Source organism: Pogona vitticeps, chromosome 1 (genome assembly GCF_051106095.1).
Source record: "Pogona vitticeps strain Pit_001003342236 chromosome 1, PviZW2.1, whole genome shotgun sequence".
In the NCBI taxonomy this organism is placed as follows: domain Eukaryota; kingdom Metazoa; phylum Chordata; class Lepidosauria; order Squamata; family Agamidae; genus Pogona; species Pogona vitticeps.
In genome coordinates this window covers 61,546,700-61,690,878 of record NC_135783.1, presented here as the reverse complement: position 1 = coordinate 61,690,878, position 144,179 = coordinate 61,546,700, and the positions used below count along the sequence as shown (strand labels likewise).

At 42.2% G+C, this 144,179-nt stretch overlaps 1 protein-coding gene and 1 long non-coding RNA gene across 2 annotated transcripts; both read left to right on the top strand.

Moving 5' to 3' along the window:
• Window positions 1–38,955: 38,955 nt before the first annotated feature.
• On the top strand, window positions 38,956–141,465 carry PGBD5 (piggyBac transposable element derived 5). Its single transcript, XM_078383160.1, has 7 exons — window positions 38,956–39,822; window positions 98,025–98,452; window positions 104,390–104,524; window positions 113,463–113,643; window positions 118,620–118,817; window positions 121,180–121,285; window positions 126,318–141,465. The coding sequence occupies exons 1-7, from the start codon at window positions 38,991–38,993 to the stop codon at window positions 126,511–126,513; spliced, it is 2,076 nt and encodes a 691-aa protein (XP_078239286.1). The 5' UTR covers window positions 38,956–38,990; the 3' UTR covers window positions 126,514–141,465.
• Window positions 71,118–80,510, top strand: LOC144585892 (uncharacterized). Its single transcript, XR_013540492.1, has 2 exons — window positions 71,118–74,262; window positions 75,089–80,510. It is a non-coding gene; the product is annotated as an uncharacterized LOC144585892 (long non-coding RNA).
• Window positions 141,466–144,179: the final 2,714 nt, after the last annotated feature.

The following is a 144,179-nucleotide window of genomic DNA, read 5'->3' as shown; positions in this document are numbered from 1 at the left end:
TCTCAGCTGTCCCAAAAAGTGGATCTGGTGAGGGTCACTTGGGTTATTAAAGAGGGCAGAGGATTATGTTGTTTTTAGAATTTGCCTGCTGTCTTCTCTTACAATCTATTAAAATTTAATTTTATTATACTAAGTGCAGATTACATAGACTTCAACATATTTCAACATACACACAAGAGTTCTTACATAGATGTCACCTTGGATGTGTGGGAATAGAAGAGGGATGGAAGGGGACATGCCTCTAGTGTCTCTAGACATGGGCACCTCTAAAGATACAGATCAAGGCCATCAACCACATTGGCTTAAGCAAGCAAAGTTAAAGTATAAGGAAGCAGACTAATACATAAAAGGCCTGTGAACAAAACATAGTCATCCTCAAAATCTGGAGATGAGATGCCTCCCTGCTTGGTCCACAAACGGCCTCTGGATTGTGATGTTTGAGTTTTATTTGCAAACTTGAACATGGCACTGGAAGCTTTCCTCAAAAATTCACAACAGCATTCATTCAGTAGTTTTGAATTAGGATCATGTTTCCTGCTGTCATATGTCTCTTATTTGAGAGGGCAGATTCTTTCAAAATATGCTGTGTTGGAGTTCTGTTTACAGCCTCGCATGCTGTCTATATCTTATGTGACTGGGAAGGACTTTCTGGGCTGAGGTGATTGTCCATCCGTCTTGCACTAGCCAATCATTCCTTCCAGCATTTGAATTCAAAGATTTCTCTGCTGAGTGCCCTTTCCCCCTCTCTTTAGTTTGGTTTGTGCCAATATTCTGTTTGCTATTGATCTATTTGGTCGGTTGCTAAGTATGTGTGCCGTAAAGAAAGCAACATATACAAGCCTGTAATTTGAAGCAATTTTAAGCAAATAAATATTTTTTATTTTTTTTCTCCTACAAATGTCTCAGAGTGTGTTACTGAGACTTTAAGTACCAGTTAATGAAAAAGGTGTGGATTCTGGGGAATCTGAAGTTATTCTCCTCTGTGGTTCTGTATAATTCTGCTGTGTGGATAACAAGTAGGCCTTCTGATGTACGGTATATAGCCCTCCATAGCCATTTTCACCTTTTCCTGAGTCCCTGCTGCTTTTTAAAAATGCTGCAGAAGTGCCAGCTATTTTAGTAGGAAACAGGATTCATGGGGATTGTTTGTTTTCTGGTAGAAAGAGGCAGCATGTTTGTTGCTCTTAGCAGAATCAGGTTCCAAGCTGTGCTGTCACATTGATTCTGACTTGTGGCAGCTTTTTCCATGGTTTTGTAATAGTTTGCCATTCCCTTTTTCTGGGAGCATTCTGGGACTGGACAGCTTGGCCAAGGCTACACAGGCTGGCTCTTCTCCAGGTACCAGAGGTGAGGAATTGAGCTCCCAATCTTTGGCTCTGCAGCCAAGTAAACCCACTGATTTATTTAGCCAATCTAAACAAGGCACGTATTTCCCTATGCCCTGTTTCCCCACCAAAATTGCTGGGATTCCTCTAGTGAACGTAGCCCCTTATGGTTGGTGGGAGAGGCAAGGATATTGCCTCTGAAGGGGATAATGTGGCCCCCAGGCCTGAGAGTTTGCCAGTGTGTTATAGAACCATAATGAGCAAAAACCTGGAAACAGACAAAGGTTTGGAAATTACACCTTTATGAATGGAAGAGTCTTCACAGGATCAAGAAACCTCCTTGGGGACAACCCCTCCTTTTTTATATCATAAAATCTCAATTTATGTCCTTTAGGCAGACCAGCGCTTGCCCTCCTGACCCCCAGAAGGTTCTGCCTGTCTGTAGGACTGACACCCATGTGATGCAGCAAGTAGGAGCTAATGGCCTTTTTCCTTTCCTTGTTGTCAAATCACCCTAAATTTTAGCTCCTATAAATATTGTAGCTAAATAGAGTCACAATGTGGCCTCACCAATCATTAAGGCTCTCAACAATTATTCACAAAAAGACTCTAGGTGATTAATCTGCCGATTAAGCGCTTCAGTGGCAGCTAGTCTACTTTGCAATAGCTACATTCCTCTTTTCAGAGCCAGAAAAGAGCATTGGGAAATGTCTTTGTAGGGCAAAGAAGAAGAAAGACAGGGTACTTCATGTTCCAGCAGACAGAAAAGATCTGTCTTGAATGGATGTGCAAGCTGTCTTCTTTTAAAAAAGAATCCAAAACCTTTGTATGCCAGAATTCTTATCTGAAACTACTGGGTTTCAGCTCCTGATAAAACAAGGGCAGCTCTTTTTCTTCTGTTCTTTTAATATCTGCAATTTCTGAAAATAACTCTCTAATGCCAAAAGGTTAAGGAGCATGTTCTACAAATATTGATTGGAACTTGAATTTTAGACATTATATACAGTACCATATGAAAAATTTCTTCTGCTGCCTGTCTTCCTAGGAGTAATGGACAAAAGCAGTACTGTTGCTTCATTTTGAACAGCATATTTTGTTCTCCATTTATTAATTTGGAACTAGCAGATTTATTGTCGTATAATTTTGGGTGAACTAGATTTTCCTGGTCGAGAAGCATACGATTAAGTGGGCTTCAATCCATGCAATGTTAACCATCAGACTTCCAGGTGCCACAAATCTCACTGTATTTTTTTCCTCCAGCAGACAGGCTGTGCAATCCAAATTCCCAAATATGTGAGCTGTAATGAGTTTGGAACAGGCAGAAGCTTATTGTACCAACGCAAGTGCCTTTGTGCTGGCTGATCTCAGATATGCGAGTAGAACACACACATCCCAAAAGGGGGTGGTGGAAAAGGGAAGGAATGGGAAATGGGAAGGAATGGGAAATGAACTGAGTCCAACCTCCTCCAAAACCCAGACACATAAAGCCACTACACTGACACAAAAGTAGGCCAGGAATGGGGTAGTCCTAAGAAATTTCCAACATCTGTAATCTGGAAGGGGTTTAGACTCAGCACAGCTGCAGCAGGCTAAGTATCAGCTGAGTCAACTTGTAGCCATCTTGGTAGTTAGAACTGTGTCCTAATAACACTAGTTTGATCACTGAAGAATTCTTCTAAAGACTGTAGCAGAGAATACAACTGAGAGAATTGGACTAAAATTGAGATTTTGTAAAAATAATACCAAGAACATCAACAATCAATTTTGGGTGTGTTCTTCATGTGTAACCTATTCATAGAATCATAGAACAATGGAGTTGGAAGGGGCCTATAAGGCTATCTATTCCAACTACCTGCTCAATGCAGGAATCTAAGTCAAAATATATCTGAGATTCTCTTGAATGCCTCCTGGGGTAATTGGTTCAATTGCCATTCTGCTGTAACAATTAGGAAGTTTTCCTGACATTCAACTGAAACAGGGTTTCCCATAACCTGAGACCATTAGGCAGAAAGTGAGGAGGAATTAAAGAACCTTGTAATGAGGGTGAAAGAGGAGAGGAGAGTTGTCCGAAGAAATTGTGGTTTCAGGTAATTCTGGAGAACCCTCCCATTGTTTCTTAGTTGTGAGGATGTCATGGAGCCAGGCATTTATTTATCTTCCCTCCTTCCATCTCCCCACCACCCCTCCAGGGAACGGGACTGCCTACTTTTTCACGTACTAGCAGTGGTATGCACAGAAGGATACCTAAGCCCAGCCACTTCCAAAAGAGGGGGTGGGTACCTCATTTCCTGGGGCTGTGCAGTACAGGAGATGGTAGTGGAGAGCTGCTCACATTGGCATCTCTCACAAGCCCAGCAATGCTGTTTGGTACAGCAATGATAGCCGAGGGAACAGGGAGTGGCACATTTGTCATCATCAGTAACCTACTTACTTAGGCAAGGTGTTCAATGCAATCCTGCTCCAGAGTCATGTTCCTTTAAAGCTGTAGCATCTCTGCAACTAACTTGCAAATGGAGCTGGTTATTACCTCCCAGTGACCAATCACAAAATGGAAGCAAGCCAGTTTGCAACTTGCAGAGCTCCTGAATAGGTAGGTAGGATCACATGTGGACAAAACAGGTTAAATTCTTGCTGTAGCTTCAGTTCTTGCCACTAATTGACATGGAATCGTAAACCCCTTCTGAGTACTCTCTACCTGGAAAACTCTGAAAAGGGTCTAGATAACTCAGAACTCAGTTGATGGCACATGATTATTATAATGGATGGGAAAACAAGTAGCATCTTGCTTCTCAGAGAAATGAATCAAGCCATTGACATGGAACTTGTTCAACTCACAAATGGTGAAGTGCTTTCCTGAGCTTTTTATAGAAGCTCACTTATAACATTTGTTACTTTAATTTCTCTTCCCTATTTCTCTTCTCATCCTAGGCGAGCTCTCTGGATGTGGTGATGACTCAGACAGGCACTCCATGCAGCTGAGTCCACACTGTTCTCTTTTCCCACCAAGAGGTAAATGTATCTCATGTCATGCTTCATTTTCCATCATCTTCCCCAGTTCTCATGCAGAAAGGAGACATCTGTGCACAGAAAGAACTAAAACTGGGTTGGACTGAGACATTTACTACTTGTAGTAAAATGCAAGATGGTTTTCCCTCCCTAGTCCGTACATGCAGAAACTAATTGGATTGGCATGTGACTCTGCTGATCAGATAGCATCCTATATAGAGCAGTGGTTTCCAACCTTGGGTAACCCAGGTGGTCTTGGACCACAACTCCCAGAAACCATGGCCAGCAAAACTAGTGGTGAAGGCCTCTGGGAGTTGCAGTTCATGGACACCTGGGTTACCTAAGGATCCCAGGACAGATTATGTGACCTAAACCAGTGGTTATTAACCTTTGTTACTCAAGTGTTTTTGAACTGCAACTCCCAGAAACCTCAGCCAGCAGAGCTGATGGTGAAGGCTTCTGGGAGTTGCAGTCCAAAAACATCTGAGTAACAAAGGTTAAGAACCAGTGACCTAAACCACTCTGTGAAATTGGATAAGACAGGGTGAAATTGCTGAAGGCTTCACAAGAACAGTTGGGAGTTCTTGCCATTGGTGTCCCCTTCATCTGCTGTCTAAGGCAAATAACCTATTCTGCCCAATGCCAAATAGTAAGACAAATCCTGAACAAAAGACAATACATGCTGTATCTTCAGTGACAATTTTACCCTCTCGAGGCCTGCTAGCTGACTAAACACAAGGCATCCCTCCCCAGCACTGACATTAACCTCATCAGTTTTTTCTATATTTTTAAAAATTAACCAGAACTGTTGACAATTGCCAGGGGACTAACACACTTTACTATTTATTGTGAGTTGCTGTAGCAGTTTTCTATTTAGGAGCCTTCAGTGTGACTATTTAAAATGCTTGTTATTGTAGTTGCACTCCTTAATTTTTAATAAAGTGGTTGAGAAAAGTTCTCTTAATTTTTAATAAAGTGGTTGAGAAAAGTTCTCGCAGAAAAGTTCTCGCAGTGTATTTTACTCCCTATGTGCCTTAAACTATTATTTTCCCCTGCAGTACCTTTACACTAAGCATGGTCATAAATCAATAGTGATTTCATATCACGTTGGACAGAAATCCTTCAAAGCTTTAAAGGGAGTCAAATTGTTAGAGAGATTGTGGAGAGCTACTGATGCTGCCCAGACAAGCAATTCATATGACACTAGCAAAAGGCATTGTCCTCCTCCTACTTTCAATATCATTGTTTAAAAATTTGAGTATATCCACTAATTTTTGAAAATGAGTTCCATCGAGAGTTGTGAGTTGCACAACAACATTTCACTCATTGTTTCTAGATTTCCAGCTTTTTACAAATCCATTTTTAATTTATTTTTTAATTTATTATTGGATTTATATCCCGCCCTTCTAGACAGGAGTCTACTCAGGGCAGCTCACAATATATTGTGGACAAACAAATAAAAACAACAATATGAGCACATGCAAATTGTACACTGATCACTACTCTCTTTTGTACTCCATTTTGGAGATGTCCCCCCCCCCCATTTTTGGCATTAGCTGTCACTCTAATTCCTTGCAACAGATGAAAGCACAGAAAGCACAGAAGGAGGCCACCCTACTTTTCCAGGCCCTGTTATATGGGGCAAGCCTCCTGAGCTTTCAGCTCATTCTGTTCAGTCATTCCTGAGCCGTGAGCTAGACATCTGTTTCAAGAATATGAATGCTGTGGGGCTTTCTAGAGGAGTTTGTAAAAATTAAAGTAAACAACATAAAGGAATATAATGTCTTAGTATTTCAGTATTAAGAGGCAGCATGGATTATGGAGATGCTCAAGAAGGATAATAGGAGGATGTGGTATCTGTGGACAAGAACCCTGGATGACTCTTCTGGAGTAGGGTGTGGGAATCTGGAAGACTGACCCAAAATGTCTACTTATCTATTCCTAAAGGAATGAATATCATGCAATTAATATGAATAGTTGCTTTCACATCTAAATCTGACAGCACTGATCTACATAGCCTGGGTTGTGCCAGCTTTTGCTATGATTTGTTTTATTTACTAAAAAATAAGGAAGTAGATTTTGAGCTATGAAAGCTCACACTGAACCAAAACTATCAGTCTTTAGAGTGCTATAATATTTTGTGCTGTTTTCTCTTGCCAACATGCTGAGACATACGTACTGACATGGCGTCTTATTTGGAAAACATATAGTATCAGTGCACTGTCAAACAATATATGTATGAGTGTTGGTGAATTCCATGCGTGGAAATTGATCACCTTATACGATAGCAGTAAATCACAACTATTTGCAAAACCAAACTTGGAATGAATTGGTTTTTAAAAAAATAAGTAACAAGGGTATGACAAACTCAAAAGAAATGCAACAAGAAGAATCAAAGTCACTTTATTGGTGTAATAGCATCTTCATCTTACTTTTTACAGTTATTTTAAGGGAATTTTAGGCAAGTTTGCAAAATTATTGACATGAATTTGTCAAGTTTTATGTCATTATCTTACCAATCATAAAGGCTTTTTTCCGTTAAGTGTTGGGAAGGATAGTGACCAATGCAATGATATATAACAAGTTGCTTATCAAACACTGTGATTAGTAACATTGACAATTACGTGTCTTTTGTGCTGCTTTTTAAAAAATGTATTAATTTTTTAATTTTTACATTATTGTAATGTTTATGTTGCTGTTATTTAATGTTGTTACTATTCTCTTATTTTGTTGAGAACCGCCCAGAGTGGCCTTTGCAGCCAGATGGGTGGTATATCATTAATTAATTAATTAAGCAAACTGATTACTTTTATAACCCAGAAAGCTATGAAACTCAGATAAAAAGGAAGCACCCATATATAATTATTTCTGTTTATTTGAAAGTCAAACTAAGGGCACGTTGTCCTGTGGTTTGAATTTCTCTGGGAAAGGGCTCGTTTTCTTCATTTTTGGAGTCTAGATTTATTTATTTAATTAATTTATATCCTGCCCATTTAAACCAAAGTCTACTCTAGATGGCTAAAAACAATATTAAAATAAAATAAAACAACAATATTAATACACTAGAGGGTGGCGTAATAAGTTAGGTATTGACAGGAGGGAAGGCCTGTCTGAAGAGACAGGTCTTAAGTTGGCTATTAAAAACACCCAGCGAGGGAGACAGACAAATTTCTGGGGGGAGATTTTCCAGAGCCGAGGGGCCACTGCTGAGAAGGCCGGCTTTCTTGTTCTTTCTCTTCGGGCCTTCCTCAGCGTTAGGCCCCTCAGCTGCTCCTCCTGGCTAGAATGAGTGATACATGATGTACAGGCAACCACAAACCATCCCTAACTGCACCTTTCTAGAGCTATTGATTTTTAGTTTGGGGAAGGTTCCTCCATTCTGGTTCCAGCATTTATGATCACTAATATTGAATCAAAGAGGATTCCTTAGCTGTCACTTTGCTTAGTTGAGTTGCTGCAGGATCTAACTTTCTTGCAAGTAGAAATGAAAAGGATGCCACATATTAATGAATTTAAAGCAAAATTTAGTTTTATCCCATTCCCCCTGTGGAGGGGAGACAAAAGAGGATGCAGAAGGTTTTATTGCTGTAAAATCCAGTGCTGAATCACTTAAGTCAGTGGTCCCCAAACTTGGGCCTCCAGATGTTCTTGGACTGCAACTCCCAGAAGCCTTCACCACCACCTCTGCTAGCCAGGATTTCTGGGAGTTAAAGTCCAAGAACATCTGGAGGCCCAAGGTTGGGGACCACTGACTTAAGTGACAAATCAGTTCAGCAATATACTCCTTGTTGTTTTCATTTTTCTTTTTCTTTAGTGGCGGCTTTCCCCTGCTCCCCAACAAAGGGGGAGACAGTAAGGAGCACAGAAGGGGAGCTTTCTGTTCTTTTAATTTTTCCATTTAACAAGGGATGAGTGAGATAAGTAGGTTCACTTCAGGGATGATGTGGTTTCCTTTCCCCAAAACACCCAATCTTTGCATTTGGGTGCAAGGATGCCTATAAACTGTGTAATGTAGCTCAAAACAACCCTGTTTAGCTTGACCCAGCCTTAAACAACTTAGCTGTCTAGCCACATGGAAACTGTTAATGCCATTGTTCTCCTCAAAGATAAGTGCCCTGGCCTGGCAATCAGACTTCCAAATTAAGCCTTACTTACTTTCCAATGACCAATCTTAAAACAAAGCACTTTGGAATGCAACAACTGAGGAAAATCATATGCTGTGACAACCAGACACTTTGCATTATTTGAGGGAGCACTTCTTTTAAATAGGGACTATGTGCATCATCAAGTTGATCCTAAGAAAATAAAAGGTAGCAGCAGAGCTTAAAATGTGGCTAAGCTGGCTAGAGTTTCTGGAATTTGGACTCCAAATAAGTAACTTATTTCAAGTTTTGGGTAATACCTTCTTCCACAGCAAGGATAAGCAACTTGTAGCTTTCCAAATGTGGTTCTACCACATTTTGCCCAACAGCCAAACTAGCATAGTCTATGTTGAGGGATACTGGGAGCTACAATCTACCAACATCTGGAGGACTACACACCTCATCCTCATTATCTATCATAGATTTAGAGAAAATCCATAAAGGATAGTAGAATGTTGGAACTGAAATAGGGAACCCCGCGTTAAGATCTCTACCTATTTCTGAAACTTGGTATGGCCTTGCAGAAGTCTTTATTTCTTACAGCTTAATCAATTTTACAGGATTTTTAGAAGGATGCAAGGAAATAGCTGGATGCTAACTGGGATGAATTCCTCTGGAAAAGTGCAAGGCGGAACTCTAATTAATAATTTAATTCAGAATGTGTTTTACAACAATCCTTATGCCGGTCATTCTCACAACAAATATGTAAAGTAGATCCTTATTGTCTTCATTTGATTGATAGGAGACCAGCATGGAGAGGTAAAGTTGCACCAAACAAAGTGAAATGTCTACAGGTCAAAGCAGGAATAAGTGCACAATTTTGTAGGCTTAGGTTCAACACCCTATTGATCCAAAAAACTAAGGAAGCTCCATCACTACTTTGTCAGCTGGAATAGTTCTCATTTACACCAGCACGTATTCGATCCTTCACATTTCCCTTGCTCTACCCACATAATAGCCAGCTTTAGTCACTACCATGTGATGTTGTGTATTTAAAGTGCTTCAATTTATAGCTCCTCTGAAATGAGCATCAGCTCATCATTTCAGCATGGAATGTTTGATCACGGAAGATGGTTTAAACATTTCCACTCTGTTTCCATCTTGCTTGAGAATACGCAGAATACACTTACAGAGTGAACTCTAATGTATTTTTTCTTTTCTTTTTGGCCCCAGACAGTGAGGGCTGTGGACAGATCCCACTTACTCTGATCAAGCATCCAGTTCAGTGGACCTTATTTACACATAGACAAGTTATTATGCTTGTTATGTGGAAGAGGTTTACAGGAGATATCTATTTGCAGCTAAGGCCAGTATTAAGTGAACTAATTCCTGTTAACAATTTAAGCTAATGGTAGGATTTAAATATGAATGGCTTATTGTGGAGTTAGAGCTGCTATAGCCAACCACACCTTTCCTGCTAGCTGACTGGAAAACAAGATGGCAAATGAAGCATGACGCAAGATGGATCTTTTCACAGCATGACACTAATAGCATAACATTTGCTGCATGAGTTGACCAACTGGTTCATCAACACACCTAAGGCTCATAGGAAGAGAGAAAATGTTTTGTTTGCCAAGCAAATGAAGATAGTATATGATTCATGCCAAATGAATAAGAGAGGACAAATCTCTGTTTTGAACAGAATAAAATCTAAAATCCAGTTCCTTGAAGAAGCAAAATTGGTCCTCCCACTCCCATATATAATAATGACAAGCTAGATCGAAGTGAAAGCAAAGATTAATTTGTTTTTCCCAACATAGGGCCCCAGTACAATTCTCTTTTTAAATTAAAGCCACTGGAATGATATCTTATAAATTACTCTAGAAACTCCTTTTAGTTTAAGAAGAGGTTTGGTACTTTTTAAAGGCTGTGAGTTCATTCCATTTTATGGTTGTAACATTTAAAGAACAAGAAGTGTGTAGATGGGACCAGGTGCATGGATCTGTGTGAGTGCCCTTGCCAAGTGCTGGAATGGTGGGTAAAACCGCTTTTTGGGTAGGCTCCAGACCAGTTGACTTGTCCAAGCTGGGTTTTGTTAAATCCTGGGAGAGAGGTAGAGCAAAGCAACATCAACCCTCTCCCAACCTGTCTGTCCACCGGGGGGGGGGCTGACTCTGGGGACTATGCCCCTCCTGTCAGTCCTGACCTTCTTGGTCCCACTGTTATCTCCAATGGTGCCACTAAGTTGAATTCCCAAGGCTGGAATGCTTTGAGAGCCTGTCTCAGCTCACCGGTGCCCCATAAGGAGGGCTAGACCAAGCAGGCTTCCTTCACGAAGCAAGGTTCTTTGCATTCTCCTTAAGGGCCACTGATGCCTCTTTTGCTACTTGTGCTTCCAACCTCCTCAGGGTTGGGATGCAGCAGCTGCCCTGCCATCTGGTAGCTGCTACCTTCTCCAGTGAGGTGTGGGTTGGTGGTGGTGGCAGAAGCTGACAGGGGAAGAACTCAAAATACCCACCAGAGGCTTTTCTATGGAGTAGACAAATATGCATGAGGACACTGTCCAGAGATCATCCATGCATGCATAATCAAATATGTCCTCTGTGTACTGGGTAAGCTCCAGCTCCTATTTACTCAGTGTCAAACTGGGTGGTTGGCTGGATAGCTGAGTGGTTTACAAATCTGACTGTGGAGCCGGGGCTGGTAGTTCAATTCCTCCTACTGTGCATCCCAGAAAAAGAGCCAGCTTGTATGGCCTTGGGCAAGCTGCAGAGTCCCAGGATGCCTCCAGAAGAAGGGAATGGTCTACCACGTCTGAGTATTCTCTATCTGGAAAACCCTGAAAATCGTTGCCATACTGGAAGTCAGAATTGACGATAGCACACAATTAATGTTTATTTTTAACTGGATGGCTTGTGTGTGTTAACCTGACAGCAGCCTGTTTTTTGCCTCCTACCATACAATTTCTGAAGATATATAAAGTTGGGCAGTCTGAAATGAAGCACATATTTGCTTTCGACTGACTGATTGCAAAACAAATAGAACTGAGGGAAAGCATGAACATTCATTAAAATATATTTTGGGAAGCACTTAAAGAAGCTCAATTTCTAAATGATGTACTAAGTACTGTATATCATTTAGTAGTTTGACCCTCAGTCAATGATAATAATGAGGTGGGCCAAACAGAGTCACTTGAGATGTGGATGCCATGTGGATGCAAGGAATGCACCAAATAGCATACCACACCTCTCTGTGACAGTATACAAGCTTATTTAGCTGAGTCCAACCCAGTCCAGTTTGGCATCTAGCCAAGCCCTAAGAGTAAATGTACGTACATGGATAAGTTCACTGTCTCTTCTGATGGCTTTTTACTTTTAGACCAGAGTTGGATTAGGGAATCTGTCAAACAGAAAATGGTTGCAAATTAAGGATTGTCCTCTGTAAAGTGGGACATACAACACCCCCCCCCCATGCAAGGGGTGATATCTGACCCTTGGCCTTGCTCATGCTGTCTTCCCCATGCAAATGGACCAATTGGTTTGCCTTCATGGGAGCAACTCTACCAGCAGTTAAATGTATGATGAAGTCCTAAATTACTCAGTGTGCTGTCAAATGTTTTTTGCAGCAGATAGAATGGGACAGGTGGAGGGGATGAGTCACATAATGGTTTTCCTGAAAGCTTTTTACGATCAGCAAAGATTGCTTTGGGGAGACTTATAGTGCCAGTTAGAAACTTTGAAACATATGAAGGAAATCTCATAGCATTTGAAAAGGCGACTAATGCTGGTAACTCCCCGTCTTAATAAAAAATTAAATAAAGTATTTGAATGCTCTTTCCTAAAAATATATATGACTCACAAAGACAGACCAAGACATTTTGGTACCTGAGGGGAACAATTCAAACATCCCATACAGTGATTCACAAAAATATTATTATCATTGTTATTAGCAGCCAGAGACAATTCCTTGACCTTTAATGCTGTCCCAAACCTTTGATTGTCTTTCACACTCTGGCCTAATAACAGCCATCTTCTAAAACTCTGTATTTTTGTTGCAAAGCTGAAGTGGCACAGGTTTGGGAGCTCTCCAAAAGGGGCACAATTTGTCATCCCTTGTGCTCTGCTGGCTGAGGCAGGTGCCTCCCTGAATCTCAGTCTAAAGTGGGGGAGGGGGAGGGAGAAATACACCTGTGCATTCCACTGTACTTGCAAATGGCTGCACGACTAGCAAAACTAATTGAAAGGAATAAAGACAGGCCTGTTTGTTTCAAGGACAAATGATCCCAGCATTTAAGAGCTGATCCCAGCTGGTCCTTTCCCAACTGATTTTTTAAAATAATAATTAAAAATACTTATACACAGTACTTTAATTGCCAGGGTGGCCAAACACTTTTCACAGCACGAGGTAAAGGAAATGACTCTGTCTCTCCTTTTCATGACCAGATTAGCAGTTGAGTCTCTCTTGAACAAGGAAAACTTCCCCTTTGCTTCTGCCCAATGTTTCTTGAAGCCCCTATCTACATATCTACATATGTACAAAATGGCATATTTAGATAGGGGCTAAGGAGCAGAGCTAGGGGCTAAAGAGCAGAGGGATGTGGTGGCGCTGCGGGCTAAACCACAGAAACCTGCGCTGCAGGGTCAGAAGACCAAGCAGTCGTAAGATCGAATCCACGCGACGGAGTGAGCTCCCATTGCTTGTCCCAGCTCCCGCCAACCTAGCAGTTTGAAAGCATGCAAATGCGAGTAGATAAATAGGGACCACCTCGGTGGGAAGGTAACAACGTTCCGTGTCTAAGTCGCACTGGCCACATGACCACGGAAGATTGTCTTCAGACAAAACGCTGGCTCTATGGCTTGGAAACGGGGATGAGCACCGCCCCCTAGAGTCGAACACGACTGGACAAAAATTGTCAAGGGGAACCTTTACTTTTACCTAAAGAGCAGAGCTAGGCCTATCTATTATTTACTTACAATATTTTTACCTCATCTTTCTCCGTAAAAAGGACCCAAGGTGGCTTACATCGTTAAAAGGCAATATTTAAAGCTAACAACAGGGAGTATACAAATATGAAAAGGATCAAACATATAACCTACTAAAAACATAAACAACACCAAAACATAAACAACACCAAAGCAGTAAGGTACAACAATCCATTTAAAGCACCCCACCGTCAGTCAGTCACTCAAGGAAAGCTTGCCTGAAGAAAAGGTATTTGCTTGTGAAAGGACAGCAAAGATGAGGCCAGTCTGGCCTGGTGCAGACACAGAGAAGGCCTTTTCCTGTGTCCCCACCAAATGCACCTGTGAAGGCAGTCAGACCAAAAGGCCTCTCCTGATAACCTTAACACTTGAGCAGGCTCATAAAGGGAGATGCACCCAAGCTATCCCAAGTTTCTAGACCCTGGTGACTGGTCATGCCTTCTCTGAAAAAAGTTTTGATGGGTTTCTGTTGTTGTGTGTCAGACAAAATGAAAATGGAAACAAAAATCCAGATGAAAATGTTGGAGCAACTTATAGACTAACTACTATGTTTTAATGTAAGCTTTCATGGATCCAGTCTACTTCCTCAGATTCAAGAGTGAGACTGTATAACTGTCATACTTATACATGGTCCCATAACCAGGGGGGTTACGATGGTTATGGGATAATGGACAATGGTTTATAGGTGAAGGAATAATCTACCAGGCTGTGAATAATGGCAATTAACAATCTATAAGGTAACAATAGCATAGCTGACACAAGAGGCAAACCGTGGGAATCCATAGGATTTCATACTTGGTAATGACTTAAGAACCCTTGATTGATATTCAGTCCTTTTAAGTGGGTCTCCAACTTTTATATATATATCTTATTTCATCTGTTTCTTTTTCAAGTCTCATTTTGTAGTCCCGTTCTCCCCAAATTGTGACTTTCAGATCATTGAAAGAATGTGCACGTAGATCTAAATGTTCTGAAACAAGTTTTTGTATGTTGCCATCCCTGATGTCAGATTTGTGTCCATTAATTCCTTTGTGCAAAGATTGTCCTGTTTGTCCAGGGCTCACTGGCTCAGTAGAAATGTTTTGGTACATGTGCTGTGCTTTCATTCCCACCAGCGCACTGAAAACACAGGCAAGGGAATGGAATAAGGGAGAAAGTCAGTGAGTGGATACGCTTGGGTATATCATGCAGTTCAAAAAGGTAAGGTGCAAATGTTAGCACTCTAAAAATGGAATCTAGAATGTGATTACCAGATGTTGCTGCACCTTGATTTTTACATTTAAATCTTTATCCAAAAAAAATTTAGAAAGACATCCCCTTCCTTGTCTGACGTGTTGTTCCTGAAATCTCAAGAATTGGCATATTGCTACCTGTCAACCATACCAAGGATAGCTGCTGGCGAAGAAGGGAAAATTGAAAATCTGGCATTAGCACCTTGGTATGAGCCCAGAAGGAAGTAGGATGCTAGAGAATGGACCTTCTCCATTTTGTTTGCTCCCCACAGAGAATCCATAAGTAAAACTGATGGTGAGGGAGAATGGACTTTCCTCTCAATGAAAGAATCTTCTGCCCAATCCATCTTCATATCCTCCTAACTATATTGATTCTTCTTCTACTTTCATGTATTTAATTTCCACTAGTTCAGAGAACTCCACCTCCCCACTCTGACGTGTACTTATTCCTTAAATATCCAACTGTGTGTTCTTCTTTATCAGTGGTCTCCCTGGCAAAATTGGGGTTGAACAGCAGACTATGGTAAAAGTCCTTTCCCTCTCCTTCCCTTTTCCTGAGCATAATTTGCTTCTGTCCTTTAGTACTTAGCAATGCATTTGGTAGCTAAAGTAGTTTCTGCCCAATTTTAATAATGCAGCCAAACTGCTTTCTGGCATAATCTCAATATAATCACTGTAATTCCTTTGGCTTCCAATATAGGTCATGCTATGTCTGATTCAATAAAATATCACTTCAAAGCCTTTAATAATCAGATAGTGCATTAGGCTGTTTCATTTTGATAACAGGCCTCTGCTAGTTTGTGTTTATGCACTAGCTGCATCTAGTATTGAATGTTAGCAAAAGCCAAAAACCCCTCTCATGACATTGCTTTATAAAATGATGCCTATTGACTATTTTCTGCATCCTTTTGGCATACAGTAGACATATAGATGTTTTCCTAGATACAAAGTCTTTTATATTTATTTATTTATTTATTTATTTATTTATTTATTCAATTTCTACCCCGCCCCTCTAGACAACGTCTACTCGTGGAGGGAGGCTTTTGGTCTTCAGATGTTTGTGCCTATAACTCCCATCAGGCCCCATAACTAGGGGTACAGCTGCGTTAGCATCAGGGAGCGAGCTAGTGTGCACCACTTAGAAATGATCTAATCAAACCTGACCATTCACACAGAAATGACTCCTGTCAATATTGTGATGTGGCTTAATAAGTTGGCTACTTCAGAATATTGGCAAATTAATCACCTATGCTTGGCAGAGAGCAGGGGGAAAGTGGGATTTTTTAAAAAAACGGTATATAGACTATTGCTGATGCATTGCATCTATTTAAAAACTTTTAAAATTTTTTTTCATTGCTATCTTTTAAAGTATTCAGCTGTGGATGGCTTCTTGAGTAGCATATCAGCAATAGTCTATATACAGTCAAGACATGTTTTTCATTTCCCCTACCCACTGCCAAGCAGGGGAAATGATTAATTTGCCAATATTGTGAGGTGGCTTGCTTATAAAAGAAATCAGCCTGAAGAAAACACAAGTCATGGGCCAGGGTGTGGACTCACCTCCCTCTATTACCATCTCCACACAAGAATTGAGGGTTGTTCATGACTTTGTGTACATTGAAAATATATAGAAAATATTCAGCAAATGGGAATATTTTAGCAAAGTGCCAGTATTCTGATGGCTCCCTGTCACCCTCTTCATTTCCCACAGGGCTGGAATCTGGGTCCAATTTCCACCCAATTTGGACCTTTAAAGAACCCTTGGCTACTGAATACAGTGTCACTCCAAATGCATTAGTACAATGGGGCTGGAGAAAGAGGACAATATTAATCTTGATGATGACACTCATGTTGCTTCATCATGTTGCTAATGTCTTAAAGTTACAAAGTGATTTTGGATATAGAGTGGTGCCTTGCTAGACGATGATAATCCATTCCACTGAAATCGCTGTTTAGCGAAATCATTGTCTAGCGAAAAGCATTTCCCCATTGGAATGCATTGAAACTTGTTTAATGTGTTCCAATGGGGAAGAATTGTCGTTGTCTAGCAAAGATTGGCCATAGGAAAGCCACTTTGCGAACCGCCGATCAGCTGTTTAAATCGCTGTCTTGCGAAGCTTAGGTCCCGAAACACCTGTTTTGTGAGCGTTGAGGGAGCTGTCAAAATTGTCATCTAGTGAAAATCGGTTTGCGAAGCAGGGACCAAACATTGTCCAGTGAAATTCCCCCATAGGGGGAGTAGGAATCACTGTTTTGCGAATCGCTATAATGATCGCAAAAAGTCAATGTCTAGCCAAAAAACTGTCATGCGGGGTAACTGTCTAGCAAGGCACCACTGTATAAAAAGAAAGTGTGTTCTACAAATGGGAGAAATGAAAGAAACATTGAACAGGGTTTTTTTTTTTGCCTCATCATCACTCTTTCAGTGCAAAGATGTTTATTTGGAAATCTGAATTTTAGGTCAGGAATACAATGACTCACAACTGTTGCCCCCATCTGCATATATATACTTGGACCTCTCCCCTCCAAACAGTATCCCGGCTCAACGCAGCTGACAAGCCTAAGGTGGAAACCCACATTTTGCTAGCCTCTTTCTTGCCTGACTGAATACATTGTAAAGGTTTAGGTGCTTAGGAGAATTACAACTTTACAATGGAATATTTCTGTAATAAAATAGCTTACTATTTTATCTATACAGTAGGAACTCGTGTCCGCCAGATCGGAATCCACTGATTCGTTTATCCACAGTCTGAAAATATTAAAAATAATAAAATAAAAATCCTAGACATACTGTATATATTTCTAAAGATAAAGTTACCAGAACTAGCCACTATAGGGAGCCAGAGACCATATATCAGGGGCCCCCAATCCCCAAATCTCCCCCCCCACATTCACTTATCCCACCCCACCCACATGCATGGGTGGGTGACCCGCCTAACTGCAAGCAAGCTCCGCCCCACCATGAGTGCTCCCTGCCCCTTCGCGCATGCGTGTGAGCATGGTCCATCCCTTTGCGCATGCACACAGGTGTGTTCTGCCCCTTTGTGCATGTGCACAAGCAAACCCTGCCTCTCCATGAGCATGCTCCGCACCTCCGTGAACTCGCCCCTCTTCTCCCCGAGCATGGGGACTGCCCCTGCTGCGAACAGACCCCCCCCCACTGGTCTGCAACTCAGAGAAGGTTGGGGACCACTGCTGTATATCATTTGCTGTTACAGCGTTCACTATAATCTGTGTTTTTCAGCATCCGCAGCAAGGGGCTTGAAATGAATCTCCCAAAGATATGTTGTATTTGTCAAATGAGAGGATAAGGAAAATATGTATTACCTGTGATTAGCCGGGATCTTCTTCCTATAACTACATTTTGCTGGGAGAGGATGGCAAAGAATCTGTTTGGCTGTTAGGTTGCATTGCTCTTACAAGGGTCTGCCCGCCCCAGTATACCACCAGGTAGCTCCTAAACAAAGTATTTGGCTATTGGCCAGTTGGCATTTGTTCTGGGATGGCTTGCCATGTGTTGGCCTTTGTCTGGGGTGTAAAGGAATATGATATGCTCTAAAACTGTCAAAACTGTTTGTAGGCCAATAGGGAAATTAATATAACTATCGTCTGATACCATGTTTCCATTTTAGTTGGCCTTGGTGTGTTGGCCCTGGTGGAACTAAGAAACACACTGATGAAATTTCTTACACAAATGCATATTTTGCCTGGAGGTGTTCAGGGATCTGTTAGGGAAATAAGAGCTCCACAGCTTTCACATGATGACATTTTTAAAGTGTCTATGTGGGGGTGAAGGACGGGGAGGAGAACCCTATTTTCTCCTCTCCCCTGCCCTCTCCAGAGCTTGAGAAGTTACTTTTGAAAAGCAATTTGATTCTATTACTTGTTATACAGTTTGAAAAGTAATTTGTTATCAATTGTTGTTGTTTAGTCATTAAGTTATGTCCGACTCTTCATGACCCCATGGACCAGAGCACGCCAGGACCTCCTGTCTTCCACTGTCTCTCGGACTTGGGTCCTCTGTCATCCCCTTCTCCTCTTGCCTTCACACTTTTCTAACATAAGGGTCTTTTGCAGGGAGTCTTCTCTTCAATATACAGCTTTGTTGTACTCCAAATTAGTGGAGTGGAATTCCGAGAATTCTGAAAGTCCCATCTCTACTGGAGAGCAGCATCTGTTCATACTCATACTCTTGAGAGATCTTTTAAAGTGCAGATGCTGGATTTAATCTGGGTTGTTTTGAATGTACAGCACATGCTCTCACATTATCATTTCTCCCAGCTTCAATTTTGGGCTTAATAACAGAAGTTTCTCTCGTATTGTTGGGGTGCATGTGTGGTGCCCAAGCCTCCCTAAGAATCACTTAGCAATCGGTCAGAGAGTTCCACAGGCCACTTAATTACTACGTTTGCACTCCGGCAAGTCCCAAGATCTCAACAGTGCGTAGCATAAGCCCCTTGAACAAGTCTGACCTTAAAAGAACACTTTACTTTACTTTTACCCACTACTTTGCAAGTACAGACACATAGGCCTTGTGATTCCTTAGAATTTGCAACAGCTCAGTTAGGTAGGACTCTTAAAGCTTGCTAGTTTGTGGCCCTCTCCACCACCTGGATTTAGCCAGACCCTGCTTTTCAAGAGACCAGTCCTTTTGTAAGAATTTTTATAATTATTTTTTCTTAGAAAAGTAGAGTTTCATACAATCAGCGTATATTGCTCAAGCTTTAGTATAAAGAACATATTCAAAGATTATTACAGTTAAATAAAATGACGAATCCCCATTAAAATAAAAAACACTACTAAACTGGGCTAAGGTGGGCTAACCCCACCTCCTTCTGGCAATCACATACTTTACCATCCGTTTACAGAACACATTCCAGAAAGAATCATCATCTCTCAGATCCTTCAGAAATCAGTTAGCTTGCAGCTAAGCTCCCTTTCACACACTTCTCCTTCCACGTTCTCGAACTCCTCCCTTCTTCTTGACACTTCATGGCTCTTAACCAATTAGCCTCAAGGGGCTGTAACACCTTCCCCTTCCCTCAATTCCCATGAAGATCCAGGTGTTTTATCTCTTCTCCAATTAGCTCGGAATGTTGCGTCTTTCACGGGCTCCTTGGTCTGACTTTCAGCTTTCTCTCGAACCACGCTTCAGAAAAACACTCTCATGGCACTCAGAAAAACACATTCTAATGTCTCTCAAATCATCTTCACACAAAACCTGTCTGACTCCATCTTGAATTTCTCTGACTACATAACCCACACTGCTTCAACTCCATCATAGCATGGAATGGCTAAAACAGGATCTTTGGGGCTGAAAGCAGGTGAACCGGCCGAAATAGTAAGATAAAGTCCTCCTTTTGGACTGAAAACCATGCCCAGCTAGAAGACAATGTGTGCAGGAGTTGATTTTCTAGGTTAATTATTGTCTTTTGGAATACATAAAACATCTGGTGATAAAGGCAAGGTGTGATCTCAATGTGCAAGTGGGGTACATGGAAGGAGCCTTTACACAGAATGTGAGGACTGTGAACACATTCAGGCACCTCCTGGACAACTGTAAGCACCCTGTTGACTGATCCTTCCACTCCACAATCACTACTCAATTGCTTCTGATATGGACAAAAAAGAAGAATGGGCAAGTTATTCCTGCGCTCACCACTTCATGTGATTGTGCCCTGTGTTTGCCTCAGCTCCTTCAGGCAATTTTGCGGCAGTGCATAAAGCTCTGCTTTGCCCAAGGCGAATGTCAAAATGGCTGCATTTACTACTTTGGGAACTTCTGCGTGAAAGGCACCCCCGAGCTATAGGAGGATGCAAACATGCCAGTCCCTAGCCCAAGTCATTAATCACTTCCATAGCAAGCTTAGCTACATTCCCCCCCCCCCCGAGGGATTTTGCTGCCTGAGATGAAGGACAAAATGGTGTTCCCTCCCCATCCCCCAAACAGAAGGGAACTGGACTGCCAGCTCAAGCTGACTTCAGTGTGGACAGTTATGAGTACCATCCTGCTGAGGGCAGCACACCAAGTGATGGGAGAGAGCATGTGCTGGTGCACACAGTCCTGGCCTCCAATGGAGGAAAATGATGGGGAGAGTTCAGGGGAACTGCTTGGGAGCTGTTGCTGCTCTTCTGCTACCCAAAGCAGCCACTTCGCTCTAACTAAGAGCAAGGCTGGCCCCATGTCTTTATACTTTTAGTTCAGCATGCCTCAGGTTTGGTTCTCAGGTAGCAGAGCTGGCAAGGCCTGAGGTTCTTGAAACAACTTGCCCATCACAAGAAATCTTGATGCTGGTGCGCGCTGCTCTAATGATTTCCTTGTGCATTGTGCCACCTGAAGCTTGGCAGAGTTGGTGCTCTGATGGATTTCTCTCCAAAGAGACTACAGAGGGAGTCTACAAACAAAGCTAAACCAAACAGTGGAGTCTGTGTCTTATTGCCAAGGGTGAAACCAGAGCAGGCCTGTGCCTGCTGGCATGGTGTGATAAGAAAATCAGTGGTTGGGAGCATTTAAGCAGGTGTTCACTCGCCTGCTGCTCTTCCACGGTAAGCCAGGTTTTCCTTGGATCCCTAGCCAAAGATCCCCATGCTTTAGCCTTCCATATTGTGCAAAAGCAATAGGAAAGGTAGAGAAAGCCCCCAGCCAATAAAAACCAACTGATGACTAAAGCATATATTACTGATAACCTGAAATTAGAGTTGAAATCCCCTTAGCATTTCAGACACAATTTAGGCAGATTGTTATGGAACAGGAAATGTATGTTAGAGATATGGAGCTTTAATTATTGCTGAAAGCATGTTCAGGTTGCAGAGAGGTGATTGAGGCAGCTTTTCAGTGTCTGTGAAATCAGGCTTAAAAGGAGTACCACGCTTCACTTCTGAAGACAAAGCAAACTAATTACATAATCCTGGAGGTGATGGAGGCTCTTGCTGTGACATTCAGGCATTCCCAATGGTCAAGGATTTCCTTCCTTCAGTCCCAGGCAATCCCTCATGTCTGCTTCTGGCCTGGCAAATCAGAGTTGGAAACAACACCGTGCTTGGCTCCCAAAGAGAAACAACAAAACAAGGCCAGCTAGTTTGCAAGGCAGGGGAGGTGAGACAAGCTTCCCTTCCACCATGACAATCATATACTTTCTTCAGTTAAGGAATTCCTTCTTATAACAATAATATATCCTTGTAACACATAGTTCAGCCCTTCATTGCCACAAGAATTCATTTTCCTTTCTATTTGACAGCCATTTAGGTAGTATTTGAAAAATCCTGTCAGCCTCAACCTCAGTTTTCTCTTCTCCAGGTGAAGCATGTCGAGTTCTTTCAAACTTGCCTTATAAAGTTGTTGTTCATCCATGAATCATCTTTGCTTCCCTCCTTTGAAGCCATTCTGACAGGTCTATCCCAGTTCTGAAATGCAGTTAGATACCTGACTCCAGCTGCATCTGACTCATCTAAAACAGAGCTGTTCTTCCTTGGGATTTCACTAAGGCACATTTTATTCTGAATTAAAATTGGAGCCATCACCCATTCACCTATTTCTGTGCCCTTGGGAAAGCCCACTCTGTTTGTATTTGCAGAGCTGATGGTCTTGGAGGGGGGAGATTCTAAGTTGTTGTTCTAAGTTTAGTGGAATAATTTAAGGGGGGGGCAAGAGCCTGAGTGGGGACGTGGTGGCGCTGCGGGCTGAGCCACAGAAGCCTGTGCTGCAGGGTCAGAAGACCAAGCAGTCATAAGATCGAATCCATGTGATGGAGTGAGCTCCCGTTGCTTGTCCCAGCTCCCACCAACCTAGCGGTTCGAAAGCATACAAATGCAAGTAGATAAATAGGGACCACTTCGATGGGAAGGTAACAGCGTTCTGTGTCTAAGTCGCACTGGCCATGTGACCAGGGAAGATTGTCTTCGGACAAACGCTGGCTCTATGGCTTGGAAACAGGGATGAGCACCGCTCCCTAGAGTCGAACACGACTGGACAAAAATTGTCAAGGGGAACCTTTACCTTTACCCTAAGAGCCTGAGTAACACCAGCTGTTGTTGAACTTCAGCTCCCATCATCCCTGATGCAGGTCATGGGACAAACAGGCTTAAATTCTGTTGCTCGGTTTAGTACGTTACACTAGAATAGGCCCACTGAATCATTGGGGAGTAGATGAGTTAACTCCTCCATAAGTTTCATTGATTCAGTGGGTCTACTCTAGTTACCACTTAGACAAAGCAATGGAATTTCATTCAATCAAGGATAATTTCACTCTTTTTGTAGTGTAACATTTTGGTTACTTTTATCATTAGAGAGATTTGGCTTCACTGAGTGATGAGAGAGAACTGTCCCATCATTTTGGTGCTACTCTTTGCTGTGCCTCCTGATGCTACCAAAATGGATAGGAAGACACTGTATTTGCTGTCACAGGCTAACATTTTCTAGCATCTGGATGGGTTTAATTAAAAGTAAGATTTTCAGTTACTTTCGAGGAGAAGAAAATCATTTTTTAAAACTACAACTATAGAGTTACATATTAATACTGTAATTAGGTCCTTGAAACTGAAAAAGTAATTAATTATTGTTTAAAAGTAATGCTGCAAACTGTGCTCTAAGTTTTGGCAGTGCTATTGATCAGTGTTGTAGTCCAGAAACATCTGTTAGTGCTGTAAGTCTCCCACCCTTGGTTTATTTCCTCTTACTAAGGTTCTCAGCTGACATACTGTTTATTGTTCTGTTATTGTCATGAGCAGAGAAAGATTCCATAAGATGCTTTCCATTTAGACCATGATATTAATGACACAGTCCAATCCAGATATGCTGATGTAGAACAGCTGGCCAGCTCTCCTTATTTCAATGCAGATTCAGGTCCAGTAGTTTATATAAGGCACTTTTTCCATGGCTTTTCTTATTTATGGATAGGCACTGGCCCAAGGTCATTAATTTATTTGCTGCCTTTGACTATTCTTCCCCAGTGTGGATTCAATATTTCTTTATTTAAACTTCGCAGATGTGCTGGACAGAGCAGTTAAGAAGCTTTGCCACATAAATCTCACAAGAAATAAGTCTGGAAGGACATTTCAGAGACAGAGCAACATTCAGGATTTCCCTTCTCTTATTTTTCTTTCATTCTACCTTTGTGTCGTTTTCAAAACCAAAAAGAATTTATAGGATTGGTGTTCCTGGAACTTGCAAACATGGACATTAATATTGTCAACAGGAAAGGGTCTGAAATCTCTTAACTCTCCCATCATATGTATTCATAAAACTGAGTTGAAATGTCTCAAGTTTTACTTTAGAATGCATTGGTGATAAACATGCACTGTATTTTGTGGACAAGTGGTGGTTAGAAATATAACAAGGTCAAGTACAAGCCCTTATAGAACAAAGACACTGCATTAGTAATCCATAAAAGAGAATTTGATTTGCTGTTGATGTGAGTAACAATTATTTTGCAAGAACATTATTCATTCCAGCAAAATGTAATTGCTATAGTGATCTTTGATAACGATGGCTGTATGCCAGCATGTCAATTCTGACATCTAGCAACACTTTTTTCCAGGGTTTTCTAGGTATAAAGTATTCAGAAGTGGTTTACCATTCCCATCATCTGGGGGCATCCTGGGGCTGTGCAGCTTGCCCAAGTCCACACAATCTCGTTCGTCTTCTGCAAGGCACAGTGGGGAGTTGAACTCGTGTACCTCTGTCTCCACCAAGTGGTACCCAACTTATTGAGCTATCCAGCCAGTATAATGATAGTTAAGCAGAACTAAATGCAACTCTCTTTTGATGAAAGACATTCAGAGAGCTGCTCAGGAGTCCTTTAAAATCCACTTTTAAAGAAATCTGATTAGGACAATGATGATTGTATTGTAAAAGAAAGGTATGTAGGGGTGTGATCGGACAGACATTTAGCTCACTGTTGGTCTACTGTGAGTTGGTTCATTTTTTTCCCAGTGATGACACAATGGAATCTTGAAGTAAACCAAATTATCCACAATGCATTCCTACCTGCACCTTTCTGAGTCCCTGTCAGGGGTGTCTACATTTTTGCTGCAGGTAGGATTGCTCTAGTTTGGTCCATTTCCTCTGTATGTGGTCACTGGAAATGGACCAAGAGTGGGCCTTCCGACTGTCAAGTCTCCTTCCAGATGGAATTTTTGATATTGTAAAGTGATCACTTCAGAATATCAGAAAACTGAATGCTTCATCTGCTCCTCAGCTGAGGGGCAGGGAAGTGGTTCTTTTTTAGACTGTAGCAGATCATGCTGATGTGCTGCTTCATTTATATATATATAAAAAAATAGAAATATTGTTTGCTTTGCCTGGTCAAGAAACCCCCCACAGCCAAATACATAGATTCAATTGTTTCTTGACTGGCCCTTCAGACACAATTGGAAGTATAAAAGCAAAAAAAAAGGCTAAGGTTTAAATTTGAATAAAGCACGTAGCTTTTATAGTGCAGAAATCTGTGGGACCAACTGAGGGGATGTATCCTACTAGATTATTATGACACAACAGAGGTGCATAATCATCACTTGGAGGCTCCATCAGTATCTCCCCTAAACATTTCAGGTGGAAAGACCTTTGCAGGTTGACTGTCTCCTCTCAAATGTAGCTAATCTGTAGAATTTGATAAAGGATTGACCCAGCCATGTTTGTAGCCAAATGAAATTGTGCAATGCAGAGTGCAGGTGTAATTAATAGTCTTGCATCATGTCTGGTTCAGTACCTCATATTTATGGGATGGCTAGAGGACCCAAAAGTTCTTTGACTTGGTCTACTGGATCTGATACATATTCCCCTTCCAAGTTCTATCACCTGTATCTACAATCATCTTTTTAACAGCATGCAGTGAACCAAAAAGAGATGCTGAATCAGGTATTCTGAGCATTTGTAGCGATCTGTATTATATTCCAAGCAGCCCATAAGTAGAAATGCAAGATGTCAGTCCTTCTGAGTGTGGCAAGGTAACACAGCATATCTCTCCAATACACTTACACTCCATGTTGTGAATCTAAAATTAAAATCCTGTGGTAACTTGCTTACTAAATTTGCTTACTTACAAACTTATAAATACTGCTGACCTCAATGGGAGTTGATTTCTTTCATGCATATGTCAACAGTGGTAAGATTGTGTGCTTTTATGTATTTCAAAGTAAATCCCATTAAAATTTGTGATGTTAATTCCATGTAAAGTTGGGCATGATCAGATCATAATAGATCTTAAAGAAGTTACTTTTCTGAAGACCACTGACCATGTTGATTGGAGGATCATGAGAGCTATTGTCTAAAACAGTAAGTTTTCCAAATGCTGGATAACCAGGGCCTTTATAACCATGGTGCTATGTAGTAAGTTCCACAGAACCCTGATTCCCCTTCTCTTTTCTTTCCTAGTGTTTAACCCAATTGTTGAAAGTTTTCCTTTATGTAATTCTGTTGTATTCATTGTTGTACCCCTTGCTGTAAGCCGCCTAGAGTGGTCTATCGACTAGATAGGTGGGATATAAAATAAATAAAGAAATAAAGAAATAAAGAAATAAATAAATTGCTTACATAGGACTGTTGGTACCTAATATTTCCATCTGGCAATCCATAGCAATATTTGTTTTATTCAGTGTACCTATTAGAGCAGTTCTATGAATGTACACAAATGAACTGGTGCATGATTGTGTGCATGGCAAAAGAGGCCACTGAATGAGCAAAGCACATCCTGTGTAAAATGGGGAATCAATAATGTCTATTTTTAAAATATGTCATTTATGTTTACATTGCTGTGCAAGTGCCATCAGGTAAGTGAAGTCTTCATTCATAACTGAGAACATGACATTTTATAAGAATAACAGTACTTACGAATCTTAAAAACAAAAAGAGATGGATAAAATATGCATTGAAATGTGGAATTCTTAGCCATGAATACAAAATAGAATGCATTCAGCTTTCTTATGAATTTCCTGTGACTCAGATGTATAAACAAGACCTTCAAATCATGGAAATAAGTTACACATGCACTTATGATAATTTCATTGTGAAATGTATTGCTACATCAGTCCTAATTTTAGCTCCAGGTAGCAGCCACCTTCATTACTTGTAGCTCTTTTTTTAATTTTTTTTTAAAAAACATCCTTTTGTACTAGTGAAACAGAAACTTGTGGCTGAAACTGGGCAGCCTAATCTCTATCAACAGGATTCCTATATAGAGTGAGTCATATTCCCATCAGTGGCCACTGGTGTAGTTTATGTAGCACAGTTCCAGAACTGTTCTCCTTTTAATATATTCGCAAAGGCTTTCATGGTCGGGATCTAATGGTTGTTCTGGGTTTTTCAGGCTCTTTGGCCGTGTTCTGAAGGTTGTTCTTCCTAACGTTTTGACAGTCTCTGTGGCCAGCATCTCCAGGGGACAGCAACCTGTGCTCTGGTTGAGCACAGGTTGCTGTCCTCTGAAGATGCCGGCCACAGAGACTGGCAAAACGTTAGGAAGAACAACCTTCAGAACACGGCCAAAGAGCCCGATAAACCCAGAACAACCATTGTTCTCCTTTTCTTTGCCATGGAAAAGAAGTAACATTATTTGCCATAGTACCACTGTAATCAACAAACCCTCCTTTGTCTGGCAAGTGAATGAGGTGATAATAAGGCTTTCATGAGTTTAAATAGTAGCACATCTTAACATAATAGTTGTTTGGTCTCAGAACATAAAGATTGCACATCAGCTGGTTGAAAATACTTTATTAAAACACAATGGCTGAAATCCAATTGGCACAGCTTTACAGGTGCAATGGCTGATAATATCAACTTGATATTTGTTTTGGCGTGTAATATGCTGAAAGGCTAAGTAATGCATTTTTAGTTCTCCTATATTTTTACTTTTTTACTTTTAAGAACTTTGATATTTGATATTCCTTGCTTTTTGATTGTGCCTTTAAAGGCTATAAACTCATGCATTTTTAGAATGTGTGCTCCTGTTGGTTTGAAACATGATTGTAATGTGATTTAAGTTTTATCTGATACTGAAAGGTTGCTTTTATATACTTTGGAGTGTTTCTTGCTTGTAACCTTCCATGTTTGTAAGCATTTTGATGACTTTTATATGCTTTAAACATTTATACCTACAGATTTTTTTTTCATATTTGTAAATTTGATTGTTAGTAACTGAATTTTGCCCATAACATCCATGTTACATGTTTCCAACAATTTTGGATTTTACAGTTTTTAATATGTTCATGAATAGAAGCAATTAGATGAACAAATAATAATTTTTCTACCTGGAAGGAGTAAACTACATGACAAATGTGTCTAGGAAGACTTACTTCACCGTAAGTAAAACAATGGTTTATTCTTATCCTCTGAAAAAGGATGAAGCCTTTAAAGAATGACACAACTGATACCTTTATACTCAGATGAACATTGAATTGATTAACATGGTTATTTGATCTCAGACTGAAATTAACCCTATAAGGAAAAATGTGACAATCCACCACAGACTAAAACTACCAAGGAGTGTTATAAATCTTATAGTGCTCTGAGGATTTTGTTAAAGTGCCATACATTTGATCTTGACAATCCTATAAACAGGCATGAAGCCAAAACTGAAATGGATCTAGATAATCCATTTTACTTGGCTGACAAGTCACCATGTGCTCCAATATCTTGTCTAAGAATGAAATGCTGAATACTGGCAAGATATTTGACTGGTACTGAAGACTACTTCCCTAACCAGACTGCGAAATTGTGAAATGCAATGGGAGCAGTAGTCCATGAACTTCTGGAAGACCATAACTAGGCATGTTAGTTATCTTAAAGAAAACCCAATAATAATAATAATAATAATAATAATAATAATAATAATAATAATAATAATAATAATAATAATAATAATAATAATAATAATAATAATAATAATAATAATAATAATAATAAAATATTTGCAACCAATGAAACGTTAGTTATAGAACGATTTACCTATGGTAACTTCTCTCAACTCTTCTCCACCCAGTATTCCAGTCCCTTAGTCACACCTGGGCATTCCGTTTCACCCCCAGTGGCACCAATCCTCAAGCACACAGAGAAAGGGCTCACAGTATAATATTTCATTCTTTCAACCCCTGGGCCATCTGGCCCAGCCTTTTAAATGGTCTCTGACTTCTCCACTAACTCAGTTGGGTCAGGGTCAGGGTGACCTTCATACTTGGTGTCTCACTGTGTACTGCTGGCAGGACCTCCTGTCTACTCATGGTTGACTCATGTTCTTCAAATGTAAACCAAAGTGCTCAACCGTTGCTGCTTTAGGGAGTTCTAAATTCTATTGAGGAGATGGAAATAGTTTATGTTTGGGATTGATGGAAAATCAACATTCTTTGATTCATTACAGAGCTTTTTGGATTTCAACCCCCAGTATTCCCCAGCTGGTGAACATTGTCGGTGACCATGATGCCTTGAGAATTCTAGGAGTTACAGTCCACAAAACAACCCTACTAAGTATTTTTAGTAAGACTTCACCAGGGTCCTTGAACTGCTTCATAAATAAAACAGAAAGAAGTTGAAGGCTTTTTTTTTTAGGGAGGCCTTTTAATTCAAATGTGATATAAAGCAAAATAAACAATCCAGAATGGACTGACTTCTCTATCTATACAACAGGTGAGTGACTTTGACAGGAGCTAAGAGGGCCAATTCTTTCTCCCAGCACTTGTCATAGGCTTCACCAATCCAGGAAATGGTTGCAAATGGCTACACTGAAAAAAACTGACCTACCTGGCCAGTTACATCTGGTTTTAATACTGAGATCAGGTTGATCGTGGAGTAACCATAGCCTCATTATAGAAAAAAGAAACACACTTATTGCTTCTGGATAAGAAATGGCCATTGTCAAGTTTCTGGCTAGGTCAGAGAGGTCCAAACTAACCATTCAGACAGTCTTCCCAAACTTCCTTGGTGTGGGTAGATTCCAGGAGGGCTAAATGTGCTAATGACTGGGAAAAATCATCCTGCCCTGTACCCTTCCCTACACTTTGAGGAAATGTTGCAGGGGTTACCAAACATTTACAAGGTTAAGTGTTTAAGCCTGCACACCAACCCTATCAGATAGGATTAACAAAACATGGACAAAAAATAAGGAATTCAGTAGGTGGTCAAGCTAAGGCCCTTCTTCTTCTGTACCAGACAACTCTCTTGTCTAAAAGTAACCAAACTGCTGTGAAATTATTTTATTGAAAATGTTGCAAAGAAGTAAAAAAATACTTTAAAAGACCCAAAAGCAGTCAAAAAGGTTGGGAGTAATTAAACATTCAAAAGATATTGAGGCAAAGGCAATTTCAGAACAGTTCACAGAGAAAATAAGAAAGCTAACTATCCTAAGCTAGTATTTAGACAGAATTTCACATGTTCTCTGCAGAATATGTGCAGAGTATAAATCAGCAGGTGAGCATAGCATTCTCCTAAGGGAGACTAGGCTAAACCAAGCAAGTTCTAGTTCTCTTTTAATACCCATTATTCCACTTTCTAAACCTTTTGATGGAATTCACCTCAAGTCACACTGAACCTTAACTCATACCAGACCCCAGTTTATAGCCTTAAAAATTTCTTTTTTGCACTGATAAGAACACAGATGGTCAAACCTTCCAATTAATTCTAAATTAACTGGGATCCTACTCATCCCAGGTACCAGCCAAATCAGGCCTGTATTGCTGAAACCATCACCCCTGTTTCCCTGTCTCCTGACAACTATTCATTCCCCCCCCCCTTCAGCTGTTGCTAGTTGGGAGCTGGGGTGGCCTCAGGAGGCTGCAAAATACCATTATGGGTTGCCATACTGTTCATGGATAGCCCTTTGTCCACCCTAATCTATTCAGAGAGCTTTGAGTGCTTAGTTCATAAAATACTTCTTGTAAACCGCCCAGAGTGGCCTTGGCTGCCAGATGGGTGGTATATAAATCAAACAAACAAACAAACTCTGTGTATTCAACCATGTTAATAGCTCTGAATAAGGCTGCAACCTTTTTCTCAGACAGGCTCCTCATCCATAACAACTGCATGACATCAAGGTATGACTTGATCTTTTCCTTGTTAGGAACATCAGTGCATAGTGACTTTGGCCTGAGCAAAGGGATAAGAATTCCAATTGTCATTGTTGTCTTAATTATAGGTGGAAAAGAAACAATTTCTGATTTTAAAACATATGGAAGAAAGAGAAATTCATAAATTCACTCTTCCCTGGTCTGTTCCTTCATTTGGAATGGTTTACCAGGAAGTGGAATACATCCAAAATGTTCCCTGTCTTTCTATGTTACAGAAATCAAGCTGCTACAGCACATTTATGTGGGAAAAAAGCAACCTGTCAACAATCCATCTGCTATCCCAGTTGATCCAAGGCAAAGAATATAAGTAGCAGGAGGGGTGCTTTATGTTTGGAAAAGTTTAAAGCTGTACCTGAGGTTGCTATGGATACAATATTCTATTTACTGTTTCAGGTCTTGTCTGACTATTCAAACACAGGCAAAGTAATTATCATGAAAGTAGGATGTGATATGCAATCATCCATTAGATTAAGACAGATTTAGGTTTAGCTGGCTTGTAGCAGTAAGATGACTTTTTTATATCCTGACTTCAGCAATGTTTCTCAATAAGAACTCATTTATGGTAAATACTTTGTAGATTCACAGATACCAGTTTTTAGCTTTAATCATGCGCGCGCACACACAGACACACATCAATGGCTAATAGCCACAACTAAGCTGACTTTATCTTTATTTATTTATTTATTTATTTATTTATTTATTTATTTATTTATTTATTTATTTATTTATTTATTTATTTATTTATTTGATTTATATCCTGCCCATCTGGTCTGGTCGACCACTCTGGACGGCTTACAACGAGGAGTATACAATGAACCATAAAATTTAACAAACCAACTGTGATACATGCAATAATAGAACAAAATAAATGAGAAAAGAAAAGAAAATTAAGTATTGACAGGAGGGAAGGCCTGGACGTACAGCCATGTCTTTAGTTGTCTCTTAAAAGTGCCCAGCGTAGGGGCCGCATGAATCGCCGGAGGAAGGTTATTCCAGAGGCGAGGAGCCACCGCCGAGAAGGCCCAGTTTCGTGTCCTTTCTTTCTGGGCCTCCCTCAGCCTTATGCTCCTCAGCCTCACCTCCTGGCTCGTGTGGGTGATCCAAGTAGATCTAGGTGGAAGCAGGCGTTCCGCCAAGTATCGAGGTCCTAAACCGTTTAGGGCCTTATAAGTAAGCATTAACACTTTGAAGTCAATGCGGAAACGGATGGGCAGCCAGTGCAGCATGGCCAGAGTAGGAGAAATATGATGGTACTTTCTCACTCCAGTAAGGAGTCTGGCTGCTGCATTCTGCACCACCTGAAGTTTCCGCATCAGCCTCAAAGGAAGCCCCACGTAGAGCGCGTTACAGTGATCTAATCAAGAGATTACGAGAGCATGTACTAAGGTGGTGAGCGCCCCCGTGTCAAGGTAAGGTCGCAGCCGGGCAATCCGCCAGAGATGGAAAAAGGCGGTACGGACTACTGACGCCACCTGCGTTCCCATGGTGAGCGTCGGGTCCAGGTGTACCCCCAGGCTGCGAACCCCACTCTTTGCGGCCAGGGCCGCCCCCCCAATCATGAGGGAGCCGCCAAAGCCACCATCCACGGGGCCGCCCACCCTCAGAACTTCCGGCTTGTCCGGGTTCAGCCTTAGCCCGTTCTCCCGCATCCATTGCAGTACGGCCTCCAGGCAGCGCTGGAGGGACAGCTTTAGAGTACCAATGCAAAATATACTTTTAATCTCTGAAAAAATCACTTATTTTGGAATTTATATACACTTGCCCATCAATATACTCCATGTAGCCCTATTCAAATTGCATTGCAGACAACAGTTTATTCTCCTAGGGCACCTGTCCAGGATATTTTTGAAAAAATATCACCCTGCACAAGGGTTATGCAAACCTAATGGGAACCAGTTTGCAAAAATTCAAGCACCAAGTTGGAACATTTTCCTGGAATATAGTGGGAACGGAAAGGGATCACATGCCATTTTGGTATCTGCTGGTTTTCTAAACAGAGAGGTACACTGGCTCCTTTTGTGATAGTTAGAAGTATTTTAAAAAACAGTGCCATAAAATGGATAGAATGTTGGACTAGAGCTCAGAAGACCTGGGTTCAAATCCCTGCTGGGCCATGGAAACTCACAAGAATTGCAATGGTAAATTACTCCTTGAATGACTCACATACCTTGAAAACTCTGTTACGTACCGTTGTGTGAGCCCCACCATCTCTGTCTGTGGCAAGGTTGACATGTGACCCCCTTCCTACATGCCCATATCCATCAATTCTACACAGTCACTTCAGCAGAACAACTCCCCCATTAGTTTGTGCCACTCCTGTTGCCTGCCTCAAGGGCAAAGTTAACAACACTTGCCCCTGCCCTGTCTCTGCTCTTTCTTGGCCACAGGTTAATTTCACTAGGGGTCTACACAAGAACCAAAGGTAGGGGCTCTGAGGAGTAACAGGCTGTAAGCCCACAGTGAGGGCAAAGCTCGGGGTGAGGCAGGGGCTGGTGTTCTGATGAAGGAGGTGACAGCTGTTGCTGCTGGTGGCACCACTGGTATTCCTTCTGTCTTTTTTTACCTCCAGCATCATCTCTGGGTAGGTGTGTGGCCCACAAGCAAACAGTGGTTGTCACATTGTTGGGGCTGGGTGCAGCTGTGCAGACTGCTTCCTTGGGTTGCTGCCTTGCCCCTGGGCATGCAGAACTCTGCAGGGATCCCAGGCTGTAGTACATGTGGTCCCAGCCACCCTCAGACTCCAGGGCCTCCTCTGCACTGATGGCCTCCTTGAGCTCCCCTTGGGCCTTCCCCAAAGCCCCTTCCTTCTCCAGGCCTGAGGACTCACCATGTGTACCCCGGCCTCTTCCTCTGTTCTCCCCCTCAATGACCTTCCCCGCAGCCTCTCCCAGGACCTCTCTTATAGCCTCTGGCTGTAAGGAAGTCTCCTATCCTCCTCCAGGTGGTTCTCCTTATCAACAGCCTCCTCTCCCTCCTGAGTCTGGTGTTCAGGTCCTATGCCTATCTCAGATCCAGCATCAACTGGCTCCAGGGTTGTGGCCTGAGTGTTGGAGGGAGCCAATAACAGGAGCCAAGACTGTGCTGGCATGGGAAAGGGCAACAGAAAAAAGGGACATTCTATGCACAGAAATGGCCCACAGAAAGGTTGCAGAACAATTGGGAATGTCATTTACTTTTTTATTTTGCTTCTGATAATGGAAACTGTGACCATTTTGACTAGGATGGTCAAAGAGGCTAACAAGTTCCTGACCAAGATTCTGTGAATTTGTAATGTAATACTGGTGCAATCTTCTTCTTCTTCTTCTTCTTCTTCTTCTTCTTCTTCTTCTTCTTCTTCTTCTTCTTCTTCTTCTTCTTCTTCTTCTTCTTCTTCTACTACTACTACTACTACTACTACTACTACTACTAGTAGTAGTAGTAGTAGTAGTAGTAGCAGCAGCAGCAGCAGCAGCAGCAGCAGCAGCAACAGCAACAGCAACAGCAACAGCAACAGCAACAGTAAATGTTCTGTCAAGTGTGAGACCCGAGGCGAGGCTATGGAAGCACTCGCCGGAGTGTTGTCCTCCTTTAAGAGAGAAAAGGAGACCCAAACGGAATCTACGGCTACCCGCGTCGCAGTCAGGCACCAGGGTATAGACACCTGTGACTTGGAACAGGGTTTGATGAAACTGTCGGTGGCCACCCAGACAGTAATAGAACAGGCGGGAACAAGGGTGGGGGAGCGACCATTAGTAGAGGCGGGACATGGTGATATAAAAGGAGAGCGGGACAACATACCCGGGGGTTGGGAATTAATATGGGTAGAGGATCCCTGGACAGGGAGTTACGAGAAAGTGAGAGTGCCTTGAGAGGAGGCTGATTACAGGCGTAGAAGGGGTTTGCCCCCTAAACCAGCTTATTGGGGGGAATCCGAGGCCAAAGAGAGGCGGAGACGATTGAGGGAAGAAAAGGAAGTGGTTGAAAGAGAGGAGAGAAAAAGAAGAGCATGGCGTCTGGAGGAGGCTCGCCGGAGGAGGTATTTACCGGACCCTGGGACCCCTATGCAGAGGGAAATGACCCCTATGACCAGGAGAGGGGAGATGAAGAGACACTACCCTTGATCGAGGTGGACATTGATACGAAGGACCAGGGTGAGACTAACCCGTTCTCTAAAGGACCCTGGTATGACCCAAGTTATAATCCCTTTTTGCAAGATTTATGGACACCCTCGTTTGACCCGTTGGCGATGAGAGAAAAGAACAATGACAAGTTTAATGTTGACACTTCTTTATTTGATGTTCCAATAAACCCCAGTTCTGTTTTTCAAAAAACTGAGCATCCTGTATTTGTGTCCAATGAGCCTGAGGTTACTCTTGAACCCTCACATCAAGCTGACTGTGGTGACCTTTTTCAGTTTCTTCTTCTTCTTATTGTTTAATTGTTAAGTCATGTCTCACTCTTCGTGACCCCATGGACCAGAGCATGCCAGGCCCTCCTGTCTTCCACTGCCTCCCGGAGTTGGGTCAAATTCATGTTGGTAGCTTCGATGACACTGTCCAACCGTCTCATCCTCTGTCGTCCCCTTCTCCTCTTGCCCTCACACTTTCCTAACATCAGGGTCTTTTCCAGGGAGTCTTCTCTTCTCATGAGATGGCCAAATTATTCTAGGCATAAATTACTCAGATGTAACTTACCATTCCCTTCTTCTGGAGGCACCCTGGGGCTATGCAGCTTGCCCAAGACCACACAGGCTGACTTCTCCTGGGACGCACAGTGAGAAATAAAACTTCCAACTTCTGGCTGCATACCTAACTTACTGAGCTCTACAGCAAGCAACATTTAAAATGCCAGTTAAATAGACCATAGGCCTAGGGACTGTGATTTTCATAATATGGTACTAGTTTTGATGGTGGTGATGGTACTGAAGGGGGAAAAGGTATTAATATATGAGGGAAAGCCCATCACTCAGTGATAGAATGTTTGCTGTGCAATCAAAGAGGAATTCATCCATAAAATTCACGAACCCCACTGTCTGTGTTGATGATAATTCCAGCAGCTGTGCTTTCCAGTGGTGGTTGTCTCCTCCCTCCCAGTTGTTAAGCCGCTTTAGATGGACCAATGGGCTGACTTTGTATGAAACAGCTTTGTATGAACAATAGCATACTAATTGGCCCATTGAGGCTCCCAGTAATTTTCAAGTACTCCCTCCCCCCCTCTCTATGTGAGACAGACAGACAGACAGAGAGAGAGAGACAGACAGACAGACAGACAAGGGGAGTAGCTTGATAGTTGCTGCTTTTAAAATCCAAAGGGAGCTGCAGAAATGATTCTTAACAGAACCATTTACAAAACACTGACTTAAGAAACATATAACTATTTGTGTTATCATTTCTCTCTTACATCTTTAGTTTGTGACTATTTAATTAAGAATTACCAACATGCATTTAAGAGCATTCAATTTGAATAATATCTTGCATTGCTCTAAATTAACATTTATAGAAAAATACAATGAAATTTAAACAAAGCTCAGTCACATTAGCTGTAAGTACATAATTATGTCAGTGACATTGGTTGCATCTGTGCCTCTAATCCCTTAGCATTTACTAAATGCAGAAGTAGTATAATGTGCAGTGATAAGATTATAGCTCATGGTATGACACAGCACTTCACACACGTACACTCACACACATTTACAGACAGACAGACAGACAGACAGACAGACAGACACACACACACACACACACACACACACACAATAAAGCCATTAAAAAAACCAGTGTGACTTTTCACTTGTTTTCAAAACCTTGGCAACTTTAGCGCTGGAGATAAAGAGGAAAATCCCCCCTTTTGGCAATCTTTTCCAGCCACTGTAAAGGATGCACTCTGGTAATTTGATGCACTCCAGTTTCCTCCAACGTGAAAGTGACTTGAAGACCTTAATCACAGCTGAGTGCAACACGCGTGGCTGCAGATGCTATTTTCATTGAAGTGGATGTGACAAGACGGGTATTATTGCCAGGCGATTGTCATACACTGCTGTTTTTTTTCCAGAGATGGGGTACAGGGCTTTTTCCTCATAATTCTTTTCCGGCTCCTGGCATTACGACTGCTGGGTCCTGCTGCCTGTCGTCTTCCCGTTTCGACCATGTGTCAAAATGTTTGGTAATCAAGGGGTGACTCGGGGCTGATCTCAGCCTCTTGGAAATCGCATGCCTTAACTCAGTGGTTCTTAACGTGGGCGATAATGCCCCCCAGGGGGCGATTTCATTTTTCAGGGGGGCGGTAGAACAAAAAGGGGCGGCAGGGGGGCGCTGGAGCAGAAGGGGGGCGGTAGGGGGCCACTGGATCAAGCCAAACCTGTGAAGATGGCTGCAACCTTTTTACAATGTGCATGAATATATATTTTCCTCCAATCTTAATTTAGTTTCAGAGTTTTCATCTTGAAATTTTTAGTTCCTGCATTGCGGTTTGTTTTTATGCTTTTTTATATTTCTTTTTCTGTCTTAAAATTCGCTTGCAACTAAATCATTAAATGTTACTTTTTGGGGGCATTTCATTTTCTTGGAATTTTGTTTTCAGGTGTCATTGGATTTAAGTGTCTTAAATAATAAATAAATAAATAAATAAATAAATAAATAAATAAATAAATAAATAAATAAATAAATAAATAAATAAATAAAGATATCATCACCGCGGGGAGGGGGGGCGATGATAACTTCCTCAATGGCTCAAGGGGGCGTTTCTTTCAAAAAGGTTAAGAACCACTGCCTTAACTCACCATTGGAGGCGTCTGGTGGAGAAATTCCCTGGGTTGAGGGGCTTCAGCACCAAAGCTGGCGGACAGCTCCAAGCCAAAGGAAGCACGGAGATGCACCTTGCGGAAGCTTTTTTTTTTTTTGGCCGTTATTTCTATATTTCCTGTTAGTCTCTGGCAGCGAAAAGAAGAGGATCCTCCTGATACAACTAAGCGACTAACAGATTTATTATGCTGGTGTCTGAACCAGTGGTACATGCGCTACCACTGGCAAGCAGGAGTACGCGAGGCGAAGCACAAGACTTGCTTTAATAAGGCGAGTCCCGGAGTCGATTCCGATTTATGGCGATACTAATATGGTTTTCAAGGCATGGGAGTTGTTCAAAGAGCATTTGACTACTCTTCCCACCCCCACACAATGAATTTCCATGACTGGGCAGATGCTTGAACCCAACTCTCACTTCAAGCACTACTAACACTGGCTGTGTTTCATAACAATTATGAAACATTAATTCTCCGTCATTGGCTGCGTCCTACTGCAAGGCTGAAGTGCCATTTCTTATTGCCCTATCTGTTGACCTACCAATTATATCCATCTGTGACCTTTTGGATTACAGTATATGACTTTTATACGCGAATGTTTTAATTATAGAAACAATCCTACCCCAAAATAATATCATTTAAAATAATGTGTGTTTTTCCATTGCTTAATAGTTATTATTACAATTTCCATTGTATTAAACGAATGAGTCCTTTCGTTTATGTTTGCTTCCAACAATGTCCGTGATTTTTTTTTTACTTGAATTATCCTTAACACTCACCACACATGGGAAATATAACGATGGTAAAGAAACACGTTTGGAAAAAGGGGGACCTGATTCTTTGGTTATGGTGACTGTTATCTAGTGGTTGGTAGAATGTAGGAAACATGGAGAACCTCTGTGTTTGGCAGAGTGGAAACCACAGCCAGTGGTTAGAGAAAGTGGGCACTGCCTCAGCCAGCGCACGTCTCACGAGAGGATCAGGCCGGCAGTTACGCAAGCCTTCTGCTGGGCATTTTATGTATGTATGTATGTATGTATGTATGTATGTATGTATGTATGTATGTATGTATGTATGTATGTATGTATGTATGTATGTATTTGATGTGTGATAGTGCTTCTTTCAGTCTCTGTGTGTGAGGCATGAGTTTCTGTGGACAGCAGCCCAATTATCCACGTGCCCAGGCCAGCCCAGGCTTTGAGATGCGCGCGCGAGGGGGAGGGGTTCGTTTCTGCCAGAGACCTCCCGCCAGGAGAGTCGTGGAAGTTGGGACTTTCGGGGCGCGTCCGGAGCCGTAGGCGTTGCCCACCGGGCGCGCTCCCGGCTTCCCTCCCTCCCTCCCCGCTCCGGCAGCGGCGCCCTGACGGCGCCGGCGCCTCTCGCCTTTTCCTCGGCCAACGGGGCTCCTGCGATTTTAAGGGGCGGAGACCCGCGGCGCGCGAGGGGGGCGGGCTCAGGGCGCCGCGCGAGCGCGGATAAAACCCCACCTCTCCTTTTCGGGCCGCCGCTATAATTGGCTGGATGATGAGGCAGCGGGAGCGATGTTGAGCTGGCTGCTTCCCCCCATGGCTCTGCATACACACAGGGGCGGGTGGTGCCGGGGCGAGCAAGAGGCTGGGCTCCGAGGCGGCGGCGGCGGCGGAGGTGGAGGCGGCGAAAGCGGGAGCGGCAGCGGGGGAGCTTGCCTGCCTCCCTCGGTCCCCGAGCCGCTCCTGCTGCTGGGCTGCTGCCTGAGGCCGGAGGATCCGGCCGAGCGCGGGCTGCTGCTGGCGCCGCCGCCGCCGCCGCCGGCCGAGATGATGGCCGAGGGCGGCGGCGTTGGCGTTGGCGGCGGCGTGGGCGGCGAGGGGCAGCGGCTGAAGGCGCTCTCGCTGCTGGAGGCGGCCCGCTGCCGCTACGAGAGCCTGCAGATTTCCGACGACGTCTTCGGGGAGTCGGGCCAGGACAGCAGCGGCAACCCCTTTTACAGCACCACCGAGGAGTCGCGCTCGGCTTCGGAGGACGAGGCGGCGGTGGAGGAGAAGGAGGACGAGGAGGAGGAAGAGGACGGCGGCGTCGGCGGCGGCGAAGAACGGCAGCGCCGAGCCCCGGAGGCAGGAGGACGCCACTGCCGGAGCAGGACTGGGGGACGCGGCGGCTCTAAGGCGGCGGCGACGGCACGGCAGCAGCAGCAGGAGGAGGAGGAAGGAGGAGGAGGAGGAGAAGGAGAAGAAGACATGCCGGGCGGCGGCTCAAGGGCGAGCTGCCCCGGTCTCGGGGAGCAACAGCGGCGGCGGCAGCTGGAAGAGGAGGAGGAGGAGGAGGAGGAAGGCAAGCGGGGCTGGAGCCGGAGCCTGCGAGACACGCCGACCCCGTCCTTCAAGGATAGCAGCGGTAACTGGGCTCGGGCTGACGTGCGCGGGCGGGCGTCTTGGCGGGCGGGGTGAGCCCAGGTGACTGGAGGTGTCGGGGGGGGGGTCCCTCAGTGGACGGCCAGGAAGACCTCCGCCCCCCCGCCCGCGAGGGTGTCAGGGGTGGGTGGGGGTGACGAGTTTTTTTTTTTGTTTTTTTTTAGTGGTGCTGAAGGAGCAGCGCGGGAGTCCTGTCGGACCCCCTCCCCCCCCCGGTTTCTCTCGTACTTCAGGCTTTGGTCGAGGGCGCCCCAAACTCCTGCGCCCAGCAGAGCCGGGAGGGGAAGGAGCAGAAGCAGCAGCTCCCGGCCGACTTGGAGGGCGCGGGACGGAGGGGGGGGGGAAAGCCCCGAGTTCCCGAGGGAATAGGAAGCCCCGCTTCCCACAGACTTCCCGCTCCCGAGTCGGACCTCCGGTTGCCTTCGGAGGCGGAAAGAGTGCCCTTTTGGGTACTGTTCTGTCTGGGAAAGCAGAGGGGGGCGGGCGGTGTCTGTGTGTGTTTATAGGGAAAGTGGGGGACGGACGACGACTGAACGTCTGACTTTATGTGGGGGTGGGAGAGAGACGCCCTCCCTTTATACAGGGGAGAGTCCTCCGCTGTATGAGTTGGAGCAGGAGAAGGAAAGAAGAAAGCAAGGCATCTGGCCAGGGCCATGGCTAGTGGCCAGGTTTGGAGGCAAACCTAATAAATTGGGGAGCGGGGAGACGAATCCATACCACCTCATGCCCTCCCCTTCCTCACCCCCCCCATCTTGTTGGAAAGTCAGAACACTTGCTTTTCAGATCTAGGTTAGGTTTTGCTAGGTGACAGGTCCTAAATCTGAAGCCCCTGCCTAGCTATGTTGTGGATTTGATTTCTTCAGAATCAGAGGGAGTGTGGGGTGTTCATTCTTAAAAGAAAAAGAAAAAGGAGGAGCAAAAAGCACCCTACTTGTAAGAGCACCTCTGGAGTTAATCATCCCTGCCAGGTTTTGCTGGTTGGGGCATTCAGCAGCCTCACTAAGCTAAGGCAAAGGGATATTCTCCTCTGGAACAGGGCAGCAGGACACATCCAGCAGCAGGAGCCTCTTGGGTGTCTGCAAGAGACCTCGGATTACCAGAGCTAGTGTGGCAGCCCAGCCCTGAAAATTTGACCCCATTCCTGGCTTCATTCAGGGACTGCTCTCAATGGCAGACACCACTTCTTTCTGTTTGTTGAATCACTGAGGAGAGGGTACCTTCCAGGATGAGACATGGGCTGCAGAGGGGAAGCGGTAGAGTTGGGGGAGATGGCTATTGGGTCCTTGCCTCCTTCCAGGAAAGGGCAGAGCTTCAGTTTCCTTTAATTTCATTTGAGTCAAATATTCACACACCAATTTGGGAATCTTCAGAGCTTAGTCACTGGGAGCAAGGGCTTGGCTAGGTGGGTCGGATCAATATGTTTTGCTGGCAGAGTAGCAAATTGGACCCCACCAGCGTCATTATTCAAGGTATAAAGTTATTTTGCCCTCCCCCCATAATGAGGTGTGTAGTGCCCCAAACCAGCCGGTTATTTTAGCACAAACACCTCTCCCCATCTCGTCAATTAATTCTATGATAAATAACTTTCCATTTGGCAGAGTAGGTAGAAAATTCCTCAAACACTCTTTAGGCCTTCAGACTTAAAAATACAGAAATAATAAATGAAGTAATTGATCACTGCAGTCCTTTTGACACCCTATATCTGCAACCCGAAGTGTTTGCCTCAATTTGTCTAATGATAGAGCCAGCTCTACCCCCATGAGATAGTACATATATTCAGCTGGATGATGACTTCTGAATGCTGCCTGGGCGGATGCAAGTGAATAGTACCAAACAGTAAAGCACATGATGCAAAGTCCCTGGCATCTTGCAGTTTTGCACGAACCACAGGTTCTGCTTGATTTCCATGTGGGCTGTTACCTAACAACCATAGAAGCAATGTGCTAGCAGACCCCTGGTGGATGATAGAGACTGCATATCTCAGATGGGATAGTAGCTTGGCAATCTGAAACTGGTCAAAAAGCCTTCATTTGACAACATGTGCGAACAAATATGTGCTGTTTAAAAATGTGCAGGATCAGGTTTTATGCATACAGAACTGCAGAAAGTAGTGGCTTTAGGTGGTGAGGTTTTACTGTAGTCTCTTATTATTTTCTTAATTCAGCTTTGCTGGGTGCAGTCACAAGTGCTCCACCAGAAGAGATGGACTGACTGATACGGACAATAGTAGGCAAATGCTGTATAAATACATGAGCGCCAGTCATAAGGGATACATCACACAGTTCACTTTGGAATGCATTTTGTATTTTTCAAAACTGTAGTGTGATGAGAATATCCTCTGTTTTCTGAGCATTCAGCCATTACTCTAAGGCAGCAATGGCGAACCTATAGCATGTGTGCCACAGTTGGCATGCAGAGCCCTTTCTGCAGGCACATGAGCCATAAGTCACTGGATCGTTACACCTCTTCCCCCCCCCCCGGTGCAGCCAAACCTCAGGAGGCAGATGCAGCCACAGTGCTGGTGCTTCGACAGGCGGTGGGTCAGGATCCAGAGCAGCTGGCGGTGGATCCGGAGTGGGGTCTCGAGGCGCCTTCGTGTTCGGGATTCCCCCTTCCGCTGCAACTTCTGGTTCCACTGCCTCAGCATGCACCCGGGTGGGTTCCCCCACCCACCCCCAGTTTGGGCACACAGGCCCAAAAAGGTTCGCCACCACTGCTCTAAGGAATTATGTGGTTACTTTTGGTTTGCAACATAGTTTTGGGTTAGGGCTGAGTGTTTTTGACCAAACTCGGGAAAATCCCTGAAGCAAATGACCTGAAGCTTAGCCAGGATTTCATTTTGGACCCAGAAAGCCAAGACTGGGGATCACATGGACCTCAGGATATTGATGAACTACTACTCCCGTCATGGTCCACTATTTGTGTGTGACAGGAATTGCAGTTCGGGAGGCCCTCTCTGTTCAGAGGGCCATCATTTTTCTAACCCGGGTGTAACCTTTTCCTCTTCTCACATGACTGGTAAGAATTGCTGTGGCCTTGCCTCAGCTTCCCAGCTACATAAGATGGCAAAAGATATTACACAGAATGTATAAAGGGAGCTTGCCTGGTTAGCAGCTCCCTCCAGTTGGGAAGGTCCTTTGACATAGTCAGAAAAGCTCAGGGCCAGGTCACAGGCAAGGGGATGGATTATCCCTACAGGCATGCAAATCCTCCAATGCTATGTGCTTGAGACATCAGCCATTCAAATAAAGCAGTGTAATCTCCCAGCTGCAAAAACAATGACAAGGTAATTTGTTAAATGTGGGTTGAGGCAACCTTGTGTTCCAATCAACAGTCTGTCTTTTCCTCTTAAGAATGCAGTGCATGCACATACTGAATCAGTGTCTTATCTAAAGGAAGTCCTCAGGGTGCACAATTTGCTTTCTCCTAAGGCAGTAGTTCCCTACCTTGGGAACCACTTGCAGACCAAATATTCTTGGACTGCAACTCCCAGAAACCGTGGCCATCACCTTGGTGTTATAGGCTTCTGGGAATTGCAGTCCAAGGACATCTGGGTTACCCAAGGTTACCCTAGGTTGGGACCCATTGTCCTAAGGCAATGGCCAATATACTTGGAGCTGCACAGTTCCATCAAGCTTGAAAAATCAATCTGTAGAAACCTGTGTGTATGTGTGTTTGTGTGTATGTGTGTGTGTGTGTGTGTGTGTGTGAGAGAGAGAGAGAGAGAGAGAGAGAGACTGCATCCCTACAGGCATTTTTAGACTGCATTTCCCATAGCCCTTCAACACTTGGATAAATCTCATGGGAGGTGTAGTCCATCTTGAGGGCCAAAGTTGGCCCCCACTTCTCTTTCCAAGTGGACTTTCCAAGCTCCATAGAATTCTAGCTCCTGCTCTAAAGGCACTTACACAGCTCCGCTTGTGCTGTGATTTCCTGTCCTGGAGCAGAACGCACACACAGAGAGAGATTTGGTTTATGCACACTTTAACCTGTAGCTTGTGTCCTTGCTGAACATTAAAGGCTGCTGTCTGGTGCTAAGCATATTTGATTGAAAGTTCATTGCCCAATATCCTATCCAATATTTACGTGCATAGAATTCTCACTACAGGAGCTGCTGTAGCAATCTGATGATTTGCTGGTTCTGTGCCTCTTTCTGTGCAACTGGCACATTGTCAGGTTACTGCAGCAGCTTTCACAGTGGTACTCCCCAAGTGAGCAAATACTGAACAAAATTCTGGCCATTCACTTCCAAGCGGGTGTACTTAGTGCCCTAGCTTAAAGAAGATGTAACCGTAAACAAAGTTTGACTTGTTTAACATAGTTTTATGGAAACAGCAAATCACCACAAAGGGTTAAATCCCCCAAATGACCTCCGTATCTAACTAAGCAAATTTACTAAACCCAACATAGTCCAATTAAGATTAAGCAGATCATTAGCTCTCTGTTCTGGAAATGAGCTAACTGAGATCTTTTACAAAATATTGGTATGCATGACAGAATCAAATGAAAAGAGTTTATTGTCATCCGTTTTACGTTTAACTAGTCTTAGATCTGTAATCTCATTTCCAGGCTGAGTGACAGAGGCTAAGAAAAAGAATATTAGGAGAAAGTCCACAGAAGCTGGGGAGCTTCCTGTTCAGAACAATTTATCCCGTGGGCGGGCAGGATCTAGTGGTAGATCCTTGAGTGATTTGCAGTAGATCTTCAAGAGCTTAACACTGGCAGGAGCAACACTTTTCTCTATCTAAATTATGCTTGTACTATGGAGAAACCCTGGGTGAACAGAAATGGACTGTGACTTTTAGCATCAGTACTAAAAAGATTTCCTGTGTTTTATAGTCTGTTTGGAGGAACCCTACCTTTTTTTAAGGTGCCATCACATTTTTTGTGTTTTTTTTCCTTTTTATTTCTGTTTTGCTTTTACCTATAATGCTTTCACAAACTAACATAGCTGTCCTTTCTGCAGCTACTGTCTCTTTTACCTGGCTCAGATTGCTAATCTTCAGGTTCAAATAAACCAAAGAAGATACAAGACTGAAGTTCATGCATCTGTGGTTTCCCCCTTATGGATGAGGGTGTAACTGTTTCAGATCTTCAGAGTAGGGGTCGTGGTAGATGTTGGCTTTGATTGTTGTTGCTTTTTTTAAAATCAGTGTTTAAAGACATCAGACTTTCATGGGAAATTGTACATGAAAAGGTTATTTGAGAGTGAGCGTCGTTCTTTGTATGTGATTGCTCGAAGCTAAAAATCAGGGCAGGAATTTTAAGGTGCACAGTTCTGAAAGAAAATATCAGCATAATTAAAGATGGCATATTTACTGTATATAAATGGAGTACCAACATCTGTCCTGACCTTTGGGCACTATCTGTGCCTGAAATAGGATTCTCGAGAACTCAAACGTTTGCCTTGTTTGCAAATTTTTAGTGACTCAATAAAGGTGTTAATTCAGCCCAGGATTTTGTTGCTATGTGTGGATCACACGGCTGCTTCTTCCCATTTAGAATATTAATGGAATATCAAAAATGAGTGGGATGTGGTTATCATTACAGTATGTCTGGATAAGAACAATGTGTAGCAGAAACAGTAAAAGGAATCTTGGGCAGGGTATTTAGTAAAATACACCTCTTTAGATAGAGTTGGACTGCATTCCCCACCATTGGCTGTACTGGTTGGGCTGGTGGGATTTGGAGTCCAGTGGTCATGGGAAGCTGTCCCTTTGACCATTCCTGGTTTATACTATATATGGGTAGAGAGCCCAACACACTGGAAAACGTAAAGAGGATCACTGATTACAAAGGTCAAGCCCAAAATGAATACTGATTTTTAACCTGGCTTTGTAGCCCCGACGCCATCCTCTCCAAGACAATTTTATTTTTAAAATTAAAATAAGCTAAAGCAGTGAAGTTAGCAGAAAGCTTTAGAACTAGCTTAGGCAGGAAATAACAGCTCTAGAGGAGTCAAAATACAGACAAACCAAGAATGTTGCAAAATCAAAACATTTTTTGTCTTTGACTGTAGTGCCAAAAACTGGGGAGCAACTTCACAATCTAGATGCCACAACCAAACAGATCCAGCCATTAACTTCCAGCCTTTCGAAGGCAGTGGAGTGTATTCGCTCATGGATCAAAACTATGGGTCATCTTAAGAAGAACAGAGAAATAGTGTGGCTCGAGGAGAATTTTTTCTTTTTTCCTTCAGTTGTTTTAACTGGGGAAGTGGCCGAAACCCAAAATGTTGTTCTCAAGCCTCTGTATTTTCTTTCATTCCACCAAATCTGGAGACTACCTTGTAATGAACAACAGTGATTCTAAACCATAAAAATAGACAATAAAGTAAAATCTGAAAAAACAGAAGGTCAAAACAGTTTTGGCAAATGGTCATGGAGTTCACAGCAAAAAGACAAACTTGTTTCCTTTGAAACTGTTAGTCATGGAACCATTCTCTCTCTGAGAATAGCATTAGTCATTATCTGCCTGGAGAAAAATGCTTTAAATAAAATTGATTAGGAGTTATTTTTCCAAAAAAGTAACTTTTCCTGTCCCCAGAGCTTTTTCTGTAATTTGAATACATCTGCCCTCTACAGTACTCTTTTACGGCTGGTTCTTCAGCCTTACTCCTTTGGGAGAATTGTCCTTCCTGTGGGTAAGGCAAAGGTAAATATAAGTCCAAGGAAATACTCACTGATTAGCCTCAGTGGCAAAATCACCAATGAGTCTTCCCTTTTAAAGTATGTATGTGTGATCTGCACCAGGGTGGGCGACATGTGGCCTGCAGAGATACTGTCTCCGCAGCTTGCTGTGGTCTGCCAGCCCAATCAGTGATTTCTTCTCCTACCTTACACAGCCTGCCAGCCTTGCTATTGCAAATCTGTTGGCGATCATTTTGCATCCTAGCGTTCTATCTTTCCAGCATAATTATACTTCCCACAGTTTGGCAGGTTGTTGGGTGCATGATCTAAAGGGCATGTGGGGAGAAACATCCCTGCAAATCAGATTCCCTGTTGAAATCATGTGTCACACTTGTCCCAGATGATTGGCACAGTTGGGGTGGGGAGACGCCAAGTAGTTTCTGTGTACAGGGCTGGAGGGTATGCAGAGAGAATTTCTGAAGGTGAAGGTGAAGGAGTGAGGAGAAAGGCTGTGAGCATGGGCACACTCGTCAGTGTGAGGATGCAGCCGCAGACCCCCTTCTACCCAAACTCATATTGGTGCTTTGAAAAAGTGGGAGCACTGCAAACATGGGGGTATAGGAAAGGAGGACTAATGTTCTTAAAGCAGGAACCAGTAGGTGGAAAGAGCAAGGAAGTGGGGTTTTTTTTTTTTTTGCTACATACTACTGTGAAAAATGAATTGAACTGAATTGAATTGAATTTACTTTATTGTCATTGTACCTTTTCTGTACAACGAAATTAAATGCCATCTCCAATACACATGATAAAACACACAAGAACATGGCATCCATAACATGAAAATATAGCACATTGCACATAAAACACATCCCTCTCATTCATATCCACATCCTTCACATTCAATTTCCCGTGGCACAACACATTGTGATTGCACTATACAGTGGAATTCAATAGAGCTGCTGCTCTGGTTTAAACCTATTTGTCTTTGTTTTAATTATCCTATACTGCCTACCAGATGGTAACAATTGAAAGAGGGAGTGATGGATCTTTGAGAAGATCTTGGGCTTTCTTAAGACAGCGGGAATTATAGAGATCTTCCAAAGAGAGAAGAGGCCAGCCAATGATCCTCTGGGCCATTGTAATAATCCTCTGGACCATTTTCCTGTCTGCCGTTCTACAGTCGCTGCTATGACACGTGAAGAACTCCTCTGAAGCCTCGTCTCTACTTGCCTGCATTTTTTAAATAAGACCTCCTTTTTCCCCTTGCCTCTTTCTTCTTTTTCCCTAGAATGAACAAGTTTCTTTATTTTCTAAGAAGAGGCCCCTCTTTTACTTTACCCTTCCCCTCCGTCTTCACAGCTATGGCTGCCACCTTTCTTGATGGCTTACGGCCTCCTCTGCTTTGACGAAAAATTGTTCCACTTGTGGCAAAAAGATCCCTCAATCTGTTGGCCACCATATCTGCCTATTTTGTCTAGGATAAACCCATTTGATAAATCCTGTAAGATTTGCAAAAGCTTTACAGCCCTTACTCTTAAGAATTGTCAGTCCTGTTTGTGCTCCCTCCTTTGGGAGCAGCCCCTCAGGGCAGCGGTCCCTTTCCTAGCACAGCTCGAACTTCTCATCCCTTGGCGATTGAGCAGATAAATCAACTGGAAACTTGGGAAAAATTCTCAGCCTTGGAACCTGAGGTTCCCTCTGTTTCCAAGCCTCTATTGAAATTGACAACGAAATCAGATCCAAGTAGTAAGAAAAGAACCGGTACCCATGATATCAAGGCTGGAAAGTGGAAAAAGAAGAAGTGGCAACCCAATATCATGGTTCCTTCCATTCCCTTGGATTTGCAAGTGCCTGTCCAGGAACCACATTCCACCTATGTTACCGACAACCAACAGATGGTTTCAGTATCAGAAGGAGAATGTGAGCCTTTCTGTTCATTCCCATTTCTCCTTGGCAACCATCCCCTAAGAGTTTTCCTCAGGACACTCCTCACCTCTTGCAATTGAAGATGACCAACAACCAATACTGAGGTCTGCCTCTACCAGCCCTCTACACTCTCTGCCTCATGCCCCTCTGAGGCACCACGCAAGAGAAGACAGGAGATCGAGATCCTGCAATACCACACAATGTCAATATCAACCTCGCTATCCATGGTCCCCATCCGTCGGATCCTGATATAATGAGGATCAATACTATGTCCCCCTTTTCTGTCCTCCACGTTTTATGTACAACTGCATGGGATGGCTTTCATCATCTGTCCACAAGCCTCACCATTGTTTTCAAGACTGAAGTAGATCCCAGTCTCATACCCCCATTCACCCATGATCATGAGACCAGTGTATCCTGGATTCCGCAGACAGATTCTCCCAATACCATGACACAGGCAATGATTCCAAGTCACACCAGGGAACTTGATTTTGTACTGCTCACTGCAGTACATTGAGGGATGAGTCCCGCCCCTCCCACTGGTTTATGGCCCTCTGTCCTACTCAACAACAGCACCACCATTCAAGATCAACGCAGCTGGGAGGCGGGGCTTTGTTGCGGTGCTGCCAGCAACTCCAGAGAAGAGCTCTCTGGAAAAAACTGGAACCCTCCGGCCCGGGATCCCCCTTTTGAAATGGGGATCAAAGGAGAGTCTAGAAGAAGTCTCTCTGAAGCAGATGGTGAGCAGCAGAAGGAGAAGAAAGGGAGGCAGACCCGGACTTTTTTTCTTCTGAAGAAATCACCGTGCACGGACTGGAGCGGGCGCCATTTTTTGGCACTGAGCCGCGAGGAACCCTTTACCGGGGGAGAGGAGAGCAATCAATATAAACTAATAATATAAAACAAGTAAGTAAGCCGAAGCCTCTGATTTATGAAACAGCCTCATTAAGCTGAAATAAGAATGAAAATATTTGGCTGAAAGAATAAATGCAGCGGCGGGTTTATCTTATCAGTCTGACTCAAAAGCGAAACTAAGCTTCTCCAAGTGAACTCTTAAAACACCAGGCTGATTCTAAAGCCGAGAGTCTGAGATGGAAAAATAAATCTTATGTTTCTGGAGAAGAATCCCAGACAGCAACACCGTCTGACTGGATTTAAGAGACTTCGGTGGATGCAGTGTGGCTGGGATACGTTACTCTTTGCCTTCTCTGGACTTTGGGAACTATAAATAATAGAATCTGGTGGTTTTCGGGAGAAGGAGCTGACGTGGCCGACTGGACTAAGGAGCATTAAGGGGTTAATGAAGATCACAAGACGAGCTCCAAGGACAATCTACTGGACAGTTTGAGACTCTATGATTGTTGTTTTGTTTGTCGGACTGCAGACCATGTGTGTCTAATAACAGAAGCTTGCTGAACCCAGGAGAAGAAGAAATAACTGCGTCACGGTTCTATTTGATATTGTATTTGCTGGGCTAAAAGTTGATTTTTATATTACAATATTTGGATAAAGATTGGAGGGAGATCTAAGGGGAGGATTATGATGAGGGGTTTGAATTGTTGATAAAATTGTGGAAACTGTGGAAGGATTTCTAGGGGGTGATTATTGTGGTATTTATACAAACCCCAAAGCCTGAGATGGACCCCAAAAATTCAAAAGAACAAATGGAGACTTGGTCTGTTCAATCCCAAAGTTCTGGAATAGTGGTGCAAGAAATAGAAAAGGAATGGCAGATTAATATACAAAGGCTAATATTAACAGGGTTCCAACGAGTGAATGCAGGTCTTAGCAAAATAGAAGATTTGATGAAAGGGACGAAAGAGGGGACAGTAGATGCCAAACAAAACTTAAATGAAGTTGTACAAACTTTAGAATCGTCTGTATTAGACATGACACCAGGTAATATGAATGCAGTAGAGAGTTATCCAGTGACCCATGCAGCTTCCAAAATTAAAAAGCACTATGACAAAAATCTTAAGGAGGCAGAGATACTGAAACCAGACAATCTTATGGTGAAATTATGGGAAGTGAAAAAAATGGATATTCTGTCAGATGGGCTGAAAGACTGTTCAATTCAAAAAGAAACTGAACGATGGGATGTATTGTATAAATGGCAGCAGCTACCAGACAATGTTGGAATAACATAGAATAAAATTAAAATTAAATGATAAGATAAAAGCAGGAGGGTAATCAAACTGTGAAAAAGCAAAAAGTTGATATGTATTAGTAATATGAATTGATTGGATGATGTTATACTTTATGCTCTCCTATCCCCCAAAACCATTTTTCCTTCTCTATCCCCTCTTTCTTTTTGTACCCTTTATCCCTCTTCCTAAATAAATATATAAAAAAGGGGAAAAAAAAAAAAGATCAACGCAGCTCAGCGCTTCTACCTGGGCTCTCCAGGTTGCTTCCATCTCCCAACCCTTGCACTTACCTTGCAGTTGCCTCTTGACTCCCATCACCTTCTTGCAACTCCTCTGGCCCTGCAGGGGGAAAAAAAAAAACATTCCATGACTCTGCTTTTGATCCAGAACTGGACAATCAAGACTGTTCTCAGGCAGCCTCCAACTCCTCACCCGAGCCCGACATTCAGAATTCCGCCCCGCTGTTGTCCTCAGAGGATCTCTCTTCTTTTAATGACCTGAATGGTCTTATAATGACCTGAATAGTGAAATTCCAATCTTAAAGCCTGTTCCATCTCTGCCCGCGTTCAGAAAAATACCAATATACCTATAGAGATGGTAATGCTGGAAACACTAACTGACCTCTTGACAAAAATCCTCATCAGTTCCACCCACATCTTAGCAGAGTGAGAACTTTTACAGGGTCCAGCAAGAGAAAGCAAAATTCCTCTTTAAAAACCCTACTTCAAACTCTATCGTTGTTCAGACAGCTCAGCAAAGGTACAAGAGTTCTCCTTAGGACACCCCTACCAACAGAGAAGGTTGTAAGCTTGATCTCCTTACCCAAAAGGTTTTCTCATCTGCAGCTCTCCATATGCATGATGAAAACTATCAAGCCATGATGGGCACATGTCACCAGTTTATTTGGGAGGAGTTTTAAGCTGTCATTGCTTCCTTACCACCTGACCAGAAACCACTGGCTGTCTCCTTCCAACACGAAGCCCACATTCTTGCTGAACAGCAGATCCACTCTATGGTACTCGCCACCTAGCTGACTGCATGGCTGCCAGCATCACCCTGTGTCGACCCACCTAGCTGCTCTCTGCAGGTCTCCTGGAAGACTCCAAATCCCACATTGAGGACTCCCCCTTTGACAGGGAAGGCCTTTTCAATAATAAAACAGACAATTTCATGCAAGACCTTCACAAAAAGAAAACTGATGCAAAAAAGATGGTCCTCAGTACCTATCGCCCACCTCCTCAGCAATTCTACCCCTCATGGAAGTGCACTCTTCTTTACACTAGGATCAAATCACCTGCTGACTGCTCAAATACTTCTTGACCAATGATCGCAGCATCATTTCCTTTTCAGTGCACCCTCTGCAAAGTATAAACCACCGGCCTTCCTGAAGAAGGTGGACAGGAAACCCAAGCAGCAGTTCTGACTTCCCTCAGACCAAGCCACAGACAGCCGCCTGGCACCTTTCATCATCACATGGCAAACCATCACCTCAAATGCCTGGGTCCTAAACATCATAGACCAGGAATATGCAGTAGAATTCTCCCTCCTCCCCCCTCACTGGTCATATTTGGTGCACCCCACCTTCCTCCACCATTCAAGACGAGATCTATACTCCACTTTGAAAGGGTGCCATATTAAAGGTACCCCACCATCATCTCCCACAGGCAGTTCCCCCCTACTTTACAGTACCCAAAAAGGATGGTGGGCTGTATGCAGTATTAGACCTCCACGTCCTCAACAGGTACATCAAACCAACATATTTCTAGATGGTAACACTTCGGTCCATCCTCCCCCTGGTCTGCCAGGAACATTAGTTTGCCTCCTTAGACCTATGGGACGCATACTTTCGCATTTCCATTCAACCACAGCATCATCACTTTCTCAGTTTCCAGGTTGGTCAGCATGCCTATCCCTTCAGGGCACTTACCTTCAGGCTATCGCCTGCCCCAAGGGTTTTCACAAAATGTATGGCACCAGTGGCATCTTTTTTCAGAACTCAAGGTGTGGTAGTCTTCCCCTAGATAACTAGCTTCTGTCATATCGATAGATTCCAGAAGGCAACATCACATTTACTCTATGCCTCCTCTTGAGTCTCAGGTGGCAAGTCAACATACAAACTACCATCCCAAACTTTTCACTTCATTGGCACACTTCTAGGTGCAACTTGCATTCCTCCCACACCCGAGGGCAGACAACATAGTGCGGTCCACACAACAGCTCTGTTTCTCACACCATGTCTGTGTCCACCTCCATATTTTTCAGCTTTCTAGACACCCATTTGTGTGCATACATGGACACTATGACAGAGAAATATAAGTTACTCACCATAACTATAGTTCTTCAAGTGGTGATTCATGTATTCACACACAGAGCCTGCCTCCCCTCTTATCTTGCCAAACTTTCTCTTTTTGTCTGGTGGCAGACAATTAGGACTGAGGAGAGGGGGGCCGCACTGGTGCGGTAGAGGCAAAATGACTTTCGCTTTTGAAAGATCTAGAACTTTCTGAGATGGTGTTCATGCCGATGTACAAACCCATCTCACATCCTTGTGTGACTACATGGATTACCACTTGAAGAACTATACTTACAGTGAGTAACCTGTGTTTCTTCTCTAAAGTACATGCTGGGCCCTCTCCATCTTACTTAAGCAATATAAGAGAATTTTTTTAAAGAATCTGTAAGTGGTTTCATTTGAGGAGACTGATGAAGCTGATGGTGGGGGTAGGAAATGACCCCCAGACCACTTGGAGATTGTTGCCAAGGCTGCTTCCAGCTGCCTGATTCTGTGAGGTTGTTGAAAAACAAGTGTGAGCAGATGATAAGGGAAGAGGAAACAGAATTTGAAAGTCCTTCAAACATATAATAATTCCTTCCAAAACATCAGAAACAGGAAACCAGCCAGGAGAACAGTAGGTGCCCTAGCTGCAAAGCTGTGGGACATTATCAAGGAAGAAGCAGATTGCTCAGAAGCTAAAGGAATTATTTATATTAAGCTTCATGGCAGAAAATGTTGGACATGTTCCCCTCCCTGGCCCCCAGGAAAGGGCACCCTGTTTCACACAGTAGAGGTAACAAAGGGTGTATTTCTAGATCTGAATGGTAAAGTAAAAAAGAAAACTTTTGGGGAAGGATGGCATACACCCAGGATTTCTTAAAACTCTGATGTGAAATGGTTGATCTAACAAGAATATGCAACTTATCAATAAAACTGGACTTCTTGTAATAAGGAGTGTATGATAACCAGTTTGATTTTTTTAAACAAAGGATTGAAAAGGAGTCAAGACATTGCAAGCTCACCAGCACATTTGCCTTGGGTGACTGGGAACTGTGAGTGAAAACTACCAGCTAAGAAAAAATAAGTTTGCTAAGGAGAACTCCGCATAGGTTGTGTAAGGGCTTGTCCTGCCTCCCAGACATCTACAAATCTTTGAATTTACCAAACGCGACCAGAGGCATCATTAACAGATGTTAACTACATGGGTTTTCCAATAGTTTAATGCCTCACCAAAGGCTCATTAGTAAAATCGTTTGTAATTGGCTAAGAGGACATGTTGTGTTTGGGACAAATAACTGTTTAAAAGCAGAAGGCTAATCAGTGAAACTGATTCAAAATAAATTGCATTCACAATTATGTTGAAAGAAACAAGCCCCAGCATGTCTTTAAAAAATATGGTTCCTGGCCAAAACAGTGTGCTTTTAGCTGAATGCTAAACCCAATGCAACCCTAGGAATTTTCTGATGTGCAATGCATCCTGAGTCACACCTCTCCAACGCTAACACGTGTGCAGTTCTATAATGTCTGCGTCTTCAGAATCTCTCAACTTGTGTTATCTTAAGAATCTGGGAGCTGTGACTGAAAAAAAAGTAACTTTTCTGAATTCTGTTTTCTTTTGCTAGTTCTTTCTGGTCCTTTGCCTAGAGCTAGATCATTGAAGTACTAAGCTGGGATGTGCAATAATTAAGTGCAACTCCTGCTGTATCTGACAAGAGCTATAAATGACATATATTCTCCCCTTCTGCCAATATGTATACATCCCCTTATACAACCGTGGGTCATTTAAATGTTTTTGTAGATGCTTCTCTAGTTGAATCCAGGATGAATCTGAATGAGAACTCTTTCCCTTATGGATAATCCATTCAATCGGTTCAGCCTCTAAAGTGTTTGTGCGTGAATACAAAGCCTTCAGGATAGCAAAGAGATCCAGTGCTTAAGATCTTAGCAATGCAGTGATTGTGGCTGATGTTACTCAGGGAATCTGGGTAGAGAAGGGATTAGCAGAGTCATAATCACTTCATTGGGAGCTCTGGGGAAGGTAGGATTTACTATACACTGTTGTTCTTTACTCTGTGAGCTTTCATTGACTAAGTGGATTAATCTAAAGTTTCAGTTGATTAATCACTGGAGAAGCCTGTTGAACTCAGGGAAGGTGCAACTCGGGCAAGAGTATGGTTTTTATTGCTGAGGCTTGCTTAACTTGAGTATGTTTCTGATTGTGGAAGTTTCGTTTCATAGTACCTTCAAGTTGTATCCCTCCCCCATCAATTTTTAAAGAGGTAGTTGTGTTACACTGTTTCAGTATATATAACAAAAGCAAAACGAAAAAATAAAAATAAAAACAAAGGTATTGTGGCACTTTCAAGATAAATATGTTCCTTTTGGTGTCAGTTTTTGTGGATTACAGAGCATTTTTATAAGACACAGGGGGTGTAACAGGAATACTGCAGATGTTTATATAGTCAACCTACTTGGGAAGTTTAATTCCAGTGTTAATAATACAGTTATTACTTTGAAATAAGTTGCAGTCACAGGTAATGAACTTTCAAGGTGGCAGTAGCATTATTAACACAGGTAATGGTACAGTATTTCCAGAGTTGTTGCCAAAATAAGCGTCCTGGCAATAGGTGGACTATTTAATTAATATGAACCATTTGTCTGATACACCATGGGTAAGTTATTAACTTTGATTAGGCAGCTCATGCTGGCATAAATCAGCTGATTCTAAAAAAGGCCAATAGCACTTTGTGTGTGTGTGTGTGTGTGTCTGTGTGTATCAAGTATTTTTGAAAGACATGGGAAGGATACTCCTGCGGTTCCAGCTGTGTTGGACAGTGGCTACTACAATGTTGTGTCAGCATCACAACCCTATCAGGGGTGGTTCACCCTGAAATTCTGAGGTGAACCACTCCTCTGTCCTGCTCTTTGAACTGCCTCTGTACTCTATCCTTGTATATACAGGATAACTAATTAATAAGTCAATCGGTTGAAGGCTAGGTGATTAATCAGTTTTGTTTCTTTAATTTGTGGGCGCTCCCAGACATAACTTGATACTTCAGAGAGAGGTCATATGTTTGCTGTGATAGTTTTGGGTCCTGACTTTGAAGCAGTGGTGAATTTATGTGTGAAATCCCTTCTGTACTAGGGAGGATCAGTTTCTTAAAGGGAAATATCCTGGTCTCAAAATAGTTAATTTTGGGGGCTATAACATCCAGAATCCTTTACCCAGCATTATACATGGTATGAAGCCTGGGAGTTGTCATACCCAAAGTAACTTTGCCATGATGTGGAAATGTAGCCTCGAGTACAGTATTGTGATCCCTTTCCCACAGATATCTGAGGGAGGTGAGCACATAGGGACAACCTCTGCTAAGTCCCTCTGTTGAGCTGTCATTTGTCAGTGGAATGGAATCCTCATAGCAGCGTCTCTGGTAAATGCCATGTGCCCCCTTTTCTTTCATGCATTATAGCAAATCTACTGTTTTTAGTCTTTAAGTGTCTTTGTCACCTTTGGTCTCAAAGTGGTGTTCAGAGTAGGGCAGGGAAAATTGGGTTGCCAGCCATCTTGTTTTCAGGTGGACATAAAAACATTTTCGTTCTTTTCAGTGGAAGTGATGGCATCTGCCCCAGTTGGAAAGGAGATGCCATACTTGCTTTTTATTTCACTTTAAACCTGGATCTTGGGTAATCCCCATCCTACAGTATTTAACTGAAGGCCTGGGAAGACTCCAGTGCATGTTCAGCCTCCACTGGAATAGGCTTTGGACCTGTGGTTATACAAAGATAAATTTTGGGCTCAATCCACTAGGGAGTTCTCCTGTGCAACTCTCTTTGAACAGAAAATGTATTGATCGATGTGTGTGTTTATACCTGCATTTATTCTGAGGAATTCGGAACTGTTTATGTTCTTTTGTTTCTCTCACACTATCTTGACAACAGCCCTGTGAGGCAGGTTATGCTGAGAAACTGAGTGATCCTGCCCCCGCCCGTCATCTTACATACTACCCCACCCTGGCTCTCTTTGATGATAACGAGGAAAAAAAAAATCCCCCTTTGCTGAGAGATTGTTACTGGGCTGCACATGCAAAAAAATCACCTCTGCCAGAGAGAGATGCTAATCAAGCCCGCATGTTCTGCAGTTGCACAGTCTCTAGACGCGTCTGCCAGGAAAAGAGGAGATAACTTGATTAATGCAGAGAGCTGGCCCTGTCTGTTGGGAGCTCGCCAGTGCCATCTTTGCTTGCTCTGCAGTGCACTGCTGACCAAACAGAGTAGAGAGCATAAAAGGGTTTTACTTTAAAAGGAGGTTTTCTTTCTAGAATGGATTAAAGAGAAGTAAAAATAATGAACGAGTGGAAAGGATTCTTTCCTGGTGTGCCATAAAATAACTTGGCTCCGTTTAAGTACAGTGCACATTTGGGCCCTTTTATCCTTTAAAATATTCTGAATGGCAGTGGAAACACTGAGCAAGCATATAGGACGTGTGTTCCTTGTCCTTCATTATGCATGGAACTTGGTCTTTCATTTATCATGTGCTTCCCTGGAGGAATGTTCGGAAGTTGCAGCTGGCTGCAAGTAACCAAGGAGGGCTTGGAGCAAATGTGGTGTGGTGTGAATAGCATTGTTTAGAGTAAACCTATTGCCTTTTAACCAGTTTTTCCTTTCCATATGTGTTTTGATGGATGTGTTATGTGGCATAAAGATACAAGATGGAGGAGTTACACTGTAACAAACAGTGTATAATCAAAGATTACTCCAAAAATGATTTCCCTGGTTGGCAAGTTATTCCTATCATTTGCTATCTCTATTTAAAAACCATGTCCACTGAGTGTTTGCTTCACACATAGTCTCTCTCTCTCTCTCTCTCTCTCTCTCTCTCTCTCTCCCTCCCTCTCCTACATATATATATATATAGGGGAGGAAGCTGAACATATTCCTTGTGCATTGCCTCCAACACATTTTTGGCATCACCTGGCAGTTCCAAATAGAGTAGTCCTAGAATGAGCTGGAATTTTCAGCATGTATACATTACTGAAACAGCAATGTCTATGTTGGCTTGGGCATGTTGTGAGAGTGGCTGACGGTCAGATTCCAAAAGATCTCCTGTTTGGAGAATTAGTGCAGGGAAAGTGCCTCAGAGGGAGACCCCTGCTGCAATATAAGGATATCTGCAAGTGGGATCTGAAGGCCTTAGGAATGGACCTCAACAGATGGAAAATGTTGACATCTGAGCACTCAGCCTGGAGGCAGGCGGTGCAGCATGACCTTTCCCAATTTGAAGAGACACTTGTCCAGCAGGCCGAGGCAAAGAGGCAGTCCTGAAACCAGCAAAATCAGGGAGCTGGACAGGGGACAGATTGTATTTGTCTTCAGTGTAGAAGGGATTGTCACTCTTGAATTGGCCTTTTCAGCCACACTAGACACTGTTCCAAGTCCTCTATTCAGAGCACGTTACCATGGTCTCTTGAGACTGAAGGATGCTTACTACTATTAGTCTCTCATCATGCATAACAAAGGGAAAACAAAATGAACGTATTGTGGCATCTTGAAGACTGAAAGATTTTTTTCCCAGTGTGAACAGAAATGGGGACGCAAGTCACAGGACTCACTGTCAAGTCGGACTTAAGCTGCACCAGTGGCTTGAATCGGCTCCGTGTTTTTTCTTAGATGATTCAGACACAACTCCCTACTCGGAGCGTACCCATTCCCTCACTTTTTTTTTGTGAGGAAAAAAAGCTGTTTTTATTAGGGTCTTGGGACTTCAGACTTGGGACTTGGTGTCAAGGACACGGACTTGGCACTCGGACCAAAAGACTTGCCAACATTCCTTAGTGTGAACTTTTGTGGGAGCAGATTGTAATCGACAAAAGCTTACACTGAAGTAAAGTTATTATTGCAGAATAGTGACTTGGTTTTTAAATGCACACATGAGGAATTGCAGAAGCAGTAGCGCTGATATTGCATTGGTTGCGTGCCTGACATATGCCTAGCACTTTGTCCCTTGGGCACAAGTAGTTGTGCTGGCTTCTGTGATTTCTCTTGTATGTGCATGAAAGGCCAGTAGGATTCCATCCTTAGTCTTCAAGATGCCAGAATACTTCTGTTTTTGTTTTGTTTTTGTTATACATGTTCAAGGGAAGTTATCTGTGCAGATGATATGTGTGGCATATTGAGTTCCATAACTTGGCATACAATGGATAAAAGTCTATGGAGATTTCTTAACTTATGGCAATTCACTCTAAAATTTATACCATTTGCTTAACTGTGCAATAGGATTTTAGCCTTTGTTTGCTGTGGACACAAAGCCTAGAGCACCCTTCCTTCAGCCACATAGTGGCCCTCCAAGTAGTTTGGACTGCTGAGGTTTCTATCTTGGTAACTAACTTACTGGTGATTTAGTAGCTTGCTCTGCCGTCAGAGAAATTAATTGTCTCAATGAGCTATGTATGTCATCATATGTACTGATACTTAGTAAGGCAATTTGCCACCAAGATTTACCTGATTTTCTTTACATAAATGTAAACTGGCAATAGCATTTTGGCCAATAAATATGCCTATTGATGGACCTGATTTAGTCTGCGTTCTAGTGTGCATTCTAAATTGCATGCTGTGGTCTAAAGTAAAAAAAAAAAAAGTAGGAACAATGAAATGAAGATTAGGAAAAGATTTTGTTCACTTATATAGAAAGACAGCTCAAATGATAGATATGCAGAGAACTGCCGACAGAACATGCTGCCAAAAAGCTACAATGTGTGAAAATGTCTGAGGAGCAGAATGAAAAGCAGAAAACCCGTGGGGGATTGATATCAAATGCTGAAGAGCTGGATATTAAATGTTGAAGAGAGAAAAAGCCATCACACTGGGAACTAATGAAAATCCTATCTAGGTACAAGTCATTCCAACAAAACCTATGGTCTTGCTACTATGCATATGTTTACTACTTGCTATTTGACAAGGCTGCAGGCGAAATGACATCCAGTATCTCAAAAGTACAGTTCTCAATTAATACCTGTAAGACTAGGGTAAGGACTTACATTTTGCAAGAAAAAAAAAGAAACACCTCTCAAATAAATAAATAAATAAATAAATTTCTAAACGGACAAAATATGGCCTAGATTTGTATGACGCATTTACCTGTAGATTTATGTTCAAATGCTGGGATAATATATCCTTTCTCAGTTTGTGGGAAAGGATATATTATCTTTTCTACAAAGACCTCCTTCTTCTTGACACTTCTCAGCAATTAACCAATTAATTTCAAAGAGGCTTAACACAACTCTCCACCCAAAATTCTCATAAGTCCCAGGGGCATTATCTTGCTTCCAATTAGCCGGTGTGCATGTTTGGTCTTCTCAGGCCTCTCTCTGTGTCCTTGTGCTTATCTTGGGCTCCCTCTGTACCAGGCAGTAGATCTGGAAAACAGTCTCACAGCCTAACACATTTCATTGCCTTTAATATCAACTTTCGCAGAACCTGAGAGTCTCCATTTAATATTAACTTTCAGAGAACCTGACAGTGACTACAATTCCCACTTTCCTTCAAATCATCACAACCAAAATAATGCCAAGATATTTTATTGCCTGAGTGGGAGCAAGACATGGATGACCATCCCATTCCATGCACAATATCTGACTGGAGTGGCTGTTAAATCTTTCTTTAACACCAGTGATGGGACCTGCGACCTCCATCAGGGGGCATCAATCTGGCTTAGGCTGTGTGATACAAACTACATGGCACAGTGTCTTTTTCTCCAACGTGGTGCTATTCCTCCCTAGCCTCTGCCACCTGAGAGAGCTCCCCATTGTGTCAAATGATAGGGCTGGTCAGGTTTATGTTGCTTCTGAAGGCTCCGTTCATCCATTATGGGTAATCGCTATCAGCAGGATGTATTCTCTGTTAGGTTTGTTGTGCCTTCATGTAAGAACAAGAGGACCTAATTTAACAAAAGCTCCTGCCACATATTTTACAAAACCAAAACAATTTCTTTTTCTAAAAGCAGAGATGAGCTGGACTCAAAGCATGTTATCTGCCATTCTTTATTCTTATTATTTGTTTGGCTGTCCAGCAACTATAAAAAGGAAAAAAAAGTGGCATTTGTTTAGCAATTTGATTCCTCCTTGCAAGGTCTCCATTATTCACTTAGCACAAATGCAGAGTCAAAAGGCAGAGCAAGAAGACTTAACCTTAAACCAGTTTTTCTACTTTTGAGAGTGACAGACAGTTAAGCTAACAAATCCAGCAGTTCAGTGTCAGAGAACAAAACAATTATATCTCTCTGTGGGACAGTCATGTGAACAGTCGTGATAGATCTGGACAAGATGAACATCTCTTTATGAATGTTGGGATCCTTTGCCCATATGTCTGGAACTGGATGTAGTAGTAGGAGTAGGACTAGTAGTAGGAGTAGATGATGATGATGATGATGATGATGATGATGATGATGATAATAATAATAATAATAATAATAATAATAATAATAATAATAATAATAATAATAATAATAATAATAACAACAACAACAACAACAGAAACGGCATTGGTCGCCCTGTGTGATGACCTATTGAGGGAGGCTGACCGGGGCAAAGTGTCCCTGCTGGTCCTCCTTGACATCTCAGCGGCCTTTGATACCATCGACCATGGTATCCTCCTGGGGAGGCTCTCCGAGCTGGGTATAGGGGGCCTTGCATTGGCCTGGCTCCGCTCCTTCTTGGAGGACCGCCCCCAGAGAGTGCAGCTTGGGGAGAGTGTATCGGCCCCATGGAATCTCAACTGTGGGGTCCCACAGGGGTCGATCATCTCCCCAATGCTGTTTAACATCTATATGAGGCCGCTGGGTGGGGACATCAGGGGGTGTGGAGCCCGGTGTCATCAGTACGCTGATGATACCCAGCTCTACATCTCCTTTCCACCGACCGCAGGTGATGCCGTTTTGTCCCTTCAGCGCTGCCTGGGGACCGTACTGCAATGGATGCAGGAGAACGGGCTGAGGCTGAACCCAGACAAGACGGAGGTACTAAGGGTGGGCGCCCCCACAGTCGGGGGCTTGGGAAACTCCCTCTCCTTTGGGGGGGTGACCCTCCCTGCCAAGGATGGGGTCCGCAGCTTGGGGATCCATCTTGACCCGGCGCTCACTATGGAATCCCAGGTGACGTCGGTGGTCCGAACCGCCTTTTACCACCTCAGGCGGGTAGCCCAGCTGCGGCCCTATCTTGATGTTGGGGCGCTCACCACTTTGGTGCATGCGCTCGTAATCTCAAGATTAGACTACTGTAATGCGCTCTATGTGGGGCTGCCTTTGAGGTTGCTGCGGAAACTTCAGATGGTGCAGAACGCGGCGGCCAGACTCCTTAGTGGGGTGAAGAAATTCCAACACATCTCACCCACCCTGACCGCTTTGCACTGGCTGCCCATCCGATTCCGCATCGACTTCAAAGTGTTGATGCTTACATACAAAGCCCTAAACGGTTTAGGGCCTCGATATTTGGTGGAACGCCTTCTGCCACCAAGATCTACCCGTATCACTTGCGCCAGTCAGGAGGTGAGGCTGAGGAGCCTAACGCCGAGGGAGGCCCGGAAGGAAAAGACAAGAAATCGGGCCTTCTCGGCGGTGGCTCCTTGCCTCTGGAATAACCTTCCCCCTGACATTCGCGCCGCCCCCTCGCTGGGTATTTTCAAAAAACAACTAAAAACATTGCTGTTCTGGCAGGCCTTCCCCCCCCCAGCCAATTTCTGATTCCTCTGTTTTTTCCCTCCTTGCGTTCGATCTAACTCTTGAATATGTTTTTATATAAGTTGTATTAGCTATTGTTTTATCCTTGTTGTAAGCCGCCTAGAGTGGTCCGTTGATCAGATAGGCGGGATATAAATGAAATAAATAAATAAATAATAAATAAATAATAATAAGCCATCAAGTAAATTTCTGATTTATGGTGACTCTTTTCAGGGTTTTCTAGGTAGAAGTTACTCAGAAGTGGTTTGCCATTCCCTTATTCTGGGGGTGCCCTGGGACTATCCAGCTTGCCCAAGGTCACACAGGCTGTTTCTTTTGGAATACGCAATAGGATACACATCCCAACGTTTGGTTCTGCAGCCAGGTATTCTCAGAATGAGAGCTTGGAAAAAGTAATTTTTTTTCGATGTCAGTTTCTAGACACACAGACACACGCCACCCAGTCACCCATGCTCTAGTCACCCATGCTGACTAGAGGATTCTGGCAGCAGTTCACCCAAATTGACACTTTGTTAAGGTTTGCTCACAAGATAGACATCATTATCATCATCATAAGACAGATTCATCAAGCAAGAATGCAGGCCACTCTGCTAAGCTGAACTGGAGAACCCACGTTGCATCAGGAGATAGTTTCCCATAATTCTGCTGGTGCTGGAACATGGGAATATGGTGAACCCCAACCAAGATCACTGGTTATTATTTATTTGTTGCTCTTTATTTGTTAAGACAGGACTCACTAGAGAAGGCAATGATAGCAAAAGTGGAAAGCAGTAGGAAAAGAGGAAGACATAGCTGTGGTCTTTAGTTTGCAAGAAGTGAGCAGAGCTGTTACCAGCTGGAGCTTTTGGAGAGCACTGTTTCATAGGGTGACCAGGAGTCAAAAGCAACTTGATGGCTTGTAAGAGCAACATGTATTTGTTACATTTATACAGTATTCTACTTTTCAGCCAGATAGCTCAAGGTGGGATACATGGCTCTCTTCCACCTCTGGACAGTCTACATGTGATATAGGTCAGGCTGTTCAGAGGATCACTGGCCTAAGTCAGCACTCTGATCAGTACACCGCCCTGGCACCCCCAGTATTCCTTGGCCTATGTTATATGTGTTTCCGTTCACCTAGGTCGATTTCTACACAGTGTGCCACCTGGTAGACTGTATCCCCATCCTAACTTATGTTGCCACATTACTTTTTCTGCTAGCTTGTCTATGACTGTCATTATTATTTCTTTGTGCTTTCTCTGTAGAAATCCTATACCTTTGGGACAGGTAGTTCAAACTTATTCATTTGAACATTGCTGGCTATGGATAATTGCATGGTGTCTTTAACATACTCCAAATAATTTTAATGTGATGTGAAGTGCTGCTAGGAGAATCTCCAAAAAGGAGATTCCCCAGACTCTTAGAGAAGGGGTCGGGGAAATGTTTTAGAGACAACATTGGAGGATTGTGAAGGGCTGGGTAAAATATGTGTCTGCACACATGCTGAATAAATTTCTGTTGAGCTAGTCTATGTATAGGTACACATACACTTTTTTTAAAAAAGGAGAAGGGTTACATTGATGAGGGAGGTGGGGAAAAGATAGTCAGGTTGAGGAATGGCATAATGTCTAAATAAGAACAAGGGATGTCAAAGGAAGGTTAATACAAATGAGACCGCTTTTCTTGGGAAGGGGGAACAGGATTTGAGTGCTGATCATAGTGGGAAATGGCTCCTGGCTCTATTTTTAGTGCCGTGTTGCACAAAATGTAGCTGATACAGAGAGACACTGCTTCCTAGAGTACTTACTGTTCCTGTTCTTGCACAGACCTTAGAATAGCTCAGAGTTGTAAAAGAAGACTTTTGTCGGATCCACAGGTCTGTTGCCAGTGACTGGGAATTTCCATCCCGTGGTTATACAGTGAGGAGTGCCTATTTAAGGGACCCTTTTATCTTTTTCATGAAGGCAGTTTTCAAGAGAACAAAGAGAAGGCAAGACATTATTCTGTTCTGCAGATGTCATGACAATGACAGACAGGGTTTTTGTTTTGTTTTGTTTTGTTTTATCCACCCTGTTGCATTTTGATTCCTTCTCAGTGTTCACAGCCCTTTCTTTCATAGCAATGAGCATATGAATTTATATTTTAGTTCAAGTTGAGGATCACACTTCATGTATCCAATGAGCTGGATGAGATTCATGAAAGCTGATGCTGTAATGTCATAATTATGGCTCTTACGACTCAGTGGCTTGGAGCACTTGGGCCGGGAAATTGAATCCCCACGGTGCCTCCCAGCCCAGATCACCCAAAGCATGCGGAGCTGGGTAGGGTTACATACCCTGCCATCTATGTGGCGTTGGGTGAGCTTGAGTCCCAGAGTGCCACCAGAAGGATGGACTGGCCACTTGTAACTACTTCAAGTTACAGTGGGGTCTCGACTTACAAACGACCCTACTTGTGAACAATTCAACTTACGAACCCGCCCTAAAGGGAAATAAGGACAAAATACGTACTTCCCTCGAGTTACGAACAGGAAAAAAAGTGCCCCTCCCTCCCCTTAGAGGCTTCTGGAGGGGGAAAAAGGGTCAGAAACTTAAAAATAAATAAAAGAAAGTCACTTACCAGGCCTTGGTAGCTCCCAAACAGCAGGAAAAAGAGCAGGAAACAGCTAAAAGCCCACACCAGAAGGGAGCCTGGCAGCCATTTTGTGCTTCCCCCCCCCCGCACCCTCCTCTCCCCGCCTATCAGCTGATCGGCTGGCTCTGAAGAGGCTTGGGGAGGCTTGCTCAGCACCTAAAAAGCCTGCCTGTGTGTCTTTTGTGCTGAAAAAATCAGCACAACATGCTTTAAAACATGATTTTAAATTGGCTTCGTTGAAAAAAAAGATTTCTAAAGTGCTTTGCAAACTGTTCCCTGCCTTCTTCCTCATTTCCTGAACCTAAGTGAAAAAAATTTCCCCTCTAGTGGCAGAAAGCGGAATAGCAGCTTCCCAGTAGTTTCTATGGACAGAAAAGAGCAGATACAGATTAAATGGTTTTCAATGCATTCCTATGGGAAATGCAGATTTGGCCTATGAACTTTTCGACCACCTTCCAATACGGATTAAGTTCGTAAGTCGAGACCCCACTGTAGAAAATTCTGGAAGAATCACATTGGGTTAGAATTGCTTTGAAGCGACAGAATTATCATGTAGGTTGGCACAAGATACTTGTTTTTTGTTGCCATAAAATGTCATGGTCATCCCTCTTGAAATGTTCCCAATACTATACTCTTCACAGGTGTTGTGATTACATATACATACTTTAATGTTACAGCATCAAGCCATACATAAAACAAAATTAAATGCAGAGCTTCAAGTACTGACATGTACTGCAAAAAGCCAAATCAAATAAATAAAAAGCAATAAAACTACAAATATAACAATGTAAGACCACTGTCTTAAGTTTGGCTATCCTGGCTACTATGGCATGCCACCCAAAATTTCGCTGCCAGTTCTGTAGTAGTCCGATTTTGATCAATTAACAATTGGTGTTGTGATTGCAGACCCCATAATCCTTGCCCACATGATGGTGTGACAGGAGCTGCACTCCAAGGCAAGACCACTTCCTCAGTTGTCTGGATTTGTCCACAAAAACTCACATTAAAATATAGGAGTTAGTTTTTGAGGTGCCACAACTTTTTTGCCTTTATTCTTCACTTTTCATTTTGTTTTTGCTTGATATCCACAGAGTATGTCTGTCCAGTTTATACATCTGGGAGCTCAGCAAAAATCACACAACAGCAGTATTTGGGGTGCTTGTGGGATTGCAGTCCAAAAATGTAACTTTTTACATTTCAGCTGCAGAGATTCTCCATACCTAGTAAGTACAGTTCTATGGATGTGTGCTCCAGTTTGAAAAATGTTTTACAAGTAGCATAGTTACCTGTATTTTGTATAAATTCTTCTTTTAGCTAATGAACAGAAGAACAAACCTGTATTTCCAAAATGATGTAGTGAGTGGGAATGACAGCAGAGTTCAGGATGTTTTGACTTGTTAATTACAAAGACTTGTTAATTTAAACAAGGCTGTTGAGCTCCACCTGAAGTCTTTTAAGATGGGAAAAAATAGCCTTTTTTTCAAAACGGGCAATGGATTTCTGGCCACTTCTGTTTTTTTTTCTTCTCTCTTATTTCCCCCTCATTTTTGGAAGTCCATTTGGCAGCCAAATTGGGGTAGAAAATTGGCTCCCCTATTCCCCAGGCTCACCTGTGTTAAAATAGTTTGTAACGTTATCAATAGTTTTCAGGGTAGGGTTGCACACAGATAAATAATGAACTCCTTTGTAAAAAGTAATTGTTCCACCTCTAGGGAGCTCTAACCAGATATTAGCTAGCTGCGTAACTTTGTGAGTTTGGGCACCGGGAACCAGGGTTTGGGAGTTCAGTTCCCCACTGTGCCTCCTGATAGAAGAACCAGCCTTTGTAGCTTTGGGCAAGCTACACAGTCCCAAGTGCTCCTAGAATAAAGAAATATTAAAACAGTTCTGTGTATTTTATATGTAGAAAATCCTGAAGACCCAGTGGCATCATAAGTCAGAATCAACTTGACAGCATATTACTGTTTTTGTTGTTGTTAACAACAGAGAGATATAATCTTGACCTGGGAAACGCAACAGTGGTAAGCATAATCACATAATTTCCATGTTTATCTACTCTTTGCTGTAGTGATATCAACCATATCTTAAGAGTGTTGATCGCCATTGCCCTCCTCTATACATGTAAAGTTTTGGTCTCACGGGCTGGCAGAGACTGTTCTTTTCAAATTGCCTTTCTGAAAAACAAAAGAGAGATTAGTTAGTCTCATTTTAACTTAGCCTATTCAAGCACAGAAGGATGGCTTGAAAGGGTTGGAGAAAACCTGTCAGAGGTATGAGATTGCCATGTCATTGAAAGGCTACTCTATATTTCCACATTTGGAAGGAATGGGAGTGGTGTGTTAGACCGCAGAATTGCCAAAAAATTGCCAGAAAAGAATTGCCAGAATAGCCACTTTGAGGGTCACAGCCTGCTACCAAGTTTTGAATTTCAGGTGAAATTCTCTTTTTGCTACATGGTAGAAGTACAGAGATCCACAGAGGAAAATAGCTATAATTTCCCTATAATACTTCCAGTTACATACTTGTGTATACCACTTTCTTTACTCCGCACATGCTAGCAGCCAACCAGCCAAATCAACAGCAACAAACAGCTGCCACCAACAGAGGGATAGAACACTCAGCAAAGAGGTGGGGGCTCTCTTTGAAATTCAGAAACTGGAAGGAACAACTAGTTAGTGCTGGATAGATAGGCAGTTACCCCAGCAGACAAAAGTCTTTCCCAGTCACTCAAACTACAGCCAGCATGTGAGCCTGTTTTGGAAGAACCCTTTGAGGTGCCTTCTCAAATACAGTGGTACCTCGACTTACCAATGTCTCCACTTGTGAATGTTTCGAGTTACGAACGCTTCCATTTGCAGAATGTTGCTTTGACTTGCGAACGGGGCCTCGACTTATGACCGAAAAAAAAAAGGAAAAAAAACCATTTCCTGCCCTTTTTTTTTTTGACCCAAGTTCATCTTAGGTCAAAAGAAGAAAAAAATAAATAAAAATTCTCCCCCTAGTGGTAGAGTACAGATTAACCGGCTTTGCATTAGTTCCTATGGGAACTAATACCTCTACTTACGAACAGCGCCTCGACATACGAATGAAAAACAGCTTGAATGGATTAAATGGTTTTCAGTGCATTCCTGTAGGAAATCTTGCCTCGACTTATGAACTTTTCGATGTACGAATGCCGTTCCGATATGGATTAAGTTTGTAAACCAAGGTACCACTGTAGGAGAAATATGTTAGCAGGGAGCATGACCCTAATTCAAAACTACTGAATGAATTTTGTTGTGACTTTTTTGGTCATAGATGGGAAAAGTTGCTTTTCTGGACTAGAACTCCAAAACTAGAATGTCCGTTGGGTAACTCATCTCTGTTTGTGATTCAATGCAAGCAGCAACTCTGGAGAGAAATAGTAGGATAGTTGATGTTTCACAAGTATCTGGAATAGGATCCCAGTTCAGATGAAGAACATGTTCCACATTCAGGTCTTCAAAATAAAAATGGTCAACTTAAACAATAGGAATATAACAGATACTACATACTTTGTTCTCAACTGTTTTGTTTGTCTTATCCGGAAAAGGCACCTCAGTGAGGAATTTTCAAGCTTCTTGAGAGTCCTTGGCTTCAGGTTATGGCAAAACAAGCATATCTGTATTTTCCTGTAAAGGTCTCCATAATTTGCACAAATTGTCTCCATGCAAAACTAGTCTCCCTGCCTTTTGAGAACTAAAGAACTGTATAACTAGTACAGAATAACCAGCTGATTATTAAAAACCCAAATAGCCCCTCCACTGTTTCTGATCCATAACACTTAATGTGACACTGTGGCAGCCATCATCATTTTGCACAATTTACATTATTGTTTTGTTAAAAGTGTTATGTGAGTTAAAGTGTAATTTGCATTATTTCTGAAACATTTTTAGAAGTCTTATTCTCCTCCCTCATCAAAAATGCAAAAACAAACAAACAAACCCCACCCTCCCAAGACAAAACATTTTGGGGTAAGGAAAGTAGTTCTTTATTATCCTTACAAACATCAGTAATGCAGCATGTCTGTGGCTCTTGCAGACAGAGAACTGTCTATGCTGGATTTTTATATGTAATCCAATTTCTCAATTACTTGCTAGTATGGTATCTGTTTGTTTAAAGATTTATTTGACTCATGGTTTGCAAGACTACTGAAGAAAGCATATCCTTCTAGGAAGAATCTATAGGCATCAGATTTGCTAATTTCCCTTTTGAATGATAAATGGGATAAATAAATAAAAATTGCACATTATTCAGTATTTTTGAATAAATGTGCAGAAAATTTAGTCTGGGGGAAAAGGCCTAAAATGCAAAGAAAATTGTCATTATAAATTTGCATACTCTAGAAAGAGTATGTACCAAAATGTGCCCAAGATTTCCAAAAGAAAGGCAACAACAAAATCTTAGTGTCCGACGTAAAACAAGGGTAAGAATAAAATATACCGGTAAGTGGAAATGGAAGAGTTATAAAATTGGAAGAGAATCTTTCACATCTGTTATATATACATACACATGTACTTTTTTCTCAGTGGATTAAAGAGTTTAACTTAAGCAGGCTGTTTGACTCTTCTCCCACTGAAGTACTCACAAACATTTATCTTAATAAATGAATATCATTAAAGCTTTCACATTATATTTAAGTACATAGGTAGTCAGAATTGCATGAAAACCAGTTTGTTATTGTGATATTATGATTCAGGAGTCAATGGCCCCCTGTTTAAGCTTAATTTTGAGTACTATGTCTAGGTCTGGACAATGCACTTTAAGAAAGATTTCCACAATCTGGAAAAATTCAGAGGACTAGCATGATCAGGGGACTGGAAACCAAGCCCTCTGAGTAAAGACTGAAAGAACTGGACATTCTTAGCCTTATGAAAAGAAGACTGAGACGAGATATGATAGCCGGGATGTTTGTGAACAGAAAAGAAGTCCTCAGACCAAGGAACATTAGTGCATATCTGCAAGGAGCTGACTAGCTTCTCCCTCCTCACCACACACACACCTTTAAAAATTAAATAACTGTCCATCAGGTTTTTGGTAATGCCAGGAAAAAAACAGGTTTATGTTATAAATGGTGAAGTAATCACTTAACTAATAAATATTGGAAATAGTTTAGAATAGTAAAATTCTCTTGATTCTTCTTTATATGTGCTAAATTATATGGATTATTTTGCTTATCATGAACATGAAGAATTAGTTGCTTATGTAGTTAAAGTGGCAAGTGTCACATATTAAAAAAACAATTTATAACCATGTAGTAAGAAACTTGGAAGAAAAAAAATATGGATTATGAATTTATTTTAAAGGCTAAATTAGAAAATTATAAGGGGGAGATGACATCTTTATAAAAATGGATTCCATTTAGTTCATATTAAACAAAGAAGTTATAGGTTTTAAACCTAATCATTTCCATAAATAAGAAATCTTTTGCGGGAGGGGAGGGGTCGGACAACAGCAGCTGAATTCAACAGTCAAGCAAAACTGTGCTGGCTGTAGAGTTCTTGGAATTTTGTTTCCCAAATGAAAAGGATCAGTTTAATCTGTTTGACCACCTTGTTGGCTGAAATCCTGTTTTGCTGTTCTGTGAAAGGTGTAACTTTGGAAGTGAATTTCCTGAAGTTAAGAAATCTCTGTAAGGTATTATAATAATATGTGGTAATCCTTTTTCAGAGGTTTCTAGGTGGAAAGTATCAGAAGTGGTTTTCCACCATCCCCTTCCTCTGGGGGGGAGGTACCCTGGGATTGTGCAGCTTGCCCAAGGCTATACAGGCCGACTCTTACTCGTAGGAGGGGCACAGTGGGGAATAGAACTAAGAGCCTCTTGCTGCGCAGCCAGATACCTAAACCACTGATTCTTAACCTTGGGTTACTCAGGAGTTTTGGACTGCAACTCCCAGAAGCCTTCACCACCAGCTGTCCTGACTGGGGTTTCCGGGAGTTGCAGTTCAAAAGCTTCCGACTAACAAAGGTTAAGAACCACTGACCTAAACCACTGAGCTATCCAGCCAGTAAAACAGAGGACACCGAACACTGAACTGAAACACCATTCACATGCTTTTTAGTTCATTCGGGGCAACCATAGCCAGCAATATGTATTTTTGAAAAGAGGTTGCTTGCTTAACTAAGACGTTTCTTTGAGCATCACACTGTGAAGCTCAAAGAAAAATCGAAAGCACAGAAGCATTTTTGAAGAAAAATCTTGTCCATGATATTCAAAGAGGTATGAAAAATCCCTATGGAGCTTTGGGTCCCCCCACCCCCATCATAAAATGGCTTCCTATATTATTTCAGGAGGAATTTTCTTGAGTTGGAGGAAAGATGAGCTTTACACGGCGTTGGATGTCTCTTGACTTCTAATTGTATGACTGCTTTGTTCAAAAAGAAATTATAAAGGAATTCATTCAGGGGAAGAAAGTTCAAAAGAAAATATGATCTAAAGGAGTAGAAAAGAACATACAGAGTTGGAGCAGGTCTTACAGTAAAACCAGTTGCTCACAACTGAAAATCGTTAAAGCAAATTTAGGGCTGGTAGACACTATTGCAAACTTGCCTTTACACAATATTTTTCTTTTCTGCTACTCTCACAGTGCAGGCTGGAGTGTTCTGATATTTATCGCTGCGTTTAACAATGTACAGGAAAGGATGACTCTGCTATTAGACAAAGTGAAGTAACTTCTCATGGTGGACGACATGGGTGGGCAGTACTGGATACCTTCCGGGTTCTCCCTCCTGTCTTTGGACTGGCCCTTCCTTGGAAGAAGATGACTGTACGTGCTGCTAGGGATGTGCAGGAAGAAAACGTCTGTTATTGTTTCATTTTTGGTCCTTTCAAGGATGTTTTTTCTGTGCACCCATCCTTTTCTTGAACTTGAAATAGACTGATTCTTTTGGATTCTTTCATGTTGTGTCTCCCCATTCATGTTCTGTCTGGCACTCATCCAAAAAAGCCCTAAAGAACCTGTTTTTTAAAAAAAACTATCGACAGCCAGTAGCTTATTCACTCTGCAAGGAATGTAACATGGCAAGGATGGTATGGGGGAAATTCTCCCCTTTACCATTCTGCCTGCCTGCTTTTCTGTTCCAGCATGCTCTTGAAAGGATAAAAAAGAGCTATAAGTATAAAAGGCAGAAACCATTTCTACCTCCTTTTCTCCTCGATCATGAGTCTGCCTCCAATTGACACTGGGCATGAAGGATCGGGCCCACAGTGCTACCTCTGGGCTAGCCATGAGCTGCAACATTCCCGTTGGTTTGCTGCTCACTCTTCTAGTGGTGCGGCACAGAGGAGCACTGATCATTTCTTCCATTCTTTGTCTGTGCTGCACCACTACTCCAAAACAAAACAAAACAAAAACAAAACAGGCAAGGCAGCAGAGAGTCAAAAAAGCAGGTGACATAATTGTGATGAAGTAAAAAAAAAGAGCAGCACTCCTTCTCAATTGATCTTGGCCATTTTACAGATTCAAAATTCCCCTCTGTCTGAACACTTGGATTGGCTGGAACATTTCTTGGATAATTTGACAAAGCATTGAAAACATTTTTAACAAAAGAGGGAAACATGGAAAACACTCTGTGTGTGTGTGTGTGTGTGTGTGTGTGTGTGTGTGTGTGTGTGTGTGTGTGTGTGTGTGTGCGCGCGCACACACATTCTTGTTTAAGCGAATCAGTAATGCTTAAGAAGAGACTGTCTTTTGGGAACCAATGGAAGAACCAGAAAGTATGAAAAAGAGCCTCTTCCATGTTTTGTTCCTTTCATTTTTAACCTGAAGTCCCACCGTACATGCCACACACACATTCTCATCTGTGCCTGCTCTCTTTAGGTATGGTGGAAAATCCTTTCATCCTTCCCAATATTAAAGTAAGATTTTATTGTAAATCCACTAAGCATCTATACATAGCCATTGATATAAGTTTATCATCTTTATGATTCTGAGTAATAATAGGAGAAGAGCTATTTTGGATCAGCTGTGTTTAGTCCAGCATTCTATTCCCAGTGATCTAACTTCATTCCCTAATGGAAAGCCTATAAATAGAACAAGAATTGTTATGTTCCATCAAGTCGCCTCTGACCTGTGGTGACTCTATGAATGAACAGTCTACAAAATGTCCTCAACAGTTTTGCTCAGCTCATGCAAACTGAACTCTGTGGCTTCCTTTAAGAGAGTCAATTCATCTCATACTTGGTCTACTTCTTTTCCAACTGCCTTCTAATTTTCCCAGCATTATTGTCTTTTCCAGAGAATCCTGCCTTCTCATGATGTGCGCAAAGTAGGACAGCCTCTGCTTCAACATTTTTTTGCCTCTAGAGATAATTCAGGCTTAGTTTGCTCTAGGATCCACTTGTTTTTCTTTCTGGAAGCCCAGGGTACCTGCAAAGCTCTCCTCAAGCACCACATTTCAAATGAATCAATTTTTTTTCCTTTCCGCTTTCTTAACGGTCCGGTTCTCACCCCCACACATGGTGATTGGAAATATGTGGATGGCTTTCACCTTGGTCTACAGTGACACATCTTTATACAGTGGTGCCTCAAATTACAAACGTCTCGACTTTATAAACAATTTGAGTTATACGACTAGCTCTGGCCGCAAAATTTTGCTTAAATTTGTGACTGGAGCTTTGAGTTACAGTCGGGGGAAATGGGAGGGAAAAAGGCAGGGAATTCAAACTGCTAACCATTGGTGACAAAGAGGCTGCTTCTTTGTAGCTTTTTCATCCCAACGGTTGGAGAGTATGCGCTCGGAGGAGGCTTTGGCCTGCCTGTTAAGGTGCTGCTTTCCACTTTTTAAAAACTGCCTGTTCTGGGTGGGGTTTGCAGCATGGTTTTGAGTTGGGGAGTTACGTTTCTGTGCTGTGATGGGTCTTGCAGTCTTTGTTTTTTTGGGGGGGGCGGTTCGCGTTTCCAATGGGTCTTGCAGGGTTTGTTTGCTTTTTGGTTTTTTTCCCCATTTCCGATGGGTCTTGCAAGGTTTGTTTGCTTTTTGGTTTCTTTGCTTTTTAATTTCTGATGGGTCTTGCAGGGTGTATTTGCTTTTTGGGTCCCTCCCCCCATTTCCGATAGGTCTTGCAGGACTTGTTTGTTTTTTGGTTTTTTTTCTCTCTTTGGCTGGAACAGATTAATCATTTTTCTGATGAGTTTTCCTTTTTTTGTTTGTGTGTTTTTTGGTGATTTTTCCCCCCAGCCAGAATGGTTTAATCGTGTTTCAATGCATTCCTATGGGAAATGGTGCTTCGACATGAACATTTCGATTTACAACCATCTTCTGGAATGGATTAAGTTCGTAAGTCGAGGCACCACTGTACTTGTTGACCTTTTCTAGTTCTGTATTCAGAAGAAGGATACAGTACTTCAACTTGCTTTTCAGATTTTGAAAGGGAGGGATGGCCCTGTCTGAAGTCTGGACAACCTGTAATTCAAGTAATATGAAGAGCATGGAAAAATTACATTTTTGGACCAAGAATTCCATAGCTAGCATGGTCGCTGGCAGTGCAGAATAGAGGTGTCTAGGAATAGCTACCCAAAAAAGTAGTTTTTCTAAGCACTACATATATTATAGAATGGGATGGTAATATCCTCAGATATCAGAATGAGCTGTAATAATTTGAACTGCAGGTGGAAGATACCATTTTTAGTATTCTTGTTTGACATGTTTATTATTTAAAAATAAACAAACTCCTGCACTCTTGGAGTAATAATAACAGATGGAATATGTTAGCATGACTGTATGACTCTTTCTCCCTGAGTTTTAGCTTTACATATAGTAGTAGTAGGCATCCTTCAGTCTCGAGAGACTATGGCAGTGGTGTCGAACTGTGGCCCTCCACATGTTCTTGGACTTCAACTCCCAGAAGCCTTCACCACCACCTCTGCTGGCCAGGATTTCTGGGAGTTGAAGGCCAAGAACATCTGGAGGGCCACAGTTCGACACCACTGGACTATGGTATCGTGCCCTGTATGGAGGACTTGGAACAGCATCTAGTGTGGCTGAGGAAGCCAATTCGAGAGTGACAATCTCTTCCACACTGAAGACAAATCCAGTCTGTCCCCTGTCCACCTCCCTGGTTTTGTTGCTTTTGTGACTTCCTCTTTGCCTCGGCCTGCTGGGCAAGGGTCTCTTCAAATTGAGCTTTACATATATGTAACTGTTATTAAATTGCAAGATCAGAGATAGCATTTATCTCCTTTTCACATTGTAAGTAGTATTGACCTGATCAATGACGGTTATCATTTGGATAAAAGCCAGCTGACATGACACATTATTTAACAGCAAACGTCTGATTCAGCATGAAATATACATGGAATCCTTTGCTTTTTCCTACTCTCCTATGGGAAGGTTTTAAATTGTCAAGAAGCCATTCAAAAACTGGCGCTAATTAATATCCAGCAGTATTTGTCTGCATGTCAAGCTCATGCCATAAACTTTTCCTTCTCCCTCCTCCACAATGTACAGTGGACCCTCGACTTACAGACGGCTCGACTTACAGACTTTTCGAGTTACAGACTTCTCTGGCTGCAAAATTTAGATTCGACTTGCAGCCAGAGAATCGACTTACAGACCAGAAAAAAACCAAAACGGAACAAAAACGGCCTGTTATGGGATTAATCGGTTTTCAGTGCATTGTAGGTCAATGGAGATTCGACTTACAGACTTTTCGACTTGTAGCCACCATTCCAATACGGATTAATTCCTTAAGTAGAGGGTCCACTGTGAACATCTCCGTGTCTCCGTCTCCCTGTGTTTCTCTGAATCCTGCCTGCATGTTCTTCCTATCCTTTGTATCACAGATTCGGTTTTGCCTTCTTACATAGAAATTCAGATTTGTGTGTGTGTTTTTCCTAAAGCATGAATTTATTTACACATTTTGCTTAGCAAATGTATAAATAAATCCATCTCATGGACTGACTGACTGATTTTTTTTGCCCTACCTTTATCCCTCATTGATTTTACTGTGTATTTTTTTAAAAAAACCTGTATGCCTTTTAGCAGTTCATGTTTTAAAACCTGCACATAGTTTTGTTTGCATTGTATTTCTCATAAAAGCCTTGTATGTTTTTCCAGTGGGCAAATTCTTGAGGAACAATGCATTTTGGGGGAGCAAAGGACAAATCTTTTGTGGTGCAAAAACACCACTTTGTTGAGACTTCTGATGGCAATGACTTTTTCACCCTCCCTCCCCTCTACCGAGCTGTACCACAGGATATTTCTCCCGTCAGGTTGCAGTAGCATGGGAGAACCTGTCCTGCTCCACTGTATGAGTGGTATAAGATTCTTCCCCTGATTCTTAGCCAATTCTCTCTTTGCATCACATCTCTTTAAGACACAATCCACAGTATTTGGTAGATTCCCTCCCAGGCCCTCTGGAGAATTTGAAGGAAGAGCTTCAGGACAGAAGGAAAGATCTGATTCCTGAACTTGCCAACTTCTTGCCGTCTGCTGTGGTCCACCCACTGTTTTGATAACTAGGGCAAGCATACATAAGAGGACAGATGGGCAAGAAAGATGTGGAACGAAAACAGTAAAAATAGACTCCAGTAAAGAAGCCGATTAAATGAGTTTTGGAATGGGAGGAAAGAGAACAGAGACATAAGGGATGTGGGTGGTGAAAGAAGGGGGGAAATTGAATGGAATATATCTCATAACTCCTCCTTCCCAATTTATTTCATCCCGCTTCCCCCCCCCCCACACCAGGTTTTTTGTTTGGTTGGTTTGTTCTTGGATGGAGCACAGAACAATATCTCTTTCTTTCATTCCACACATTCTGCCTTCACAACACCCCTGTGGTTAGACTGAGATTTGTGACTAGGTTATTAATTCCATCATATCCAAAAAGTGCAAGATTGGATAATGCTGGAGTAAAGCTTGAGAGAGAGAGAGAGAGAGAGAGAGAGAGAGAGATTTAATTCTATTTTTTGTTGTAAAGAAAGAAGTTCAGCTAGTTTCACGTATTGATGCTTGTTTGTTAAACAGTATAAAAACCTGATTTCTTCTACCACCTTTTGCATACTTCAAGATAAATGAATATTTGCCAATTTTGTTAAATTTGTGTCTTAGCTAAATAAAAATGTATTTACTTGCAGGAAATGGTTATTACAGACCTGAGCCTTAGACATACACAGCAGTTTCTTCACTAATGAGAGTTTTTCAAAGTTACTTCTCTGTTGTAAAATTTAATTACTTTGAAAAGTTCCTTTTAAATGGCATTTTGATAGGTGCTTTGTCAGATTTTAAGCTTTTGTTTTATCAGTCCTATGTGGCAAAAGTGGTACTGCTCTGTTTCATCTTTTGTATTTTTGTAAATATTTTCATTACATGGTTTGTCTGGAAGAATGTGGCCTTTCGAAGAATGATTGCCTACACTGTTCTTTTGTAGGTTATAAACACTCATTTCAGTTTTACCCAAAAACAGATCACGTACAGTATTTGTTGAAATGGGAGAACTCTCTGTAACCAACCTCAATTGTAGGCATCCTTTAGTCTCGAGAGACTATGGTAACGTGCTCTGAATAGAGTGGTCTTGGAACATTGTCTAGTTTGGCTGAGAAAGCCAATACGAGAGTGACAATCCCTTCCACACTGAAGACAAATGCAATCTGTCCCCTGTCCAGCTCCCTGATTTTTCTGCTTTCGGGAGTGCCTCTTTGCTCGGCCTGCTGGACAAGGGTCTCTTCAAATTGGGAGAGGCCATGATGCACCGCCTGCCTCCAGGCTGAACACTCAGATGTTAAAGTTTCCCATCTGTTGAGGTCCATTCCTAAGGCCTTCAGATCCCGCTTGCAGATATCCTTGTATCACAGCTGTGGTCTCCCTCTGAGGCACTTTCCCTGCACTAATTCTCCATATAGGAGATCTTTTAGAATCCAACCGTCAGCCATTCCCATGACATGCCCAAGCCAATGTAGATGTCGCTGTTTCAGTAACCTCAACCTCAATTAATAATTGGATAACAGCATTCTAAGCCAGTGGAAATGTCTGAATGCTCTTACACATCTGGTGTTTCCAGGCTGTAGAATATTTTACAGATGGTGAATGTGATTGAACATACATATTCTGAAACATCCATCTACAAGGAAAAATATATTGAATTTGGTGGGGGGGGGTGCTGAAGGCTAAATAGAGCTCCATTACATTGCAAAAATATTACTGGTTTTATTTGGTTTGTCTGGATATTTATACACCAAGGCCCCAGTACTTTCTACAAGAGAAATTGTTTTAATCCTTCAATTGACAGTGCTTAATGATTTTATTGCAAGATTCCACACAGTACCTTTCAAACACTGAAATATTCACCTGGACAGCCTCCTACCCTAATAACACTCCCCTTTGTTCATTGGTTTCCTGTTGTGACTTTTTGCTCACGGAAATGTTAAGTTATTAAGTGGGGAGGGGGATAAATGGCAGCACTTGTCTCCTAAGAGCCATAGGACAAAATATTTCTGCACTCCCACAGACTCAGCCAGCAGAACCTCTTGGGCCTGTCCTGATCATGGAGGAAAAAAAAATGTCTAGATTTCTGGCTGAAGCAGTATCGACTTCCTGTTAGAATAAACACAACAGTGTGCTCTTTGGGATACCATCCTTAAGGCAGTAACTCCAGGGAGCCTAAACAATTGAACAATCACTCTTTATAAAGAGATTTAGTCTTTTTGTGTCATCTTTAAATGGTACTGAATTAATTCGGAGCTAATTATATGCCTAGCTTGCTTTACATTTACAATACATTCCTGTGTTGTTCCTGACAATAGAGGAACCAAGATATTAGTACAGTATCTCGGTTCCTGTGTTTGGAGGGTTCACATTTCTACTCTCAGGAACGCAAGAACAATGATGGCATTAGAAATGGGAAGGAGCCAACTTTGGTTCTAAATGTGTACTTTAATTGCTTGAAAAGAAAGCAGTGCACCTGTAAACAGTGCCAGTTTCTGGTTTGGGCCAGGGCCACGTCAGGCCCAGGCAGGAAGCCCAAAAGGGGTGGCTCTGCTTTTCTTGCTTACAATCACTCTCTTGTTCTCCTTCTGCCACCTTAAGAGAAAGGTCAGAGAAATGAGCAGCAACAATGGCCAGCAGGTGGGACTAAACCAGCAGGCATCTGATGAGGGAGTTTTAGGGCTTCACAATGCCTGCCCCTGCTACTAGACCAATTTGCTCTGTACAGTTTTGTGAGACTGGCCTCGTTTTCACTTCTCCACTACAGTCTTCTATTCCTGATAAGCTATCTGCTGCAGTACTGAGTACCTGCTAGTTTTTCTTTGGGTAGGTGCTGTTCGTTTATGCCTCCTTGCGTTCAGTTCCTGGAGAGGAGTTTACAGAAGCTGTATTCAGTCCCTGAGGAACTCTGGTGCTATTTCTAGACAGAGCTCTGACTTAACGGATTGTTGGCCTCTGATTTGAGTTCCTATTCTCCCTTCGCAAAAGTCTGAAGGCCTCCTTCAGAAATCCAGATACACTATTGTGTACTCTTCAACCTCCTCTTGCAAATATCTGAGTATTGCCATAAATACTTTTTTGGGGGGGGCAGGGGTCTACTAGGTCTTCCATAATCACTGTGTCAAGTGGGAAGGGGGATGATGCTTTACAAGTTCAACCTACATGAAAAACTTTTTCGTTTCTATGTAACTGTACAGTTTTGGGGGGTGGGGAAGATTGTACCTAAAACAATCTACCCAGATGCTTCTGGGGGGGGGGCACTACAGGCCATCTTCAAGATCAGAGGTAGAGAAAGAGGGAAATGGCTACTGTGGGATGACTAAAGCCCCTAGTGTCCTGCATGGGCTGGTACAGCCCTGAAACTTACCCGCCCTGGTGAGGGGAAGCAGAAGTTTTCATTTTAAAAAATGGAAATATTTTTTAAATAGAAATAGCAGGTGTAGGAGACTGATCTGAATCTGGGCCCCAAGTGTGAGCAAAGGGGGTAGAGTCCCCACCATAATAAGAAAGAACTGCTGAAATTAATACATGCCACCAATTAATGACACGTGTATTTTCACCCTGTGACCAAGGAATAGGTGGACGGATAGGAATAAAACAACCAAGTTTTCTGGAACACTGAAGCAGAGAAATATTTTCAGAAGTGAGACTCAGAGCACAGTTACACTATGGAAATAAATCAATAGCCTGGATCAGGGTTTTTGAAATCAGTGTAAAATCATGTGTAGTCACATGATTTTTCAGTTGGTTTGTGTGTTCTCTTGGGACAACTTTTAATTGAGATGTAAGATATGTGGTATATCGGTTGATGAGGCTATGCTGGGATTTTAAAAATCATTTTAAAATTGGTGTTGTGGGAGCTCTAGCGTCCTGTGTGTTTTGCCCTCCTGAGGCTATGCATTCTCAAAGTGAAATGTCTGCACCAAAAACTAAAATAAAACCTCATGCTGCCGTAGATATGGGGGAATGCTCTGGTTGCTGGCACATTGCCCTAGAACTGCTTTTTGAGGCGTTTGTCCTGTGGCCTCCCATACTCGTCCTGGCTGCCTCTCACACAGCCAGCTCAGGCCCTGTGTTGAGGTGATGTGGTGGGAGGAACAAAAGGCATGTCCTTTACTGTGGTGTGATTTTCTATATTTTTATTTTTTTAAAAAATCAAACTGGCTAGCACTATATCAGTGTTACAGATTAAAACAATATACAACACACCAGACCACAAGGTTATTCTTATGCCCTCCCCTTCTTCTCCCTCAGCAGGAAGCCAGCTGCACTAGCCACTCTATTTCCCTGGAAGAAGAGAGAAAGAGCAGACAGGCCAGAAAGAGTTAAAGTTATTTTTATGAGTCCCTTTGTCATGCTTTAATAGTTGTTTTATTTTTTTTTTCTAATAGGGAATAGCGCTAGAACAGTGTTGCAGATGGAAATATATATATATAACAAATTGGATGCAAGATTACCCAAAAGCCCGGAAACTGGCATCTAGTCCAATACTTGACAAGCCTCACAGATACAATTTACTTTACAGATACAACACTGGCAAGCACATATGTAAAAATTATTCAGAATAAATCAGGTTCATAATTGTGTTAAAATAAAGAAGCCCTTAGCAGGTGTTTTAAAAAGCTTACTAATAATTTTTAAAAAATCACTTCCCAGCTTAAAAAAAAGTATGCATGCTCAGCTGTATGTCATGTAAGGGAATATTTTAAAATTAATTTCAAGTGTGCTAAACCTGACACAAACTCAGGAGAATTTTGAGGTGTAATTGCACACAGAGAAAGAGGCAAGCTCTGCCGGTTCCTTTCTGGGGATCTGATGAAGGATGTTGAGAATACAGTGGTGCCTCGCAAGACGAATTTAATTCGTTCCGCGGTTAATGTTTGTGACAAACCCAGACCTACTGGGATCTGCCACACTTTCACTAAGCTGCCACCAACCATTCCCTATAAGAAGTCACACAGACCAGGGATGGATTTTCAACAAATAAAAGAATAAGGTTTATTTAAATACAACACACAGGGAAAATAAAATAATCAGGTGAATAAGATAAAGTAACGTGGCTTATTCTCATTCATACATGCATACAGTTTGGTTCACACAGAACCCTTAACTTGAAGCACAGACCCTGAACCTATCAGTTCTGGCTAACCAACAGACACCTGAACCTATCAGGTTGGTACTCTGACACACAGACTCCCACACCAGCTTCTTCTTCCCAGCTGCTGCTTCTTCACATCCCAGCGTCTCCACACACGCTCCACATATATATACAGTACAGCCCCTCCTCCTGATGTCCCGCCTTCCACTCCCCATAGGATGGAACTTTCCCTCCAAACCCATGACAGACAGGTAACATCAGTGCTGTATGTAACACCTCCTCTCTTTATAAGTTGTTTTGTAGGGGGAAAGCTAACGTGCTTTTTCCCAAAAAACAACCTGGATAAAACACACAAAAACATTTATACATACAATATCCTACTTGCTTATACTTACATTCTAAGTTAACCATAGCAATTAGACATTTAAACATTTACCATATACATTACATCAATTTACCTTTATTCATACAAACCAAGTTCAAAAAACAGGTACATTTAACCTTTTGTCATCAATATATACACATAGTCCATGTTCTTTCGCCGTCTTCATTCTTCAGGTCTTCTTGACAAGGCGTCAGCAACACAGTTCACTGACCCTCTGACCACCTTCACTTCAAAGTCATAGTCCTGTAGGTTTAAAGCCCACCTCATAAGTTTGCTATTGTGGGTTTTCATTGTCTTTAACCATTGCAGTGGTGAATGGTCAGTGCACAGAACAAAATGTCTTCCCCAGATGTAAGGCTTGGCCTTCTGGATCGCGTAGACTATGGCCAAACACTCCTTCTCCACGGTTGCCAAATGTCTCTCACCTTTTTGAAGTTTCCTACTCAGGTAGGACACTGGATGCTGGTCACCATTCTCATCCTCCTGGCACAGAACTGCTCCTACCCCGCTGTTAGACGCATCGGTGTAGACGATGAACTCCCGGTCGAAGTCTGGAGCACGCAGCACTGGATAGTTGATGAGCGCCTGCTTCAACCTCTGGAACGCCTCCTCACAGTCGCTGGTCCACGGGATGCGGTCATCAGCCTTCTTCCTCGTCAGATCGGTCAGCGGAGCCGCAATCTCGCTAAACCTCGGGATGAACTTTCTGTAGTAGCCCACCAACCCAAGAAATGATTTGACTTTTTTCTTGGTGTTGGGTCTGGGCCAATCACGAACAGCTTCTATTTTGGCCTCCAGGGGTTTTATCACTCCTCCCCCTACCATGTGACCCAAGTATTTTATTTCTGGGCTACCCAGCTGACACTTGCTGGCCTTTACTGTTAGCCCTGCTGCACTTAACCTCTGTAGCACTAATTCCAGGTGTATCAGGTGATCTTCCCAGGTATTACTGAAGAGCCCTATGTCGTCAATGTAGGCCACTGTAAAGTCACTGAGCCCTGCCAAGGTCTGGTCCATCAGCCTTTGGAATGTGGCTGGTGCATTTCTGAGACCAAAGCTCAGGACTCGAAACTCATAGAGACCAAAAGGGCTGCAAAAGGCAGTCTTTTCTTGATCCCTGGGATCAATTCTTAATTGCCAATATCCCTTTACCAGGTCTAATGATGAGATGAACCGACAACCCCCTATGGTTTCAATCAGGTTGTCTAGCCTGGGCATTGGGTAGGCATCAGGAGTGGTTACACGGTTTAATTTCCTGTAATCGACACAAAACCTAATGCTCCCATCAGGCTTGTCCACAAGGACTATCGGAGAGGACCAAGGACTAGAAGAGGGGACGATTATGTTCTCCCTAAGCATCTCGTCCAGCTCCTTCCGCACCTTGTCCCTATAGGGTCCCGTTACTCGGTATGGGGATACTGCCTGCGGGGGTGCATCCCCTGTGTGGATCCGATGCATCACTCCCTTCACTATCCCCGGCTTGTTGGAAAACACCTGTTGATATTTACTAAGCAGCATTTTTAGTTCTTGCTGCTGGTCTTGGGTGAGTGCAGGACTGATCTTTACCTCCTCTGGGTTGTATTTTACTTCCCCTCTACCCTCCCAGAAAGGTAGTTCAGCTTCCTCACTCTCAGCTGCTTTTATCGCAAATAAAACCCTCTGTTCCCCTCTGTAGTAGGGTTTTAGGGCATTCACATGAACCACCCTCCTTGCTTGGTTCTCCTCCTGCTCTATAAGGTAGTTCAGGTCTGACATCTTGGAAATGACCCTATATGGTCCTGCCCATTTGAGCTGCAGTTTGTTCTCTCTGCAGGGCCTAAGCCAAAGCACTTCCTCCCCTGGGTCAAAGTGCCTCTCTCTAGCTTTGTGGTCATACCATGTTTTCTGTCTGACCTTCTGAGCTTGCAGGTTTTCTGCTGCCAGCTCTAGATTTCTCTTTAGGTCATTCATCAAGGTGTCTATGTATGTCACAACGTCTTGTGGGTCATCCTGGGTGATCTGCTCCCAATTTTGTTTGATCAAATCAAGGGGCCCTTTCACCCTTCTCCCAAATAAAAGTTCAAATGGACTGAACCCGGTACTGGCTTGTGGCACTGATCGATAAGCAAACAAAAGGGATTGCAGCTTCTGGTCCCAATTGTTTGGATTCTCTGCCAAGTAAGCCCTAATCATGCGCATTAGAGTCCCATTGAACTTCTCAGTTAACCCATTACTTTCAGGATGATAGGCAGTGGTTTCCTTGTGCTTAATTCCACAGATTTGCCATAAGCGTTTCATGAGCTTTGATGTGAACGATGCGCCCAAATCTGTGATTATTTCTGAGGCAAATCCCATCCTGGACATATACCCCACCAAGGCATCTGCCACTGTGTTAGTTTCAATGTTAGTCAAGGGTATGGCTTCAGGGTACCTCGTGGCATGGTCCACAATGGTGAGAATGAACCTGTTCCCCCTCTTTGTGGCCTTGGGCAAAGGTCCCACAATATCCACCCCTATGCATTTGAACGGAGTGTCAATCACAGGCAAAGGGCACAACTTTGCTTTGGTCCTGTCGCGGCTATTCCCCTGCCTTTGACACACATCACATTGTTTACAGAACTCCCTGATCTGCTTCCCTATGTCAGGCCAGTAAAAATTCTGTGTGATTCTCTGCTGTGTTTTGTTCACCCCTAAGTGTGCAGCAAACATGTCAGAGTGCCCCCTTTGTAAGATCATGGGGCGATACTTTTCAGGTACCACCAGCTGACTTCTGATCCCATCTCCCCCTTTTGAGATATTCCTCAGGGTCTCTCTATATAAAATCCCCTTTTTCTCCAGAAATCTCACTGGGGTTTCAGGTGTTAGCTGGGCGTCAGTCACCTGTTCAAAACACTTTTGGAGAGTGGCGTCTGCCTTTTGCTCCTGACCAAATCTGCTGTCTGTGGTTAAGGTTTCCACCACAGCTTTTGAACTTCCCCCACCTGCTTCCGTCTCTGGCTCATCATTACCCCCCTGAACTGTCCCCGTGGTGGCTTGTGAACGTGTAATCACTAGCACCCGTTTCACATGTTCAGCCAGGTCATTTCCCACGAGCACGGCTGCTGGCAGAGTCGATGAAATTGCTAGCCGCCAAACTCCCCTCCAGCCTTGAAAGTTCACCGGTACCTCCGCTACTGGCAGAGAGATTACCTGCCCCTCAATCCCTGCCACCTTCATGCTCTCATTTGGGATTACATACTCCCTAGGAATAATATCTGGATGGCACAGGGTCACCTGGGAACAAGTGTCCCGCAGCCCCCTATACTGATGGCCAAGTATTCCTACGTCCACCCCTGCTGTCTCAAACAACTGAGAATCTGTTCTCACGAGCAAGCATCGCTTGACCTCCACCAGAGGACCATTTTCCTCAGCCTGATCAGCAGATGTAGCTGTTCCAGATTGAGTAGCCATGGCAACAGGCTCCCTCAGTGACAGTGAGCCTTGCTCTTTCTGGACACAGAACACAGCTTTTGGCTTGGTTCCACTAGAATCCTGAGGCACAATTCCTTTTATCTGCTTCCATTTCTCACACCCTGAGATTAGATGGCCCTTTCCCTGACAGAAATAACATTTTCTGCTGTACTTGGAGTCTTTCTCCTCTGGTTTTAGTTTTCCCTCCAAAATCTGAGGTCTTGGTTTCATTTCTGAGGGCTTCCCTGCACCATGGGCCCCTCCCCCTTGCTGGCTTTTCCCTTTTATTCTCAAATCCAGCTCCTTTTGCTTGGCCTCAAACTCAGCCCTGATCTGTAAAATTTCTTCCTCAGCCCTAGCTTTTATCTCTTTCACTTTTTCTTCAGTCTTATCTCTGATTTCCTTTAATTTAATGTCTTTTTGCTGATTATATTTTTCAAGATCTTGCTCACTTTGTCTGGCCTGAGCCTCATACTTTTCTTTCTTTGACATTTCTTCCACTGATAAATTGTTAATAAACTTATTTAGGAACTTCAATTCTAATTGTACCATTCTAATTTGGAGTTTCAGTTCCATCTGTTTGATCCTCATGTCCATTCCCCTTTTCTTGGCATCTGCCTCTGCCTGACTGATTTCAGCTCTTTCTTTTCTTCTGATTTCCATTTCCCTCACCCTCAGTTCATGCTGTTGGGCTAGGAGCATTTTTCTGAGTTCTGGGTTCTGCTCTCCCGTGCTCTCATCCTGCACTGAGCCAAATTCCTCCTCAGAACCTTGGTCCACCTGTGGGTCTTTCACTTCACCCATTTCTGCCATTTGGCTTCGAGTCAAGGGCATACTCCCCCCCAGAACAGGCTGCTTTAAAAAGTCAAGCCTCAAAATAAAACGACCACTTTTTTTTTCTCTCTTTTGCCTCAGAACCAGCTTTCCCTATAGATTGCTGCTGTCCTTCAGCACTACTTGCAACTGTAGCCAGCCGGAGTCTACCCCCCTCTGCTGGGCCTCTCAGCAGACAAGCTAGATCCCTGTTACTTTCACAGTTTTGCCTCAGCTTTTTTCCCGCCAAAAACAGGCTGCCTCAGAGCACCCTAATCTAGTCTCCCCAGTTGGCACGTTCTTCTACTAGCGCACCTCCCCGTGAGGTACACCTAGAAGATTACCTACGCGCCTCAGATTGTCCCTGACTAGACCCCCCTTGCTCTGGGCACACTTGCCAAGGCTTTGCTGGACCGCTGGACAACTGGACCAGTCGTATCCCACACGCTGGACACCAATCAATGTGACAAACCCAGACCTACTGGGATCTGCCACACTTTCACTAAGCTGCCACCAACCATTCCCTATAAGAAGTCACACAGACCAGGGATGGATTTTCAACAAATAAAAGAATAAGGTTTATTTAAATACAACACACAGGGAAAATAAAATAATCAGGTGAATAAGATAAAGTAACGTGGCTTATTCTCATTCATACATGCATACAGTTTGGTTCACACAGAACCCTTAACTTGAAGCACAGACCCTGAACCTAGCAGTTCTGGCTAACCAACAGACACCTGAACCTATCAGGTTGGTACTCTGACACACAGTAGTACCCTGTCTGACACACAGACTCCCACACCAGCTTCTTCTTCCCAGCTGCTGCTTCTTCACATCCCAGCGTCTCCACACACGCTCCACATATATATACAGTACAGCCCCTCCTCCTGATGTCCCGCCTTCCACTCCCCATAGGATGGAACTTTCCCTCCAAACCCATGACAGACAGGTAACATCAGTGCTGTATGTAACAATGTTGTCCTGCAAAATAGTTGTCTTGCAAAACGCGTTTTCCCATAGGAATGCATTGAAATCTAATTAATGCGTTCCTATAGGCAAAAAAAGTCAGAACAAAGTCAAATTTGGTTTACAAAGGATTTATTAAGTGCTCTTTAAAGCTATACATATTGTGCAGATGATTTCAAAAATTTCAACCAAAAACCTTTAACTTTTTAAACATCATAGAAAAACATTTAAAAATCAGCAAATATGAGGCAGGAACAAAAAACGGAAAACATTTGTCTTGCAGAGCATTCCCATAGGAACATTTGTCTTGCAAGTCATCAACCCCTTTGCCAAAACCATTTCTCTTGCGAGTTTTTTTGTCCTGCGAGGAATTTGTCTTGCAAGGCCTCACTGTACGTTGTTCCTTCCATTTTCTTAGGAAGCTGGGAACCTTGACTTGTAATGAATAGACCCCTGAGTATCAGGCTTCCCCCTTTTCCCCATGTGCTTTTTAAAATTGGGTGAAATACTTTCTCCTGAGTTCAAAATCAATTGATAATCTCTCTCAAGTCTCTCTTGGGAAGCAGGAACAAAGTAAAAGGCCTGTTTCCTCATGGCTCAGTGTATTTTGCATGTAAAGTAGGTATTAACCTCAAAGCTTTCAGTAGTGGTATAGAGTTCACTCAGCTGCTGGCTGATATTTTATAATTACTTCTATTTCAGTATCCTGACCCATAGCATAGAGTTGGAAATGGTAGAAAGGAGTGGATTGTTTTATTCATTTAAAAAGAGAGAGAGAGAAAGAGAGAGAGAGAGAGAGAGAGAGGTACTATGGAAAATTGGCTCTTGGAAAATTCAGTGTTGGTATGTTTCGACCAGCCCCGTTTATGTTAAAACCATTTTGTCTGGTTTGGGATATGAAAGTTTCCAGAATTCTTGTAGCTGTGCTCCTGGTGGGGCTGAATGAGCCAGAGATGCTCCTAGGCTTCTTTGTATATGTGTATGTTATATGCCATCTTATAGTTAGCTACTAGGGTTTTCAAAGTAAATGAGATATTTAAGGAGTGGATTTACTAGTGCCGCCAGTTAGTTTGCATGGTCAAGTGAGAATTTGAATTAAAATAATTTATTGTCATTGTAAGTATATACATGGTAAGCTGTCAATTTATCCACAGCACAGTCTGGGTCCGTTCATTCATGTAATATATAAATATATTATTTGACAAGCAGCATGATGCCATTATTAGTGAAAGCCATGATCTTGCTAAGCTGTGAAATTCAGTGGGTGGCTTTGGGCAAGTCACATCCTCTTGATACTGTACCAGGATGAATTGGGGCATAGAGGAATCCTGTACACTACCTTGAATTCATTGGAGAAAAATATAATCCATCAGTGAATCAATCAGTCAAGCAGCTGTCTGTTGTTGCATGTTCTGCACGTGATTATTGTGTGTTTGGCATGTTACTATGTATGTTGCATCCAGCTTCATCCCATGCACATGATCTTATCTTTAAGCAGCTAATATTAATTTGACTGCCAATAATACACAATTCATAATAGAAGACCAGTAATCTTGCAATTTATTATCATCATAATCAAATGGTGTGAATACTTTCAGTATGACTTTGGCTTGTTCTTTTTTGTTTCTTCCAACTCACTAGGCACAGCATGGACATGTAGTTTATGCCAAGTATAAACATGAAGAAAAGTAGCTAGTTGTTATTCATGTTCTGTCTTAAATTCAGGGGAGAAAATATTATGGAGGGTTGCCATGTCTACATATATGAGTAAAAGATAAGCTTAGCAGACGTATTCTTTCCGTAGCCCCCATATCTCACTCTGCAGTGCTGTTTTTATGACAACACAGAGATAAGAACCGAAATGTTTAGCCTGGTGGAACAGAACCTACCAGTAACGATACAGCAAGGATGAGTATCAGATTCTTCACATGTCTTTTTTCAGTCACCTTTTGCTTGTGTAAGATGACTGTAAATTTTTGTAAATGGATAGTCCCTGAGGTGCCATATATGTGGGTCACTTGGTTGCCAGCATGGTGAAAGATGTGATCCAATGTAATGTTCCAGGGACACAATAGAATAAATTCACAGCAATAGTTTCTGTGCATTCTATTTTATAGTATTTCTTTCATGAAAGCTTGATATCTTGTGTCAGTCAGTGTATACCAGCAGCGGTGTCTAATTTCAGGCCATGGCCTAATCTGGCTACCATGAATCTTATCCATTCTCTGAAGTTCTTCCCCCACCACCAAACTCCAACCAATCCTGTGTTATCAAAATGGGGTGCTGGTTCCTGCATAGGCTAGTCAATTTCCCATCTAAGATGAAGAGAATTCAAACTGACATTGGTACGTTCTTTTGAAATATTTATTCTGCAGAATAGGAGACACACACAGAGCTCGTGCTCACAAAAAAAACAATGTGTCTCAAGAATGTGGACAAAAAAGGCTCGGATTTCGGGTTCCCCCTCTATTCTTGATTTACAGCCATTTCTTCCTCCCCCATTGTTACTTAATTACATTTCACTGTGAAATTCCTGGCAGAGAAATTTCCTGGTTTCAAATCTTCCCAATACACATCCTGAATATGTTACATGCAAAGTTCCGTTTTACATGTGACCCAGAAAATTGTATATTTATGCTAATTCCCACCCTCCAGTGTTTACACAGTCAAACACAGATTCACTCTTTTTAATATTCTCATACTCTTAGTTCATCTAGCTGGTTTGACCCCTGGACTACTCTTAAGACAGCATGTATACCCTTTTCTCAATATGCATTGCTTCATACCCTGTTTTCCCCCAAATAAGACCTAACCTGAAAATAAGACCTAGTATGATTTTTCAGGATGCTCGTAATATAAGCCCTACCCCCAAAATAAACCACAGTGAAGTGAAAGCCCGCCCTCCACCATTGTGCAGCAACCAGAAGAAGATGACATGACTGGAAAGTAAAACATCTCCTAAAAATAAGCCCTAATGCGTTTTTTGGAGCAAAAATTAATATAAGACCCTGTCTTATTTTTGGGGAAACACGGTAGAATATTACTGCAAAAAATACAGTGACACAGAAATATAGAGTTTTTCTAACACTCGTAGCCTCATTTATTCAGAAAGGGAAGTCAAGTTGGAGAATGGCTGATGTGTAGCTTGTGCAAAGCTTGAGGTGCAAGAGTGAGTGGGTTACAACCTAAACTGTGAAACTGAGCAGGAGCAGAGCTCGGTGTGCATGGAAACTAAAAGCATCTTCCACTTTTTCCTTTTTTGGGGGGGCGGAGGTACTTTTACTACAAGTAACAGCAATATCAACTGTGTTGCCAGACTCACTGCTTTCCTCCTCACCATATAGTGCCTTGTATCTGCTGTTATTCCTGGACATAACTAGAATGGTGGCCACCAAAACAAGGGTCAATAGGTTTTGGAAGTAATTCTGCAAATGGACCTTGTGTTCCTAGCGGATTAAGATAAGGAAAAGCAACAGAATCCTTCTCAGAGAAAGCATGTTCAGAGAATTTGGATTCATTGCTTGCTGAATGCTTTTCTGTTACTAGGAACAAGATTAATCTAAAGCCAGGCCAAAATTTCCCCTCCCAACTGGAAGCTGGTATCAGTGTGGATAAAAATCTATTGATTTTTTAAAAAAAACTCAGACTGATTTAAATCACAAATGTGATTTAATTTTTAAAAAGCATTTTTTAAAAAGTATACATCAATTTTTTTAATTATTTGAACCAAAATCCACCCTGCTGCCACAGAAGTGATCTTCCTCCTCCATGCAGCAAACACCAGCAGAGCTTAGACAGAAAAAGAAAGTCTAAAACTCAACAAAGCCTGGCTCCCAGCGCTGAAAAATACAGCCTGCAAAAGGTGAATGAATTCTACCCAGCCATAAGGACAGGTGATCACTGCACACAAAAGACTAGCTAATGACATCCATCAATCACAGTGATGGACTATCTTCACCCCCCTTATCACAACAATACACCCATAACAAAAAAATACCCTGATCACCATAATAACCCAATTTCCTGAAAAGGACAAAAAGCTGATCCCACAGCTACAAATACTCAACTATCCCACACTCTACACCAGAACACAGACAGAGTTCTGACTCTTGTCCTCTGAAAAACTAAAATCTAACTAGATAATAATTTTGCTTCTAAGCTGGGCTCATCCCTCCACCTTCTCCTGGTTTCAAAAAGACAAACCGTTTTTCCTTTGCTAGATCTTGCTAGCATTCCATCCTATGTCACTAACCAACAAAGAACAATGAAAGAACTACTCACATATCCCATCACCCATCTACATGTCTAAGACCTCCTCCTTCTTAACACTTCTCAGCAATTAACCAATTTACTTCAAAGAGGCTTAACGCAACTCCCCACCAAGAATTCTCATCAGTCCCAGGTGCGTTATCTTGCTTCCAATTAGCTGGTATGCATGTTTGGTCTTCCCTGGGCCTCTTCGTGTCCTTGCATTCTTACTGCAGCTCCTTCTGTACCAGGCATGCAGTAAATCTGGAAAACAATCTCACGGCCTAACACATTCCATCGCTTTAAAATCATGTTAAACTGAACCTAACAGTCTCAATTTTCTTTGATTATAATTCCCACTATCCTTCAAATCCTCACATGGAACACAGCCAAACAGCCCGAAAAACCTACAACAACCATCGGATCCCAGCCGTGAAAGCCTTTGAGAATACAAAGAAATTGCTTTTTTTGAACAGATCCATCCCTGGGGTGGTTGAAATTACATAGGCATCCTTCAGTCTCGAGAGACTATGGTAACGTGCTCTGTATGGAGGACTTGGAACAGCGTCTAGTGTTTTGATGCTGTATGCGAAGCTGGAGTGTCCTCTCCAGAGCACAAAGCCTGGGTAAAATAATATGAAGGATAGGCTGTTACCCAACCAGCAAATCCCCCCTCTCCACATCACTGAAATAGTCCAATAGAAAGGCAAGAGCCAATACAACTGGTTTCAGCGACGTTGCAGGAGTTGCCAGAATGACATGAACTGCCTCCGGGACTCCGGCTCTGGATAAAGCAGTGTAATGACACATATATAAGCACCAGGCCGCAGCCCACAGTTTGAAGATCAATGTGGACTACTTCAGTCATTTGGTGTTCTTTCTTACGCATTGATTGTGCAAGTAGTTACCCATGGCAGCCTAAACAGAAATACTGGTATTTATGGTTGCTCTTTTCTTCTCCCAGCCATGTCTGTTTCCTCAGGGACTAGGAGTGTAGACGACCAATGAATCATAGCCACTGAGCTCTGTTCTTCTGCTTGGGTGCCTCTGACTCTTCCGCAGAGAAAAGACACACAATCCAAAAATAAATACTTACTCTTTAAGGTCCTATGGTATGCATATTAAGTAAATCCTACTGATAAAAGGAACATTGCTTTGATTCCATTCTGTACTGTATTGTCTGTTCAGTTACTACTGAAGATTTTGGATAGCTCTTGTATTCTGTAGTTATACTGTAGCTAATGTCAAATCACATGAAAATTCAGTGAAGTATGTTCTGTAGAGTTGCTTTTTCAGTACTACTAATTGGTGAGGTCTATTACAGGAGAGAATGCTTGATTGGGATAACAAATGAGGGTCAACCACAGTGAGGCTTTAAAAAGAAGAAAGTAAAGAATCACCTTGGCTCCTTTTTATGGGATGAAGACAAATATCATTGCAGGAAGATTAGAATTTGGTCTAACAGGAAAATATTTACTAAAGTTATTCATGTATTCTTGCTTCCTGATATCTTAAATTCAGAATTTTAGCTCCCCCAGTCTAAAGTCTGAGTACAAGAAGCTGTTAGGGCAGCTTTTACAGATTGTTAAAGGTAGCCTAAAATGTAACATTGCCTGTGATGTGTAGTGTATATTAATTTCTGGAAAGCGGGTTTTGATAACATTTGGGAACTATGCACAGATGATCAACTGGGCATTTGACTCTGGACAGGCATTCCCATCCCCCAAATATTATTCCTTGTATCGAAGGATTATCAAAGAAATCTGCCTGGATGCTGCTGACTCTCCCATTAAGAGAATACACATTTGAAAAATAACATTGAATCCTTTTGCTCTGTTTACTGTTGCGTTCTAAGACTTGTTTTCTTTTATGGTACATATTAAACTCCAGGTAAAGCCTATGGATTAAAGGGGCATTGTTTTAATTCCACTCTGCATTGTACTGTCTGTTTAGTTACTAAAGATCTTAGGTAGATCTAAAGTCTGAAAAATAAAAAAATACAACTGCCCCCTTATCAGGAGAAAGTTGGCCTATAAATAAGACTATTCAAAATAATATTATTCTGCTATTTGATAAATGTACCTGTTTTTGTTTTGCACAATTTTCCAAGGTTTCATGGTATTAGTGAGAACCTCATGATCATGGTAATGATGATAAGGATGAGGATTTTTTAAAATATGGTAATCTTTTACTTTGGTAAAGTCATGTCATCTAAAAAGACTCTGGGAGCTGAGGAAAACCTTCCCAGCCCCAGGTATGTTTTTAAGTACAGTATGGCTAATGAAACAGCACCAGATAATGCAACAGATTGCGATCTCCAGGACCATTATTTACAGAACTCAGCATTCATAGCATTTAATTATTATGATTTGTGAAGGTGCATCCTTCTAAGCTCCCAGTGGTATACTGCATTTCATTTCGGAACAGCAATGCAAGCTGGCACTTGGAGGCATAGTCTGTTTTTCCTCTCCCCAACCCCCACCCAGTTCCTTCCCCCCCCCCATCTCCCCCGCCAACTTCTAGCTGCTTGCTCTAGCAAGACTAGTCTAGTAAGCAGCCATGCTTATCCAAGCCAGAACATGCCGTACCGGGTACAGGCATATTAGACTCCTGTCATGTCCATTCCTGAATTCAGATCACTAGAGACTAATACCGAGTGGCCTTCTAATGCCGACTTCACACTGGGCGACCTTTGTGGGGGGCCAGGTAGGGGGGGAAGGTTAAGGGTTTGAACCCCCTGTTCAATGACTTGAAGAGAAATATCGTTTCCTTTTCATGTTCAAAATGTGTTCTTGAAAGGCTAACTCAAACAGGCGTAGCTTTATGTAGAACAAGTACACACAGTCTAATAGGCAAAAGCCACATGTACCTTAGAGGGAGAGAGAGGGAGAGCATCCACACAGGCACTTTGGAGACTTACCTACCATTTTACTCTGTCAGTGTTTTCTGTAAAACTGTGCGCAGGAGGACACATATCATTCGAAAGTCCTTGTAATGTTGCAGTTGGCTCTTTGTGGAGATGCATTCTTATTTTAGCCAACTTTTGATGTTGGAGCAGCTGCAACACAACTGAACTTCCATAAAATGCAAACATTTGCTTTGCTGTTCACTGCAGTGGCCAGCTGTTCTCAGATTATTCTCTACCCTTTGTAGAGAGCAATCAACTATTTGAAGGGAGCATTCCTCTGAGGATTTGGAAATCATTAAAAGAATTTGTTACCCCTCTCAACATTAATTAAAATAAATCATTGTTGTAATGGTTAGAAATGGGTTCAGTTGCAATTTTGATTACTTATTCTATTTTGTTACTTAGAGTGTGATTTTAGGGGTGGTCCGTTTTGAGATATTTTAATTGTGTAATAGTTTTGCATTTTTGTGTATTTTTTTCAAATTTAAAACGTGTGTATTCTCGAAGTCTTTCATGGCCAGGATCTGATGGTTGTGGTGGGTTTTTGGGGCTCTTTGGCCGTGTTCTGAAGATTGTTTTTCCTGACATTTCGCCAGTCTCTGTGGCCGGCATCTTCAGAGGACTGGAGTAGGAACTCTGTCCATGCTCTGTTGCTGTTTGATAGTTGAGTATTTATAGCTGTGGGAACAGCTTTTGTCCTTTTCAGGAGATAGGGTGATCAGCGTGCTTTTGTTGTGGATGTATTGGTGTGATAAGGGGGAGAGATCATCTGTCACTGTGGTTGATGGGTGTCTTTAGTTGGTTTTTTGTGTGCAATGATCCCTGATCCCTGTGGATGGGTAGAACATCCACAACAAAAGCATGCTGATTCATCCTATCTCCTGAAAAGGACAAAAGCTGTTCCCACAGCTATAAATACTCAACTATCCAACAAACAGCAACAAAGCATGGACAGAGTTCCTACTCCAGTCCTCTGAAGATGCCGGCCACAGAGACTGGCGAAACGTCAGGAAGAACAACTTTCAGAACACAGCCAAAGAGCCTGAAAAACCCACAACAACCATTAAACCGTGTGTGTTCATGACTGCCAATGTAACAGATTCATTCTGAGTAACACCTGAGTGTTAGGGACATTAAGACATTTCATCATTGCCATTGTTTTAGTCAAGAACAGCGTGTCAGAAGTTCTCAGCCTCTCATGTGGGATTTCATTTCCTGTATGAGACTGTGGCACAGTAGTTATTCCCTTTGTGTTTTCAACAATTTTTACAAAAATTCTTCAAGAATACTTTCTTCTCTTTTTGGAAAGCTTAGGCAACACACAATGAGTACAAAAAGACAGTCTGATTGATCACAGAGCTACAGATAACCCATCCAGAACTACTACAGCGGTTTTTTTTTTTGTTTCAGAATGTATAAATTTATGGATGTACACAGAAAACATTTTCAGCAAAGTGCAAGGATTTATATTCCTAGTTTGTATAAATTCTAACATTTCCAAGATCTGCTCTATTCGAAGGTGTACTCTGATAGGTTGAACAGCTGAATTCTAGTTAAAAGGTAGTGGTCTGTAAGAAGGAAGAGTTGTAGCCTTGAGAATTGCCCATTGACAATATACCCCTGGATTCAGAGGGCACACATAGCACCTGTTCCTGGGCTTGCCTATTATACTAAAAAATACTGTACTTTTCACAAACAATTGTAGTCATTATTTTTGCATCTATGCAAACACTTTTGTAAGTACAAATTTTGTGTAACTCTTGTACAACTTGAGTTGTGGTGGTGATGAGAGAGATCATGATCTGATATTTTATTGCATATGAAACAAGCCTTGTGGGCCATTTGTACAGGCAGAAATGATTACACTCAGGGAGCATCTTCATTTGAGTAAACGAGCAGCACTGTAATGTAACAATTTTCCTGTCCTGAATACAATTGCACACTTTATTGAGTACTAGTTATTGAAAATAGAGTTATGCAGAAAAGAGTGGTACTGGTGAAAGGAAAATGTCTTACTATTTATTTGCCTGCTTTTCTTAATCTAGTATATTCTGTTTTTAAAATATACATAAATATTGCCTTTGTTAGGAATTGTGTCTTAGGAATATGAATTTTCTGCCTATTTTTTCTTGGTGTAAAGAAATTGACCTAATCTTTGTGTGTGTGTGTGTGTGTGTGTGTGTGTGTGTGTGTGAGAGAGAGAGAGAGAGAGAGAGAGAGAGATAGAGAGAGAGAACATGTAAAAGCTCCAAATGGTAAATTCTGGTGACTTTTTTCATGTGACATGTTTTCATTAGGGGAACAAGAGGCCTTCCAGATATTGGTGAACTGCAACTCCCATCAAGTCTAGCCAGCATGGCCAATGATGAGGGATGAATGATGGGAGTTGTATTCAACTAGTTAACTAGTTCATTCAGTGACAGTCTAAATATTGGTGGAGGAGAGTAGCCTTTTTCCTTTAAAATGTGGAAACATAGCCAATAAGTGCATAAAATAAAGAAACACATGTTGGGTTGTACTGTGTGGTTTCTGTTAGTCTGAAGAACAGCTTATGCCCCCCATATAGTTGCTTCTTGACTCTGTCCTGGTAGCAAAGCCAGGAGACTTTGTTGAATAAGAAAAATGCACAACGTCTGGAAGGATAATCCTAAACAGGTCTCCTCAGAAATAAATCCTGCTGATTGTCATGAGATGTACTCTAAGGCAGTGTGCATAGGACTGCCGTTCCTCAAGTGTGGGTGTGAGGCCTCTCCAGATCTTGCACCACAACTTCCAGCATGCCACACTACTGGCTAAAGCTGATAAGAGTTGCTGCTCAACATCTGGAGAGTCACAGCTGCCTACCCTGCTACCCATAGTTTTGCTTGAGGTAAGCCCTACTGATCTGAACTAAGTCTGTTTCTGAGGGGGCATGCGTCTCAGCCAGCCATGTGTCTTATATATTATAGAAGGCAACCCTCTATTAGAAGGGTTGTCATAGTATAACCCTTTATGTGAAAGAGTCTTCTGTTGAAAGGGAAGTCTCTGTTTTGAATCTTGTTTAAAGATCAGGAAAGAGAGGAAGATGGGAAAGCGACCTTGAAATTGCATCGGGACAGCATGCCAAGCAGGTAAACAGGCCACTCAGTTACTGTTTGGCATGCCACATGTACTGTATAGTCATTAGTTACACATGTGCTTCTGAAGGCGTCCATTGGCAGCTGTCATTTTATATAGCTGTGCAGCCTCTGTTGCCTTCATTTTTATTAGGGATAGGTAAGTCTCTTTGCTACCTGCACGGTTAGGTAAAAGAAGGTATGTTATGTAGATGTGCCACATCTTCACTTTATATCAGTCCCAACATTTAACTTTTCTTGGTAATCAGCCTTAAATTGCCCTGTTAGATAACTTTTGTTGTTGTTTAAAAATTCAACGATGGGTGCCTTGTAGTGCTGTCTTCCATTTATTGTGACTATTGTAAGTCAGTCCTGCATTTGAGAGAGTTCGACTGGATGACCTTAGCATCATTGTGGCATTCTTCGCTTCTGTATTAGATAGTTTGAGAAAACAACTTGTTTTACTCTTTTCTTCTAGGCCCAACCCGCAAAATGCCAGCAACTGCCAGTGCAATGGACTTCTTTCAACTCTTTGTCCCTGACAACATACTAAAGAACATGGTGGTGCAGACGAATATGTATGCCAAGAAGTACCAGGAGCGGTTTGGGAGTGATGACACTTGGGTGGATGTCACCTTGACGGAAATTAAGGCTTTCCTTGCGTACATGATATCCACAAGCACTCACCACTGTGAGTCTGTCCTCAGCATCTGGAGTAGTGGTTTCTATAGTAACAAGAGCATAGCACTGATCATGTCTCAGTCAAGATTTGAGAAGATCCTCAAGTACTTCCATATTGTGGCCTTCCGTTCCAGCCAGACAACACATGGCCTCTACAAAATCCAGCCCTTCCTGGACTCTCTGCAGCATAGCTTTGACTCCACTTTTAAGCCTTCCCAAACCCAGGTGAGACTTCTGTTTCTTGGCTGTGGAAAATCTTAGCTTTCTCCAGGCTTGTATACCAGAAGCCATTTTGTAGTAATGCAGCAAAACATACACTCATCCATCTGCTTTGGCAAAGAGTTGCTCAGAGTGGTAAGAACTCCTAGACAGAGCAGTATCATGGGGAGAGTGCCTTCACACATGAAGTTTGTCAAGTGTACATCTAAACCATATTAGGAAAAACTGTGTGCACAAAGGCAGTCATACAGTGGCTTTTCCCTTTTTGTTTCTCATCAGTCATGCATCCAAGTGTGCAAATCAGTGCATGACTGCTTCCCTCAACCAAGGAAGCACAGGTCCAACCTTGCAACTTGTTGTTAGTAGAAATAGATGTACATGTACAACAGTGTACTTAAACTGTATAAATCCTATATTATACTGACCAAGATGTTACACAAACATATGTTTGCAAACTTGGCAGTAGCAGCATCCTCTTGTTGAGTGAAACAATCATTGGCAAACCCAGGTTTCTAATACAGTGGACCCTCGACTTCCAAAATTAATCCATATTGGAACAGTGATTGCAGGCCGAAAAGTCTGTAGGTCGAGGCTCCAGTGACCTACAACGCATTGAAAACCGATTAATCCGTAACCGGCCATTTTTGTTCCATTTTGGTTTTTTTTTTTCGGTCTGTAGGTCGATTCTCCGGCTGCAAGTCGAACCTAAATTTTGTGGCCAGAGAAGTATATAACTCGAAAAGTCTGTAAGTGGAGCCGTCTGTAAGTCAAGGGTCCACTGTAGGTAATGTGACAAAGAGCCCTTAGGAATATATCCCTTTGTTAACGACATAAAGCCCTTAACAAAGGTAGTTAGTTTGCCTTCAGCATTCAGTACATCCAGCCTGGGCCTAGAGTGGTCCTCATATTCTGGGACTCTCTCCAGTTCTGCCATGCTCCTCCCCTTCTTCGGCTTTCTAAATTTGGGAGAGAAGAATGTGAGGCTGGAAGTAAGGGAAGAAAAGGCAGTGAAGTATTTGAAGGGAGGCAGTTTTAGTCACTTTCCCAATGGTTAGGCTTCAGCAAGGCATCCCACTTGTTGGCGGGAGGATAAAAGGGAGAGGACCAGCCTGCTCTCCCAGGAAGAGCATTCCATAACCTGGGAGTTGCCACAGAGAAGGCCGTCTCCCGTGTCCCCATCAGCCATGCCTACGCTGGCAATGGGACCAATAGGAGGGCCTCCTCTGATGGTCTTAAATGCTGAGAGGGCTCATATGGAGAGAGAAATGCTGTTTCACAGCTTCTGTTTCTTTGGCACAGTAATAACCACAGCAGGATTCTGGTGGTGAAAGAGGGCTTTTATCTTAGCATGATGTGGCAACTCTGTAAGTGTGATCTCCAAAATTTCAGAAGATCAGCAGCTGAGAAGCTACTATTTTCTGTGTAGTGGAAAACTTGTATATGGAAGTCATGCTTAAATTTTAAAGCATCAGTGGTATTTCATTTGGGAGTTTGCAAAAGAAACCATCCTTAAATTGATCCTTAACAATTAGTTTTAAATTCTTGGCATATGTGTCAGCTCCACTCCCTCAAAGTTTTATAAAGCCCCACTTGCACAAAGAAAGGCTAGTGTTAAATACGTTATATTGTATGCCATCAAGTCAGAACTGAATTATAGCAATCCTAATAGGGTTTTCAGAGTAAGTGAGATATGTACAGGGTAGCTTTACCAGTGCCATACACACATACCCATGAGTTTCCATGGCCAAATAGGGATTTGAACCCATGTCTCTTGAATCCTAATCCATCGCTCCATCCACTATAACACTTGGGGGGCAGTGTAAAGTATGGTATCCTGAAGTGATTTGTCAAATTGTGCGTTGAGAAAGAAATAGATCAGACCTTGAGTAGATGTTGTTCTTGACTTTTTGATACCATGTAAGGGGCTTTACTGGCATGCTTAAAATTAATCTGAATTTGGGGTGCTGCTTCATTTAAGTTGTTTTTTATGCAGAATGTGATCCATATAATTTACTTGCATGGTTTCAAGACTAGGTCAGTTTATGAGTGAAGACTGAATGCAATTTTTAGCAAGCCATTGCTTGCATTATTTCCCATATCTGTCATTAAGTACCTTTAATATGTGCTTGTGCAAATAACTCTGATAGAGCTGAGTCTCTATGTATGAAAGTAGTTTCTGTCATGTACAGTGGGGTCTTGACTTAAGAACGGCTTGAGTTAAGAACATTTTGACTTAAGAACCGCTCTCATAGGAAAATATTGACTTGACTTAAGTACTTAGATTTGAGTTAAGAACTGAAAAAAAACCACATGGGAGGCAGGGAAAGTGCAAAATTTGAACTTTTAACTGTTGGCCAGTGAAAAGGGTGCCTGTCTGCTTCCTCACTCCTCCCAGCGTTTAGAGAGTGGATTGGGAGACAGTCTTCAGACTGCCTGGTACTGGACTGCCTGGACTGTATTTTCCCTGCCTTCCCTGAACCTTTCTTGACCTAAGAAAAAAAGAAACAAAATATTTCCCTCTAGTGGTCGAAGGCAGAATAGCAGCTTCCCATTAATTTCTATGGACGGAAAAGAACCGATACGGATCAAATGGTTTTCAATGCATTCCTATGGGAAATGCAGATTTGACTTGAGAACTTTTTGACTTGAGAACCGCCTTCCAATACGGATTAAGTTCTCAAGTCAAGACCCCACTGTACCTTTGTTGTGAGCCACATGGATGTATAATACGTCTGTGCAAATCCATGGTGAACATCAGCAAATACTTAATTCCATTATGAAACAAGCTATGTCTAAATGTTTAACATTCTTATTCAATATTTTGTTTTCAGTAAGTTGATTGACTAATCCCTGTAATGTAATTAAGATGAAACCAGTTGCCAATGAAGAAACCTAGTACCAAAATAGTGTGATAGCACAAGCTACAGATTTTAATTTTGGTAATCATAAATCAGAACATTGCCTTAATACAACTTATTGTATATAATTGTATTATTTCCCCTTTAATTGTTGAATTAAATTGAAGAGATGTGAATGCCAGTATTTAATTATGTGTTTTTTCCAGTCACAAGGTACAACCTGCTTGTTAAATGAAGAATATGCTCTGAAGGCTCTTAGTAGCAAGAGCTGGGTGGATATTCTCTTGATTTAAGAGTGGTTCATAAATGCATGTTTTCATGCAATGTTTCATCAAATGATTGGCTTCCGTTTAAGAATTAGCCACTGTGCTAGAATGATGTCATCTCACCTTTCATACAAAGAGCACCATCCTAAGCATGACTTGTGATCAAACTAGATGGAACTTGGTTGACAACTATATTAATAGTTTTTTTAAAAAAAAATAAATAAAGAGCTGCCATGAAGTGACATAAGAGGGGCTTTAACCTTTTGCCACTCTGCGATCCAAGGTTGCATCATGTTCCCCGTCCCCCATCCAAGTGTTTGCATCAATAAGTAAGTCCTGCTTAGTAGTAGCAGAACTTGGCTAGATGTACTGCAAGCTATAAGACACAGTGTAATGGGTTCAAATTACAAGAAAGGTGATACCAGCTAAGCACTAGGACGCACTTCTTGACAATAAGAACTGTTTGATGTAATGGACCACCTCAGAAGATCATGGACTGTTGGGATTTTTTAAACAAAGATGGCCATCGTCAAGGATGCTTTAGTTGTGAATTTCTTGTATCCGCAGATAGTTGGAGTTGATGACCTTGGGTCAGCTGTACAAATCTGTGATTCCCAGAATCTAACTGGGGACATACAAGAGTTGGAGTCGAAAATGATAACTTTCTAAGCAATATGTGCACTAAGGATGTAGATAGGTGGCAGGTATAACCATCACCATTACTTAATCTTGGATGGTACTGTAAGGTCTTCCATCTCTCACTTTGGTCAGATGGCCAGATAGCATCTTTCTTTCCTATATGGAAGGTGGCAACCTCCATACTTGTCACTCCAGACCCCAACAGGAGACTGGAACCTGAACAGACTTGGACGTAAATTCTGTGTGTAAGAGAGAGAAGGGGGAAAGAGAGATTGTGTAATACAAGATGTAAATTATGCATATACTTTAATACTATTGTCCTGCAACAAGAGGTAATGTAGGAGAGAACAGCAAATTGTAACCCTAGCCTCAACTTGCCCTATGTATATAAAAGAAATAAAAGTCGCTCTACAAGTGTATACTTAAACTACTCTACAAGGAGCTTAAGTATAAAATAAAATTTTCTTACAATTCATCTTCAATTACATTCAGAAGAATAAGAAGAAAAAGGAAAGGAGATGTTCTCTCAACCAGGTGGCTAGGAGAGATACATTTGACTGCATACAGCATGGTAAAGAGTTTAGCAGGAAAAACATGTCTGTTCTTGACAATGAGCTCTTGATGATGATCAGGGAAGAAAAAGAAGAAACACACACACACACACCCCACCCGACCCCACCCTACCCACCCACCTACCTACCCAGAAGCAAACAGACAGAGGGATGGGGGCTTGCCTCAAGCCTGAGGAAAAGGACTTTGCTATTTTGTTAGAGGAAAATATAGAGAATTCCATCATTATAGACGCTGCCATTCATGTCCAAGAAGCTTCTGGAGTCCTTGGGGTCATTTTGGGCTCTTTTTTTATATATCAGGGCTGCACATTAACATTATACTGGAAAAGGAGGTGGTAGGGTGAATCACTAGAGCAGTGGGGGGGGGGGGCTAGCTCAAGGCTTTGGGTATTTTTCTGAACATAGAAAATTTATCCAGCCATTCCTCGTATTCATTATCATGCATATTATGTAGATTCTCCTAGATTTACCTGGCTTGTCAATCTCAATTCCTTCGGTTGTGTAAATCAAGATAAATGAGATTATTGTTAAAAGAGAATCAATATGCATTTGTGGTATGAACTTCTTTCTGTGAAAGTTCTTCACATTTTTAAAATGATAATTGCTGTGCTGAGTCCTAAGAAGCACTGAAGAGGTTAATTGCCACAAAATAACCTTTCCAAAACAGATCTGTGTTTTGAATGGGCAGCCGTTTGTTTTCTGAATGCTCATTTGAAGGCTTTGTGCTGTTGGGTAGCCAGAGGAACAGAATAAGGCTGGCAGGAACCAACACGAAGCTGGCCAAAGGCTAGCATTCTGGAAGGAATTAAAATTACCAAGGCTCTATTCTGAAGGGGGAACAAGTTCACCAGAAGCTAGCTTCTCCTTACTGTACTTGTAGTCTGCAGATTCATTGGTGCTGAAACAAAACATTTCAACTACCAATAATGCATCAGTCTCCTAAGCAAAGTTGGTGGCTAGATTTTGGGACTATTGTATAGGAGACACTGAAGTGGGCATCATTCTGATGTGATTACTGCATGTATATGTGCATATGTAATATGTGCACTATACGAAAGATATATATTGAAATATATGTAACTAGCTATGGCCATGAAGATAGGTAGTCCAAAAAATATATTGAAATTTGGATTGTAGAATTTCAGAAATCCTCTTCCTCCAAATAATGGGTTGGATTATTGATTTCAATCACTGATTTTCATGGATCTATTCTAAGACAGACTAAGCCTGGCTCTAACCCAGTGGCCACAATGTTCTTCATTGCACGGGAGATGGGAGGTGACAACAGACTCTTCATAAAAATGTGAAGAACGAGCCAAGAGACAAAGGAGATTGAGTTCCTTTAATTATGGCTAACCGTATCTGTGGTCCATCAAAGGTAGTTCAGAATTCTTACAGTTATATCTCTAGTTCTCCCGTGTTCTTTTCCCTACAGCCTAGAGAGAGGTCAGCTGAAAGACCGCAACTGGGTAACAGCCTTCTGGGAACTCAGGCTCTCTAGTACAGAGATTAGTCCCAAGTACTGCACATGGTCTGCTTTATTACACTGGTTTATGAGGTATTCAGAGCACAGCAGACTAAATAAACAGGGCCTTATTATGTTTGTAGGTCCTTCATGAACCTCTGATTGATGAAGATCCTGTCTTCATTGCCACCTGCACAGAGCGAGAGTTGCGCAAGAGGAAGAAGCGGAAATTCAGCCTCTGGGTACGGCAGTGCTCATCTACTGGTTTTATCTGCCAGGTAAGAACCACTGGAATTGGTCTAAACCAGTAAAGCCAAATGCAGCCTGGGTCCCATCAGGGGCCTAAATATGGCTCCTGGGCACCCTTGAGGGCCTCTAGTCTCCTAAAATATATGTTATCTTTTTTTAAAAAACTGCTTTGCTCAGAAAGTTCCCTGATCTCTTTCAAGGGCATGGGCACCATTTTGCCATATTCTGAGTCCAAGTTCAAATGGCTGGGTATGGACTTTATGACAGGCTATAGCATACAATATATATATATAAAGCCTTCAGTCCCATAGCTGTGCGAGCATGGTGTCCCCAAACCCTCAGTAGGAAGTAAAATGTTGGATGTCTGTTCCCTATGAGGACGTATGAAGGTTACAGTGCTTGTAACAAAAAGCAAAGAAAATAATCATTCTGAAGGAGTTCATTTTCAGCCCTCCCTGACATTTTGCTGTAAAGCAGAGGTCAAACAAAAGTCTGGGTGACTTTCCATCAGAAACCTGAATAAAGATTTTTTTTTTAAATGTCAGCATCAAAATCACAGTCTGCATCAGTGCTTCTCTATTTTGGCTCCACAGATGTTCTTGGACTATAACTCCCAGAAAACCTGGCCAGTACAGATAGTGGTGGAGGCTTCTGGGAGTTTTAGTCCAAGAATATCCGGAGACCCAAGGTTGGGCATCACTGCTCTAAAGCATCCTCCCTATTCCAATGCACAGATGGTTGTCATGTCCTGTGCTTCCTCCTGATAAAAAAAAAATCAGGCCAAAAAAACACATGTAAATATCTGCAACCAACCAGGATGGGTAGCTCTGAAGAAGAGTGTCCCTAGGCTTTAAAGCTGAGGTCTGCAAGCCTTCTGATATTTGCACCAAGCAATATTACCACTTCCCCATCAGTCTCATGTAGGTATATTATTTTGGACAAGAGATTTGGACAGAAAGAAGGATTGCATAATAGTATTAGTGAGGATGATGAACCCACTACAAATGGGGCTCAAATTGCTGTGTGTGTGTGAGAGGGGGGGGAGGGAGGGAGAGAGAGAGAGAGAGAGAAAGAAAGAGGATCTTGGCCTCTAATGGGTGATGGATTTCTGAAATTCATTGTCATTCTCAGTTACTTCCTGGAGTAACATACTGTAGCTCTCTCGCCAGCACAAGAAGTTGAAATATATTGAACTCTTTCATCACAATCTCAAGTTTTTTTCTGTTACTGGAGGACTGATGGAAGAAGCCACACTGTGCCAGTTCCCAGGCTGCTCTTATCTTATAAATGCAAGTTTTTCATATGACCTATAAGCAGCAAAATATGAAGGAGAACTGGTATCGTAGGACCTCTGCAGATCATAAAGCACGTTTCTTCAATATGTAGATGTATTGGAGAGATCTCAGTGATGCTGAGGTCTCAATAAATTTTATATTCTGCCCTCAGTCCACCTCCATTAACATACGTCTTCAAGCTGTCAGAGTCAATGAAAACAGACAACACTCTCAGCACATCACCAGATAAAGCTCAACAGCTTGAGTGAAATAATGGAATTGGCACATGTGTTTGACTTGCATCCAAATAACTTTCAGAACAATCTCAAGAGCCTTTGTCTGTGCACATCTTGACAGCTCCGTCTTTCTATTCCGAAGGGTCAAGTGAGAACGGGTTTTTAAAAAGATGTGAAAACGAACACTTCAGAGTGTGAACGTGTCAATATCAATGGTCAGCAAGAACAGATGTGAGGTTTTCTCTCCTCAGACTTAAAAACCACACTCAGCTTTATGTTGATGCCCTCCCTGTGCAGTGCTGCAAAGGCCATGTGGAAGGCAGCCACTTATTCACGGAATGCCTGCTGTTCAGTGAACAAAGAAAACAATAATTTGCTCAGTGCAACAAAAAGATTTTCGTACAGTCTAAATCATTGGTTCCTATAAAGAGATAATTGATCTAAATGAGAAGAAATGATAGCTTCTTAGTAGCTATCTGTGTGAATGCTCATTCACATCAAAATGGTCCCTATAAATGTGGGCTTGAATCCAAGGTCACCGTCATTGTCATCATCTCAGTTTTATTTACATGCCATTTTTGTCATGGTAACATCATTCTTAAAGCAGCTGATGGCAACCTCAGGGGGAAAAAAAATCAGATAAGCCACATATCCAGGCACTTCAGTGCCAATTACAGGTCAAGATTTAGTCTTGCAAATAGGGTAAACACCTCGCATTAATAAATATATGTTGGCCAGAACTGTATTGGTGTTCACGTAAAGTTTGCCTAAGCTGCTTCAGCTAATTGACAGGTATATGACCAAGATGTACCCTGGCATCTCATCAGTTAGTCCTAATTAACCACAGTGGCTTCCATGGATTAAAAAAAATAGAATTCTCACTTTTAAAATTAAACTATCCATTAAGAGTTCATGGTAATATCTGACAAAAGGAAAAGGAGGCTAGGCAGGGCGACTCCTTCCTGTCTTTTCACTGACAAGCAAATAACTTGTAATTCAGACAGACTTTTCACAAGTGAGTGGCTGCTAAGGTTGGGATTTTAATGTGGCATCCTGTACTATTTGTTTTTAAATTGTTTTGGATAACATGTATAATGCTTTTTGTTATTTTAATTGATTGTAATTTTTGTAGCATTTGTCTTCTAAATATAGTGTAAGCTGTCTGAAGTTCCTTTATTTGGAGAAAGGAATGATGTATGGATTTCTCCAGATGGGCGGTATAAAAATCAAATAAATGTAAATATATGGAATGAATGAATGAAAAATCTAAATAGCAGCAAAAAGATTTGTTTTACCTAAAACAAGATACTGCCACAGATGCAAACACCAAAGAAGCATCTGCCCTGATAGTCTCTAGACACCAACAGTGACACCACCAACAACCACTACTGTAGTTTGAAGTTGGTGGGCAACAGAGCTTGGACCAGCCCAGTTGAGTGCCCCCATTCACTCACCCACATGCCCAATCAATCACCCTCTTGTCCTCCCACCCACCCGCTCCTTTGCTCACCTGGTCAACCCCCCTTACTTGCTTGGCCCCTCATCCACTGCTCACCCCCCATTTGCTCACTGGCATGTCCAATTGCAATCCAGTCACCTTCTGGCCTGCCCACCCCTCAGGTATCTGTGCCCATGCCCTCTCACCCCTTACCTCCCCATTCTAGCAACCCATCTAATTGGATATGGCAGCAGCAGGGAGACCGAGGTGGCGGTGGCTGATTTGGACGCACACACCAGCACAAAAGTTTGGGATTTGGGCTACTTTAGCCCAAAAAAGAGAGAGAGAGAGAGAGAGAGAGAGAGAGATCCTTGTGCCAGTTTATTCCAGAAGGGGGAACGTTTGAGCTCACAGTTAGCCCAGTTACCCATCCAATAACTTGATTCATGTCTAAGGAGTCAGACATGCAGTGACCAGTCACAAAATGGCCAATGACCAGTCACAAAAGAAAGAAAGCTAATTTGCAAAGACATGGGAGTGAGAAAAGCGCATGCAAGGTCAATCAGATAACCATTTCCAAATGCAGAGTTTACTATCTTTGTAGAATCATAGAATAATGGAGTTGGAAGGCCACTAAGTCTGATTGTTTGCTCAGTGCAGGAATCCAAGTTAAAGTATATCTGACAGATGGTTGTCTAACTTCCTCTTCAATGCCTCCAAGTGTAGGAGAACTCACCACCTTCTGAAGTAATTGATTCCCCTCTTGTAATGCTCCAGTTTAGTTTGGCCCAGAATTGCTATTACAGTTACTTCCTTAGACCATGAAAGGGTTGCTTCTTGTCAGGAACAATCCTACCACTGGGCACAGTACAGCAACTGTCTCAGTGAGCAAATGATATGGGGGGAGAGGGGCTCACAACAATTTGGCCATTGTTTCTGATCATCCTTGCCATTCTCCTCTTTTGGAATAGAAAAGAACAGTGTCACAGAGCTCCATGCAGTCTCCCTTTAAACTTTCTCATTGGCTTCTGTTCTTGTAGAAGATGCTACTCCATTGCCAGCATTGAACTAAGATCCACTTATCTTCCATAAGCAGAATGGAGAAAGGAATGTTACCTCGTTCTTCTTTTCAGACAGCAAAATGTCTTAAATTGGCCCTGCTTCCTTTCCTTGGTGGAGAAAGGTGAACAATTATCATGTCTGCCCCCTCCCCTGGCTGGTTTACTTCTAAATATTTGAAAACTGTCCTTTCTTAATCTTCTTTTCTCTGAGCTAAACATATCCCATTTTCTTCAGCTTATCCTCACAGGACTTAACTTTTTCATCTTTACAGCTCTTTTCTGGTTCTGTTCCAGCCTGTCAACAATTGTGGTGCCAAGAATGGAAGAAAACAATTTGCTAATGAAAAATAATTTCCAAAATAGGGTACAATTTCAGTACATTATAGGTGAACAGAGTACAGCCTGAAGGCTGTACTGTGGGGCCTTCCAGGGACTCAAGTGTGGCCTCCCCACCCCCACCTCCCGAAAGCGTCCCAACAATATTATTATTATTATTACATTTTAAAAATTAAACTCCCTTTCTACACCTTCCAGAGCACTTGTTTCTAACCTTGGGTAACTGAAGTGTTCTTGGGCTGCAGCTCCCAGAAGCCTTCACCACTAGCTGTGCTGGCCGGGGTTTCTAGGAGTTGCAGCCCAAGAACATATGAGTTACACAAGGTTGAGAACCACGACTCTAGAGGATCCACAGACAAGGTCACCCTGTTTCTTTCCTCCCTGAGCTGTTTGAAGGAGGGAAGGTTTCCCCCCCAAATCATTAGTGACTCCAGATCCCTTCTGGTTTTACTCTCTCCTCCCAGATTTAGGAAGAGCAAAATGTATAATGAACAGGGAAGTGGGGGCTTTATGAGTTTAAAGAAATTTTGCAAATAGAGAGGTTGGAGAACATGAGAGAACCATACTATATCTTGGTTGGATATGTTCTTGCATTGGGATTTCTTGAATTTGTCTACCTAGGCAATAAAGCGCAGTCAGCACTTCTGCATTTCTAGTTCTGTTAAGCTGTGTAAGGATTTGGATGAGAAACTACCAGGAAGTGACACTCCGGAAGAATCTAATCTAATCTAACCTTTTCTTTTCTTTTCATGGTATCAGAAATGCTGATTTGAGCTCTGAAATATTGCCAAATCTTGTTTCTAAAAACTAACTTTTCTTAAGTTGATACTCTCCAAAATGGCATTGGGTCAGGTATGTGATCCTGCTTGTGCAAGTTCTCATGAGAGAGAGAGAGAGAGAGAGAGAGAGAGAGAATAGTTTTGAGTTTTTCATTGTGTTTCCCTTTCTCTCCTCTCTCTTCTCCATATAATTCCTTTTTCATGAATTCTGGAGTCTTTACAGAACTGTGGCAATTAAAAACAGAGACCCTCCTCCAATGCCATTGAATGTCAGGAATTGTACAAAACTGATAAGGTGGTACATTAAAACCGAGATGACTTTGACTGTCCTCACGTTATGAATACACTTGTTTGCTCTCTTATTAAGCCTGAATTGATTTACTTGTTCTGCTTTGAGAGTGCAAAATAGAAGCCTGGGGTGAATTTCTTTTTCAGGGACAGAATTGCAGAAGGATTAGCCATCTGTCTCTTTTCAGTCAGAGAGAGGTTTCCGTCAGAGGCGGAGACTATTAATTTACCCTCATACAGACAGGGTTATTCTGTATTTAACATATACTGTATGTCTTCCTAAAGAAGCAAATGATGAAAATACAGGACTAGTACAAATAAAACCTGATGGGTCACAATGTCAATGCTTTTTGACTGGAGAAGGTTTCAGTGTCTTCCTTCCTAGCAGCCCATTTTCAGTTCCCTCCCCAACTGCATCAGCACTTGCAGCTTTGCCATTTTCTCTGTTTGAGCATCTGAGAAATGTATTCCAACTGTTAATTAAACCATAGCTTTAAAGAATATCCACTCCTGAGAGTCATATGAGGCACCTTCTCTGTCAAGCAGGGGGGCAAGACACTTTTTTGTGCATAGGTTATTGCTGACATGTTTCTGTTACAGAGGCAGCTCTAATGTCTGTGGAAATAGGCTTTAAAAATATGACTTTCAGATGGTGCCCCTTTCCTGGCAGCTGCTTTGTATAAGACAATTTTATGCCAAGGAAGTACTGATGAGTCAAACTGAAAATAGAGACATAATAGCTGTGCTTATGCATCATAATAACCTACGGTTTAGGTTGGTTTAAATGGCCCTATAGTCTCCCTACATTTGTATACTCTCTCCCTGTTTCCCTGGCAGAGATTCCAGGAGGAGATTGAAAGTTCTCAGATCCAATTTGAGTTAGCCACGGTTTAGTGTTGCATCTGAATCTTAAACTGTGGTTGCTCATAACTTTGGTTTGTTGAAACAAGCCAGATGCATGGACCCTGGTGTGCAGTTGTTCTAGGTAAAATGTGTTATAAAATTTACTAAATATTAACTAAAATTAACTTTTGCAGGTTCAGGTTACATACCGAATGGTGTTAGTCTACAGTGGAAGCACAAGTTCTCAAATTCCTCCTTGTGGTCACAATAGAGAATGAAGGGGAGGTGAAACCACTGAAAGCCTTGTCTACTTGGCTCCTTTCTCTTGTGGAAAGCTTGTTCCTCTCATAAAGCAGTGCTGTTAGCATTAGAATGGCCTCTCTGGAATTTTTGGATCAAGCTGGAGATTAGAGCAAACGTTTGTCACCTGCCATTAGCCCATTTTCCCCCCCACAATGTGATTCTTCAGAGAAACAAGTCTGGAGAATGAGGCTTGCAATGAAATCCATGTCTGACTTCCACTGGCCAATCGCAAAAGAAAGCTCACTGTGATGCAACACAGAGGGCTGATCTAAAATAGGTGTTTTCACAAATAGTATTGTTTTACACTTAAGAAGGTATCATTATAATGACATACTGTGTCATCTACAGTAGTTGAAGTATTTGCTTCTCAGTGTGATTGGAATCCTACTCCAATACCATCAACTACATAGTCTTCATGCAAGTTTCTTACTAGATACCAATCAGTAGTGCAAGTTAGTCAGAAATCTGGTATTTCCTTCTCCATATGGCTCTGATGCTGCAAGCTGCTAATATTTGGGCTGTGAGAGTATTTAAAACTTTGTCTGAGTCACGTGCTGATATTTTGGGCTGTTGCACTGAACTGCTTGCTCCCAACCACTAGCCTATGGCTTTTGCTATGCTGGAGAAGACCCAGTTGGTTCTTCTTGGCATCATGCCTGTGGCCTAGCATGTGGAAGAGATGTATGTCCATAATGAAATGTAGATTGGTGCCCTCAATAGACAGTATAGGATCATTGTCAACAGCTGTGCTGCTGTTTGTGAGTACTGATAGAACTATATCAGAATGGCCGTCATTTTAGTGATGCTACTAGAGATGGACACAAACTGTGGGTTCATTGGTTTGTGCTGGTTAGCTTATTGGCCGAGCAAGCGTTCAGTGGCAGCACTGGGAAGAGGCGGGGCAGGGAAACCAGACCATAGCCTCCAAGTGGGTGCCTGCTGGCTTTCAAGTATGAAACAAATATTTGGTCAATAAATGAACCAGCATGAACCACTTAACTGGCGGTTCATGCTCATCTCTAAATACTACTATTCTTTTTTTATCTGCAACTGTCACTATGTTTTTTTGATCTTGCTGATGGAAAAATAGAAAGTACCAGCTACTTCTCCTGGCATACACTCCAGGGTAATGGTATCCATCTTGCTGGACCATAGAATTCATTCTTCCTTGTGCTCATTGGTACACATTTTAACATAGCTTGATGCTGATTCAAACCATTGCGCAATCTAGGTGGAACATTGTCTGTAAATCCTGTTGTAGCCCTAACTGCCTATTGCAAATATAGGGAAGGCCCAGCCTTTGAGTTGTTGCTGAACCACAGATATTGCAGATAGCATAACTAAGGTTGTTGTCCAAAGTCAAATGTTTTTCCTTTTCAAAGGTTAGGACTTTTATATGGAAACAGTGCAAAATTTCTGCAGCTCTTCTTGTCTTACAAAGACTCCTTTTTAGCAAGGCATGAAGATTTGTCTGAACCAATGATGATATAAATTTGCCACAACTAAGCCCCTAATTTAAGATTGAAGGTACTGTAGCTGTTTATGGAGTCACAAGCATCCAGGGGTATATGTGTGTAAAAGAGAAGGGGTACAGGATGGGTGAAGAGGAAGGGAGTCACAAATTCACTGAATCATTGACGCATGGAGCTACAGAGCTGGAAGGGACTACAAGAGTCATTAAGTCCAACTTTCTGCCAAAGCAGGAAATACTTAGCTACAGCATTCCTTACATGTGGTCATCTAACTTTGGTTTAAAAAACATTGATGAAGGCAATCCATTTTCCAGTCACGCAGCTCTTACTGTCATCATATTTAGACAAAATCTCTTTTCTGTTTGAATTCAGGTCATACTCTCTGGAATTACTGAAAACAAACTTGCTCCGTCTTCCATGTAACATTTCTTCAGATAGTTGAAAAATGCTACCATATCGGTCTTCTATCATCTTTCCTCAAGGCTAAACATATCCAGCTCAGTTGTGCATGATATATGTTACATCTTTGAACCCAGGATAAAATAGGAGAGATGAGCCAATTTAAGTGGCAGTTTGCAACTCTGCTTATTTATTTATTACATTGATAATCTTGTCAGTTAAAAATAGCATTGACTAATCACTGATGGCTAACAATAATCACATAGGAATGAATAAGTAAAATGCCAACAATTTCAGAAAACTGGGCCTTGTTCAGAACATGGCATTCCTTACTAATTTAGCTACAGAAAAGTGTATCTCATTGCAGTTCTAAATGCAGAGTTTAAAAAACAAAAAAGCCTTAGTGTTCCTGGGGTAGCCAGATCATACTATGAGGTTCATTTCCTGAGGAGGTGAAAGAATAGCCATTGGTCTTTTAACTCACTGACTTTTCTCTCTTCTGTTGGTCTCCCCCTTTCTTTTCTATGTGATCATTAAGATCTATGTCCATCTGAAAGAAGGAAGCGGGACTGAAGGTCTGGATGCTCTGAAGAACAAAACTCAGCTTCACAGCATGGTGGCCAGAAGCCTCTGTCAGAATGCCACAGGCAAAAACTACATCATCTTCACTGGCCCCAGCATTACCAGCCTGAATCTCTTTGAAGAATTTGAGAAGCAAGGTTTGTGAGATGCTCCATGTTGAGCTTGAACCATCAAAATCTAGAAGTGTCCCCCTAGATCCTCAAACCTTATCCTCTGATAAAACTAAGTAGGCAGGCTGTTTTTGTTTGCTACCCACATATAATACTGACTTCATAGACGTTTCCACTTTATGAGGTTTATAATGATCATATCCTTGGATAGGTTTAATCTAGTACTTGGTAAAGTCCCCCCCCCCCTTTTTTTTGGACTACAGTGCCCAGAATCCTGGAGACATCTCCTCTGCTGACTTTCAGAATATTGTGTGATCTTTATGTCATGATATTTAAATGTCTTTGAGAAGTGGCTGTTCCACCATTATTCAGAGAAGATAACACAGTTAGTTGAATTATTACATTTGTTATTGTTACTTTTAGAATCCTAGAATTTGTTTGTTTGGGTTTTTACATGGACAAGCATTCAAAAATGGCACTTCCTACTTGCGTTCTCCATTATTTCAGCCTACTCTCAGGGTTTTACTCTCTCGTTCTGCAACTACCAGATTATTCCAGCCATTTTGGCGGGTTGACATGCTGACTGAGGTATTCTGGGGGCTGCAATCCAGAATAGTAAATTTTGCAAGATCTAGAGGTAATGCTTCAGTATTTCATGGATGTAGGAGAGTGTCAGATCTATGCATGAAATAATACATTAGGACAACAATGAAATACAAGGCTTTTTTGCTGCAGGTAGCATTTTGCAATCTTCCACCTACCTCACATAACAAATGCAATCCAACTCAATTTTAGCATCAAATATATTGATCACTGGAGCCAAACCTGTCCTTCAGAATTACTTCTTGTTGTCCCTCAAACAGGGTTGGAAAGGTGTAATAAATGGATTTAAGGCTAATTGTGATCAGGGCCTGGCCTGCCATTAGACACACCTCAGAGCTGTTATGAGCCCACAACAGAAAAAAATGCAGACACTTCCCTTGGGTATATATGGGTTGTGTCTTGTAGATCAGGGTGGGAAAGAAATGGTTCCCCTTTTGCTGTTGACTCAGTCTATATTGTAGCTCCATGTGTCTCTCCTTCAGAATGAGAGAAGAAAATTTGGGAGATCACATTTTACATCTTCAGGTTGTGTCTGATTCATCCATTAAAGGCCTGATTTGTCCATAATAACTGGTCACTCTATTCTACATTTGACATTCATGAAAGTGCATTATTAGTGTGCACAATGTAATGTGCAACTCACACAATACCAAGGCAATTATGGTACATGACAAGCAAGTGGGCGATTGTAATGTATGAATCACAGAAGGATGCTTGACACTCAGAAAAGTGTTGGGATGGGAATCTCTTCAGAATATTTTTGTAAGATTTGGGTTTCTCGCCTTAATTTTAATAAGATGCACATTTGCTGTTTTCAATGGTACGTTGCTTATGCACATACACACATAATCAGACCTTCCATCTGCATGTTTACTGAGAAGCAACTCCCACTGGATACAGTAGACTTTTTTTTCCATGTAACTCTGCAGAGGATTGCAATTTGAGTTGTTTACTTTCTGTGCCATATTTTGGAAATTACAAAAGAAGAAGAAGAAGGTGAACAAAGGCAGCTGCCTTGATATCTAGCATAGCGTTGATCATTCCCTCCTAACCTGGTATCTAGAATTCCCATAGCGTGGTCAGCAGTGGAAATGTCTGGCTCCCAGCATAACTCATGGCCAGGATGGCTCGAGGTGATGAGGTCTGAAGTCATGTATCTGGAGGCCACAGAGGCGGAGGCGGGGGAAGCTTGTCTATTCAGACTAGTGACCACTCTGTAGAGTTTCAGGCATTAGCCGATCTGACCTTACCTGAAGATGCCAGAGGTTGAACCTGGGACTTTCTATATGCAAAACACATGTTCCACTACCAGTCAGTCCTCCTTTCTCTTAACATTGTATCCTGCTCTCCTTCCTTTCTCTGGGAAGGAAAAGAAGAACTCGTTTGGTACTTTCTCTTCCTACTCCCACTCCTCCAATACATATCTGTATGAGAGCCCAGGTTGGCTAACAGTTCATTTAGCCACAATCCCGTCTTATCCTAGAGAGAGTTTGAGGCAATATATGTAGCTGTTCTTTCCTTCAGTTTATTCTCACTGCAGCCCTGTGAGGTAGGTCAGGCTGAATGGGTCCAAGATCACCCTGTGTGTTTTGTGGGTCCATGAGGGCTTGAAGCCAAATCACCTCAGTCTCAGTAAAACACTCTTTAACTACTACACCTGATTGCTTCTCTGCCACTTTACACTCAGTGACTGTACCCTTCCTCCCAAAATCAGGACCTTAAGCGTAGTAACAATTTTAAGAAAATAATTGTAATAATAATAATGTACTGTCAAATCAACTCTGACATGGTGGCCCTTTTCAGGGTTTCCCAGGCAGAGTACTCAGAAGTGGTTTCCCATTCCCTTCTTCTGAGGGCATCCTGGGAGTACAGCTTGCCCAAGGTCATATAGGCTGGCTCTACTTACAGGCACACTGGAAAATCAAACTCCCAATGTCTGGCGTCGCAGCCAGATGCCTAAACCACCGAGCTATCCTACCAGTTAAGCAGATAAGCTATTCAGTATTTCCTCCAGCGAGGAAGATGGAGCTAGATTGCCAAAGCAAGTTAGCAGATGGCTTCTTTGCAAAGGTAGCCACACCAGTTTAAGATAGGGCAAAGGGACAAGGAGGGTCACAGTGGTACCGTTGCAGTAATTAGGCACAAGATTGGGCTGTGACCAAACCTGGCTGAGCCCTTCTCTGCCTTCCAGACTGACTGATGTACTGTGAGGTTGAGGCTTCATTGCCCCAGGCACAGTACCAGATAAGAAGTTGCCTGTGGTTCAGATTTAATGAAACAGAACAAAATAGTAAATCCCAATGGATTTAATTTTTATTGCCCATTGCCATGGCAACTGGGTGGTTCTATTGCAGAGTTTAATCTTTTTTTAATCCTCACTGGTTGCATGCGCTGAGCAATGCCACAAAATGAACTGCTACAAAAACTGTCATTGTTTTCTAAGTTGCCAGTCTGGCTAGATCATTCAGTGAATTGGGTACCTGGCTGTGGAACCAGAGGTTGGGAGTTCCAGTTGCCCCTGTGCCTCCCAGGAGAAGAGCCAGCCTGTGTCGCCTGGTTCTGGAACTTCAGCTCCCAGAAGTCCTGGCCAGCAGAGGTGGTGGTGAAGGCTTCTGGGAGTTGTAGTCCAAGAACACCTGGAGGCCCAAGGTTGGGGACCACTGGCCTAAGGCAAGAAGAAGGGAATGGTAAACCATTTCTGGGTACTCTTATACTTAGAGAACCCTGAAAAGGGTTGCTACAAGTTGGAATCAACTCAACAACATGTAGTTATTCTTAAATCTGGGATGCCTCCTTGTTGTGTTGTATTAGAGAGATGGTTTGTGTACGATATTTATACTGTTGTGTAAGTTGTAGGGTTGCCCCTGCCTCCAAATTCTCTGTTTGAGCTAAAGGAAGGAATGTGTTCAATTGACTCTGACGTTTATTGTACCTGTGGTTTTAAATTAAAGGACTAATTATTTAATGTGGCACTGTGGAGTTCACACTATTGTAGAAAATGGGGTTTCTGTGGTAAGCAGTAGCTTAGCTCTGGAGAATCTGTGGCCATAAAGATGGTTTCCACCTCCTGTCAGCCCATCTGATATAGCCACTGGCCAGTGGGAATTACAATCCAACAAGCTCTGAACAGAGTTTGGGAAAGTTGCATTGTGGACAACAACCTTCAGACTCCCTCAGGTAGCACCCCTTCCAGTTTTTATCAAAAAGCGCCCTCACTCTGTGGTGGAATAACTGATAAAATTCCCTTCAACCATCCAGAGGACACGAAGGACCTTTTTGAGTAAACAGTAAAAATAACAATGGGGGCGGTGGAACATAGGAGGCTCTCCAGGATCCAGGACTGTGTGAACAGCTTTCAGAACTCAGGAAGTTGTCCCCTCCTGCTCTAATTACCAAGAGCGCTGCTCTTTATGAAATACATCATAACTGAGAAAACTTCTACCCTTCAATATTCCCATTTCCAGTCAGTATTCTCTCCTTAAAATATGTTGTGTTCTCATGCTGTCATGTCCTGTAGAAGATAACTGTCTTGTAAGGTGCTTTGGATCCCAGTCAGGGGAGGGCGGGAAGGAGGGAGGGAGTTAAGCAAGCAAGCAAGCCAGATTATTGTTTGAGAGTGCAATATTGTTGGGTATGTTTCTGGTCAACTGCTTGTCACTTGGTTGGTCAGCAGGCAGCTCTGTTCTTTTCCACTCCAGAACCACAGAATAGTTTGTGCATAGAAATGTCTTATCCCTTGACACTGTAATGCTCTCTATGTGGGGCTGCCTTTGAGATTTATGCAGAAACTCCAGATGGTGCAGAATGCGGGAGCCAGGCCCCTTAGTGGGGTAAGGAAATATGAACATATTACTCCCACTCTGGCTGCCTTGCACTGGCTGCCTGTTTGGTTCTGCATAGATTTCAAAGTCTTAACGCTTATGTATAAAGCCCTAAATGGTTTAGGGCCTCGTTACTTGATGGAACACTTTCTCCCACCTAGGTCTACCCGTACCACCCGATCTAGCCAGGAGGTGAGACTGAGGAGCCTAACACCGAGGGAGGCCCGGAAGGAAAAAACGAGAAACTGGGCCTTCTCGGCAGTGGCTCCTCGTCTTTGGAATAGCCTCCCTCCTGAGATTCGCATGGCCCCTTCCCTGGGTATCTTCAAACGCCAACTGAAAACCTGGCTGTTCAAGCAAGCCTTTCCTCTATCCACCGTCTGATTTTGTTCTTTGTGCCTACTCTCATCTGGATCATTGTGTTTTGTTTTGTTTTTAGTAATATGTTGTTATGATTTTAAATTGTACTCAGATTTGATATGTTGTCACCCGCCCAGAGTAGTCAATACGACTAGATGGGTGGACTATAAATGTAACAAATAAATAAATATAAATAAATTATCCTTTTCCCATTTGCAGAGATTTACTGTTGTGGGTTGCTAAGTACAAGGAAAAGTGACTGCACAGGCCTGCCTCCGTCTATGCTAAACAACTCAGATGCTCCTCAGGCTCGAGGGCAATACCAAATAAAGATGAAAGGAAACATGTCCTTGATCTGCTGGTACAATAAAGGCTATTTTCGGTTTCTGACCAACGCTTATTCTCCGGTTCAGCAAGGTGAGCAACTCATAGCATGATGTGACGTAGTTTTGTGCAATCTGAAGATAAACCAGAGTCTGAATTAAGATACAGTGGTGCCTCGCATTACGACTTTAATTCGTTCCACCGAAATTGCTGTAGAACAAAAACGTCGTAATGCGAAAATAAAAAGCCCATTGAAACGCATTAAAACCCGTTTAATGCGTTCCAGTGGGCTGGAAACTCACCGTCCAGCGAAGATTCTCCATAGGGCGACCATTTTTGGTGCCTGTGCAGTGAGGAATCCGTCCCAGAAAACAGCGGGGAGCCATTTTATTTACCCGGTGGCCATTTTGAAACCACCAATCAGCTGGAGGAAAATTGTCGTTTTGCGAAGAATCGGTTCCCGAAGCAGGGAACCGATCATCGCAAAGCAAAAAAACCCATTCAGACCATCGTTTTGCGATCGCAATTGCGATCACAAAAATATAGTTGTAATGCGGTTTCATCATAATGTGGGGCAATCGTAAAGCGAGGCACCACTGTACATGCTGCAAGTTGCAATTTTAGGAGCAATAAAATGTTACGCTAGACATGACATTAAATGTGACTTACAGCCTAATGTGGAAGTAGTCAATCATCACTTGTATATACAGAGAAAGAATATAACTCTTTCCATTCCTTCTGTGGCTCAGAGGAAAACCCCACCTCTGATGTTCATATTTCCATAGGGAGGAGTTCTCCTATTCTCACCGAAGGAGGAACAGCACTGGAGGAAGTGGTTAAATTCTTGCCTGATCTGATCCTGTTAATTATCTCACATGCAGCCAGTGCTGATCTTAGTTGAATAGGATTTAAAAATAGAACAACTGGGGTTCAATGCAAAAGCAAATATGCAAAGACGTTAAAACCAAAGAAGCATTTAATGTCACGTGATTTGGACCTGAGGCTCCAATAATGTAAAAGAAAAGTTAGGATACAGTCCTGTACGCATTTAACTGTGCATAAATTCCACTGAACTCCTTGCCATGAATAGAATTGCTCTGGTTGAGTACTTAAATCTCACATTTGAAATTAGTGGTACTTAGAAATGCTTAAACTTGAATATATTGTGCTCCTCTGCATTAACTAAGTGTCTATTATGCCTACTAGAGGTAAGTTGGTGGCTGCGTGTTATCAACAGAAGAACACATTTACAGCATTTAGTCGAACATTAAACAACAACACATAATCGCTGTTTTATGAACGAGCATTTAGCCATTTCTGTGGTGTCTGAGAAGCACTATAGAAAACGTTTGATCCAATCTTACAGCTATTTTGGTTTCAATTGAATTTATTTATCACAATCAGTGTAGAGAGTGAGCCAATTAATAAAAGGCAAGTCGCCATTCTGGAGAGGTTGCTGTTCAAATGTATTTGCGTTGCTACCATCTGATTCTGCAAGGAATGGAAACATCTGGTAGTGGAGTATCCATGGCTTCTCTATTTTGTTCCATGGCTGAACTGCTCTGTTAATATGTTCTTTGTCTGATTTAATCTGAGGCTCATAACTAGACATTTAGCTTGATTGCATCTGGCAGGGACGGACCTTCGGCTCTCCACGGACAGGCAACTAGTGAAAGTGAAAACAGTCTGTCCCTTTCCTGGTGACCTGCTGGGGGGGAGGAGGAGGGAAAGACAGAGATAAGGAGGAGCAGAGGAAGGAAGAGTATTGAAAAGAGAAGGAGAGAAGGGAGTGGCAGAGAGAGAAACAAGGATAGACCTTTAAAAAGAAAAGAGAGGAGGGGGTGGTTTAAAGGGAGAAAGGGAGATCTCAGAAAGGGTGGTCTCAGCTACTTTGGGGTTTTTATTACATTGTTTAATAATTAATAATTATTTTAATAATTAGCAATTATTATCTGCCACTGAGATGCTATCCCCAGCAAATCATCTTAAAGGGATGAAAACTTAACCAGATCAAAGCTTTTCAAACCCTGCCATCTTGGGAATAAAAACTGCCTTTGGTGGGCCAATCATAAAGTATGCTCTATGACAAGCAACCCTCATTCAGCCCACTTCTGACAACATGCTGTCTATTGTTTAGTTTGACCCTGTGTGACACTGAAAAACAGTTTACTTATTGACAAACAAACTTAATTTAAATCTGCCTCTTTACAATACAAACTAATTTTTTACTCTTTGTTTTGTAATAGCTTTCTAAATCCTTGAAAACTATCTGCATGGCCTCCTCTCTCCATGAAAGCTTCCTGTAATCTCTATATGCTAAGCAGAATTTAGCATTTGAATAGATGTAAGAAGAATTGTAGCAGTCATTCACCAAATATTGCTGTGTTTCAATCAATATCACAGTGGCTGCCTGCAAATGACAAGTTGTATTTCTGTTGTATTTCTATTGAAACAGGTGTAATAATTAAGAGGAAAAGTGGAGAAATCCCCTGTCCCTTGGCCGTAGAAGCTTTTGCTGCTCATCTTAGTTATATTTGCAAATATGATGACAAATACAGCAAGTAAGTAAGCAGTGGGATAAGTCAGAGATAAACCCTGGAGACCAAAATCTTGTTTATTCTCCACCGCTCTCCCCCCCCAACTTGGGCCACTCTGTGTGTGTGTGTGTGTTTGTGTGTGTGTGTGTGTGTGTGTGTGTGTGTGTGTGTGTGTGTGTGCAAGTCACTCCTCTGCCATATGCACAAGGGACGATTCACTACCTCCTTACACAAGTGGAACTCAGTTGCTTGGAGTGGGATGATCTCTCTCTAATGCAGCTACAAGCTAGAGAGGCCAGGCAGTGTGCATGGAATCCTTTGCCCATGGAGCAGTTACAGTGTGTGTTTGTTAACAGGATTCTAGCCATATTGTGGGAATGCTGCCTCCCCTCAAATTTTCACATGATTTTGTCTTTACCGACAGCCAAATCAGCCACTGTACTGCTGTCTGGTTGGAAGTTGTGAGTGAGAAGTAGATTTGAGTGAAAGGATTTTAATATTTTTTTTTAAAAAAATGTTTAAGCAGCTAATCTGGAACTCTATAAGATAACTCAGAGATGCAGAGACCGAATCTGAATTTTTCTTTGTTTGTGGCCAACTGCTCAATTCATAGTCATATGCAAAAATAGTGTGTTTTAAGTTGGAGAAAATAAAGGAGTTCAGTCTTTCCTGGGCTGCTCTCCCCACTGCAGAAAAGAACTGTGTCTTGGAATGTTTCCGGGGGGTGGTGGTGGTGGAACGAGGACCATCTTGTGCTTGTAAAGCTACCAATGTCAGTGTATTAAGTTTTTAAGGCTACTTATTTAGAAAATGGTTTTTAAATTCCTACAAGGGTAAAACAGGGCTGAATTAGGATGCTGGGCAGTTGTGAGGGTGAATGTATGTTCTTTTTAAAAATGTTCTAAAAAATTTATTGTAAAGCAATTGTGGAAGGATCTGATGTTCATCACAGCAGCAGTGAGGCCCAGGGTGAGTGCATGTTTAACCATTTCATTCAATACCTGTAGCTCCACCAAAATTGCTACCCTTCATTTGTCCCAGCAGCTTCTCCCCTAAAGCTTTGGGCTGGGTGGGGTGGCGGGGGCACTTTTTTTTTGGCAAGATTGCAGTGTGTGGGGAGAATATTTGCTGTCCCTCCTCATGTCCAGCTTGAGTACTTCCCCTGTTGTTAAAGGAAGGAAACAGGCCAGTTGTATTAAAAGGTTTTGTCCTCCTGCCTTCCAGGTGTCTTCAGCGGAAGCTATAGTCCAAAATATCTGGAGGGTGCTGGGTTGAGGAGGCTTAGGCTCAGTAGATTTGTGAACTTAACAGCAAATCTGGTTTTGACCCTGAAGTGTACGTGCCAAGCAGGGTTCAAGTTGAGGCAGATGTTCCCAACATTTCTCCTTTCAGTCTTCAGGCACGGCAGGCAGAATCCTGTTCACTTGTATGATTGTGTAAGGGCAACCATGGGAACCTTCATCCTCCAGAAAGCTGTCATTTCATGCAACCTTCACACAGTGGTTGTGAAATGGAGCATGCAGAGGAGCCGCCAACAGGATTGGGGCAAGTGCTGTGCCTGTGCCCTTCCACCCACCATTTCTCTTAACAGGATCTTAGCCATGGAGTTCAGCCAATGCAACTCTTCTTCCCAGCCGTGTCGCCGGAAAAAAGTACTACACAAAGGGAATAAAAGAGAGAAAGCACTTTTGACTTGCCTCTTTAAAAACAAACCAAAAAACAAAAAAACAAAAACCCAGGAACAATCCAGAAACAGAGCCCTCTATGTCTGAGCAAAGGGTGTCTGGCACCACCCTTTCCAGCCTGGACCCATCAGTCTTCCTCTGGGCCAGAGCTGGGGCCTGCAGGAAAGACAATGAGAGCTGGGCACAATCTTCATCCTGTTGGTTCCGGAGCTGGACAGAGAGCACACCTCTGCTTGGCAACAAACGGATTAGCATTTAGTTCAGCTGGAAATTCCAGGAAGGCAGCCTGGCCAGAATTCACGCACTGGTTTCCTGACAGTATGGGTGAGGATTAAACCAAGGATATGCCAGAAGGACATTCTAGTTGGCTGGTTTGCAAGATTTCCTGGCATCCAACATAGAGTTTTGGCACTGTGAAATGGCAGCGAGCGGTGTTAGTCCAACTTGGCACAATCAGATTTATAGAGACAGTGATTTTATTTATTTATTTAGTAATAGGTCTCATCTGTACTGGTTTTCAATTTGACTTTTCCAGGGCAGTATCTCATTATACTTTAGCCCAGGACTGGGAAATGTTAGGCCCTCCATAGGTGATTTGACTGCGGTTCCTATCAGCCAGCATGGTCAATGGTGAGGGATTATGGGATTTGTAATCTCACATCTGTAATCTCCATCCTAGCTTTAGTTTATTCATTTCATCTTTCCTAAGAAATAACTGCAATAATTTGTTACAGAAGATGTGGCTCTCCAGATGTTGTTGGACTGCCAACTCCCATCTTCCCTAATCAGCAAAGCCAAAGGTGAGGGATGATGGGAATTAAAGTCACATGACATCTGAAGGGCCACTTGTCCCCCATCTCTATCTGAAGAACTAGCAGACTAACATGGTACTTGTGTCTAGTTAGATGCAATTTGGGGAATGGGGAAGAGTTCAAAAACATCATTGCTTCATTTTTCTCATACAGTGGCAGAACTTCTGTTAAAAAGGTAAAGGTAAAGGTTCCCCATGACAATTTTTTGTCCAGTCGTGTCCGACTCTAGGGGGCGGCACTCATCCCGCTCTTCAAGCCACAGAGCCAGCGTTTGTCCGAAGACAATCTTTCCGTGGTCACATGGCCAGTGTGATTTAGACACGGAACGCTGTTTACCTTCCCACCGAGGTGGTCCCTATTTATCTACTCGCATTTGCATGCTTTCGAACCGCTAGGTTGGCGGGAGCTGGGACAAGCGACGGGTGCTCATTCCGTTGCGTGGATTCGATCTTACGACTGCCGGATCTTATGACCCTGCAGCACAGGCTTCTGTGGTTTAGCCCACAGCGCCACCACGTCCCTAAGAACTTCTGTTACTTTATGTAATAAGTCACAACTCGAGTAGGCCCATTGAATTAGTCGGTATTTGGTGAGTCAGCTCCTTCATAAATTGCACGGATTCAGTAAGCCTTCTCTGGTTGCAGCATACCATGCTAAGAGCAGTATTGTGAAGAAAGTTTGTTTTGAAAGATGTAGGAAAAGAAGGTCTCCCCAGCCTTTTTTGACTACACTCTCTGTGTTGATTTCTTGGCCAACAACAGAAAGGCAAGGAATGTCTTTTCCAGATAGATTCTGCTGAGAAGACAATTGGTGACTGACAACACAGAGGCAAAGAACATCCAATTGAACCCCAAACGGTAGGAGCAGAATGTGTTGCAGACCAGGAAGTGGGGCAGAAAAGAAGACTGAAAGTGGGCTGGTATTTGGCCTGAGCTTTTTGAGAAGGAGGAAAAGATTTGGAAAAAAAAACATGTGAGGATTCCTTTCTTGAAACCATGGATCCTCTAGGATCCATTGAAATCCATTATGCCAATCCCTTGGCCGTTGTAGCCCACTACTTTTCCAAAGTTATTGCCGTAGCTGCTTGATTTTGCCAGTTTGACAGGTGAGATCCTTTTATAACACCATTCTGAAGCATGCAGATAGTAGCCAAAGACATGCCACAAGGTTGTACAGAGTTTGTCATTTTATTTGCACTAGTCGTCATCATCTATTGTAAGATCATCAAATAGTCTCCTAGCACTTTTAGTTACAAGTGTATTGCATTGTATGCTTTCTTGGATGCTATAATGAATGTGTTAGGTGCCACATACCTCTTTGTTGTCTTTGCTACAACAGGCTATGATGCTTCACCATTTGGAAGCTATTAAAAAGTAAAATAAGAGTTTCTTCTTATTTTGGACTGTTTCATCTGAAGTTGAATTTAGGGTTCTTCCAGATGGAGCATTTGTTCTCTCTTCTCTTTTGATGCTCAATGCCAGAGAAGCACACATTTTACCAGAAGTATTAACAGATGCTTTTGACTGAAATTCAAAGTGAGTTCAAAAATAAGTGAGTTCAAAAATAAACCTAGCCTTCAGGAGGTATTTTAAAAAGGCATTATAGTTCAGTCCTGATGTAGTTTAGACCGGAATCAGGAATATGCCTCATGGCAGCCCCAGGCAGGGGCAGACAAATGTTAGGAGCCCCGGAGTGCCCCCTCTGACAGAAACCACCCTCCCCTTTTAGAAACTGTTTTGTTTTTGTTTCAAAGGCCTAACTGCTTGCTTACCACCTTTGGATCTGGTGCTCAGAGCCAGAGACCACTATAATCCTCAATGCTTCCAGGCCCTGCCCCCAGGAAACCTGGCAGGACTATTGGAGGATGGAAAAAATGAGGAGAGTGACCTCCTCTTCTCTTTTCTCCTCACTCACCCACAACCCCAAAAGAGCCAGTTAGAACCATGGCTGCAATCTTTCTCTCAACAGGAAGTAGCTAATGCTGTCATGCAGCCAGTTCCGGCTGCATTTTCTTCTGGCCCCATCCTCCATTGGCTTTGCTCACCTTTTCTATGCCAAGGCATCAACAGCCTCCCATAGAGGACCCCACCTCTAGTGTTTAGCTACACAAGGGCACTGTTGGCCAAGAACTGCACACCTACCTTGAATTTGAATTGTACACCCAAGTCTTACATAAAGCTAAGAGAGCAGATTTGAGTTTTTGGGAAAACAACAGTGGCAATGAAGAAATGTTCTCAAGGGAGGGGGCCGTTTTACATCATCATAATCTCCTTTCACAGTGATTTTGCCTACTGAGATTTTGGAAGAACCCAAGAATGAGCTTGAAATTTATGTGTGAGTGCAGAGGAGGGATGATATATAATTTGGTGTGTCATTCACTGTCCGTTTCCTTTTGTGTAAGATGTAAGGACAGACTTTTATTTATCATTATCATTCTTCCTTGCAGGTAGATTCAGTAGCTTTTAAAACACAGACCCTCCTTGTCTTAGAATCATTTTATACGTGAATTCTTTCAGCCCCTGCCCTGCCAACCCTCTTGTGTCTTTTTGTGCTTTCTAGGTATTTCATTTCTCATAAACCAAACAAGACCTGGCAACAAGTGTTCTGGTTTGCCGTCAGCATTGCAATCAACAATGCCTACATCTTGTACAAGATGTCTGATGCCTATCATGTGAAGAAATACAGCCGAGTGCAGTTTGGTGAGAGACTCGTAAAGGAGCTGCTGGGCTTGGAGGAGGCTTCGCCTTGTCAATGACGGCCGATTCCTGGTGGTTTAGGTCAGGAACAGAGAAAGGAGGAGGCGGACGAGATCTGGGAATGCCAAAATTGGGAGCCTGCAAGTCTTTCCAATTACACTGTTCTCCATGTGACAGAATGACCAGGGAAGCCATTTGAATGTTTGGGGGCTTTGCAAAGGCCAGGATGGGCTCCAAAGAGAGCATCCCTGAGAAGCTGCACATGTGACTATGCCCCTAGGCACTCTTGTCTCAGAAGTGAATTTACGTTAGTCACTATTTCTTAATACTATTTGTCAACAGGGTGTTAGTTGTCACGTGACCGCCTTTTTTCTCTGCCCTCCTCTCGTCACACTAAGCCGCCTTGGCCGTTCAGTCTGGGCCAGGCGGCGGAACATGTTCCTTTATAAACAGTGTGATCCACTCATGGTGTCAACAGGTACACTGTATTGTGGCTAAGAATCCTCTGGGATGGGGAATGGGGGAAGGGTGTCATGTAGAGGTAGCTAGAAGAGAAATATTGAGAAAAGTATAAATATATTTTGCAAACCTATCCTTAGGTAACGGCAATTGAGACTTAATGAATGAATGAAGATTTTATTTTCTTGCAATGTTTTTAGATTGTAGGAGCGAACATAATTTAGGGGGGCGTAGAAGCAATTTTTATATCAGTGGATGGTGGGATATGGAGGGGTTTACCTATCAAAGGCAAAGTCATTTTTGCCACCACTGAAGTCAATGTAGGCTTCAATGATGATCGAAGCAGAAATGATCTGACTGAATGGGGACCATTTGCAAACATCAGCTCTCACAACAGAATGTGGGAACTGCAGGAGATCGTCTGAATTGGCATTAGTTTCTCCTTAACTTGAGTTGGCCGTTCTGCTTCTTCTGAGAATTGTATAAACAAATGTGGCCCAATCCAAGGGTCCTCCTAAAAGTATAGTGGGGCTGTGTGTGCAAATCTGTGCAAGTATCCCACAATACAAAGAACAGAAAGCAAGTTCAGAGGCCTTTTTCTTTGCACTGCAGAATGCCACAGCATGTAAACAAACACAGTGATCTCACAGCTTGGGCTTATAAGAAGCAATGGTGGGATTTCCCCATTGGTCTCACTTAGCACAGATGCAAACATACTTCTGGTCTCTTAGTTTTCTTTTCAGATGCATGCTGGTAGCACACAGTGCCTTTTTGTGTGAGAGATTCTTTGAACTGGGACCATAATGTGGTTTATATTGCCCCCATTTTCTTCCCCTACACTCATTTCCAAACTCCAAACTAGTTTAGTGTGGATCTTCAGTGTAATGTTTGCACAAAATTTTCAGAAGTGACCTATCCACCAAAGGAAACATGTTTTGGATCAGCACACTTGAGATGCAAGGAGTTTTGTTCTGTCAAAAAAGGAGAAATACTGTTCCCTCCGAATTACACATCCCAGCTGACCTTCAATAAAAAGAAGCAGAAAAAGGAAGGTTCTATTTTATTCAAGCATGTTATTCAATTTACCTTTGTTGGCAAATTGGTGGCATGCCACAAGAGAAGCAGACCTTCCATCTGGTTAGAGCCAGATTTATTGGTGTTTATTGACATAGCCAAGCAAATGTAGTTGCCTCCTAAATTGAGAACACGTATAGAGGTTAAAAAAATTGTTGTGACCAAACTGGCCACTGCATCATATAGTTTATTTACACTGCCTCATTACAGCAGTTTGATAACACTTGGGTTTTCATGGCTTCATCCTATGGGATTCTGGAATATCTGGCTTGATGTGGGACTTAGACTTCTTTGCTAGAGCACTCAAATGCCCTCCTCTGAACCAGGGCACAGAATGTTAAGAACTTCAACAAACTAAAAGTCCCAGAGGGTTTTGTACAATGGAGCCATGGCAATTAAGACAGGCATCAAAGTTCTATAATTGTGTAATGCAGATATTTTTGTAGGTGTATTTTGAAACACATTATTTCCATTTACTCTAAAACAAAACGCTGTCCCAGAGATTTTGCATTTCTAGAGTTGCTTATGAAAATACACACCTGTACTTTAAGATTGAAGTACATCATGTACAACATCATTCATCCCTATGTGAATTTCATGCAGCTGATGAAAAAATTTACTTTGTGCAACTGTCAGCTATCTCTGGCTGTGACAAACTCCAGACGTCCCTAGACGGACCCAAGAATTTTTGTTGCTTGAGGGAAAGGAAAGATACTTTGCTTGAGATTAAGGACAAGCTTCTGTATATAAAAGCTGACCCAAGCTGGGCAGGTGAATATCCTTTTGGCACTGCTGGCAGGGTAGCATCCTCCACTATCCCTCGGGGCAGTAGGCTAGTTAGAGAAGCTTGGGGTAGGCTGTGTGGCACACAGAGCTTTGCCCTCCAAGGCCTCTCTACCATTCTTGGTGTCTGTCCATTGAGGCACCTGATGGCAGGATTGTGGCAGAGAAGCCAGAAAGCTCAAGTGGTTTAGGCGTCTGGCTGCAGAGCCAGAGGTTGGCAGTTCAATTCTCGGCTGTGCTTCCATGACAGAGGCTAAACTCCACGATCCATAAGGTCCCTTCTTTGCAGTTCTAAGATTAAGATTAAGGTCTAAGATTTTTAAGACTGTTGTAGAAAAAGCCACAGAGGCTCATGGCAATTTGTTGTGGTCACGAAATGAGAGGGCTGATAGTTTATGTGATCACAAATAATTAAGATGGCAAATAGTCTTAGAGAAGTTAAAAAAGTCAGTCACACACATGGATGTCTGCCAGCAGAGTCCTCCACACATGCCTCCATATGCCTCTGGATCTAGCTCTGGATACAGCTCCGGGGCAACGCGCCCCCCAGGAGGACTCCCTTTTATTAAAATTACAGATTATTGATAGTATACAGATAGTTGACAGAGTTAAAATAGGATAATGGTTACATAATGCCAAATAGGATTGGTCAAAGAAAGGCTTTGAAGTTAGCTCTCTATCTCTGTGAGAAAGAGAAAGAATGGGTAGCCGCTCCTCTCAGAAGCAGCCGCATCTTGCTGGGAGGGTATGCCCCCAATACAACAACAATGTGGCTTAGCAACCTTGGAGATGGTTCTCCAAAAGCAATTTATGGATTCATTGTAGGTTAAGCTTTGGTGGACCAAAGCTGACTTTCCTAGCTATCCACTGAGGCATTTTCTTCATTTTGGCCCCGTTATTTGGGGCATCTCAAGGCTTTGCTACAATAAACAGTTTGTAGCAGTATGGACCACTTGCAAACAAAATTCACATGCTGATATTTTATTTACTATCCCTGAGGCACTCTAAAAACTGTTATGCTGCACATCATAGTCAGAATAGCACAAAGAGTGCAGAATAGCACATTGCCAGCCACCGCCGTATCTCTGAAATGAAGAATTTGTGTGTAGTGGAAACATGCAATTTGTACCCCTTTCTAAATATGGCCACACTGAGAGCGAGGTGCCATCCCTGTATAGCCATTGAGAATATCCTGAATACAAGCATCTTTCATCTAAAGATGGAATTCTAAGATCTCCTCTGAAAAAACACCACTGTGGGCTTCCTGATGACTCCCTGACACTGGTGCAGTGGGCCTCGTGTGCCCACAGGACTGTTTCTGTAACCTTTTTGCCTTTGCACTACTGCTAGTACAGGGTCCACATCTCCAAAAAATGGCAGTATGCTCCTCAAACCTCCCTCACCTCTTTCTCTTTCCCATCTTTTCCAATAAGGAGACACTCTGCTTTCCTCCTCTGTGGTGCAGGAGGGTGCTCTGGTGCCCCCCCCCCTGCATCACAGAGAGTCATAGCAATGGCTACCCAGTTTTGCCAGCACTCATGGGAACCTTGGCAATAGCCACCAAATTTTGGCGACACTGGTTAGAGAAGCAATGTAGCTCACAGTGGGTTGTCCATATCTATTTAACACTCCATTTAGAAGTTGCCTGCCATGTTAGTTTGATTGTTAAGGTACTTTTTTCCTGGACTCGATTGTCTCTAATAGACTCTTGCATATATAACTGTAGAAACCAAGAAAAGTGAATTCTAACCATATTATGTTCCTGTTCTCTGAGCCAGTTAAAATCATAAGAGGCAGCACTTGGAAAAGCTGCTTTGTGAACTACAACTTCCAGAATTTCAGAGAACATATGACATGTACTCATTTTCCCAGCAAAAAGTAATGGTCCAGGAAGGAAAGGTATCCCATTACCCCATTATCCCATACTTTCCTCCCGTTTGTTGAATGAGGCTTTGTACCTCACCAGTGTTCTGTATTGGGGGATGTATGGAAAAAAAAACAGCCTTTCCCATTTCTCCTCCCCAACCCTGCATCATGTGATGCTTGTGCCTTACATAGGGCCAAGTTAAAGTCCCATAGAAGAAGGTAATTCCAGTAACTTCAACGCCAAAGGCAAGCTGTCTGGAAATCGACTGCAGCAAACAGCCAAGGAGTGAAAAACATGCCTTCTTTGGGTTAACATTTAACCAGGTCCTACTTTTTCCTCAGGGATTGGCTCCTGAATGCTTCTCTGTGGATTTCATGCTGACAGAGGCTGACACAGGGATGTGTTGTTCCTGGAATTTTCCTCCTTTTGTGCCTAGAATGTGCCTGGAATGACGCAAAATTAGAGGCAGGACTTCTCTTTTCTCATTGGACACTCTACTTGTTGTCATGTGAAGGGTTCATGTTTTTGAATGATGTCTCCCGGCAGCCCAAACCAAAATAGCAAATGATGGGAAATGCACTCCAGCAATATCTACAGGGCCACTCATATCCCACACAGCTGTAAGTAGCAATCTGGACCGAAAGGGCAAGTGGCATCATCTCCTACCTATTCTGCCCTTAGGCTCTTCCTCATCTTTCTTGGAGAAGGGACAAAGCAGCCCCACAAGATGTCTGTTGCCACAACCTCCTCCTCTTTGGCTAGAATCTGGAGGTTGGGCATACCCATACTGTACTGCACTAGCCCTTATTGTCCGGTAGGGCAGAGTATGGATGTGGTGCCAGGATGTTTCTGTTCCTTTTTCTGGGACTATACCCTTTGTCTTTCTTGTGGGAGGGCAGTGTTGGAGGGACAATACCTACCTTCCTAACCTCAAGTGGTGGGAGATATTGGGACACCACCATGGAGAGCTCCCTTGAAAAGTATGTTCGTACTGAAAAACATGGCTGTTTTTATTCCGGACACTCTCCCGTTATCTCTAAATTTTGTACCCTCTCAATTTTGGCCCCCTAGGGAGAAGGACCCAATTGCCCTGCCCCAGTTACGATTTTGATTCCCTGTCCCTGTACTAGAAGGTTATGGGGATTTTGTAATGTTTGTTTGCTACAAATGCACACGTTAGGGATAGAGGCACATCTTATATGCTCCAACAGACAAAGCCCACCAGATTTCCTAGGAGACAACTCACATGTCAAGATGTGTTACAGAACTTGAACTCAGCTCTCAGCCTCATACAAAGCACAATCTGTTGTTCTTTTCACACACAGCTACTTTCCCCTCCTCATCCTGTGTCATGGCTCCCTATCTTCCTTAGCTGCCATGGAGGCAAATCACTGGAATAGGGGAAGTCACCAATTACGCTTTGTCATGTCCAAGTATTGCCTCATGCAGTGCCCACGCTGAGAGCTCTGCTCATAGAAGTGTGAGAGGTAACTCATAAAAAGATAAATACAGAGCAAATAGACACTGATCTCCACAACTTAGTCTGTTAGTAACCATTTTTTCCTCATCAGGTATGGCACCTTATTTTTATTTTAAATGGTAGAATCACCTAAATTAACTACGGTTCTTATTTAAAATAATATTGCTTTTAGTGGTCCTATTTTGTGTGCTTCCATCCCTGAAATAGTCTTTTAATTGTTCTTCCACACAACAGAACTGTAACTGCTGGTTGTTGGTGCAGTACCAGTATAAGCCGTGTATTTTGGTGGTAATGGAGAGAAAATGCACTCTGGCACTCCCCCCTCCAGCTGTTTTGATTTTGCCTCTGGAGTTTGATTAATCTGTTTTTAAATTTCAGCTTGTTCTGCCTGTTGTAACAAAACCAACGAAAAGCCCTCTTGTGGCCTTTGGCTGGAATCCTGCGCATACACGCCCAGGCACAGAGTTTGTAAATGATACTCCTCAAATGAACCCATTAACATTGCATTTGGATCCAGGGAGTCCTATTCATTGCTTGTTATCTGCGAATGTTACTATTTAAGAAAGTGGTACTAATAGTTTGAAAAAAATATGTCAAAATTAAAAATCCAAATGACCACTCCCCCCCCCCATAACATTTTGAGGTAAAATGAATTACATGTGAGGCTTGTGCCACAGTGCAGTGATATGAGCACAGGAGAGTCCATGCTACAGCCAGGATTATGCACAGATAATCCTAATTGGCACCAGTTAATGTTTTGGTGAGAGCTGAGTTTTAGACTGTCTGCTCCATCTTCTCCCAAACATTTCATCAGCTTGATTGTTATCTCAACAGAACTAGGTTCATTCTTCCTTAGCTATACTATTTGTCTGTAATGATATTAGATCTTGTATTCTCGAAGGCTTGAAGATTAGAGCTGCTTTTAATTTTTCTCTTGCTGGAATCAGCAGATTTTGCTTTTGTCTAATGTTTGCCTAGATCGGGCTTCCTCCACTTGTGCCTTTTGGTTGTGTTGCACTACCCCTTCCATTAATGTTTGCAATGTGTGACGTAAGAGGCGGAAACCTTGGTTTCCATCACCTCTTGGCCGGTTGTGACGGTCAAGTCAGTAAGTCTGTTATGTTGCCAAAAGGCTGACAGAAATAAGCCATTGTAGAAAGAACCGCTTCACATGCACTGCATGTGAGATAGCATTAAATATTGCCAACTGATGCTAATTATCTGTGTGAAGTAAATCTTGCACTATAGTTCTCACCACTTTAGAAAACTGCTATAAATGTTCACTAGAACATTGACTTCTTTTGCTTTTTACTTTTCTTGTTTCATCCATGACAATCAGTAGAGATTTATAACAGAAATGTCTCAGTTTTTTAAAATCAATCTTTCTCTTTCTGTCTGTCTGTCTTTCTTTCTTTCCTTCTTTCGCTGTTCTCTGTAGCCATTCTCTTTAGTGACTTTTATTGATCTCTTTTGTTAAGACAGGTCTTCTTAGACATCTTAATTTCTACTTGTACTTTTAAAGAAGAATAACATAGACTGAATTTTGGGATATCACCATTTCTCTTTTGGGTATGTTCAGCCTATACAGTTACATATTTCTAGAATTCTGCAGGGCATAGTGCAGTCGTTCAAAAGATCAGACATTTTGGTTCTTTTGATTAATGTTCTCATTCAAAGATGTGTTCTTCTAACAATTGTTAAATGGACTTAACATTGACATGGCACCTAATGAGATCTTTTCTGGCTTATTCTTGTGCTTCTTCTGGGTACAGATTAGTGCAGATTTCAGTACCAAATAACGATTAGACAGCACAATTTCAGCATTTTGTAAATCTACAATGCCTTCCAATCACAGGACCTTTTTTAGAAAAATGCTTTTTAAGGTACAGTAATGGACCTTTTACATTTGATGATCTTTTCTAATTCCTTTGTTGCTGCCCTTCCTAGTCTCAGACTTTTTTTGATTAATTGCCTGTAGTCTCCATCTGGAATGATAATTGAACCAAGGTATACAAAAACTCTATTTCAAATTCTTCATTGTCAGCATTAAAGTTGTGTAGTTCTCTTGTAGTCATAATTTTTGTATTCTTAATGTTCAACTGCAATCCTGGTTTGGCACTTACTGCACTTTCACTTTAAGTCATTTCAAGTCATTACTGGTTTCTGCCAATAAGACGGTGTCATTTGCATATCTTAAATTATTGATGTTTCTTCCACCAACTTTCATTCCTCCATCTGAATCTAGTCCAGTTTTTGGTATGACATGTTATGTGTACAGATTGAATAGACAAGGAGATAAAATAGCAACCTTGTCTGACACCTTTGCCTGTAGGAAACCATTCTATTTTTCCATCATCACATGTAAGGATGTGTCACTGGAGACCAAGACCAAGATCATTTTCTGTCACCATGTATGGGTGTGAAAGCTGGATGGTTAATATAGCGGAAAGGAAAGAAATTGAATGGCTTAAAGTGTGGTCCTGAAAAAGAGCTTTGTGGATACCCTGGACCAGTGGTTCTTAACCTTTGTTACTCAGATGTTTTTGAACTGCAACTCCCAGAAACCCCAGCCAGCACAGTTGGTGGTGAAGACTTCTGGGAGTTGCAGTCCAAAACTCCTGAGTAACCCAAGGTTAAGAACCAGTGCCCTGGATTACCAGAAAGACAAATAAGTGGGTCCTAGATAAAATCAAGCCTGAAATATCTCTGGAGGCAAAAATATTGAAGCCAAGGTTGTCCTACTTTGGGCACATCATGAGTAGACAGAATTATCAAGAAAAACAATAACGCTTGGAAAGGTGGAAGGCAGCAGAAAAAGAGGAAGACCAAATATGAGATGGACTGACTTCCTAAAGGAAACCACAGGCTTGAGTTTGCAGGAGCTAAGTAGGGCAGTTGAGGACAGGACATTTTGGGGATTGCTCATTTGTAAGGTTGGGGGTGATTTGATGGCACATTTCATCAACAAATGGATCCCGATTTGAGTCTTCCCTATTTTTAAGGCAAAAAGAATGAACAGATTGAGGCATCAATAAAAATTTAACTACATGAGTTCACCTGTTGTAAATCTGCATTTGAATGTGGAAATTGTTAGAGTTACTTTGTGTAATACCATGCTAGTGTAGACAATACAGCATACACCTTGCTAACGAAGTTGTTTCCTTTGGCATTCTGATGAGAGCTGAATGATTCCCTGGTTTTGATAAGACTTCATCAGGCACTACCTTCTGTGCAAAAAACTATGACACCTGGTGTCAACCACCCTTGCAGTTTGCCCTGTCAGCAACTGCAGCCTATTGCTAGTACGTAGGAGCAAGACATCATTTGTCAGTCAACTATGGGAACCTCCCAAACAGGACATGAGCATGCCAGTAGTGTGATTTGCTCGGCACTTCAGTTCCTCAGCCTATTGTTGTTGTTTTTTGCAACAGAGAGACTGAGCCATAATCTGTTGGCTGCAGTTCCACAGAAGCCTTAAACTCACCTTCCTCAGCCTGATTCCTTCAGTATATGTGAGACTGCCCACCACCACACTACCTTAGCTTTGCTGGCTGGAGAGATGACCACTGTACCTGCAGCCCAGTTCCACTGGAGGCCATTCAGTTGGGATAGTTTGTCTTAAATGGAGGATCAGGATGACCAGGAAAGTTGAGAAACAATTATTTCTTTCATCACGTAAGACAAAATGTCATCCTCCTAGGCCCCAAATAGAAAAGCAGTGCCTGTTTTTTTGCAAAAAGAAAATAGAAAATTGTGAAAATACAGAAGCCGTTCCAAATGTACAGAGGCAGTCCTATAGTGTTTGCTGAACAACTGGCCCAGAAGCATAGCCTAATGAACTTAGTGCAGATCGAGGAGCCGATGTCACTCTTTACCTAGAGATGGTCTGTTGCCTAGGGGGAAATCCAAACCATTGACACCTAAACACGCCACTGGAGAGAACGTTTTCAGAGTCAAGGGGGTGAGCTGCAATATTGTTAGCCCAGTGAGTTTATTTATACAGAGCCTGAAAGAGACAGAATGCTGAATTAACACCTTGTTGTCAGATTATAACAAACGATTGGTGGTGTGTTTGAAGTAATTCCTACATCTTCCTGTATATCACTGGTTCTTAACCTTGGGTTACTCAGGAGTTTTGGACTGCAACAAAGGTTAAGAACCACTGCTGTATATCAGTATTTTTATATACATAACATTTTGTAAGATACATTTCAGAATTAGAGTGGGTAGAAAGAGAGAGGTGAGATGCACAGTAAGCCCCAAATGGCAGGCATTGCCATGTTTCAGGTGTTGACATTGGCATCGTGATGGGTTTTGGTGTGACAACTATTTGTGAGAAGACTTATTTACATTTGCCTGAGAAGGCACAATATCTTTTTCAGTTCTGGGTAGGAACCGTACAGGTACAGCAGGTTTCTGTTACCTTCTTCCTTTCAGTTGGCTTGACTTGCAAACCTGTGCCCCCCCCCCCCAGGCTGGACAGCATAGCTAATGGCAACATGGACTGGGGCTGATGGAAGTTGTTTTCTAGCAAATGTAGAGGCTTACCGGGTTGCAGAAAACTGATCCAAAAACATTGCAGAACCATGCCACAGCCCCCTGCCCCATACAAGAATACCCAGTGACAAACAGCATTTCCCCAGAAATATGAGACCAATATGACTCTCTTGGTGGTGGGGGGGGGAGAACAGGAGGGAAAACATACAAAGCTGCTGTGGAAGCACTTGGAGAAATGTGACTTCCCCTGCCCCTCAACTTCCTGTTATGACCATGATGGTGATACTAGTCTATTTGTGAAGGGATATTGTTTTATTTGAACACCCAGACACCTGGTCATTCCTTATGCAGAGCTGGACTGCCAGCACTCCACAGGAAAGTAGGATCAGGTGGCACAACTTGGCTGGATTCCACTTGGTTTCAACAGTCCTGGCTGAAGCACTGCAGCTCCATCCCTCGGTATTCAGAACTTAACTTCATGGGGTTTCCTTCTCAAGAATACATGGACTGGAGTTGCCATCATGTTAGCAGTATTGTTAAAAGCTCCCAGCTCTCTGCTTGTACAATTTTGTTAATTCACTTAGCACTGCCGCAGCTAATTAATTTTGCATCCTAGACTTAGTGGTCTTATGGGATTTCATTTAGACAGCCCTGTGTCTTCTCAGTGGTGAGGGACCCAGTTGACACATTTGTTCTTTCCACAACCTCATCCAAGCTCAACAATTGGTTCTCCATTCCTGCCAGAATAAAGCAAGGATGGCAACCGTGAACCTCCAGCTCTTTTTTGGATTAGATCTCCCATAATCCCCCAGCCTTCGCAGTGCTGCCTAGGGCTGAAGAGAGTTGTAGGCAAAGAGAAATAAAGAAAACAACACCAACATCTGGAGCATCACAGTCACTCATGCCGGGATTAAAGCAAACAAAAACATGAATGTGTGTGTGTGTGAGAGAGAGAGGTCATCAACCTTGCTGTGAAAAAAGAGACAAAGAAAGAAGTACTCTGACCATGGGGAGGTTTGTGTTTCAAGTTCAGATCATAACACCCTCATAACTACAGGAACAAAATTAATTTTGCTTCTGTTGCTCTGATGCTCAAATACAGTTACTGGGAATAAGCATTTTGTTCTAGAAATAGTTAATATATTTTAGAATAAAATCAAGAGTGAAAATGAATTATTATCATCCACCTGTTATTGCTCTGTGGCTACAAAATATATTTTTTTTAATTAAAAGATCAGCCCTCTTAGGAACTGGCATTTGGCATGCACATGTCAACCCAGGTACCAGCAGAGGCCTGTTTCCTACTTATCCTCCCAGTTACATGCTGGTCTTTTGGGAGCCATTTGAGCTACAGGGCCCTGAACCCCAGCCCTGTCCGCATCTGTCTGCATTCAACACAAAGGCTATTTACTCCTTCAGCAGGAGCCCTATACTTAATGACACACATGCCCTGCAGCACCTAGAACATGCTCTGTTAATTTAATTTACTGTGGTTTCACATGGCCAGTGCATGTGAGAAGCTCCCTTTTCATCTTGGATTATTCCAGACCAGTTTTAACACTCAGATATTCTTCCTAATCACCATCATTTTCTTGTCTTAATTTTACCCACTATACCTGTATTTCCTTTACCCTTCCTTTACCAAATAGGTTGGCAGTACTTTGTAGGTTGCTTGAGCACCAATTACAACATGGTACGTTGGATCATATCAGTATCATTTATTACCTGGGAATCCCTGCTAGAAGAAGATAAGGGTTCATTTTCTTTTTCTTTTAAATTGTACAATTTTTTTGGAGGAAGAGTCCTAGCTCACATGCATGCAGATTTGAAATTTCAAAGCTTTGCTGATTTTTTAAAAGTAATTTTCATCTTGGAAACTGAACAAATACTAGAAATCTTCTTGTAAAAGTGATGGAGCCCCTTTTGTTAGTCAGATTTTTTGGACTACAACTGCCATCAGTGCCACCAAGCAGTGGTATGGGATGGTGAGACTCATATTCCCAAACATCTTGAGGGACAATGGCTACTCCTGCCAGAAATGTTCAGGATGGGATGTACCAAGTCAGCATCCCGACACAGATTAATACAAGTTCTTAGGGTGAATATGTCAGTTCTGTTTTATATTGATCTGGGGACATTGAACTACCTGGCATTTTGTGAAGACAGGTATATTGTCGGCAAAGATTGTGCCAATGAGCCCCCTGTTGGACACCCAGTGGGTTTATGATGGCCCACAGCAGGGTTCTCGGACAAATACATGTCATTGTGCATTTTGTGGTATCTTTTGGAATCTCTGTTGCTGTTCAGTGGAATTCCGGCATGAACTTCATAGGCTTCCATGGCATCAGTCCCTCTCTCTGCTTGTTGGCATCTAAAGGAATTGGGCATACTCGTTTGTCACTCTACGAAATAGAACTGTATCAGATATTAAACTAGTTTGTGCAACATTTTCAATAGAAACAAAAATCATGCCCTTTGACAATTCATCTGTTATCACAGACATGGATATTTGCCGTCATATATGTACAGACAAGATTGGCTCAACCTAGTTGAAAAGGGAGAACAGTCTAGTTCCTTGAGCGTTAGGGCACAACCTGTGTGAGACGGAGACAGAGCTGTTTGAACTGGAATATTGAGCAAGCTCATGTTAAGGGGAAAGGATGTTGAAAGATATCATATGCATTCATTCAGGGCAGAAAACAAGCTGGAAATGACATGAATTGAGAAGCAATAGCAGAGCCTGCATGCTCTGTTTTCTGAAAAGTTTTCAGGAAAGAGGGATGCTGGAGTGGGTGCAAAGCAAGAGATATCCCTGCTGCACATCTGGCAGCCATTCGGGGAATCACGACAGAGTGTATTTTTCCTGCATCCAGTCAGAACATGGAGTGCCATTTATGGAGAATGCCAGCAGGAGGAATCAAGGAAGATGCCAGAAACCCATCCTGCTAGTAATAGTCTAACTCAACTCAACTCTTCTTTTCAAAATCATATTGAAGGAGCATTTGCAGATTAATGTGCATCAATCAATACAATTAGCAAATATCCCCACTTCAATGCAAAATGAAGACAAGGCTACAAACCATGATCGTTTGATGGTTTAGACATCTGGCTGCAGAGCCAGAGGTTGGGAGTTTTATTCCCCACTATGCCTCCTTGAGGCAGTGGGAGACAGGAGAGCCTGGCATGCTATAGTCCATGGGGTCACAAAGAGTCACACATGACTTAACGACTAAACAACAAAATGCCTCCTTGACAAGGGCTGAATGATTCAGAGTCTCTTCCAGCTGTGCAGATGTAAGGATGTCGGATTGTGGGGCAGTTTGCAACAGCCCTCCCCAATTGATTCTTTTGAGGTCTCCAGATCACGATGGGTTCATCTAATAGGTTCTGTAGTCTACCATCAGTTCAACAGGTACTGGGGTGGGTGGGGAGATTAGCTTATACCTTAACCTGTTTATTGTGCTCTAATGTTTAACTGAACTTTGATCTGGTGTAAATAGAAGAGTTCTTTCAAAGCAAACCAGGAAGACAAGACAGTTTGGTTGAGAAATGTGACTGTACTTGGCATATGCTGGTGGCTTAAACGATTAGGCAAAAACAAAGTCTAAATTGAACTGGAACTCCTCAGGAAGCTGACCAGGAGCTTCCTTCAATGCTAGCATGTATGGAGTGTGTGCAGTTCTTTGTTCTGCCTTAGAAAGAACAAACAGGAAAAGGTCCCTTACCTGCTTATTGAAGCCTCCAGCTTAAAAAAAAATCAACAGTACTACCCTGTTTCCCCAAAAATAAGACCTAACCTGAAAATAAGCCCCAGTTAAGTGAAACCCCGCCCTCCACCAGGGGCTCATTGTGCAGCAACCAGAAGAGGATGACATGACTGTATTTGAATAAATGTAGACTGTTGTACATGAAAAAAATAAATAAAACATCCCCTGAAAATAAGCCCTAATGCATTTTTGAGCAAAATTTAATATAAGACCCTGTCTTATTTTCAGGGAAACATGGTAGGAGGTTTTCAATACAACAAGCTTCTCAAAATAGCTTGAGTGTGTAGTCCCAATTAGTAACTTTTCCCTCCTCTGCAAAGTCCAGCATGGTCTGGTAAGGTTGCTTACACCACCGGTCCGTGCGCTACAACAAGAACCGAGAGAAGTCAAGGTCATTTAGACAGGCACAGGGGGATGTAACTGCATATTCTGAAAGGACGCCCCCAGGAGATAATACATCTTTCTTTTTCCTTTTTTGATTGCTTTCCATTTCCCTTATTGCAACTGACATTCCATTCAAATGAAATGCCTGTACAGAACACTACCATAGTGCTGTTGTTGTGGGGGAAAAAAGGTTATGTTCAACTACCTGTGTATTATCAGGCTCTGCTCACAACGCCCAAAAGATTGCCATTTGGTTGCAAGCTTTCCATTTCTGTCTGAAGTATGTTAAAACAAGTGTTGATGGTAGATGACACGTGCCGTGCTGTTTTTGTTCACCATTCCAACTGAACCTTTCAAAATCAATTTTATACGTAAGTATTTGTTTCAGGAAATGCATGTGTGGATGCCTCCAGGCAATCAAGGTTCCCACCTGTATTTCTGGCTCCTTGGTTCAAGTGTGGACCTGACTTTTGTGACAATAGTTTTTGTTCTACACAAAGGCACGCTTGCAATAAATTTTTACAAGTTTTCTACACCATGGGCTCAAGTTCCAAGTTCCAAAATGTGAAGTGTGGTGACAAAAACAACTGAATGGATTTATATAGTATCACTCTGATATCTTGTTGTGTGATTTTTCCCCCCTTCAACAAAGTTTGTTTACAATTAACAACTTTGAAATACAGTCAAGCATAGATTACAACTTACTTTTCCTTGACTTTTCCTTGTCTCATTTTTACTGACATTACATGTGTATGTGTTTGTGAGTGAGTGAGTGAGTGAGTGAGTGAGTGAGTGAGTGAGTGAGTGAGTGAGTGAGTGAGTGAGTGAGTGAGTGAGAGAGAGAAAGAACCGGGACAGATTACAAAACATCCAAAATACTGCTATCAGCCACAAGGGTCTGACCTACTTACAGGACAATGTTAAATTTGATCTTTGGCAATATTTTAAATTAACAACTGAGATGCTTATTGTCACTTGAGAGTATTTGATGTATGTTATAATGGCTCAGTGGTTTAGGTCTGAGCCACACGTTGGGAGTTTGATTCCCCACTGTGCCTCTAGGGAGAAAAGCCAGCCTATGCGACTCTGGGCAAGCCTCAGTGTCCCAGAGCACCCCCAGAAGCAGGGAATGGTACACTACCTTTGAGTATTCTCTACCTAGAAAAATCTGAAAATGTTCACCACAAGTCAGAATTGACTTGACAGCACATTATTATTATACACTAACTTTTATTACTTTGATATGATACTGTTAGATATTTGATATGCAGTTGAGCTGCCAGTATTTAAAAAGTGACAGATAGTAGCATTTGGCCTGCACTATTGATTTGTTTGAAATGTAGTGCCGGAGGAGAGCTTTGCAGATACTCTGGACTGCCACAAAGACACAAAACAAGTGGATCCTAGAACAAATCAAGCATGAACTATCTCTGGAAGCAAAAATGTTGAAACTCGGGTTGCCCTACTTTGGGCACATTATGAAAAAAAAATTATCTGGAAAAGAAAATAATGCTGGGAAAGGCGAAAGGCAGCAGGAAAAGAGGAAGACCAAATAAGACTGACTCCCCAAAGGAACCACAAGTTTGAGTTTACAAGACTTGGCGAGGGTAGTTGAGGATGGGATCTTTTGGAGATCTCTCGTTCATAGAGTCACCATAAATTGGAGGGGACTTGAGGGCACATAACAACAAGCATCACTACAAAGAAGTAGAAAACAATTTTTAGATTTATATGTCACGTTTTGAATTGGAAGGCCAATTTTTAAATTTAAAGGTTTGGAATTTTATCAGATTATTGTGGTGGGGGAAGGTCTACAGTTTTGCAAGAGCAGTGCATTTTCAATGTCTGGCAAGTTCTTAAGGTCAGAAATAGAGTTCTATTCACACCCAAAGCAAGGCATTGGTTAAATACTAGGTTGCTGTTTCAATTTTAAGGGGCCATAGGGAAGCTGAATTTAGACTCACAATCCAGAAGACACAGGAATAGCAAGCAAACAGCTGTGCTAAATTACAGAACTTGAAACCAGGAACTGCTTGCTTATAATGCTGAACTGAGAAGGCAATTACAATTTTCTGATTCATGCCATCCTGCTAAATATATCCGAACACATAACTGAAAATCTACATTTAAAATGCAACTCGTATCATTGGCCAAGGCAGCAGCAGCCCTGCATCAGCTCTGAGAGTTCGGTATCAGAGGTTTTCATTTCACTGGAAAAAGCTAATTTGTAAGGGCATCGAACAGTTAGCCAGTGAGACAAGCAATTTGCAATGGTTATAAACACATTGGGTTTGGGTTTTGTGTTAGCTGAAAATCTTTTGGATCTTGTATCCTGATAGCTCATCTGATATCCTATGAAGAGAGAGAGAGAGAGAGAGAGAGAGAGAGAGAGAGAGAGTGAGTGTTGGGATGAATCCCCTGCATTAGTGTGGTGTGTAGAGGCCAAATACCCTATCTCATGTGAATGGACCACTTTCCACCAGCCAAAAGCTACCCTTTTATACCATCTTTTGTCACCTATAATATGCTGAATTCCATCTCTCAAAGCATGTATTTCACAATGAGATCTCATGCCTGTCTAGCTCAGACTTTCAGTTTATAGCAGTCACCCTATTCCCAAAAAGCAATCTACTATCCAACAAATGTATGTAACAGCTTGATTACTGAAGGAAAACACATGGAAGACTTGGTTCTTGAGTTTGGGTATCTGTTAGGTTCTGCTTATCACAAAGCACAGTGTTCCATTTTCATCAACCCATTATAACATGCATTTGTAAAATACAACATTTAATTTAAAGGCATGATTAACTGAGGTTCTAATTCAAGACATTAAAAATGGCAAGAAATCAGGTGATGAAAACAGAATGCTCTGACAAGAGGAAACCACCTTGCACTTCCATCTACAACAATACCCTTTAATGGTCATGGAAAAGTCTGTTGTCAAAATCAAACACTGGATTTCAAAACACCATGTAATTAATTTCAAACTTGATTGCACCTTCTCATATTGGCCTTCTCAACCACACTAGACGCTATTCCAAGACCTCTAATTCAGAGCATGTTACCATACTCTCTAGAAACTGAATGCCTGCAACAATTTATGATTGCACCAACCATGCATTTTTCAAAAAGTCTCCACCTCACAGAACAAATGCCTGATTTCTCTGAAAGTTAACAGAAGTTCAAAAGCACATTATGATAATGGCATGAGAATTCAAGTTTGTTTCAAAACCAAAGTACTGCATCCAGCTCTTCAGGGATATAGCCTAAAATATCCCCCTCAATCTATGATACTTTGTGGATGTGGGACATAGAAGGAGCCTCCCTGAAGAGTGAAAAAGCACTGTGAGCACACTCAGGGGTCCCTGGGCAATGGTGTGCAGCCAGCAAATCCTGCACTTCCAACAACATTGC

Excerpts from the sequence above, each read along its gene's own strand:
- PGBD5 (XM_078383160.1), top strand. The coding sequence starts at position 38,991 with ATGTTGAGCTGGCTGCTTCCCCCCATGGCTCTGCATACACACAGGGGC. Across the intron at positions 118,818-121,179 it reads TTATTCTCCGGTTCAGCAAG|GTGTAATAATTAAGAGGAAA; the intron begins GTGAGCAACTCA and ends CTATTGAAACAG. Across the intron at positions 121,286-126,317 it reads TATGATGACAAATACAGCAA|GTATTTCATTTCTCATAAAC; the intron begins GTAAGTAAGCAG and ends TGTGCTTTCTAG.